At 42.6% G+C, this 108,951-nt stretch overlaps 1 protein-coding gene across 3 annotated transcripts; it reads right to left on the reverse strand.

Moving 5' to 3' along the window:
* Window positions 1–8,098: 8,098 nt before the first annotated feature.
* On the reverse strand, window positions 8,099–95,537 carry prrg3 (proline rich and Gla domain 3). Of its 3 annotated transcripts, none has more exons than XM_078210390.1 (4): window positions 93,986–95,537; window positions 29,040–29,085; window positions 18,047–18,207; window positions 8,099–11,494 (listed from the first exon to the last, which is right to left on the reverse strand). In XM_078210390.1, coding segments are annotated over exons 2-4 (717 nt in total). In that variant the 5' UTR covers window positions 29,041–29,085; window positions 93,986–95,537; the 3' UTR covers window positions 8,099–10,939. The 3 variants fall into 3 exon arrangements, with proteins under 3 accessions (XP_078066516.1, XP_078066515.1, XP_078066517.1); XM_078210389.1 differs by lacking the exon at window positions 93,986–95,537 and adding an exon at window positions 93,633–93,712; XM_078210391.1 differs by lacking the exon at window positions 93,986–95,537 and adding an exon at window positions 37,670–37,690.
* Window positions 95,538–108,951: the final 13,414 nt, after the last annotated feature.

A 108,951-nucleotide genomic window follows, 5' to 3' on the forward strand; every position in this document is an offset into this window, starting at 1 on the left:
ACTACCAACCAGTCTGCTGTCTTTCGTCCAGCAAGGAGTAGTTTAGAACCAGATCTCTGTCCAACTTTGAATGCCTGGTCCCTTCTACGCTGTTTCTACTAAAAGTTCTGAACTTCTGTACCAGCGGCTACTGGTTAATTTAACTGATTTGTCTTTACATGCTCACCTCATCATGCAAGTTATCGCTACAAGAAAAGCCAGTTTCAGCCTGCTGACCTTGGTGAAGGACTACATCATTGACTTTGGATTCTGGATTCATGGGAAACTACACTTATTTTCTCTGTGGTCTTTGCCCTATGCCTCTTTCTTTATCCCTCTTTTGTTGCATTAATGCAAAAAGGAGAGATATCGCAAACACTCTTCCTGCATTTTGAGTATGCGTAAAACAAACTGATGCTTTGATTTGACCCCATCTTGAGTTTGCTGTGGGGTTATTAATAGAAATTGGATCACACATAGGTGTTGGGGAAAATACCAATGCTTATAAAGGGAGAAATCAAAATAAAAAACATATTTTTGTTTATAATGGTGATGAAAAATCAGGGCTGTTTTAATTAAACTCCCTCCTGTCCATAATACATTAAAGGTGCTATATAAGTTTTTGAAACGAAGAAATAATTGATGACTATTTGGAAATTTAAAAAAATTACTGTTGAGATGGTGAAAACAATTGGGGTTCCAATATTAACGTAAAGAAGTACATTGTGGACAAAAGTCACTAAGAGATATCAGTACTCATTAGATTTATGATGAAAAATAATAATCCAAAATGAATCTCAATTCTCATATCACACATGCCATTTGGTGCACATTTCACAATTTCCAATATTTGAGCAAATTTATGGATCTATAAAGCCCTCACCAATGTTTCAGGAGAGTGTGAGACCAATATGCAAAGCAATGGAAGAAAAATACCTAAGAAAAGTAAATAAATTCAAATTGATCTTTTCTGCATTTTTCCAATGGAACAATTTACAAACGAATATAGTGATACAACAATCTGCCAGGCCCAAGAAGTTACATTGCAGTGAATTTTGACTATACCTTGTGACATATTAAAAACATTTTTAAATTCATTTACAGGATGTGGGCATTATTGATTAAGCCAGCATTTATTGCCCATCCCAAATTACCCTTGAGAATGTGGTGGTAAGCTGCCTTCTTCAACAACTGCAGTCCCTGTGGTGTAGGTACATTCACAGTGCTCAGACTGGACATTCATAGAATCCCAACAGTGCAGAAGAAGACCATTCACCAAGTCTGCAGCAGCCACAATCCCACCCGGGCCCTATCCCCGTGACCCCATGTGTTTAGCCTTGCTCATCCCCCTAACGCTAAGGGGTAATTTAGCATAGCCAATCTACCTAACCTGCACATCTTTGGACTGTGGGAGGAAACCGGAGCACTCGGAGGAAACCCACACGGTGAGAACATGCAAATTCCACACAGTCACCCGAGGCCGGAATTGAACCGGATCCCTAGCGCTGTGAGACACAGTGTTAACCATTGTGCCGCCCCTGATGCTAGGAAGGGAGCTCCAGGATTTTGACTCAGCGACAGTGAAGGAATGTGATATATTTGCAAGTAAGGAAGGTAAATGAGAAAAATTTCCATGGTGTTCCCACGCATCTGCTGCCTTTTGTCCTTGTAGTGGTCCTGGGGTTTGGAAGGTGCTGTCTAAGGAGCCTTGGTGAGTTCCTACAGTGCATCTGGTAAATGGTACACACTGCTGCCACTGTTTATCATTGGTGAAGGGAGTGAATGTTTGTTAGAAGGGATGCCAATCAAGTGGGCTGCTTTGTTCTGGCTGCTGTCAAGCTTCTTAGGCGTTGTTGGAAGTGTACTCATCCAGGCAAGTGAAGAGTATTCTATCACACTCCTAACATGTGCCTTGTAGATGATGGACAGACTTTGGGGAGGTTTGTTACTTGCTGCAGAATTCTTAGCCTCTGACCTGTTCTTGTAGCCACAGTATTTATATAGCTAGCCCAGTTCAGTTTCTGGTTAATGGTAACCCCCAGGATGTTGATAGGAGTATCACCCAGGGATATACTAGATGACATAAAAACATGGCAGATTAGAAAATGGTAAGCTGGGCTATTGGCCCAAAATCCTATAACCAGTTCAAACCATTTATTAGAAAGAAGGCGGCATAAGTGTGTAACAAATATGAGATGCTAGTCGCAGAGGACATTGTGTATTCTGCCATTCCTTATTTTGTATTCCATTTACACAACTGGTATGGGAAGTAAGTTATATACATTTAATCTCTGTAAATAAAAAATGAATGGAAGGAGGTTTTAGAAGCATGGTAGTTGTGTTGATTCAATCACATCAATTCTTGATTCCCACCTTCAATTGTGATCCTACTGAAATCTCACTTATTTCGTGGTGAGATATGGAACTTGTGAATATTTAGTTCCTTAACTAAATGGACGAAGAAGACAAAGCTGATTAGCATGACATTGGAACATATGTATGTTAATATGAGGAGTGTTACAAATAAACATGAGGAACTACAGGCACAAGTTGGTACGTGGGATTTTGATATGGTTGCTTAACTGAGGGCTGCACTAAAGATGAGAACTATTTATTCTGGTTACAATGTAATCATGAGTAGAAAAAAATATGTTTGGGTCATCTTTGAGAAGGTTGCAGTATTGATCGAGTTAATATTATTTATTAGTCACAAGTAGGCTTACATTAACAGTGCAACGAAGTTACTGTGAAAATCCCCTATTGCAGAGCTACGAAGAGGCAATGTACTGAAGGGTTCAAAGGCTGAGCCTATTTAAGAAACAGAAAAGGAGCATTACATTGCAGGGTGCACACTGTAGATTTCCAAATAGTAAGAAGGAGATAGAGTAGCAGATCTGTAGATAAATTTTAGAGAAATGTAAAAATAGTAAAGCAATAATAAGAGGGAACTACAATAACCCTGATACAAACTGGGCAAAATAAGAACAAAGGGCAGTGAAGAATTCCTGAACTCTGTACTTCAGAATATTTCTAGTCCAGAGGAAGGAGGCAGGGCTGTCAGATTCCATAATAAGGTAGTACTAACATGGACACGAGTTAAATTTGCTGCCTGGCCTGCTGAATTTTTCTGACATTCTTGATTTTTATTTCAGATTTCCAGCATTCACAGAATGTTGCCTTTTGTTGCTAAATTTGCCTGGCCACTGTATGAACGTAAACATTACTCTTGGGGCTTACATTCTTAAAAATAAATACAGAACTGTTGCTAATTGGGATAACATCTGAGTAATAGTAAACATCTTGTAATTAAATTTCAAGTAATTATGTAAAGGGACAAAGAAAATGCAACCGGGAAAATATCGAACTGAAAGAGAACCAGTTTCGAGAAGGCATGGAAACAACAACTGGCCAAGAAAAAAACAGCAAATAAACAATGGCAGGCCTTTAATATTGAGACAGGTCACACACAGTTCCCATAAGGAAGCAAGATGGAGCATCCAAAGCTAAAGTTCCCTGGATAACAAAGGAAAGATTAAAATAAAACAGAAAAATAGTTTTATGAAAGATTTCAGGTACAGATACTTCTGAAACCAGACAAAATGCAAGTGAAAATTGACATAGGGTCTAGAAAGGGCAAAGAGAGTATGAAGAAAGATCAGCAAGTAACCTAAAGGGAACATAATAATCTTTTCTAAACATAAAAAGATAAAGGATGGAACATTCACAACCTTTGGGGTAGATAATTCCAAAGGTTCACAACCCTTTGAGTGAAGAAATTTCTCCTCATCCCAATCCTAAAAGATCATCTCCTTATCTGTGACTATCCCATGTTCTGAATTCCCCAGCCTGAAGAAACAATCATTGTCTTCCTTATCAATCCCCTAATATGTATCAATGAGACCACATCTTATTCTTTTAAACTCAAGACAGTATCGACTTAATTTACTCAGTCTCTCATCATTGGACAACCCTCTCATCTTCACTGTAGTGAACCTTCACTATATCACCTTTATTGCAAGTATATCCTTTAAATATGGAGATCAAAACTGCATACGGTTCTCCAGGTGAAGTCTCACCAAAGCCCTTTACAATTGTAGCAAGGCTTTCTCATTCTTGTACACTAGTTCCTTGCAATAAAAGTCTATGTCATCTGCCTTCCATATTGTTTTTTATTCATATATGCTAACTTTGTGTTCCATGCATAAGTATATCTGAGCCTCTATGAACATTGACATTTATAAGTTTCATATCTTTCAAAAAATATTGCTTTTGCATTCTTCCAACCAAAGTGAATAATCTCTCACTTTCCTTCATTAAATTCCATCTGTCACCTTGTTGCCACTCAGTTAACCTATCTGTATCACCTGGCAGCCTGTGTGTGCCATCACAACTTACTTTCCCATCTAGCTTTGTATTGTCTTCAAATTTAGATGTGTTATTCTCTGTCTCTTTGTCCATGTCATTAATATGGATTGTAAATAGCTACGGCTCCAGTCCTGATCCTTGCAGCACTCCACTAGTTACAGCCTGCTAACTTTAAAATACCCCATTTATCTCTACTCTTTGCGTACATTAAATGCCTATTTGAGGTCCAAATATACTATATCAACTGGCTCCCCATTATTTACTCTACATGCTTAAAAATCTAATAAATTTGTCAAACATGACTTCCCTTTCAAAAGACCATGATGACTTTACCTGATTATTCTATGATTTTCCAAGTGCATTGTTAAAACTTCTTCAATAATGGATTCTAGCATTTCCCCCAACTACTGGGCTGAAATTCTCCCAAGAAAATTCTAAGTGTGGAATTTGCATGAAAACTGGAGTAATTCGCACTTTTTTTCAGTGGGAGTTCAGAGAAGAATCTTCCACACACTGAACTGCAGAGGCCACAAGTGTGAATATCATTACATTTCAGCGGAGAGGCTAAAATCAGTGCACTGAGCGGCCACTGTGCATGCGTCAATTTGTCAGTGCCGTGATCGGCGCATGTGCAGTAGCCCTGCAATGATGGCTTCCCGATTGCCGGTCAGCTCAATCGCTGGCCAGCCCAGCGACCCCTGCAACGCTGGCTCTCCACCCCCCAGCCCCCCCCCCCCCCCCCAACCATTCCCGGGTCAGCCTTGACCCCCCACCCCCGACCCAACACGATCTCCACCCCAACCAATTTTACCCCCCTGATAATAACCACCTCTTCCACAGTGCCAACCCTGCCACAGCAGCTGACCCCACTAGCCCACCCTGATCGCTGCCCTCCCTCCTTCCCCCACCAATCCCTATGCAGAGTGGCAACAGGACTCCCCACCAATCGCCCCCTAGGCCTCACCCCCAAATGCTTGCTCCCTTGGCATTAGCACTTTACCCCTTTGGCAGTGCCAGGGGGTGCAGGCTGGCACTGCCCAGGTGCTAATGCCCAGGGGGCACCCCACCCCCAACCACCCAAACTCCTGGGGGCCCCGATGGCCCCTCCCCCCTTCATTCCAGCAGAGTCGGGCTATTAATTCCCCGAAAGTGGCAAGCTACTGTAAACCCTGCCGGAGTAGATCACTCCCAGAGGGCAGATGCGCGTGGGCCTGGAAACCTCAGTCCCAGGCCCGCTAATAGCATTTAAATGATATTAAAATGATGATTTAAATATTTAACCCACCTCCCCGCCAATTTCTGGCGCGGAGTGGACACACTGTGAGACACTATCATGGCAGAAACGCATGTGTGAATCCTGCGTCTTGCTCACCACAGGATTCCACTAAAAAATTAGCACAGCGGGATGGGAGCATCACAACCGCGCCCCCCCACCCCCCGGCCCCGCCCCGATGTCAGGTGAACTGGCTGTAGTTCCCCATTTTCACTCCCTCCTTTCTCGATTGTGTGTGGTGTTTTGTTAACTTCCAATCCACTGGAAGTATTCTAGAATTCACAGTCTTAAATCAGGCGCTCAACGTACAGAGCTTCTTGACTGCATCACGCAAAGCTACCTGCGGTCTTCCCCTTTAAATGTCATCAGTCTTACACCAAGCATTTACAGCCACTGGGGTAGTACTTTGCAGGAACACCAGGCTAAGCAAAGACACCTGCAAAACCACTATTAAGGGAATGCACAAAGGTAAAGAGTTAGCATTGTTGAATATGTCTTTAGATAAATTTGTTACGAAATGGATTTTTTGGGGTGACTTTTAGTACTGCTGCCTCACAGCGCCAAGGACCTGGGTTTGATTCCCAGCATAGGTCAGTGTGTGTGTGGAATCTGCATATTCTCCCTGTGTCTGTGTGGGTTTCCTCGGGTGTTCCGGTTTCCTCGGGTGTACCAGTTTCCTCCCAAAGTCCGAAAGATGCGCTGGTTAGCTGTATTGGCTATGCTAAATTCTCCGAACAGGCACCGGAGTGTGGCAACTAGGAGATTTTCACAGCAACTTCATTGCAGTGTTAATGTAAGCCTACCTTTCAAAATTTTGAAAAGGGGCATTGTGATGATCTGTAGCAAAGGGATGGATTGGTAGGGAATTGTGGAGCAACTGTGGCATAGGAATGATTTCAGGGGAATCAGAGTCTGTTAACCTTTTACAGACAGCCTGTTTGGAGCAATGGGATCCTGGATATCTCCTCATTTGCTCCTCTTCCAGCTCTTGTAGTTCCCACAGAAGGCCTATACACTTATGAGCACCAAGCCCGGACCACAAGGATTTGGACGCTCCAGCGAGTTTGTACGACTTTCCTTACATACACTCACTCCATGTATGGACAGGTAGCAGAGGAACATGAGCAATGTATACAGCAGGTAAGCCTCCCCACTGTGCTCCAATATGATCGAACTGGCTGACTAGTGCAGGATGAAATTATTGATGCCAGGATAGCAGGTATTCACTGATATATTGCTCTGTTCATGATTGCATACCCCAACTGCATATTGAGTAGTTCCACTTGTGGTTCTAGGATATTTCCCTGTTGAGACATGGGGCCTGAGTGTCAGGTAAGTGCAGTCAATGGCTTCCTACACCATTGGGAATCCCTCTAGCCTGGAAAAGTTAAGTGCTTGTTCCTCCTGCTTCCCTCTGGTTAGAGGGAAGATAATGAAATTGCCTTTCCTTCCATTTTACCTCCTTGATGCAGCATGGCAAACCTTGAGATGTTGGCGATATCACTGGCCCCTACCAGGAATGATTTGCTGGTGTGTAAGTTGAAGGCCACGGTGATCTTCATGGCCATAGATAGTGCTGTCCTCGCTTCACACCACAGCTGCAAATTTAATCAGAGATGGTATGGTACAGTAAGCACCTTCTTGATGAATTGTAACTGCCTCAGACAATGTCCCTGGCTGAGCTGGAGATAGATGAAGTGTCCTGAAAACTCTAAGTGGTTATAGATTTCTATGGAGAGCCCTCCTCCCTCTGTGCATAGTCTCCATGCTGCCTATGTTCTACACCCCTGCTGCAGCCCAAAAAAGGCCGCAATAAAATCCCCCATGAGTGATAGCAGGTTCTGTGCGGACAAGCCTTCAAACGCCACTGAGTGCCTCGGATAAATACTTCCCCTAACTCAACAACAGCAAAACAGTCAAATGCTCCTCACCTAAAAGTCCCATAATGAACCCTTTAAATAGAGCTAGCAATGACGTGTCTGTGTTCAGCAGAGTTAAGTGAGGACATTGTCAAGAACTATAAAGTTCAAATGGCAGATCATGGACTAAATCAACATTAGACACTAAATGACTTCACAATCTCCACACTCTGCATGTATAAACAGTACAATGGGGCTTACATTCTTAGAAGTGCAGAACTGTTTTGAACTGGGAGATTATCGGTTTTCAGCAATTAAAAGAAACTCCAGGAATAGTGTTATCGCCCTGTGGAATAGATTTCATGATTTCACTGGTGTGTGTGTTCAATGCTTTTGTCAGAACATTAGTTGGATAAATGCAACTATTTTAAGGACAAAGTTTTGTACTGCAGTAAATGGAGCTCCGCAGTCAATTAATCGATCTGTTAAAGCACCAGCTAATCCACATGATCTCTCCTGTATTGCCGTGTTCTGCTGTTGCTGATCTTCTCACATTTTAGAATGAAATGTTCCGAAATGGTCTCAGATTACAAAGGTAGACATCATGAAAGGGCAGGATTTAAGTACAAGAGATTGCATCAGTGATGCCATAATTGATTTTATTAGCATTTCAGTGAACTTTAGCGCAGTGTTACTGAATCTCAAACAAACTTTTTTTTAAAAACAACTTTATTGATCCACACAACACAATTCTAGAAAGGAATCGCCTCAGGTGATTACTGCCATTAAAAATCCACTGGATAGTTAGTGTTTGAAGCATTGCATACTTCAATTATTTTACAATGCACAAAACACTAAAATTAGTTTGGAAAGTAAGTTAAAGTTTATATAGTTACTTCAATATTTTTTAATTAATGCAGTGGGAAAGAAAGGTAGCTCAGTCACCGTCCAATCCAAAAGCATTTGAATTCAGTGGTGGAATGGATTTTAAAAAAGCATAAGTTACATTATTTAAAGTTTACATTTTTATATTTATTAGTGCAGTCATCAATTTTCCACAATTATTAAATCTTTTTCCAATTAACAAGAATGCAGTGGTTTCGCGAAGGGTAATAAGAGGGTAATGCAAGATGCAACATAGGTCAGTCAATCAGGCAGGGTGAATGTGGAAAAATAATTTCAGAAGTGAAATAAGATCAAAACACATCAACTGCTCTTAAAGAAATACACCATAGATGTACCCTCACAAATGCAACAAGTTCATGTATCTAGCACATTTTAATGCAAAAAAAAAACCAAGATGTATCACAGAAGTGTAAACTGACAAAAAGTGAATGTCAAGCTAAAGATGATGTTTGGAAGGGGGACCAAAAACTTTGTCAAAGAGGTGGGTTTTGAGGAATGTCTTAAAGTAAGGAGGTTGAAAAGTTTAGGGTGGGAATTCCAAAGCACGGGACCAAGGTGCTTTGCCAAGAGTGGGACTAAGGCAGGATAGAATGTACAAAATTTGGGACTGTATAGGGAATGGAAAAGTCATACGATTGGCTTCCAAAATAGGGAGTGGTCAGATTAAGTGATCAGACTAAAAAGGGATTTAAACATAAAGGTATGAATTTTATTGATAAAGTCAAATTACCACCTCTTTTTGGGGTTGATATTGACCTTAGACTTTAAACTTTTAACACGTTCCTAAAATAAATCAAATCACATCACATTAGCAAGGATGCTGAAAAACATGATTTAAGACCCTCAACTGCTGAACAACTTTAAGGGTGGCAAATGGACTATGAAAGAATCCAAGATAACATGAAGCTTGGATAATTAGAACCATTTCAGCTGCCCCAATGGAATCCACATTGAATGGGAGGAGGCTCTCTCTATTAAATACTAATTATAATACAAAGTAAAGATCTTTCTAGTTATTCTGAAGCCATATTTTACATGGCTGTAATCGTTGAAGGCTTTTTCCTACCTTGATATAAATTGTCCACCTGAACATTTATCCGATAATGTAATCAAAAGTAAACTTGTGGTAAAATCTTTATCCAATCCTCAAGTAAACCATAGTGGATTAGTAAAAAAAGTACATAATCCTTCAGAAAACATAATTTACTGACTCAAAATGATCAATATTTGCCCAAACCATTTGAAATTCAACCTCTAGAGTCTAGAGGATCCATTACGATTCCAGCATAAGTCATGGAAAACTTAGGCATCATCATTGATGATGGGGAGGGCCATTTGCTTACACTCTTCAGCAACAAAAGATTGTATAGAACTTCATTATTACCTTTGTGAAACATGCAATCGTCCATTACTATTACCTTAATGCTTAATAAGCAGACATTTATACTTTCAGTTCTTTAAAAATTCAATAAAAATGCAGCATAACTAAATTTGAGATGGAGATTGTTTTCCATTTAGATAAAGAAATTAATATATTACTAATAATATGTTTCCTTTAAGCTTCTAGTTCACTTGCCATTTATTTTCCAAACAACACATCAATTATCCCAGCAAGTACTTTAAACTGTCAAGACTGGTACATTTGCAGTCAACACCAGCACAAATTAAGCTGTGAACTTTCAGTTGCAATGACTTTTCTTTAACAATTCTTATGTTCAAACCACAGCTGGTCAGAGCAAAGACAAGATCTCACCTGCAACTCCTCCCTCACCCCCACACCCCCCAGGTCTGGAATTGGGGGCTGGGCAGCTTGCAATCTGGTGACAGTGGCAAGTTTTAGAATTGCAGATTTCTTGACTAATAGCATGAGAGCTATATCCCGTTCCCTGAAGTTTACTTCAAGTATAAACTGAGGAAGCAGAAGTCTGCTTATAAGGCATACCTTCTCTTCTGTGCTTAAATTAAAAATACATCGCAGATCCCAAACAAAGGATTGATCAAGGCCACTGCATTTTAAGACTGTTACAGCATTTACTCTCCATGTTTGTGCACAAGCCTTATGAGTAATGTGAAAATATGACACAACTGGCAGTGGTGCTGTATTAACAAAAATAGAATCACATATAGCAAATATCAACCTGGCATTGGCCATCAACACAGTGATAACACTGAGTCACACTGCTGATTGATTATTTTTCCAATTTAGTTTGGCTACAGTTCGGATATTTTTCACGTTCTCAAGGGGATAAGCACCTCCTTTACCCTGCATAATGAACTGCCAGGTAAATTCATTACCCTTTCTCTGCAAAGGCATTCTTCCCAGAATGAGAAAGCACAACCCAATTTTGTTTTAAAAGTCACTGATATCCATCGACCTCCTCATCTAACTAAACGTTTGCTTTACTTGAATGCTATGGGCCACCTGGACACTTGCACGGTTTCTGGAAGTAAATTTTATCCAAGTAACCACAGGTAGAGACTGTTGTCTGAAAGCAAGTGGTCTCTCACATCAACATGCTATCATCACTGATTTAAGTTCTCTCAAATCCTCAGCTAGTTACTTGTTGGTGGTGTTCTGGCGTGATACAGCAGGATGCACTCTAACAATCTCTTCGTATTTTGGTGGTGGGTCACTGTATGGTGTACTTGTCTCCTCTCCACTGCTTTCCACATGTCCAGTAACCTCTTCATATGAAGGTGGGGGGGTGGCATTGGACAGTCTAGAAGAGACTGACGCAGATTGTTCCTGCACATAAAGAGTTCTGTTTGATGGTGGGCCACTGGGTTCACTGCGTTCTAAAGTAGGTCTGGTACCCTGCTCATGATGAGATGGGTCTGTCTGAGCATGCGACGTCTCCCGATGCACAAGGACCCGAGGCAGGCTCCGTGTCGTGCGGCTCGTCAGGTACCTGCTCTGAGAGTATGTTGGCCGACGTCGAGTCGCCTTTTGCAGCTGACACCTCCAGATCACAAAGAGTGCAATAACAATTAATAATGCTACACCCAGGAGAGGAACGACAACATAGATTGCATCAGTGCGCTCCACACGTAGGCCAGAGTTGTTGCTGGGGGTTGTGTATAAATTGCTGGCATATCCCTTCCAGAACTCCATCTTTAAAAAAAGAGAAAGAAAGATTGCAGATTTCAAACCAGCCCTCGATTTTATTAAGTTCACATGTTACAATTATTACTTGCTGCAATCTTTAGCAAACCAGAAAAGATTTCTAAGCTAATATGCTAAGTGTTTTAATTAAGCCTCCTCAAGTTAATGAATTGTCACTTACGAGAGTCCCTAATCCAATGTGTTAAGGCTGTCCTTACCTGGTCTGACCAACAAGTGACTCAAAAACCACAGCAATGTGGTTATCTCTTAACTGCCCTCTGAAATGGCCCAGTAAGCCACTCCAATGCCAAGGCAATTTACTAAACGTCTGTCATGCTTTTTTTAAGCTGTAATGAAGCACCTCAGAGTACAACATGATCAATGTAGAAAACTTGAACATTACTGCACTGTGATGCCTATTTTGAAATGTTTTTTTCAGATATTTTGCGAATAAAGTATATTTTTGCACAAGAAAACTTACTACCACCTTCTCAACAGCAATTAGAGGCAATCCAAAGGAGATTCACCAGGCTAATTCTTGAGATGAGAGGTTGTCCTATCATGAGAGACTAAGTAGCCTGGATCTGTATTCCTTGGAGTTTAGAAGAGTGAGAGGTGACCTTATTCAAACATACAAGATCCTGAGGGGCTTGACAGGGTGGATAATGAGAGGGTAGATGGATGTTTTCTCTAGTGCGAGAGTCTTGAACAAGGGGACAAATAAAGGGCTGGTCATTTAAAACTGAGGTGCATAGAAATTTCTTCATGCAGAGGATGGTGAATCTCTGGAATTCTCTGCCCCAAAGGATAAAGTCATAGAGGTTTACAGCATGGAAACAGGCCCTTTGGCCCAACTGATCTTTTTTTAACCCCTAAGCCAATCCCAATTGCCTGCATTTGGCCCTTATTCCTCTATACCCTTCTTACCCATGTAACTGTCTAAACGCTTTTTAAAAGACAAAATTGTACCCGCCTCTACTACTACCTCTGGCAGCTTGTTCCAGACACTCACTACCCTCTGTGTGAAAAAATTGCCCCTCTGGACCCTTATGTATCTCTCCCCTCTCAGCTTAAACCTATGCCCTCCAGTTTTAGACTCCCCTACCTTTCAGGAAAGATATTGACTATCTAGCTGATCTATGCCCCTCATTTTATAGACCTCTATAAGATCACCCCTAAGCCTTCTATGCTCCAGAGAAAAAAGTCCCAGTCTATCGAGCCTCTCCTTATAACTTAAACCATCAAGTCCCGGTAGCATCCTAGTAATTCTTTTCTGCACTCTTTCTAGTTTAATAATAGCCTTTCTATAATAGGGTGACCAGAATTGCACACAGTATTCCAAGTGTGGCCGTACCAATGTCTTGTACAACTTCAGCAAGATGTCCCAACTCCTGTTTTCAGTGTTCTGACCGATGAAACCAAGCATGCCGAATGCCTTCTTCACCACTCTGTCCACCTGTGACTCCACTTTCAAGGAGCTATGAACCTGTACCCCTAGATCTCTTTGTTCTATAACTCTCCCCAACGCCCTACCATTAACTGAATAAGTCCTGCCCTGGTTCAATCTACCAAAATGCATCACCTCGCATTTGTCTAAATTAAACTCCATCTGCCATTCGTCAGCCCACTGGCCCAATTGATCAAGATCCCATTGCAATTGGTGATAACCTTCTTCACTGTCCACTATGCCACCAATCTTGGTGTCATCTCACAACTTACTAACCATGCCTACTAAATTCTCATCCAAATCATTAATATAAAAAACAAATAACAGTGGACCCAGCACTGATCCCTGAGGCACATTGTTTTTCAAACAGGAGGCCTGTGACCAGCAATCTCTACAACCACTCTCTATCTTCTGTCATCAAGCCAATTCTGTACCAATTTGGCTACCTCACCCTGGATCCCATGAGATTTAACCTTATGCGACAACCTATCATGTGGTACCTTGTCAAAGGCCTTGCTAAAATCTACGTAGACAACATCAACTGCATTGCCCTCATCTACCTTCTTGGTTACCCCTTCAAAAAACTCAATTAAATTTGTGAGAAATGATTTTCCACTCACAAAGCCATGCTGACTGTCCCTAATCAGTCCTTGCATCTCTAAATGCCTGTAGATCCTGTCTCTCAAAATACCTTCCAACAATTTACCCACCATAGATGTGAGGCTCACTGAGGCTTTTCCCTGCAGCCCTTTTTAAACAAAGGTACAACATTTGCCACTCTCCAATCTTCAGGTTCCTCACCCGTGACTATCGATGATTCAAATATCTCGGCTAGGGAAGCCGCAATTTCCTCCGTAGCCTCCCACAACGTCCTGGGATATACCTCATCAGGTCCCACAGATTTATCTACCTTGATGCGCTTTAAGACTTCCAGCATCCCCTTCTCTGTAATATGCACACTCCTCAAGACATCACTATTTATTTCCCTAACATCCATGCTTTTCTCAACAGTAAATACTGATGAGAAATATTCATTTAGGATCTCACCGATCTCTTGTGGATCCGCACATAGATGGCCTTGTTGATCCTTAAGAGGCCCTACTTTCTCCCTAGTTACTCTTTTGCCCTTTATGTATTTGGAGAAGCTCTTTAGATTCTCCTTTGCCTTATCTGCCAAAACAATCTCGTGTCCCCTTCTTGCCCCCCTGATTTCTCTCTTAACTCTACTCCTACACCCTCTATACCTTTCAAGGGATCCACTTAATCCCAGCTGCCTATGCATGTCATATGCCTCCTCGTTCTTCTCGACCAGGGCCTCAATATCCCAAGTCATCCAGGGTTCCCTACTTCTACCAGCCTTGCTCTTCACTCTAAGAGGAATATGCTTACCCTGAACCCTGGTTAATACACTTTTGAAAGCATCCCACTTACCAGATGTCCCTTTGCCTTCCCACAGACTCTCCCAATTAACTGTTGAAAGTTCCTGCATGATACCATCAAAATTGGCCTTTCCCCAATTTAGAATTTTAACTTTTGGGCCAGACCTATCATTCTCCATAGCTACCTTAAAACTAAGAGAATTATGGTCACTGGTCCCAAAGTAATCCCTCACTAACACTTCTGTCACCTGCCCTTCCTTATTTCCCAAGAGGAGATCAAGTTTTGCCCCCTCTCTAGTCAGGCCATCCACATACTGAATGAGAAATTCCTCCTGAATACACTCAACAAATTTCTCTCCATCCAACCCTCTAATACAATGGCTGTCCCAGTCAATGTTGGGAAAGTTAAAATCGCCTACTATTACCACCCTATTTTTCTTGGAGCTATGTAATCTCTTTACACATTTGTTCCTCAATTTCCCGCTGACTATTTGGGGGCCTATAGTACAACGCTCGCAAATGATTTCCCCCTTCTTATTTCTCAGTTCTACCCATATAGACTCAGTGGGCAAACCCTCGGATATATCCCCCCTCAGTACTGCCGTAATGTTTTCCCTCCTCTCTTACCTCCTGTTCTATCTTTCCTATAGCATCTGTACCCTGGAATATTGAGCTGCCAGTCCTGTCCTTCCCTTAGCCATGTTTCAGTAATTGCTATAATATCCCAGTCCCATGTACCCATCCATGCCCTGAGTTCATCTGCCTTGTCCGTCAGGCCTCTTGCATTGAAATAAATGCAGTTTAATCTGGACTTTCCTTGCTCTCTGTCTTAAATCCATGTAGACAACATCAGTAGTGGAGGCTGGATCATTAGAAGTATGTAAAGTGGAGGTGGATAAATATTTGATACATCGAGGAATAGAGAGTAATTGGGAAATGGCACAGAAAAGGAGTTGAGGTTGGCATAGATCAGCCATGACCACTGAATGGCTGGGCAGGCTTGAAGGGCTTACCGGCCTACTCCTGCTTCTATTTCTTGTGTTGTTTGTTTGGAGGAAGGGAGTGGAATCAAGGAGAAGTTGTTTAACATGAGAAAAAGTTAATCCAAGCTGAGGAATTTGGTGGAAGATTGGGACTAGTTGGGCCTCTGTTCAAGGTAGTAGAAGAAAGTCCTCAGGATATCTTGCTAGATGGATAGAGGCATAGAAGTATTGGCTGACCATGGTGAAAAGGTGATGGTTATGGTTAGGAAACTGGAAATTGTTAATGCAGCAGAGGGCATTGGAAGAGTAATATATATACGTGGGAAGAAACTGTACAAGGGGAAATAAAAACTGAGTCAGGACAGGCAGAAAACAGATTTGTGGGGCAAGAACATGTTGAATCGATGGGCCTTCAGGGTAGCTTACCAAGTTCTTGAGGAGGCGGCAAAAGTAGGTTGTTCAGGGTTTGAATGACCATGAGATTGGAGGCCATAGATGGAAGATCTCTAGAGGATATGAGAGATCAATGATAGTTTTGGAAGCAACGGTTGCTTATATGAGGTTTAGCAACAAGGTTGGAGATCATGGTACTTGGTAAAATAAAGGTGTATTAACCTTGGAAGAAGTACAATACTGATTCACCAGAATATTTTCAGAATTCCAAGTGTTAAATTATGATGAGAAATTGCATAAACTAGAGTTATATTCTTTTACTACAGAAGGTCAAGAAGTAGTTTGATTACCATTGAAAGAGATCATTAGGGTAGATACTTCTTTCACTGTTGGTAATCTAGAAGTTTAAAAATTAAATCTAAAAATTAAAGCCAGTACTTTCAGGAGAGATGTTAGGAATACTTTTAATGGATGTTAGCTCAATTAATATTTTTAAAATGTGAAATTGATAGATTTTTGTTAACCAAATATACTAAAGGATAATGGAGCCATCACAAGTGGAGGGTGTTAAGGCACAGATCAACCATGATCCCACTAAATGGTGTAACAGGTTCGAGGGGCTGAATCACCTTCTCCCGTTTCTATATTTATGCTTTCCCATCAAGCAATCCCAGATAGGATAAAGCACACGTTATGTACTGGACGAAACTTCTTCAACTTTGTCCCCACAATATGTCTTTGTACAAATTGAGAAAATCTTTTGCCCCCTCAAATGTGTAACAATACCATTTTCATTTTATATACAAGGTTCTGAGTAAGATTGCAGTATGTGCCAAAATATTTGGAACTTGTTTTCTCGAATCTTTACAAGTGAGTGGAGAGTGGCTTTTATTTCATCAATCTGTGTTAGATTCATATAGAATTTGCAGACATGCTGGGACAATATGAAAAGCAGCCCTGTAGTATGCAAAGTTTAACCCAAAAATACCTTTAGAAATCTTGTTCACGCTGGACATACTGTCAGATTAACCATTCATGAATGTTGCTAAACACCATTTTACTGCAACAAATAGCAGCACCTCAAACCTTAACTCATTCAGCTCAATTGATCCCATTACAGATAACAAAAGGCATCATTAATATTACTCTTTTATGCTCAGTGGCATTTTGCAAAGAGGCAACGTAATTACAGTCTTGGTAATAACCTCATTGCAAAATTGTCCTGACGACTTTCCAAAAGCTGCAATGCCTCTTAAAAACTCGAATAACTAAACATTGCTTCTCGAGCACAAAGCTGATACAGCAAAAAATCTTTTTACTAAAATCAAATTCCTTTGAGAATGTCTATAAATAATGCTTGGGAATAGATGGAATAATAATATCAATTTAGATTAATGATGTTTGAAAATAGAAACAGTTACAGGTGTCAGGAAAAACCGGGCAACAAATGCTGATCTTAAATTTTTATTTGTTATGTCAGCTTTCTTCGCCTAAAAACTGACGCTAGCATATGCTCACAATGGTGTCAGCAACCCGGGGATACCGCTAGTCATTTTTCATACGTAAACCTTGACAATTAGCAGCAGCAGACTAGTGAACCATGAACATCAGAGGCAATTCAAACCCTGCATTCAATTGACATTCACACATCAGAATTTCCGAGCTGCATATCTTATCGTAACTGGTAGAGTGAATGCTGACTGACTTTTTCTATCCCCAATGCTGTGGGCCACACGGTTGCAAAGTGGTTAGCAATGCTGCCTCACAGCTCCCGGGACCTGGGTTCGATTCCCGCCTTGGGTCACTGTACGTATGGAGTTTGCACGTTCTCCCTATGTCTGTGTGGGTTTCCTGCAGGTGCTCCAGTTTCCTCCCACAATCCAAAGGTTAGGGGCATTGGCCATGCTAAATTGCCCCTTAGTGTCCCGGAATATGTAGATTAGAGGGATTAGCAAGGTAAATATGTGGAGTTATGGGGATAGGGCCTTGGTGGGATTGTTGTCGGTGTAGACTCAATGGGCCAAATGGCCTCTGTAGGGATTCTATAATTCTAATCAAAGGGTCTCAATGCCTAACTGGATCAATTCAGCTCACTCGGCAACAACTGGGATCAAGTTTCTGACATTACTTAATTGTATGGTTTAGTACTACTTTGGGTGGTGTATTCCCATCCAAATCAGTACATCCACAGCAGTACCAGGAACAATATCTGGTATCAGTGTGGAATCTGCCAAAAATTCAAGATTCACATTTAATTATGTGGGAAGGAGCAAGTTATGCATATTCACAATAATGACATGTAGATGAAGTATTAATTCAACGTTACATCAAGGTAGTGAAATCAGAGGAATATACTCACCGTTTTCTCATTGTCCTCAAACACTTCCTTTGCCTCTTCATACACACAGATCTCTTCCTTACACTCCCGCTCAATGCTCCCTGGTCGGATCTCTTCTAGAAAACCATTTGCCCTTGGAAACCGCTTCAAAATGGAGTTGGCATCTTTGGATGTGAGAAACACTACAGGGGCAATGGGAATATTTAAACCTTACTAGTACATTTCTGAATAAAAAACGATTTTCAATACCTGAAGACACAGACAGTGCATCTTGCAGCAATTAGCGAGATTAACTCAAACATCATAAGAACAGCATCTAGGTCATCTGATTTGGCTTCCTAAAATATCTACAGACCTCATGGAGCTTGCCATTCATAAATCAAGACAGAAGATACACCGCAAAAGTTGGTCCGCATTGAAAAACAATGCACGGTTCTAGCATGATGAAATATACTGTATTTATCTGGGGCCTACCTGGTCTGGCACTAACCACAGATTAGACAATACCTTCTTACTGGTCAATCATGTTGGCATTTTAAGTGTATTTTTAATAGACCCCAATGAGATCCTTTAACATGAATATAGGTAAAGATTTAATTTATGAAAACAAAATATAGCTAAACACACAAGATACTGAAAATGGAGAATAGATCAGCCAGTATCTGAAACAGAAAGACAGTCGTTTGGCTTCAAGCCTTCAAGAAATTAACATAGAAACGCAGAATTGACAATAGTTAAGGGAATAACAGCAGGCCATTCTCACGGACAATTGGAAACGGGCAGCAAATGCTCACATCCTATGTGATGGGGGTAGTATAGAATTTTAGTATCAGGCCTTTTATTTTAGTTTTGCTATAATAAGGAGACGAGATTAAGCTAATTGTAAAGTGCCTTATATAATCCACAATGTTCCTGGAACAATATATGCAACGGTATTATAAACTGTATAACCACAAATTAACCAAATATTAAACTGTATTTTCAATATATATGTATTGTGCGCCTTGGCCAACTTCGTTCTGAATGCAGCATGATGAGAAACAGTGGTCGACAGGCCAAATTCTTTTAATACAATGGAGCACAGAAAGGCAGTTTCCGTTATTTGTTTTTGGATATGCAAAAGACAAGTTTAATCATAGGCCTGCTATTTAAGGGAGTGAATTCGTTCCTGGGTAGCAAGACTGGAGCAGCCTCTCAAGCTGATAAAGGAGGCCCAGGTTTCAACGAAAGAGTGACTCCTTTCACCAATTAAAAATCACAGATGTTGGCTATGACCTTGGTTACTGGTAATGACGTGGGTTAGGTTTCCTAGGTAAAGGGGAAGGGACCTACATGGGCAATAGGCTAATAAACTCCTATTCCTGTTGACAGGTGGAACGTTATTGGCTGAGGTAACAATGTGTGATGTTGAGATTGGGCCCTCCAGTCTGACTGATAAGATTGGGTGGGATATTGAAATGTTAAGAATAATATAACTTTACCTTGGAATATTAGCTCAGAGAGGACAGTCAACCCTCATTGACTGTCTCTCCTGATGCATATATTAGCAAATAAATTCCCTTTTGTTCTTTAACTATATACTGTCTTTCGCAGTCTATGTATTGGTTGAGTGAGGTTCAACAAGTACAGAGCACCCCAGGGGATACCCGAGAATATTCCTCTTACACCAAGAAAGAATAAAAAACCTAGATCACTAAACACAATTCACTTGATAGAATGCGTTTGCACTATCAGAACTATGCCATCACATTACAGGAGGCTAGAGGTCTAGGAACGTCAACCTACAAATCCTCTCATATTAAAGTGAGATGCAGAATCAGAAATCGCGACCTTTGCCATTTTGATTAATAATTGAGTGAATAGCCAAAGTAATGACATGGAAGGAATTTATTAGATTCATGAGTGTATATTTATCAATGCAACTGCAGGCTGATTGGGAGACCCAAAGAACTGGCTGTTCATTACTATTGAACTTATAATAGGAAGTAAAATCATCTTTTGTAGTGCATTAATCATGTAAGAGTGGGAGTCGATGGCAGTCCCACAATATAAAATTTCAATTATTTGCTTCTGTAAATACATTGAAACTACCAAGTAAGCACAAAATTATTAAACTCTCCACTTGATTGGGTGAGTGCAGCTCCAACAACACAAGAAGCTCGAATCATCCAGGGCAAGACAGCCCCATCCACCACCTTAAACATTCACTCTCTCCACCACTGATACACAATGACAGCAGTGTTTACCATCGACAAGATGCAAAACAGCAACTCACCGGCTCCTTTGACAGCACCTTCCAAACCAACAACCACTGCCATCTGTAAGAACGCAGGAGTAGACAATTCAACCCCTTGAGCCTGCTCTGCCAAGCAATAGGTCATGGCTGATCTCATCTCGGCCTCATCTCTATCTTCCTGCCCCGCCCAATATCCTTTCATCCTGCTCCTAATTAAAAACCTATTTAATTCCTTTTAAATTTGTTTAGTGTTCTGGCAACCATTGCATTCTGGGTAGAGAATTCCACAGATTCGCAACCCTTTGAGTAAAGTAATTTCTCCTAATTTCTGTTTTAAATCTGCCACCTCTTAGCGTAAAGCAATGGTCTTTGTTTCTAGAATGTCCAACAAGGGGAAACATCTGTTCTACATCTACCCTGTCAATCCCCTTTAGCATCTTATTTACCTCAATTAGATCTCCTCTCATTCTTCTAAACCCCAGCAAGTACAGACCTAAACTGCTCGAACACCTTTTCATAAAACAAGCCCTTCATCCCTGGAATCAATCTAGTGAACCTTCTCTGAACTGCCTCAAATGCATTTGCATTCTTCCTCATGTAAGGGGACCAAAACTGTGCACAGTACTCCAGATGCGGTCTCACCAAGTCCCTATACAGTTGCAACAGCACTTCCCTATTTTTATACTCTATTCCATTAGCAATGAATGCCAAAATTCCATTTGCCTTTCTTATTATCTGCTGCACCTGCATACTAACTTTCTGCGATTCATACACAAGGACACTCAGATCTCTCTGCAGTGAAGCATTTTGAAGTTTCTCTCCATTTAGAAAATAAGGTGCCTATTTATTCCTCCAACCAAAATGGATAACTTCACACTTAGATTTGAGGCCAAACCATTGAGTGATTTCAAGAACAAATTAGATATAGCTCTTGGGGTTAAAGGGATCATGAGATATGGGGTGGAAGGTGTGATCAGGATATTGATGATCAGCCATGATCAAAATGAATGGCGGATCAGGCTCGAAGGGCCAAATGGTCTCCTTGTGCTTCTATTTTCTATGTTAAATTCCATCTGCCAGATTTTGGTCCACTCACCTATCCTAGCCATATCTATTTGTAAATTTCTTAATTCCTCATTATAATTTGCTTTCCCATCTATTTTAATGTTGTCTGCAAATGTGGCTTTAGTACATTCTATCCCTGTATTGAAGTCATTAATATAAATTGTAAATAATGGGGGCCTGAGGAACAAACCCTATGGTAGACCACTAGTTACAGCTTGCCAAACAGAAAAAGACCCAGTTATCCCCACTCTTTGCTTTCTGTTGGTTAGCCAATCCTCGGTCCAAACTAATATATTACCCCCAACCATGTTGGATCTTACTTTTTGTAATAACATTTTATGCAACAGCTTATCAAATGCTTTCTAGAAGTCCAGATACACTACATCTACAGAACTCCCATTATCCACTTTGCTTGTTACATCTTCAAAGAACTCGAGCAAATTAGACAAACGTAATTTACCCCTCATAAAACCATGTTTACTCTGATTGATTGCATTTTGACTTTCCAAATGTTCCATTACTACTTCCTGAATAATGGATTCCAAAAGTTTCCCCAATGACAGACCTTAAATTATCTGCCTTTGTTTCCTTTCATATTTTCCGACTTTCTCTCTTTTTTAAACAGGAGCATTATATTAGCCTTCTTCCAATTACTGGAACCTTTCCAGAATCCATGGAATTTTGGAATATTATAACCAATGCCTCCACTATCTCTGCTGCCATTTCTTTTGAGACCTCATGATGACCTTAGGCCAACACTGCCCAAATCCTGTGAAGGAATGGCTGAGCAGACAACTGGGAGCAGGAAATGGCAGAATGGATGGCATAAAGCAGAAGGGAACATGAAGCAGACAGCAGGGACTGGGAAAGAAAGTGGGAGGTTTGGGAAAGTAGATTGCAGGCAGGGAACACACAATGACTTCAGCATTGGGAGAGACTGCACATATAGAGTTATAGAGGTTTACAGCATGGAAACAGGCCCTTTGGCCCAACTTGTCCATGCTGCCCTTTTTTTAAAAACCTCTAAGCTAATCCCAATTGCCCGCATTTGGCCCATATCCCTCTATACCCATCGTACCAATGTAACTATCTAAATGCTTTTAAAAGATAAAATTGTACCCGCCTCAACTACTACCTCTGGCAGCTTGTTCCAGACACTCACCACCCTGTGTGTGAAAAAATTGCCCCTCTGGACACTTTTGTATCCATCCCCTCTCACCTTAAACCTATGCCCTCTAGTTTGAGACTCCCCTACCTTTGGGAAAAGATATTGACTATCCACCTTGTCTATGCCCCTCATTATTTTATAGACCTCTATAAGATCACCCCTCAGCCTCCTATGCTCCAGAGAAAAAAGTCCCAGCCTATTCAGCCTCTCCTTATAACTCAATCCATCAAGTCCCGGTAGCATCCTAGTAAATCTTTTCTGCATTCTTTCTAGTTTAATAATATCCTTTCTATGATAGGGTGACCAGAATTGCACAAGTGTGGCCTTACCAATGTCTTGTACAACTTTAACAAGACGTCCCAACTCCTGTATTCAATGTTCTGACCGATGAAACCAAGCATGCCGATAGCCTTCTTCACCACTCTGTCCACCTGTGACTCCACTTTCAAGAAGCTATGAACATTACCCCTAGACTTCTTTGTTTTGTAACTCTCCCCAACACCCGACCATTAACTGAATAAGTCCTGCCCTGGTTCTATCAAAATGCATCACCTCGCATTTGTCTAAATTAAACTCCATCTGCCATTCGTTAGCCCACTGACCCAATTGATCAAGATCCCATTGCAATTGGTGATCACTTTCTTCACTGCCCACTATGGCACCAATCTTGGTGTCATCTGCAAACTTACTAACCATGCCTCCTATATTCTCATCCAAATCATTAACATAAATGACAAATAACAGTGGGCCCAGCACTGATCCCTGAGGCACACCGCTGGTCACAGGCCTCCAGTTTGAAAAACAACTTTCTACAACCACCCTCTGGCTTCTGTCAAGAAGCCAATTTTGTATCCATTTAGATACCTCACCCTGGATCCCGTGAAATTTAACTTTATGCAACAACCTACCATGCGGTACCTTGTCAAAGGCCTTGCTAAATTCCACGTAGACAACATCAACTGCACTGCCCTCATCTACCTTCTTGGTTACCCCTTCAAAAAACTCAATTAAATTTGTGAGACATGATTTTCCACTCACAAAGCCATGCTGACTGTCCCTAATCAGTCCTTGCATCTCTAAATGCCTGTAGATCCTGTCTCTCAAAATACCTTCCAACAATTTACCCACCACAGATGTGAGGCTCACTGGCCTGTAGTTCCCAGGCTTTTCCCTGCAGCAGCCCTTTTTAAACAAAGGTACAACATTTGCCACTCTCTAATCTTCAGGCACCTCACCCGTGACTATCGATGATTCAAATATCTCGGCTAGGGGACCCGCAATTTCCTCCGTAGACTCCCACAATGTCCTGGGATATACCTCATCAGGTCCCGCAGATTTATCTACCTTGATGCGCTTTAAGACTTCCAGCATCTCCTTCTTTGTAATATGTACACTCCTCAAGACATCACTATTTATTTCCCCAAGTTCCCTAACATCCATGCTTTTCTCAACAGTAAATACTGATGAGAAATATTCATTTAGGATCTCACCCATCTCTTATGGATCCACACATAGATGGCCTTTTGATCCTTAAGAGGTTCTACTCTCTCCCTAGTTACTTTTTTGCCCTTTATGTATTTCAAGCTCTTTGGATTCTCCTTTGCCTTATCTGCCAAAACAATCTCGTGTCCCCTTTTTGCCCTCCTGATTTCTCTCTTAACTCTACTCCTACACCCCCTATACTCAAGAGATTCACTTGATCCCAGCTGCCTATGCACGTCATGTGTCTCTTTCTTCTTCTTGACCACGGCCTCAATATCCCGAGTCATCCAGGGTTCCAGACTTCTGCCAGCCTTGCCCTTCACTCTAAGAGGAATGTGTTTACCCTGAACCCTGATTAATACACTTTTGAAAGCATACCACTTACCAGACGTCCCTTTGCCTTCCCACAGACTCCCCCAATTAACTTTTGAAAGTTCCTACCTGATACTATCAAAATTGGCCTTGCCCCAATTTATAATTTTAACTTTTGGGACAGACCTATCATTCTCCATAGCTATCTTAAAACTAAGAGAATTATGGTCACTGGTCCCAAAGTAATCCCTCACTAACACTTCTGTCACCTGCCCTTCCTTATTTCCCAAGAGGAGGTCAAGTTTTGCGTCCTCTCTAGTCGGGCCATCCACATACTGAATGAGAAATTCCTCCTGAATACACTCAACAAATTTCTCTCCATCCAACCCTCTAATACTGTGGCTGTCTCAGTCAATGTTGGGAAAATTAAAATTTCCGACTATTACCACCCTATTTTTCTTGGAGCTATCTGTAATCTCCTTACATATTTGCTCCTCAATTTCCCGCTGACTATTTGGGGGCCTATAGTACAACCCTATCAAAGTGATTTCCCCCTTCTTATTTCTCAGTTCTACCCATATAGACTCAGTGGGTGAACCCTCGGATATATCCCCTCTCAGTACAGCCATGATGCTTTCCCTAATCAAAAGTGCAACTCCCCCTCCTCTATTACCTCCTGTTCTATCTTTCCTATAGCATCTGTACCCTGGCACATTAAGCTGCCAGTCCTGTCCCTCCCTTAGCCACGTTTCAGTAATTGCTACAAATATCCCAGTCCCACGTACCCATCAATGCCCCGAGTTCATCTGCCTTGCCCGTCAGGCCTCTTGCATTGAAATAAATGCCGTTTAATCTGGACTTCCCTTGCTCTCTGTCTTGCTTCTGTCTGATCTGAATGGTACTACGATTACTGACATTGCCTTTACTAATTAATGCGCTCTCTTTAACTTCCGTGCTGTCCTCAAACTTCTCTTCTGCCTCCCTACTGCTTTGGATCCCACCCCCCTGCCAAACTAGTTTAAACCCTCCTACTCATATGCCAGCAGATGAGTAGGAGCCAAGTTCCAGGTTGGCGGCAGGAGTTTAATGTTCCCAGAATCAGTAGTAAAATGCTCTAACATGGAGAGGTACAAGTGCCAGTGCAGAGATGGAGCTTCTCCATGGGCAGGGAGGAGATAACACCACTATCAAATTTGAAAATGCACCTCTGACAACTAGTACATGACAGTTTTTATTGGCTATGCCCGACTTTGAGAAGGTGGCAGCGAACTGCTTTCTTGAACTGCTGCAGTCCATATGGTATAAATACACCCTCAGTGCTGTTAAGAAGATAATTCCAAGACTTTGACCCAGTGACAGTGAAGGAACGGCGATGTGGTTCCTAGTCAGAATGGTATGTGGCTTGGAGGGGAACATGAAGGTGGCGAGTTCCCATCATCTGCTGACTTGGCCTTCTAGGCAGTCGAGGTTGCGGGTTTGGATAGTGCTGTCAAAGGAGCCTTACTGCGTTGCAGTAGTGCATTTTGTAGATGGTACAGAATGCTGCTACCATGTGTCAACGATGGAGGGAGTGAATGTTTAAGGTAGTGGATTGGATGCCAATCAAGTGGGCTGCTTTGTCTTGGATGGTGTTAAGTTTCTTGGGTTTGTTGGAGCCTCATTCATCTGGGCAAGTGGAGAGTATTCCATCACACTCCTGACATATGCCTTGTAGATAATGACAGTAAGAAGTCTCACAACACCAGGTTAAAGTACAACAGGTTTATTTGGTAGCAAATACCATAAGCTTTCGGAGCGCTGCTCCTTCAGCAGATGGAGTGGATATCTGCTCTCAAACAGTGCACAGACACAGAAATCAAGTTACAGAATACTAATTAGAATGCGAATCTCTAAAGCCCGAATACACAGGATCTGCTCGGATGAGGAGGATCGCAACAGACACCTCCAGACGCTGAAAGATGCCCTCATAAGAACAGGATATGGCTCTCGACTCATCGATCAACAGTTCCGACGCGCCACAGCGAAAAACCGCACCGACCTCCTCAGAAGACAAACACGGGACACGGTGGACAGAGTACCCTTCATCGTCCAGTACTTCCCCGGAGCGGAGAAGCTACGGCATCTCCTCCGGAGCCTTCAACATGTCATTGATGAAGACGAACATCTCGCCAAGGCCATCCCCACACCCCCACTTCTTGCCTTCAAACAACCACGCAACCTCAAACAGACCATTGTCCGCAGCAAACTACCCAGCCTTCAGGAGAACAGTGACCACGACACCACACAACCCTGCCACAGCAACCTCTGCAAGACGTGCCGGATCATCGACACGGATGCCATCATCTCACGTGAGAACACCATCTACCAGGTACACGGTACCTACTCTTGCAACTCGGCCAACGTTGTCTACCTGATACGCTGCAGGAAAGGATGTCCCGAGGCATGGTACATTGGGGAAACCATGCAGACGCTACGACAACGGATGAATGAACACCGCTCGACAATCACCAGGCAAGACTGTTCTCTTCCTGTGGGGGAGCACTTCAGCAGTCACGGGCATTCAGCCTTGGATCTTCAGGTATGCGTTCTCCAAGGCGGCCTTCACGACACACGACAGCGCAGAGTCGCTGAGCAGAAACTGATAGCCAAGTTCCGCACACGTGAGGACGGCCTAAACCGGGATGTTGGATTTATGTCACATTATCAGTAACCCCCACAGCTTGCCTCCTGGGCTTGTAGAATCTCACTAGCTGTTCTGTCTGGAGACAATACACATCTCTTTAACCTGTGTTGAATGCTCCCTCCACCCACATTGTCTGTACCTTTAAGACCTGGCTGGCTTTAGAGATTCGCATTCTAATTAGTATTCCGTAACTTGATTTCTGTGTCTGTGCACTGTTTGAGAGCAGATATCCACTCCATCTGACGAAGGAGCAGTGCTCCGAAAGCTTATGGTATTTGCTACCAAATAAACCTGTTGGACTTTAACCTGGTGTTGTGAGACTTCTTACTGTGCTTACCCCAGTCCAACGCTGGCATCTCCACATCATGACTTGTAGATAATGGGCAGGCTTTGGAGCGTCATGAGGTGAGTTACTCACTGCAAAATTCCCAGCCTCTGACTGATCTTATAAGTCATGATGTGGAGATGCCGGCGTTGGACTGGGGTAAACACAGTAAGAAGTCTCACAACACCAGGTTAAAGTCCAACAGGTTTATTTGGTAGCAAATACCATAAGCTTTCGGAGCGCTGCTCCTTCGTCAGATGGAGTGGAAATGTGCTCTCAAACAGTGCAGTGCAGAAACAGTCTGTAGACTGTTTGAGAGCACATTTCCACTCCATCTGACGAAGGAGCAGTGCTCCGAAAGCTTATGGTATTTGCTACCAAATAAACCTGTTGGACTTTAACCTGGTGTTGTGAGACTTCTTACTGATCATATAAGCACAGTATTTATATGGCTCAAGAGAACCTGAGGCAAGAGAACAGTTCATAATGACATGGATGTAGCACAATTCATCCTCCCTCCTAGAAATTAAAAAATAATTCTCAGGTAAAACACATAATTTAGATAATTTAAAACACATTGTTTAGACAATCCTAATGCGTTAAACATGTAACCAGGCAGTTTGCACATTGTAGTTTGAAATCTGCAGGAAAGCAAAAGAAAGCAAAAAATATGAACATCCCAGCCTAAGAGATAGTGAAGATAGATCAGGATGTAGTTGCTTAGTTGAAAAAAAAGCTGCAGGCAGAATCCCTATCAATGATAAAGATTGAATCAAACAGCCCCATGGTTACTGCAGAGTCAGCTTCTATTATAAACATATGAAGATGATAGTAAATAAAACAACCCATCCATTCAACTGATCAACACAGTCACAATGCACAACTCGGGCCGTGCAATCTCCTGAGAGAGAGAAAATATGATTAAGAAACCTAGAGCCAATCTAGGAGGAAAATATCAGCTAACATTCAGAACTGTTTTAGACGACTGAAACGAGCTGAGAAGATCACATTGACCAGGATTTATATTATTTATCACTCCACCTACCTTTTCTTTGCCATAGGCAGGAATTGGTTCGGCTCTCTTTTGAAAAGTGCAAATCAACACAAGCCAGCAACTTGTTCTATAGGACCACTGGGAAAAGAACAACCTCCCAACACGCAAGATAATTCTGCCCTTGAATAATTTGTAGGAAAACCTCTGCACCTGCCCCCCTCAACCTATTGATTGAAATAATCTGTGAATATGAATATAGTCTAGTTCCATAATAATCTTAAATACCTCTGTCACGTTGTCCCAGAACATTTAGATCACTCAAGTAGACCAAGCTTTATAAGCTTATCTGGGTAGCTGTGGTGTTTTAAGCTGGGTTTCATTTTTGTCACACTCCTCTGAAGCTTTTCCAAGGCTTTGTTCCCCTTACATCAACCATGATGTAAAAGGAACAAAGCTGACCCTGGTTATCTAAGTGAGACGCAACCAAAGCCTCAGACAAAGAGAAAATGTTTTATTTTGAATTTTCCTGGCAATTTCTAACATAAAAACTGCCCAGGCTTCTACTGTAAGATTTATAAACATTACATATTTTGCTGAATTCACAAAGGACACCAGACTATAAATCCCACAAAGGTAGTCAGTCCCTCACTGGGAAAAGTTGAAACAATGCTGTTGCTGCAGAAAGGGATTTAAAATGTTGCAAATTTAAGTTCTGAAATTAAGTCATTAATAAAAATGATTTTACTCACTTCTTGCTAGCCTGCAGTAGTTCTTCCCTGGGTAGAACACATATACCTGTCAACAAGACAGAAGTTGTCAGTAGCAATAGGCAAGTGGCCATGTCAAACCAGAAAGCTGTAAACATGGTAAAAAGAATTGTTGATCATGGGAAGTAGCTTAAATATGTTCACTAATTGTTAGCCAGTTATTAGGTCAAACATAACAATACCATGTTGCATCATAATTCAGAGATTGACAAACTCTGTTTATAAGCACCCAATTGAACACCAGATTGTCACGGAAAGAGATCCCTGTTCATAACAAAGTTACATTATGAGATTGTATCAAATGTGACTTCAGTTCTCAAACTGTATTTTACACGACTCATTAAGGAAACATATCTTTAGTGCGGCAGATCAATTACGAAATTACACTGCTGGCAGTCCAATGTTAAAACTTGCACAAATTAACCTAAACCAACTGCAGCAATCTTCAGACATGCAAATTGTAGTTTTGATGATATGCACTGATTTTCTTTAAATATTTCTTCTTCTCTCTCAATGTTTCCCTAATTCACTTTCCTGAGTGAAATGAAATCTGGAGGCATGTTTCAAATCTATATATAACATACATATGCAGGGGAACACATTCTTTGAAAATGACTCTTACTGGAGAACCTGTTAGTAGTAGAAAGATACTAAAATGAAGCAAACTTGGCAGGAACGAAAGGCCCAACTAAATGCAAGCCTCTAAATACTTAGGGTGAGAAATCTGACTTGTTAGTGCCATTTTTTTGAGAGATAGAGCGTGTCCTTGAAACTTCCCTCCACAACACACACACACATAACGCTGAATTCCACATTGGTGAATAGCTGCTCGAAGTATGCAGATCATGACATATTTGATGCCAGACGTGTCATTGTTGAGTGCAATGCTCTAGCCAACACCCTCTCTTAACCTTGCATACACATTCAGCAGGAAGAAAGTATCCCTCTACAAGCATTATTTAAAGGGATCATCAACTTAAAGGCGTGTTGTTGGTTGATTTCTTCTGGCTATTAGAACCATAGAAAATTACAGCTCAGAAACAGGCCTTTTGGCCCTTCTTGTCTGTGCCGAACCATTTTTTGCCTAGTCCCACTGACCTGCACTTGGACCATATCCCTCCACACCCCTCTCATCCATGAACCCGTCCAAGTTTTTCTTGAATGTTAAATCATTTACCACTTTATCCGGCAGCTCATTCCACACTCCCACCACTCTCTGCGTGAAGAAGCCCCCCCTAATATTCCCTTTAAACTTTTCTCCTTACACCCTTAACCCATGCCCTCTGGTTTTTTTCTCCCCTCGCCTCAGCGGAAAAAGCCTGCTTGCATTCACTCTATCTATACCCATCAAAATCTTATACACCTCTATCAGATCTCCCCTCAATCTTCTACGCTCCAGGGAATAAAGTCCCAACCTATTCAACCTCTCTCTGTAACTCAGCTTCTCAAGTCCCGGCAACATCCTTGTGAACCTTCTCTGCACTCTTTCAACCTTATTTACATCCTTCCTGTAACTAGGTGACCAAAACTGTACACAATACTCCAAATTCGGCCTCACCAATGCCTTATATAACCTTACCATAACACTCCAACTTTTATACTCGATACTCCGATTTATAAAGGCCAATGTACCAAAGGCACTTTTTACGACCCTATCCACCTGTGACGTCACTTTTAGGGAATTCTGTACCTGTATTCCCAGATCCCTCTGTTCAACTGCACTCTTCAGAGTCCTACCATTTACCCTGTACGTTCTACTTTGGTTTGTCCTTCCAATGTGCAATATCTCACACTTGTCTGCGTTAAATTCCATTTGCCATTTTTTAGCCCATTTTTCTAGTTGCTCTGATTCTATAAGTGTTTGGTGTTTTCTATAGTTGTTTCAAGTTAGAAAAGCTTATAGAGAGTGGTATAGGAGATAATGAAGGACTTTTGTTGCTAATTTCAAGGCTTATGAATAGTTGCCCACAAACATGGGTGCACCAGTAGGCATTCCCTCTTAGAACACAACTTGGAGAATGAACAGAGGACACAGAGAAAACGACAACCTGCTGAAAAGAATGCTGAATTGGCAACAAGAGTTATCCGCTGACCACATGGAGAATGATACAGTGTGGAACTTATGCATATGTGCCGAACATATATACAGTGATAGCTACACTACCCCATAAAATGTCATGCAACAGACCATTGGCATAGAGAAATATTTCCACTGCCTCAACTGCTTTGGAGAAGCCTCACAATACTCAGGAGAGAATGTCACAATTCATCCGACTCGAAGATTAGCAAACATAACCCCAATTCCCCATTTATCAACAGTCCCACATCACAAACTCACTCTGTCACTAAGCATCAGAGTGTCCAATTGGCCAGAAAACAACAATAAAATCTAAATACCCAAATATACATTCCAAATTAAATTTACAAATGAAAGCATGCATTTAGTATACAAATATTTACTAATCACCTTTGCACATTCCCCAAGTGCCTGTCTTCTGTGTGCCTTTTCCTTGCTTAGTGCACCTATGCAGTGCTATCCCGGTGGCTGTTCCATGATTGGTGGAAAGCTACTGAGTTTCAGTGGGGAAGACAGCAGATGGTCTTGCAGGATGACCTTGAGCTGTTCTATACAACGTGCAGCTTCAGACTTCACCATCACAGCACTAGTGCCAGCAATATCGGCTGGCTGGCTGACAGGCAACAACAAGGGCACTGGTGGAATGGCAGTGGCAGGAAGCCAAGTGCAGTTTTTTTGAAAGACAACAGCAGTTTTGAGTTCCATGCAGCCACTGTCACTCCTCTGAGCAGGCACCTCAGCAATCCTGGTACCATGTTGAAGGTCAGATGGCTGAATGGTTGTGACACGCTGCAAGCTCCTTTGCACAGTCTAGCTTGCACGAGAGCAGTCCAAATTGATATGGCAGCATGCTGAGCTTGGGTGAATTCAGTCCGGAGGTTCAGTGCAGTGCCCAGGTTTGGGTGGCTTCTGCTTGTGCTGTAATCGGCATCAATATCAGCCATAAGGCTACATTATAGTCGGTCCACAGCTGTGCTAATGGAATTGGCCACCATTTCTGCCCTGGAAAGAATGGGTTCAAAGCTCCATGCAAAGCCCAATGTCAACTTGATTCTGAACTACTCTATATTCAACATCAACTGCAGGTGGCCTGACAGGCCCACCAATGCACCAGGTATTTTGTTGCACTTACCCATCAGCATTCGTCCATAGAGCATCCCATTAAGGTCCTAGTTTGATTACAGCAGCGGACCCTCACCCTCCAGTGGGCTGGCACTTTTCGCTATTCTTGCCCTGGCTGCAGGTTACTTACGCCTGGTGTTGCACCATATGTAGATGGAAATTTCTTCTCATCTCAGTCCTAAAAGGTTTACCCCATATCCTCAGACTGTGACCCCTAGTTCCGAACATCCCCACCATCAGGAACATTCTTCTTGCATCTACCCTTCTAGTCCTGTTAGAATTTTATATGTTTTGTATGAGATTCCCCCCTCATTCTTCTGGGTGGAATTCTCCCAAAAAAATTCGAAGTGTTGAATTCATGGAAAAAACTGGAGTAATTCACACTGTTATCATATAAATCATAGAAACCCTACAGTACAGAAAGAGGCCATTCGGCCCATCGAGTATGTACCAACCACAATCCCACCCAAGCCCTACCCCCACATCACTACATATTTACCCACTAATCCTTCTAACCTACGCATCTCAGGACACTAAGGGCAATTTTTTTTTAAGCAATCAATTTGGCCAATCAACCGAACCCGCATATCTTTGGACTGTGGGAGGAAACCGGAGCACCTGGAGGAAACCCACGCAGACACGAGGAGAATGTGCAAACTCCACACAGACAGTGACTCAAGCCGGGAATCGAACCCAGGTCCCTGGAGCTGTGAAGCAGCAGTACTAACCACTGTGCTACCGTGCCGCCCCTTTTCAATGGGATTTCACACTAGAATCTCCCACACTCTGTGCAATGCAGAGGCCACCAGTATGAATATCATTAGATTTCAGGGGGCTGGGGCTTATTCCCGCATGGGAGGCTGAAACCTGCGGGCCTCTGCGCATGCGCTCCAAACCGTCAACCACCCATTTGCTGGCCAACTCGTTCACTGGCCAGCCCAGGACCCCCACAGTGCTGCCCCCCCCAACCCCCTCGTGGCCCGATCGTGGCCCCCTGACCATTCCTGGGCCAGCCTCGACCCCCCCCCCCCCCCATCCCGGACCACCCTGATCTCCAGCTCCACCCCAAAGTGCCAATACCCCCCCTACCCTACCCCAGCCCACCCCGATTGCTGGCCTCCCTCCCACCCTCATCGATCACAATGCAGAGTGACAGCAGAACCTCCCCCATCCCTAGGTCCTGCCCCCAATAGGCTCTACCCCTAATAGGCCCCACCCTAGGCCACGCCCCCCGATGGGCAGTGCCAAGATGCCCCCTGGGCATGGGCACTTTGCCCCTTGGACAGTACCGGGGACACAGGCGCCCATGCCTAGGGAGCAGCCCCCTCCCATGGCCCGACCCCCTGAGGGGCCCAACTGCCCCCCCCATTCACTCCAGCAGGGTTGGGCCGCTAGTTCCCCGAGAGTGAGAAGCTACTGTAATCTCCGCTGGTGGGGTGGCGAGGCTAGTAGTTCCAGAGAATTTAGTCCCGGGTCCGCTAATAGCACGTAAATGAAATGTAAAATGTCATTTAAATGCTAGCCCCGCCGAATTCCAGTGCGGAGCAGACCGTGCCAGAAATCTGGCACTGGAAGATGCTAGCGGGGCGCAAACGCTCGCAGGAATCCCTCGAATCGACCCCCACACGATTCTCCCGGTCCACTGTGCTGAAAAATTAGGAGAATCACCCCCACTGCCTCTAATCTACCCTCTGAGAAGTGTACAGTATCAGCCTCTGACCTAGTGGCTACAAGCATGAAAGCAAATGCTGGTGACTTCATCAACACTTGCTGCTTAATATTCTGACACTGTTCAGTTAGCTTAGACCTCTTGGGTATCTGAAATGGAAAAGGCACAAAAGTAAAGATCGGATACAAAGCGAGAGAGGAAAATCTGCAGTTTATAAATGAGAAGAATGTGTGATGTGGAGAGACTGGATGTGGGGAGAAGGATATGGTATAAGGATACTATCATCTTGGTGGTTTCAGACCTGCTGCTGGGCATGATCCGAGCAATGGATGTCCAATAATGGCCAGCACTGTCTCATGGATAGGGGTTGGGGAATGTAGTTTAAGGGTCTGGTATATATAGGGTTGCAAAAGCCACACAAGCTTTCGGAGCCCCAAGCTCCTTCTTCAGGTGAGTGGGAATTCTGTTCACAAACAGGGCATATAAAGACACAGACTCAATTTACAGAATAATGGTTGGAATGCGAATACTTACAGCTAATCAAGTCTTTAAGATACAAACAATGTGAGTGGAGAGAGCATCAAGACAGGCTAAAAAGATGTGTATTGTCTCCAGACAGGATAGCCAGTGAAACTCTGCAGGTCCAGGCAGGCTGTGGGGATTACAAATAGTGTGACATGAACCCAATATCCCGGTTGAGGCCATCCTCGTGTGTGCGGAACTTGGCTATCAGTTTCTGCTCAGCGACTCTGCACCGTCGTGTGTCGTGAAGGCCGCCTTGGAGAACACTTACCCGAATATCAGAGGCCGAATGCCCGTGTTCTTACTGTGTTTACCCCAGTCCAACGCCAGCATCTCCACATCATATATAGGGTTAACATGGGACTGAGAATGGGGTTACTCACACAGTGATGTAAGCAAACACATGACCTGCACCTAGGAGTCAAGTCTGTACTGGACAGAGCTACATTCACAAGCTAGAAGGAAACAGCACATAGCTTGAACCCTTCACTATGTATGCGTATGTACATAGTTCTTGTAGTTAATAAATACATACAGTCAACCTACATTAAGACTTACAGAATGGTATCAAACATCCTATAATATGGTGGTAACCCTTGGAAAAACTCAGGATCTCAGAGATGTTGGAGCAGATATTCAAAGCTGGAAAATTGTAGAAGCAGCATTCTGACCTGAATGAAAACATCTAATGTGAAGATGGAGATTGCCTGAGAGAAACTCCATAGCAGAATTGGAAGCAGAGGGCAGAAGAAAACAAATTCTGCTGTGCAACTGAGGACTCCAGCGATTGCATGGAAGTGCTGTTTGAACACCCATTGGTTGCAGAGTCAAAGGACCTGGCAGAGGTGAGGTAAAAAATTAAGTTCTTGGCCAGTTTAAAAATATTTCAGTCTTTTAAAAGTTTCCTGCTATATAGGAATAAATACTACTGCCAGCCGGATTCCCGAGGCAATGCTTAAACACACCATTGCTTAAACTTTCTTCAAGGCTCAGCACGAGTGCCTTTGCAGCGGCCTGCCGGGACTGCAGGCATAGGTGAACTTCTGGCATTCAAACAAACGCTACCTTATATTTCAACAACGTCCTAAAGCAAGACCTACACTTTAAAATGTGTTAACCATGGATCAGAAATCCACTCTTCAGATTAATTTGGGCTTATCCAAGGCCCAGATTAATCACATAATTGGGGACTTTGGAGAAAAACGTTTAAATATAGGATTACTTCAGGTCTAGATAAAAAGACAGAAGCTCAACAAAGTAACAACACACTGCTTTATTCGGCAGGCCTGATAGCACAACATTATTGCTAGACAAGGAATTAACAAATCATCCTCTAAACTTGAAGTACAAAAATAACTAATATCATTGACTTTATTTTAGCCTACAATGTAACAAAATCCTCCAAAGGGCTTCAGGGTCATCTAGACTCGAAACATTAGCTGTATTCTATTTACATAGATACTGTCAGACCTGCTGAGACTTTCTAGCATTTTCTGTTTTTGTTTCAGATTCTAGCATCCACAGTAATTTGCTTTTACACCACTCTATGGGCCTGGAGGAATCCAACTTCTGAACACAGGCATGATTCTGGAACCACTAAGTTATGACAGCGAACAAATCTTCGAGCTGCTGTACATCATCTGTAATCGGATTTTTCACTCTTGAGCAGAGATCCATGTGCAGCCTTTAAAGTCCTCAAAAGGACAGAAGATATCAAAACAACCACTGTCATAAATTATACAGAACTGCAACTTCCTGAGAGCTCAAGCAAGAAAGAGTATCCTAACTGGAACTTCAGCTCTGAACTGTCTTCTCTCTTTGCAGAGCAGGTTTGTTCATTTTCTTTACTGGTGCCAGAAATCTCTCATTGGTCAGACCAGCCAACCATTCAGGTGGTTACCATGAAGCCTCCAAAGGAGAATAGACAAGAGAGGAACCAAAAACCAGATCAACCTTTGACAAATGTTAGTGACGTCAACTCTGTGACCACAGAGCAAACGCTGCAACTCCCAGCCAGCATGACAGTGGCACAGATGATGCTGAACCATGCAGACATCCATTGCCGACAGTCCACCACATAGCCAAACACAAAGGTGAGCTGACTGAAAAACCACATCCCCATAACAGGAAAAACCATCTTCCATCAGACGATATCGCAACGACCCAAACCATGAAAGAAGCAAAGAAAAAAATGACATGGAGATGAGCACAACATGAGATGGAACAACTACCTATCACCACAACTGCTGAATCAACAAAGAGAGGTTCAATACAATGGAATGGAATGGAATGGAATAAGGGGATGAGAAGATATCCAGATGCCAGGACAACCTCCAAATCAACAGAGTTTACCACTCCTCCAACAGTACTGCAAATGAGATATGGAAGAACTATAAGGCCTCCAGACTGTCTGAAACTATGAACTCAGAGAATTGAAGGGGGGAACTGGGATTGTAATAACAATGATGAACTGGAATAACTTGAAATACATTGGATTAAGACTTGGAGGAGGTGTAGTATAAAGGTCTAGCATTTAGAGTTTAAATGGGAGTAAATATGGTACCACCCAAACAGTAATGGAAGAGAACACATGATCCACACCTCGGGGCCAGTCTAGTGTTGGACAGAGCCAGTGTGCACAAGCAAGCATGGAGACAGCTTGAACCTTTTATTATTATATATGTACACAGTTCTTGTAGTTAATAAATATATAGGGTGGAATTCTATGCCCCCTCCCGCCAGCGGGATTTTCTGTTCCCGCCAAAGTCGATGGAGCTTTGAACAACTCACTGCATTTAAGGCCCCATTCCTGCTACAAAGGGGTTGCAAGTCCCGCCCACCGAGTCAATCTATTTAAGACTACAAATACTTCATTAAGTCCTACTGAATGGTATCCAATACCCTACAACAGGGAATGCATGCCTGTCCCCCACTGATTAGCTCCTGTTGTCTCTGGTTGCATGCCACTTTGGTCTTACAAAAGAGGGAAGATAGGTCAGTGAATGTCATGCAATATATTTGTCGAATGACAATTAGTGAAAGCTGTATGATTTGCAGCAGTGCCAAGTATGTAAGGGTGAAGTGAAACATTTGAATGCGAGTTCAGCCCTGATTGATATAAATAGTAGTAGGTAAGTGATGAGGGTGTAGTGAATAGAACACCTAGACTGAGGCTGGTGATGTATTTGGTGGCATATGACTTATCAAGACATATTCACTGACCTTAACTACTTGTAAAGAGTTCTTTGAGCATCTGTGGCCTTACATCCAGGTTGTCAAGGCTGGACTCCTGGCACTGACCTGCACAGCACAACAAAACCTCCTTAAACCCTTGTGATACCAGGACATCTCTCTCCATTCCCATGCTCAAATTTAATGTAGTGTTTAAATATGAGAAAGTAAATCAGCTACTAAGCTTACATATCTAGGCATGGCTGACTTCATCACAAGAAGAAAGAGATTGCCCATAGTAATCTTGACAAATCTGTTAATGGGTAGAATGACAGATGATTAGTGGGAGATGTGCAAAATGAGTTAGTATGATACAGAAACTGATAGAGCAATTACCCCTTACGCCTCTATCTGCAAAAAAAGTCATGGATGTCCAAAGAGGCAAGAGACAAAATAAAACCAAAAGAAAAAGCATACAAGAAATTTTAAATGGAAAAGATGCAAGGAACAGCAAAGAGTGACAAAACATATAGTAAAGACTACAGAAAGGAAGAATGAAATGAAACTTGCAAGAGAAGGCAAAACCAACCGATGGCAAACCAATGTTTTTGATAATTATCGGAGGAAAACTAATTATATGTCGAGGAGGCGATGGCCTCGTGGTATTATCGCTCGACTATTAATCCAGCAACCCAGATAATGTTCTGATGACCTGGGTTCGAATCCTGCCAAGGCAGACTGTGGAATTTGAATTCAATAAAAAATATCTGGAATTAAGAGTCTACTGATGACCATGAAACCATTGTCGATTGCTGTAAAAACCCACCTGGTTCACTAATGTCCCTTAGGGAAGGAAATCTGCCGTCCTTACCTGGTCTGGCCTACATGTGACTCCAGAGCCACAGCAATGTGGTTGACTCTCAACTGCCCTCTGAAATGGCCTAGCGAGCCACTCAGTTGTAAAAATCACTACAAGGTCTCAACAAAGAAATGAAACCGAACGGCCACCTGGCATCGACCCAGGCACCGGAAAAGACAACGGCAAAACAAACAGCCCTGTTGACGCTGTAAAGTCCTCCTCACTAACATCTGCGGGTTAGTGCCAAAATTGGGAGAGCTGTCTCACAGACTAGTCAAGCAACAGCCTGACAGTCATTCTCACGGAATCATACCTTACAGATAACACCCCAGATACCACCATTACTATCCCTGGATATGTCCTGTCCCACCGGCAGGACAGACCCACCAGAGGTGGCGGCACAGTGGTATACAGTCGGGAGGGAGTTGCCCTGGGAGTCCTTAACTTCGACTCCGGACCCCATGAAGTCTCATGGCTTCAGGTTAAACATGGGCAAGGAAACCTCTTACTGGTTACCACGTACCGTCCTCTTTCGGCTGATGAATCAGTATTCCTCCATGTTGAGCAACACTTGGAGGAAGCACGGAGGGTGGCATGGGCACAAAATGTACTCTGGGTGGGGGATTTCAATATCCACCAGCAAGAATGGCTCGGCAGCAGTACTACTGATCGAGTTGGTCGGGTCCTAAAGGATATGACTGCTACATTGGGTCTGCAGCAGTTGGTGAAGGAACCAACAAGAGGAAAAAGCATACTTGACCTCATCCTTACCAATCTGCCAGCTGCAGATGCATCTGTCCATGGTAGTATCGGTAGGAGTGACCACTGCAAAGTCCTTGTGGAGACGAAGTCTCGCCTTCACATTGAGAACAACCTCCATCGTGTTGTGTGGCACTATTACCATGCTAAATATGACAGCATTTGAACCGATTTGGCAACTCCAGACTGGGCATCGATGAGGCGCTGTGGGCCATCAACAGCAGCAGAATTGTACTCCAGCACAATCTGCAACCTCATGGCTCAGCATATCTCCCACTCAACCATTACCATCAAGCCAGGGGATTAACCCTGGTTCAATGGAGAGTGCAGGAGGGCATGCCAGGAGCAGCACCAGGCATACCTAAAAGTGAGGTGTCAACCTGATGAAGCCTCCAAACAGGATTACTTGCATGCCAAATGGCGAAAACAGCAAGTGATAGACAAAGCTAAGCGAGCCCACAACCAATGGATCAGATCTAAGCTCTGCAGTCCTTCCACATCCAGTTGAGAATGGTGGTGGACAATTAAACAACTCACTGGAGGAGATGGCTCCACAAATATACCCATCCTCAATGATGGAGGAGCCCAGCAGTTCAGTGCAAAAGATAAGGCTGAAGTATTCATAGCAATCTTCAGCCAGAAGTGCTGAGTGGATGATCCATCTCGGCGTCCTCCAGTGGTCCCCAGCATCTCAGATACCAGTCTCCAGCCAATTCGATTCACTCCACATGATAACAAGAAATGGTTGGAGGCACTGGATACTGCAAAGGCAATGGGCCCTGATAACATTCCGGCAATAGTACTTAAGACTTGTGCTCCAGATCTTGCCGCTCCCCTAGCCAAGCTCTTCCAGTACAGTTACAACACTGGCATCTACCCAACAATGTGGAAAATTGCCCAGGTATGTCCTGTACACAAAAAGGACAAATCCAACTCGGCCAATTACCACCCAATCAGTCTACTCTCGATCATCAGTAAAGTGATGGAAGGGGTCATCAACAGTGCTATCAAGCAGCACCTGCTCAGCAATAACCTGCTCAGTGACGCCCAGTTTGGGTTTCGTCAGGGTCACTCAGTTCCTGACCTCATTACAGCCTTGGTTCAAACAGGGACAAAAGAGCTGAATTCCAGAGGCGAGGCGAGAGTGACAGCCCTTGATATCAAGGCCGCATTTGACCAAGTGTAGCATCAAGGAGCCCTAGCAAAACTGGAATCAATGGGTATCAGGGAACAAACTCTCTGCTGGTTGGAGTCATACCTGGTACATAGGAAGATGGTTGTGGTTGTGGAGGGTCAATCATCTCAGCTCCAGGACATTTCTGCAGGAGTCCCTCAGGGTAGTGTCCTAGGCCCAATGATCTTCAGCTGCTTCATCAATGACCTTCTCTCCATCATAAGGGCAGAAGTGGGGATGTTCGCTAATGATTGCACAATGTTTAGCACCATTCGCAACTCCTCAAATACTGAAGCAGATCATGTTCAAATGCAAAAAGATCTGGACAATATCCAGGCTTGGGCTGACAAGTGGCAAGTAACATTTGCGCCACCCAAATGCCAGGCAATGACCATCCCCAATAAGAGACAGTCTAACCACTGCCCCTTGACATTCAATGGTGTAACCATCACTGAATCCCCCACTGTCAACATCCTTGGGGTTACCATTGACCAGAAACTCAACTGGACTCACCACATAAACACAGGGCTACAAGAGTAGGTCAGAGGCTAGGTATACTGCGGCGAGTAACTCACCTCCTGACTCCCAAAGCCTATCCACCACCTACAAGGCACAAGTCAGGAGTGTGATAGAATACTCCCCACTTGCCTGGATGGGTGCAGCTCCAACAACACTCAAGAAGCTTGACACCATCCAGGACAAAACAGCCAACTTGATTGGCACCACATCGACAAACATTCCATCCCTCCACCATCGTCGCTCGGGAGCAGCAGTGTGTACTATCCACAAGATGCACTGCAGCAATTCACCAAAGATCCTTAGACAGCACCTTCCAAACCCATGACCACTTCCATCTAGAAGGACGAAGGCAGCAGATAAATGGGAACACCACCACCTGCAAGTTCCCCTCAAGCCACTCATCATCCTGACTTGGAAATATATTGCCGTTCCTTCGCAGTCACTGGATCAAAATCCTGGAATTCCCTCCCTAACGGCATTGAGAGTCAACCCACAGCACATGGACTTCAGCGATTCAAGAAGGCAGCTCACCACCACCTTCTCAAGGGCAACTAGGGATGGTCAATAAATGCTGACCAGCCAGCGACGCCCATGTCCCACAAATGAATAAAAAAAGAGGAGCAATTTATAATGGTCAGAGTGTCAATGAAAATAAGGTAAAGGCAAATTGCTGAAGAATTACTTTGTGTTGGTATTTAGAGTATAGTCAGCAAGCTGGAAATCCCAGGGAAACTAGTACCGAATCAGGGACAGCAACTTGTCAAAATTAATGTAAGCAAAATAACTTTGAACAATGGCAATTAAGAGTGAAAAATCACCAAAACACGCTGCTTTCCATCTTCCAACGTTCTGTTGATTCACGAAATGTTCTTTTACATTGGAAAATTGTGCATGTTACTCTGCTATTTAAGAACGATAAAAAAGGAAAACCTGGGAATTATAAACCAGGTAATCTAAAATCTAATATGGAAGTAAAATACTGCAGATGCTGGAATCTGAAACAAAAACAGAAAGTGCTGACCACATACTCAGTGGGTCAGACAGCATCTGTGGAGAGAGGAAGAGAAGTAATATTTCAAGTAATATTTCATCTAACCTCAGGCAGAGCAAAAAAGGTGACAAGTATGAGAAGGGAGGTGGTCAATGCAGGACTGAGGGTGTTGTTCCGTATTACTGCGCGCATTTAGGTACAAGGTAAATGAGCTTGTTGCGCACGTTGAAATTGGCCGGTACAATGTTGTGGGCATCACAGAGACGTGGCTGCAAAGGGATCAGGGCTGGGATCTAAATATCCAAGGATGTGTCTCCTATCGGAAGGACAGGCAGATGGGCAAAGGGGACAGGGTTGCATTGTTAGTAAGGAATGAAGTTAAATCGATAGCAAGAAGTGATATGGGATCAGACGGCATAGAATCTCTGGGAAGAGTTGAGGAATCACAAAGGTAAAAAGATACTGATGGGAGTTATGTACAGGCCCCCTAAAAGTAGTCAGGATGTGGGGCAGAAAATAAATCAGGAGATAGAAAAGGCATATAAAAAAGGCAATATTACAATAATCATGGGGGACTTCAATATGCAGGTGGACTGGGAAAATCAGGTAGGTAGTGGATCCCAAGAAAAGGAAGTTGTGGAATGTCTAAGAGATGGTTTTTTGGAGCAGCTTGTGACAGAGCTTACCAGGGAACAGGCAATTCTGCATTTGGTGATGTGTAATGAGACAGACTTGATTAGGGAACTTAAGGTGAAGGAACCCTTAGGGAGCAGTGACCACAATATGATAAAATTTACCCTGCAGTTTGAGGGGGAAAAGCTGGAATCAGAAGTAATGGTATTACAATTAAATAAAGGTAGCTACAAAGACATAAGGGAGGAGCTGGCCTGAGTTGATTGGAAAGGGAGCCTAGCAGGGAAGACAGTGGAACAGCAATGGCGAGCGATTTTGAGAGTTATTCGGGAGGCACAACAGAAATTCATCCCAAGGAAGAGAAAACATGCTAAGGGGAGGACGAGGCATCCATGGCTGATGAGGGAAGTCAAGTTCAACATAAAAGCAAAAGAAAAAGCATACAAAGTGGCAAGGATTAGTGGGAAGCCAGAGGATTGGGAAGCCTTTAAAGGCAAGCAGAGGACAACTAAAGAAAGCAATAAGGGGGGAGAAGATGAAACAGGAGTGCAAGCTAGTTGGTAATATAAAAGATAGGAAGAGTTTTTTTCAATATATAAAAGGTAAGAGAGTGGCAAAAATAGCCATTGGACCGCTGGAAAATGAGGCTGGAGAATAATAATAGAAAACAAAGCAATGGCAGAGGAACTGAATAGTTACTTTGCATCAGTCTTCACGGTGGAAGACACCAGTGGGATGCCAGAGCTCCAGGAGATTCAGGGGGCGCAGTGAGTGTAGCAGCCATCACTAAGGAGAAGGTTCTGGGGAAACTAAAAGGTCTGACGGTGGATAAATCACTTGAACCGGATGGACTACACCCCAGGGCTCTAAAAGAGATAGCTGAAGAAATTGTGGAGACATTGGTGATGATCTTTCAGGAATCACTGGAGGCAGGGAAGGTACCAGAGGAGCAGAAAGTAGCTAATGTAACACCGCTGTTTAAGAAGGGAGGGAGGCAGCAGATGGGAAATTATAGGCCGGTTAGCATGACTTCGGTCATTGGCAAGATTTGAGAGTCCATTATTAAAGATGAGATCGCAGAGTACTTGGAAGTGCATGATAAAGTAGGACTGAGTCAGCATGGCTTTCTCAAGAGGAGGTCACGTCTGACAAACCTGTTAAAGTTATTTGAGGAGGTAACGAGGAAGTTAGATAAAAAGGAGAACCAGTGGACGTAATTTATTTAGATTTCCAGAAGGCCTTTGACAAGGTGCCGGATAGGAGACTGTTAGATAAGTTAAGTGCCCATGGTGTTAAGGGTAAGATCCTGGCATGGATAGAGGATTGGCTGACTGGCAGAAGGCAGAGAGTGGGAATAAAGGGGTCTTTTTCAGGGTGGCAGCCGGTGACTAGCGGTGACTCAGGGGTCAGTGGTGGGACCATAACTTTTCACAATATACATTAACAATTTGGAGGAAGGAACTGAAGGCACTGTTGCTAAGTTTGCAAATTATACAAAGATATGTAGAGGAACAGGTAGTATTGAGGAAGCAGGGGGGCTGCAGAAGGACTTGGACAGGTTAGGAGAATGGGCAAAGAAGTGGCAGATCAAATACAATGTGGAAAAGTGTGAGGTTATGCACTTTGGAAGGAGGAATGGAGGCAAAGACTATTTTCTAAATGGGAAAATGCTTAAGAAATCAGAAACACAAAGGGACTTGGAAGTCATTGTTCAAGATTCTCTGAAGGTAAACATGCAGGTTCAGTCGGCAGTTAGGACGGCAAATGCAATGTTAGCGTTCATGTCGAGAGGGCTAGAATACAAGAGCAGGGATGTATTTCTGAGGCTATATAAGGCTCTCGTCAGACCCCATTTGGAGTACTGTGACCAGTTTTGGGCCCCATATCTAAGGAAGGATGCGCTGGCCTTGGAAAGGGTTCAGTGGAGGCTCCCTGGAATGAAGAGCTTGTCATGTGAGGAACGGTTGAGGACTCTGGGTCTGTACTCGGAGTTTAGAAGTTTGAGGGGGGATCTTATTGAAACTTACAGGATACTGAGAGGCCTGGATAGAGTGGACGTGGAGAGGATGTTTCCACTAATAGGGAAAACTAGAACCAGAGGGCACAACCTCAGGCTAAAGGGACGATCCTTTAAAACAGAGATGAGGAATTTCTTCAGCCAGAGAGTGGTGAATCTGTGGAACTCTTTGCCGCAGAAGGCTGTAGAGGCCAGGTCATTGAGAGTCTTTAAGAGAGATAGATAGGTTCTTGATTAATAAGGGTGTCAGGGGTTATGGAGAAAAGACAGGAGAATGGGGAAGAGAAAAATATCAGCCATGATTGAATGGTGGAGCAGACTTGATGGGCCGAGTGGCCTAATTCTGCTCCTATGTCTTACGGTCTTAAGTTGAAGATCTTCCTACAGAATTTGGAAAAGTTTTAAACAAGTAAAAGGGATGAGGGTGGGAAAAATAACAAAGGAGGGTATGTGATAGAGTGGAAGGCAGGAAAGAGTTGGAGGTGCAAGGTCTAACAAAATTGTAATTAGTATGGCTAGTAGTGTCCCACAAGGATCGACATTGGGGTCTCAACTATTTATCAAATTTATTAATGATTTAGATGATGACATAGAAATCCGGTGATCCAAATTTGTCGATTATAAAGATAGGTTGCATTGCAAGCAGTGTAGTTGGAAGCATAAAATTACGAACACATTGATAGCTTGAGTGAATGGGAAAAGAACTGTGGCAAATAGATTTTAATGTAGTTAAATGTGAGGTCATTCATCTTGGATCTCAACAGGTAGACAAAGTACTTTCTAAATGGTGAATGTGAAAATAGTTATGGTCCAAGAGACTTAGTGGTCCATAGTCATAGATCGATCAAATGTCATGAATGGGTACAGAAAATAATCAAAAAGGTTGAATAGAATGCTTGCATTCACATCGCAAAGACTAGAATACAAAGGGGTTGAAGTCATGCTACAGCTATACAAAGCTCTGATTAGACCATAACTGGAATACTGTGAGTAGTTCCGAGCATCACACATTAGGAAGGATTAACTGTGGATTCACTTGACCCGTTACAAAGGCAGACTAAAACTGTAGTTGTTGGACTAAGAGATGTATGCTTGTAATGTATAACCCTGAATAAGTATAAAGATTGGCCCCAGTTCCATGCTTCACCAACTGATTTTCTAGATTAGAACACTAAAGGACAAATTACGAGAAAATGTAACAACTGGGATTGTATCCCCTGGAATTCAGAAAGCTAATGGGTAATTTGATTAAAGTTCTCAAGATATTAAGAGGAATGCAGGATATTCAAAAACTATTTCTGCTGGTTGGGGTGTCAAAGACTCAAGGGCATAGTCTAAAAATTAGAACTAGCCCTTTCAGGAATTAGGAATTCGACATGCAAAGGGTGGTAGAGGTTTGTAACTCTCTCCACAAATGGTTATTGATACTAGTTCAATTGTGAATATTAAATCAAATAGTGATAAGATATATGTAAATGTATTGAAGGATATTTGGCAAAAGCAGGTGGATGTAGTTAGTTTGCAGATCAGCCGTTGATAGACTGCTCTCTCCTTAATTGTGCCAAATCTCACTCGTTCCCAGATAATATTTAATTCAACCCTGAATCTTGGACCTCCTCCAGCCAAAAAGTATCTTCCCTTCATGGGGTGCAGGAGAACTTTAGATGGTACTAGCCACTTACAATATTGGGTGGCCAATGCTTCTAGCCAATGAACAACACAGTCAGTGTTGCCTGGTTGCGGAAATCATGGAACAGAGCAGGCAGCACAAAATTGGCATGCTGCCTGCATTGCAATCTATTGTGCTTTACAATCCTGCACCTTTTAGATGCAGATTAGTGTGTCCCATGGTTTAAAGATTTTATGATTCTGTAGTCTATTCTCTAACTGTGATACTCGTAATGCAACTCATGCGCTTTTGTTGATACTCTGTAATATCCCTGTTGTCCATGGGATGAAATTCGTGTGAATTTGAGTGATAAAGATTGCTTGGAAATAAAAGTCCAATGGCCCCAAAATTTGGCTTCATAGTACTGCTGGTGGCAGCAGAAGTCTGAAACATTGAAATTGTAAGCTGGAACACTTCTGGTGCATCCATACAGTGCACCCCGATTGTAAAGTGCTCGGGCAAGCAGTGTGGTGTGTGTGTGTGTGTCACACAATTTACCATTTTGAACAGCACAGGTCAAGTTAACACCCTCTCTTTATCAATCGCAGCTGCACAAGAGATCCCCTCCACCCACTAAGCTCTATTTAAAGAGATCATCATTCAGCCTCCAGGTGAGATGCTTTTGACCTTTTGCTGTTTTAAAGTTAGTGGAAGCACTGCCTTGAGTGTTATTGGTGGAGTTGACAGAAGTTTTAAGATTAATCAAGGTCAGGTGATGCAGCAAGTGTGTCAGGAAAAGATCTGCATTCAATGAGGGGGGCTGTAGTTGTGGTACAGCATGATTTGTAGATGGAGCATAATCAGCAGAAGTGGCTAGCTCTGGACAGAAGGAAGAGAAGGCTAGTACCATCTAAAGTTCTCCTGCACCCCATGAAGGGAAGATACTTTTTGGCTGGAGGAGGTCCAAGATTCAGGATTGAATTAAATATTATCTGGGAACGAGTGAGATTTGGCACAATTAAGGAGAGAGCAGTCTATCAACGGCTGATCTGCAAACTAACTACATCCACCTGCCTTTGCCAAATATCCTTCAATACATTTACATATATCTTATCACTATTTGATTTAACATTCACAATTGAACTAGTATCAATAACCATTTGTGGAGAGAGTTACAAACCTCTTCCACCCTTTGCATGTCGAATTCCTAATTCCTGAAAGGGCTTGTTCTAATTTTTAGACTATGCCCTTGAGTCTTTGACACCCCAACCAGCAAAAATAGTTTTTGAATATCCTGCATTCCTCTTAATATCTTGAGAACTTTAATCAAATTACCCATTAGCTTTCTGAATTCCAGGGGATACAATCCCAGTTGTTACATTTTCTCGTAATTTGTCCTTTAGTGTTCTAATCTAGAAAATCAGTTGGTGAAGCATGGAACTGGGGCCAATCTTTATACTTAATGAAAGGACCTGCCCAACAACAGTCTTCGGAGAAAACTCCACCCGGTATAATAACCAAGTATTTAATTTTGTTCAGGTGGTGTGCATTAACTGGGGATTCACTTGTGCACCTGTACATACGAGCAAAGTGAAACTGTGGTTGTTGGGTTTGGAGATGCAAGTTTGTCATGTTCACCTCTGTAAATAAAAGCTCAAAGATTCGGTTCCAGTTTCATCCTTCGGCTTTCTGGAGTAGCATATACCTCAACCAGGTGCAGTGTCTGAGGCATCTACATTTCTCTAAGGAGGTGGTCACTGACCAACGTCATCACCTGCAGAAGCACAGCAGGGCAAAGATAGCATTGCTGGTAGCTCTCAAGATTTATACCAATAGAACCTTCCAGCCGTCAACATTTTCAAAATTTCAAGTTCACAGACCAATTCCTTCTCAGGTAGGTGACAGAGACCCTGTACAAATGGAGTTGGGATTTCATTGTATTTTCTTTAGCAGAGAGAAAGAGGAGTGGGCACATGGCTTTGTGAGGCTAGCAGGATTTCCAATGGTGCAGGGTTCCTTCGACTACGCTGTGGGTCCCACAAATGCAAGGGTTACCACTCTGTAAATTTGCCCAGAGGGTCTTGTTGGTGAATGCCTGCTATCCTGGCAGCAGTCATGATGCATTCATCCTGAACTAGTCAGCTACTAGCCCTGAGACAGCACAAAGAACCAGAGGCTAGCTGCTGGGTGACAAGGAACACCCATTCTACACCTGGCTCATGGCTCCTCTCCATGCCCGAGTATTAAAGTCTACAATGAAAGCTATGTGCCAACATGAACAGAAATTCATAGAAACCCTACAATGCAGAAACAGGCCCATCGAGTCTGCACCAACCACAATCCCACCCAGGCTCTACCCCCATATCCCGACACATTTACCCGCTAATCCCTCTAACCTACACATCTCAGGACACTAAGAGGCAATTTTAGCATGGCCAATCAACCTAACGTGCACATCTTTGGACTGTGGGAGGAAACCGGAGCACCCGGAGGAAACCCATGCAGACACAAGGAGAATGTGCAAACTCCACACAGACAGTGACCCTAGCCGGGAATCGAACCCAGGTCCCTGGAGCTGTGAAGCAGCAGTGCTAACCACTGTGCTACCGTGCCGCCCCAGCATGGAGCAAATTATCAATGTCCCAAAACAATGCTCCTTGGACCACTTATTGGGAGCCCTTCAATTGAATGCTAGAACATGTCTCCAAGTTCATGGTTGTCAGGTGCATCCTTCCCAGTCATGAGGAACTCATGAGGGTGCAGCCCTTGGAAGGTACCTCGCGGGGGAGTAGGAAGTAGTGAGAACGCATCTAGGACTCCGTCACTCCAGACAGGGTATCTGTAAGCGGATACTCAAATTCTGGTACCCGAAGATCTCATCCCCACAACACTATTACTCCAGAATCCCCCATCTTTCAGCTTATCTGCCATGGCTCATCACAGCATTCTATTAGGGAAAATATGGAAATAAAAGCCATCAAAAAAAAAAATACCCTTAACAACTTAATCCAACAATACTTTTAGTAATACACACAAACCTGTACCCTCCACCCTTATACAATCCCTGAGTACCTACCTTGAAAGTGTCTTTGCCTGGCTTCAACAACACCAGGTTAAAGTCCAACAGCTTTATTTGGTAGCAAATGTCATTAGCTTTCGGAGCGCTGCTCCTTCGTCAGATGGCGTGGATATCTGCTCTCAAACAGGGCATACAGAGACACAAAATCAAGTTACAGAATACGCTACGCTACGACAATGGTTGAATGAACATATGCAGACGCTACGACAACGGATGAATGAACACCGCTCGACAATCACCAGGCAAGACTGTTCTCTTCCTGTGGGGGAGCACTTCAGCGGTCACGGGCATTCAGCCTCTGATCTTCGGGTAAGCGTTCTCCATGGCAGCCTTCACGACACACGACAGCGCAGAGTTGCTGAGCAGAAACCGATTGCCAAGTTCCGCACACGAGGACGGCCTAAACCGGGATATTGGATTTATGTCACATTATCAGTAACCCCCACAGCTTGCCTCCTGGACTTGCAGAATCTCACTGGCTGTCCTGTCTGGAGACAATACACATCTCTTTAACCTGTGCTTAATGCTCCCTCCACCACATTGTCTGTATCTTTAAGAGCTGGTTGGCTGTAGAGATTCGCATTCTAATCAGTATTCTGTAACTTGATTTTGTGTCTCTGTGCCCTGTTTGAGAGCAGATTTCCACTCCATCTGACGAAGGAGCAGCGCTCCGAAAGCTAATGGCATTTGCTACCAAATAAACCTGTTGGACTTTCACCTGGTGTTGTTAAAACTGTTACTGTGTTTACCCCAATCCAACGCCGGCATCTCCACACTAGTGCTTCAATGCAGTGCTATCCCAGTGGCTGCAGTAATGCAGCCTTGCAGGACGATGCCAAGCAGCTCTGGGCCTTGGAGGTGCAGCTTCAGATTGCACCATGGGTGTCAGCAGTCTGGGCTGGCTGACAGGTAACAGCAAGGGCACTGATGGAGTGGAAGTGGTGGGCACACAAATACTGTTATCCTGAGAGAGGGTAGAACATTTGTGTTCCCTGGAGCCAGTACCAACCAACCTCTCTCAAGGTGGTGCCTCGACAATCCTAGTAATCTGCAGGACCACAGATTGCTGCACTGCTGCAAGAGGCTGCACGTTTCTTTGAGTACAAGTATGTGTAACCACAATGGTTGTAGTCTGTATGATGCCATTGGCTCACACTGGAACAAGTATCTCATGACCTCAGTTTCAAAGCATTGGTGATCTTTGTGTGTGCTGCAATGGAAGTTGAGACAACAGCCACCAGATGGTGAAGATGCAAGTCCTGACATGGATTTGGTTACCGCTTCCATGTTTGAAAGGAAGGGCTCCCAAAACCACCCAAGTAGCTCCCAAGCTCTGCAGTTCCTTTTTCCAGCTGCGATCTTTTTTTGCTGGCTGTTTGACTTCCACAGTTAGAAAGAGAGATTTTAGATATTCTTGCAAAAGATGGCTTTTTTTTCACGTAGAGCTTGGGAGCCCTTCCTTTCAAACATGGAAGTGGTGATCAAATTCAGGTCAGGACTTGTACCTTCACCATCTGGTGGCTGCTGTCTCAGCTTCCATTGTAGCACACACAAAGGTCACCAATACTTTGAAACAGAGGTCATGAGATTTATACTTGTTCCAGTGTGAGCCAATGGCACCATACAGACTACTACCATTGTGGTTACACATACTTGTACTCAAAGGAGCATGCAGCCTCTCGCAGCAGTGCAGCAATCTGTGGTGGATCAAGTGATGGCGCTTCATCAGAGTTGCTCTTGTCGTTCATAGTTCAGCTGCACTAGCTGACTTGGCAGCAAACTTTGGATATCTGAAAGCAAAAATGCAGAAGGTGAGGGTTGGGATGAGGCACAGGAGAGGGGTTAAATTCTCCAGTCATACCATCCACAGCTTCTACCATGCCAGATAGCAGGTTGAAGGTGAATGGAATTTAAGAAAGGGCAAAAGACAGGAAAATTCTATTGTCCTGAATGTTCTCAGCAACATCAGATACAACAATCTCAGTCACATCCCATCAAATGATGCAGAGCACTGTCTCCTCCCAAGGCCTCAGGTGGTACAGGCATGCCTACCCCCATCAGCTCTTTGCTGTTCCCTGTGGTTGGTTATATGTGACCTTGTCCTGCAATTAAGACATAAGAATATCAGTGACTGTGTTCAATACATTTGGGTGATATGCCCTCCATAGCTGAAGGTGTGTGGATGCTGCGAGAGGTTGGTGTGAGAATGGCAGCATTTCCAACTGTGCAAGGGTGAGATGGAGCATCTAAATGATAGATATGAGCCCTGGTTGCTGATGGTTAAGAGATGGGGCTGTGGTACACTGTCAGTTTAGAAGACTGGTGGTAGGGTAGATGGAAGATTTCATTTGAAGGTACATTCACTGACCTCCACCAGAAGTGTGATGCCACAGTATGTTTTCCAGCAATGCAGCCAGGTCTTTGTGGCAGGACCAAACTCAGAATATCAACCCTCCTTGACCACCTGCTCCCATTTCCTTTACAGGGTGCGCACAAAAGGACTCATGGCCCCTGTAGAACCATGGTCTCTCTCCTCTCTTTGACTTCCATCACTAAGGCTTCCAGTGCCACTTCGGAGATCATGGGACTCCTCCCTCTCTTTATTCCGCCACCACAGCCTAGGCAATGAACCAGTAGCTGCTGTGCCTCTGCTTTAAAGTGCAAGTGGTTATATGTGACCTTATGTTGGGGCTGCCCAACATTGAACAAGCACTCAGCCAGTCAGCAGCGTATTTTGTTCCAGGCTGTATAGTATCTTGAAGAGGAGGGAGCAAAACGTTTGAGGGCATTATTTGTTACTTTTGTTGCACACATTGTGGAAAGTTAAAAGGATAATTCATTTATTAAACTGTGAGAAACAATTGTTTAATAAAAAAGGCTTATACAGAGAAAGATGTACTCCAGTGTTATGTATCACAAATACCAATACAAATGTATGATAGGGCACAATATTTAAATATACAATATTGTGGAAAAGAATCTCAGCATATTAACTATGAATGATGTACATGAAGCATGATTAAAATAGCCATAATGCGCTTGCTGGTAGTAAAATATTTCATGTTTTAAAAAATCACTATCCAGCAGATGACAGGAATGCTTTCCATATCCAAATGTTTTCAACTGACATTGCACTCAGTTAACAAAAGGGTTGTTTTCACACTAGATGGTTTGATGGTTATTTTTAGAAATAGTGTAATACCAGCTAAGCTTATGGTGCTTTGAGCTGTCTGCACTGTGTTGCATCTGCTATAATTCTCCTGATACACTTGCCCATACTAATCAGACTTTAGTGAAGCATTGGAGGAAATTTTAAAAATATTCACCATTTGCTTATTTGTTCAGGGATTTTAAATTTACTAATTCTCTCAAATCCTGAGGAGATATAGAACACATGATGTTTACACACATGGTCTTCCCCGCTGATTATTACTTTGGCTGTATAACACAGATTGTGTTTTAACAACACAACCAAGTTTGATATTTGCTTCAAACTTCACCATACAAGGAATGGCATAATCTGAAATGCTTGATATAATGCAGTACATTTTTAACATAGACATTGTGGGCTGGATTTTGGCAGAGGAGGCGAGAGATCGGGAGTCGAATTCATTTCTAGTGTGTGAACCCACCCCTGACGTGAACTGGGAACTGAATGGCATTTTTGTCCAGGTAGAAGCCTGATTGGTGAGGGGATGGGTCCACTGGCCAATTACTGGCCGGGGCCAGGAATGCTAGTGAGACATCAGGGAAGCGGGCCACATATTGGCCCAACATGGCAGCCATCACTACCATCTGGGAATGATTTTTAAAAAACAGAAAGAATCTGCATCTTCAAATTGGCCAGAGATGCAACCCAAGATAGGGGACCGAAACATCAGTGTTTAGAAATGTTACTGCTATGCAATAGATTTTTGCGAAAACTTCACAAAACAGCATGCTAGCACAGTGGTTAGCACTGCTGCTTCACAGCTCCAAGGACCTGGGTTCGATTCCCGGCTTGGGTCACTGTCTGTGTGGAGTTTGCACATTCTCCTAGTGTCTGCGTGGGTTTCCTCCGGGTGCTCTGGTTTCCTCCCACAGTCCAAAGATGTGCGGGTCAGGTTGATTGGCCATGCTAAAAAAATTGCCCTTAGTGTCCTGAGATGTGTAGGTTAGAGGGATTAGTGGGTAAAATATGTAAGGATATGGGGGTAGGGCCTGGGTGGGATTGTGGTCGGTGCAGACTCGATGGGCCGAAGGGCCTCCTTCTGTACTGTAGGTTTTCTATGATTAAAATCACATGAAGCCTTTTCAATGCTGCTCACAGGCTAGAAGTCTTGAGTTTTACACAATTCCCAACAAGTGGCCGCCCCGGGGAAAATCATAGGGTATTAGAAGACGAGAGCTCAATGAGTGCCTCAACTACATAAAAACACTCAATGATGTGGGCTACTTCACTTCCTGCCCTCACGCAAGTCAGCAGTGTCGGGACAGAGGCAGCGAACCAACACGGAGGCAGCGAACCAACACGGAGGCAGCGAACCAACACGGAGGCAGCGAACCAACACGGAGGCCATTGGCAACATCTTATTTTCATTATCCATCTCCATGCCAGCCCAACATACACAAAAATCCCGCCTGATATAGGTGGATGTTCTTCATCTGGAATATTCAGTGGCGTAACCCTTAACATCACTATTAAAATCATACCACAACATTGAAACAGCACAAATCGGTGTCATATATGACATCCTATGTAATTCTGACTGAGGTAAACTATCCTTTTCATCTTTCTCAAATTGTATGCATCTTTTGACCAAATGACCACAACATCTCCTTGAATACCCCTCCTCTGTTGTCCAGCTGAGTGGGGTCTGGTCTGGCTCTTATCTATCCAGTCATAATTTCCTACAATGTCTTTTCTTCCCACACCCATAGCATTAAATTTAGAACAGCAGTTCCCAAACTATGGGTAGTGACCGTAAATCTGGTCAAAGAGACGGTGGATGGGGTCATGAGCTTCCCCATCTTCCAAGACTGCACTCTGCACCGAGACCTAGGTGGAGCCCGATCATTCCCTTGCCCTGCTCATTCTTTTTAAAGTTTATTTATTATTGTCACAAGCAGTCTTACATTAACGCTGTAATGAAGTTACTATGAAAATCCCCTAGTCGCCACACTCGGCACCTGTTCGGATACACCGAGGGAAGACTTAGCATGGCCAATGCATCTAACCAGAATTTCGGACTACGGGAGGAAACCGGAGCACCCGGAGGAAACAAACACAGACACGGGGAGAACGTGCAGACTCCGCACAGACAGTGACCCAAGCTGGGAAGCGAACCTGGGTCTCTAGCGCTGAGAGGCAGCAGTGCTAATCACTGTGCCACCGTGCTGCCCAAAAAAACATTTGGGAGTGTTTCTGTCCAGTTACGAACTGTGGATCTTTCACATGTGAAGCAAACGTGATAATGACTACACTACAGAAACACAGCTCAGTCCCTCTCTCCAAGTCAGAGTCATACCTGGTGCCAACACCATGGATAAGTTTGAACTGTGAGTGATTATTTTCTCCTCCTCCACTTTATCCTTCTCCTATCCGCTGTATCAAATCTCAGCACTGGTGGCTTGGTCTCCATGATTTTTTTTTCTTCAAGAGCCAAGAGCTTTAAAAAAAAATTACTTGCAAGGGACTCAGTAATTCAGGAATTCCTGTTCCTTGGCCTCTAATGGAACCTGGTGTGCACTAATAGATAGGAAGGTGAAAAACTAAGTGATCTGAAAAAAATAATTTGAGCCCGAGGAAATGCGGCACGGTGGCACAGTGGTTGGCGCTGTTGCCTCACAGCGCCAGAGACCTGCGTTCAATCCCCGGCTTGGGTCACTGTCTGTGCGGAGTTTGCACGTTTCCCCCATGTCTGCGTGGGTTTCCTCCCACAGAGGTGCTGAAAGACGTGGTTAGGTACATTGACCCGAATAGGCGCCGGAGTGTGGCGACTAGGGGAATTTCACAGTAACTTAATTGCAGTGTTAATGTAAGCCTTACTTGTGACTTATAAATAAACTTTTTTTTTACACGTGGATCATGGTGGAGGGTAGGTATGTGGGTTGTAACATTCCTAATTATGAGGACAGCATAGGGTCATTTTTCCTTCTAGAACCTGTTTATTCCAGTGGAATGAACTTTTTGCTGAAAAGAAATACATTTTGTGAAAGCTTTTCATCTTGCACTCATCAGGTCAGCTCTCAAGAAATACCAACAGGAAGGGGAACAACAATTTATGCTGCATGAGAAGAAAGTGTTTTTGGTTGGCAAGTGGACCCTGGTAGAGGCGTTGCCATTTGGTAGAGGAGTTGCCATGGAGAAATAATAAAAATATGAGCAAAAGTGTAACAATTAACTGTTCCCTGCTGCATTCTCCAAGGCAATGAAAAGCTTTTATGACACTTCTTTTTTAGCAATATTAAAGTTCTGTATGACTAACCACTAAGAAAAACAGCAAATGTTAATTCAAAATATGTTAGGAAAATATGAAATTCTTAATAGTCAATAGCTGGTAGGTAAAGAAAAATTGGTGAATCTGCGACAAACTGTTGTCTCCCCCCTCAGGCTAACCTGTGTGGGGGATGGAGGGGGAAGAGGGGTTGCTTACAGTGTGTGTGTGTGTGTGGGGACGGGGAGAATAGGGTAATGCTCTTGGGGACATGGGATCGAATCCCACCACGCCAGATGGTGAAATTTAATTCATTTTTGTTTTAAATCTGGAATTAAAAAGGTCTAATGATGACCATAAAACCATTGTTGGTTGTCATAAAAATCCATCTGATTCACTAATGTCACTTTGGGAGGGAAATCTGGCATCCTTACTTGGTCTGGTCTACATACGACTCCAGATCCACAGCAATGTGATTGACTTGTAAATGCCCTTTGAAATGGCCTCAGAACCACTCAGTTCAAAGGCAATTAGGGATGGCAATAAATGCTGGCCTAGCCAGCGACACCCACATCCCCTGAACAAAGAAAACCCTAATTTAAAAGTACATCATCAGCTTCCATAAATATGCTGATGATCCCCTTGAGGGAAAGAAATCTGCTATCCTTACACAGTCTGGTCTGTATGTGATTCCAGACCACAGAAATGTCATTGGCTCTTAACTGCCCTCTGAAATTGCCAATTACTCAAATGTCAAGAACAGAGCTCACCACCACATTCTTAAAGGCAATTAGGACAGGTAATAAATGTTGGCCTTGCCAGCATAAGCCATAATCCATCAATTAATTAAGGAAAAGAAAATCATGCTCGCACTATATTAAATCCCCTCCTCTATTGTAATACTGAAGTTGTGACATTAATTAGAGTCATTTCAGTGTTGTAGCATGATTTGAAACATGATTTCACGAATTATTTCACTAAATATTTCAGATGAAGAGCATCCACCATATACAATGTCAGTGTTGAAAGCATACTGGATTATATCAAGCAGTTCAGATGATGCCATAATTACAAGGTGAAATTGGAAGGGTTTATCAAAATCATCTCAATCAAAATGGACTGTGGCATTAAAACTCATTCTGTGTTATACAGCACAAAGTGCTTAAACTTCATGTATTCTCTTATTAATTTAGAGAAGTCCATGGACAAATAAGCAAATTATGATTTTTATTTTATTTCCTTCAATGCTTCATTCAAGTCTGATCAGTATGGGCGATCACATCAGGAGAATTACAGCAGATGCAGCACAGTGTGGACAGCTCAAAGCACCAGAAGCTTAGCTGATGTTACATGGTTTCTAAAAATACCCGCTAAACAATCAAGTGTGAAAGCAACCCTTTTGTTAACTCAGTGCTATGTCAGTTAAAAACATAGGATATGGAAAATATTCCTGTCATCTGTGAGATAGTAATTTATTTCATGTTATTTTCCTTTTAAAATGCACCAACAACCACATTACGACTATTTTAATCACTCTTCACATACATCATTTGTGGTTGATACGAGGCTATATAATCTCTGTTATAAACCGTTTTTTACTAAACCATTATTGTTTATGACAGTCAAGGAATTATTCTTTAATATTCTTTTGGAAAGAAAAACCACTACTCCATTCTGTAGCAAAAATAACAATTACTGACTTATTTCTTGGTAATCATTGTCACTCAATAAATTCACACTGATTATATCCCATGGACAACATGGATATTAAAGCATCAACAAAAAGTTCAAGGGCTGTATTACAATTGTCAGAGTCACAGAATCAACTGTCAAAACAAAAAGATCTTTAAACACAAGGCATACTAATCTACATCTAAAAGGGAAAGATTTGATGCAGGCTCGCATCCAAACCATATTCTATCTTTACCATTCAGAGGCTGATCAACTTATTGTGCGTATCCAATATTTTAGGAGCCAAATTGGATAGCATTCAAAAATGAGCAAAGGGAATGTGATGTGCAACTAACTGATGTCTATTGGTTGCAATGCAGGCAGCTCACCAACTTCATGCTGCTTGCTCATTTTTATGAATTCTGCATTCAGGCATCACTAACCATTCTATCCACTGGCTGGACACATTGCATGTCATCATTTCTTCTTTTGGCAATCGCTGTAAACGGGTGTCCTCTGGCTCCCAATCCTTCCACTGATGAGAGCAGTTTCTCCCCATCTACTCTGTCTAGATTTCTTTGAAGTCTAGACTCATGACTTTGAAGACATCTATCACTGCTGCCTCACAACACCAGGGACCAGGGTTCGATTCCCGGCTTAGGTCACTGTCTGTGTGGAGTTTGCACGTTCTCCCAGTGTCTGCATAGGTTTCCTCCAGGTACTCCGGTTTCCTCCCATATTCTGAAAGACGTGCTGGTTAGGTGCATTGACTCGAACAGGCGCCAGACTGTGGCAACTAGGGGAATTTCACAATAACTTCATTGCAGTGTTAATGTAAGCCCTTACTTGTGACTAATAAATAAACTTTAAACAAACAAATCTCCTCTTCCCCAAGATGAACAGCCCTAGCTTCTCCAATTTATCCAAGTAACTGCAGTTTTCTCAACCCAAAATAAAATTCTTGTGGATCTTTACTGCACCCTATCTAACACGCCTTCACATCCTTCCTAAAGTCTGGTGTCCAGAATTAAACACAATACTCCATTGAGACTAAATCAAGTTTTCATAATGCCCTTGCTTTTGTACTCTCTGTGCCCCTATTTATAAAGCCTATGATCTCATATGCTCTATTAATTGCTTTCTCAATCTGTCCTGCCACCTTTGATAATCTGTGCACATATACCCTCAGGTTTATCTGTTCCTGCAGACCTTTAGAACTGTATCCTTTACTTTATATTCCCTCTCCTTGTTCTTCCTACAGTAATGAATAACTTCACACTTCTCTACAGTAAATTATCACTTGCACATGTCTTACCATTGCACAAGCCTATCTATATTCTTTTGAAGTTTATCACTCTCCTCCTCACAATTCACAATGTTTCCAGGTTTTGTGTCATTCTCAAATTTTGAAATTGTGTCCTGCACACCCATGTCCAAGTCATTGATACATATGATACATATCAAGAAAAGCAGGTTCCGAATAATGACCCCTGGGGAACCCCACTATATACCTTCTTCCATTCTCCAGGACTCTGTCAATTTTGTTTCCAACTGCTGCAGTCCCTATTATTTCATGGTCTAATTTTGCTGACAAGCCTGTTATATAGCACTGTGTCAAATGCCTTCTGCAAGTCCCTCTGCACCACATCAACCCTGTTAGCTCATCAAAAAAACTAAAAACAAGTTAGTTAAGCAAGATTTGCCTTCAACCAATTCATGCTGTCTTTCCTTAAAGAATCCACATCTGTCCAAGTGACTTCAAAACATCTTTCCACAACCAAGATTGAACTAACTGGTCTGTAGTTGCCAGGATACCCTTACACCCATGTGCAATTCTCCAGCTCCACTTGACACCACCCTATTTCTAATCAGGATTGAAAGATTCTGATTAGTGCCTCCACAATTTCCACTCTCACCAAGTCTCCTTGGATACAGCTCATCCTGTCCTGGTGACTGATGGCATTTAATTTAAGACAACCTATCTAGTACTCCTCTATTGCAATATTAACTCATCCAATGTCTCAAAAACTTCCTCTTTCACGAAGACTTGATTGGCATCTTCTTCCTTGGTAAAGACAGACACGAAACACTTAGTTAGTATCTCAGCCATGCCCCCTTATTTATTAGTCACAAGTAAATTTCTTAATCAGCCTCACTCTTTCTTTTACCATCCTTATTCTATCAATCTGCTTATACAAGACTTTTGGATTCTACTTTATATCTGCCAGTGTCTTCTCATACTCTCACTTGGCTTCTCTTGTTTTTTCATTTTCCTTCTGAACCCTTTATATTCAACCTGGTTCACTATTGTGATAGCCAATAGTCCAGAGGGAGAGGGTTGGCCCACTCCAGGACAGGGGAGAGAATCTATGTGTGGAGCAGAGCAACGGGCAAGGTATTAAATGAGTACTTTGCGCCAGTATTTACCAAAGAGAAGGATTTTGTGGATAATAAGTCTGGAGAAGAGTGTGTAAATAGTTTGGGTCATGTGAAGATCAAAAAGGAGGTGGTATTGGGGTTCTTGAGAAACATTAAGGTAGACAAGTCCCCAGGACCTGATGGGATATAGCCCAGTATACAGAGAGAAGCAAGGGAGGAAACTGCTGGGGCCTTGAGAGAAATCTTTGTATTCTCAATGGCTACAGGTGAGGTCCCAGAGGATTGGCGAATAGCCAATGTTGTTCCTTTGTTTAAGAAGGGGAGTAAGGATAATCCAGGTAATTACAGGCCGGTGAGCCTTACGTCAGTGGTAGGGAAATTATTGGAGAGGATTCTTTGAGACAGGATTTACTCCTACTTAAAAATAAATGGACGTATTAGCAAGAGTCAACATGGTTTTGTGAAGGGAGGTCATGTCTTACTAACTTGATCGAGTTTTTCGAGGAAGTGACGAAGATGATTGATGAGGGTGGGGCAGTGGATGTTGTCTACATGGACTTCAGTAAGACCTTTGACAAGGTCTTCATGGCAGACTGGTACAGGAGGTAAAGTCGCATGGGATCAGAGGTGAGCTGGCAAGATGGATACCGAACTGGCTAGGTCATAGAAGACAGAGGGTAGCAGTGGAAGGGTACATTTCTGAATGGAGGGCTGTGACAAGTGGCGTTCCTCAGGGATCAGTGCTGAGATCTTTGCTGTCTGTAGTAAATATAAATGATTTGGAGGAAAACATAACTGGTGTGATTAGTAAGTTTGCAGACAACACAAAGGTTGGTGGCATTGCAGATAGCAATGAGGATCGTCAGAGGAAACAGCAGGATATAGATCAGTTGAAGACTTGGGCAGAGAGATGGCAGATGGAGTTTGATCCGGACAAATGTGAGGTAATGCTGTAATTTTCTTTGTTCTTTGAATGTCAAGATGCATGGAGGCGTCCAGGATCAACTTGGTACAGAGCTCTGAGTGTAGACTGGAGATCACCATTTCTAGCACAGGAAGTGGTGGCCAACTCCATAAGCACACTTGTGGACCCAAGCATGACGTAGTCTGATGGACAATATCACTGCTGCCATTGGGTGGCTGAGGCTTACGCTGCAGTGGCTAACTGCTGCAGTGGAGGCTCAGACTTCTGCAAGGCAAAGTCAGCTTACTGTCATGCAAGGTCAAACTGCTGCCATCATTGATTATAATTTACAAAGGGGCTTGCAGTGATCTGCGTAATCTGTCCACCAACACATTACCAGCACTCCTTGGGGAGTGGCAGTGGCTCCATGGAGCACAAAACTGTTATCATCTCTGATTATATCAAAATGCTGTTGAACACAGCATTTTCCTCGTACCCCTGCAACTTTGCCAGTGCTCGTTTATCAGCCAGCCCAAATTGTTGCCATCTATGCCCGGATGGCGCAGTCTGCAGCCAGGCTTCTAGGCTGAGAGCTGTTCAAATCTGCCCTCCAAAACCAGCCATGGTCACCTGCATTGAAAGTCAGCAGTCTTCTGTCATTCATGCTGTAGCCACTGGTGTAACATTGAACTGGAACACTAGGATGACAAAGGCACACTGGAGAAATATCCTAAGGGACAGTGAAAGGGTGATCAATTGAATTTTGTATGTAACATTGAATTACTGCATACATAAATTTGCTGGAATATTTATATTGTGGTGGTGTAATATTACAATGGTCAATATCAGGGGGAAAGTAAGAAGTGGAACTAATAATGAATGGAGAAATTAGGAGTCCGATCACTGGGAGCACACTCCAATGAGCTCTTCATAGATATTCCAGGCAGAAAGCACCTGTTTAGGTTGCCTCCTATCTTCTTCTTCCTGAGTTGCTTGTCTTATAGTCAGTGGCAAGGACTGCCTTTTCATGATGGTGATGTTTTCCAGTCTCCCGCAGACCATCACGAACCTTGACACCCACAATGCAGAATAATGCAGCACTCCTCCAGAATGGTCTTGGCAGTGGAAGTGTTGTTTCAGTGTGGTAATGATCTGCTCTATAACATTGTGTGTGAATCATAGCATTCATTAGTGTGTAGGGATTGCAAACTGGAGTCATCAGACATGTTGTCATTGAACAGCCCTTGTCACTCATTATTCTGTCTTTGGTTTTCTGTAGTGGCTCAAACACAGCTGGCACAGCAGTCTGCCACAGAACGAGGACATGGTGACTGGTCCAAGGATACCAGCCATTATCCTGGATGATTTGTTCCTGTGGTCACGCATCAGTGAGTAAAATTTCTTTTGATTCAATAAGGGTACAGAGTAGAGGTGACATTCAGCACCGCAGATCAATTAGCATGTGCAGTTAGTAGTACTCTGCAGTCCTAGTAAAGCTGCATTCTGACTCCTCATTCTTGTCTTTTGCAAGAGAGAATGAAAGGTGTTCAGCTCTGTTTGAACCTCAGTGACCACCGTTATGCAACAAATTGTAAGATGTTACAAATATCTCCAGATTTGGCCTAGAAGGAGTTAGAGACATAAATATTTATTGCCAATCTCATTTTTATAGCCACTAGCATTGGAGTCCTTGCCCTGCTCTGGGATTACAGTTATGGCTGAAATACAAGCATTTTACACATTGGTATTCACTGAGGTTCAGGGAAAATTGTTCCTTGAGCACTCTGAATAGATAAGGCCTCTTGTTGAGAGCCTTGCTTCCTCTTCAACTTCCTCCAGCAGCTTGTCCTGCTCTACATGGCCTTCATTCTCCAAGTAATGCACATTCCAAAGGGAATGCCTTTGAAGCAATTGCTTTGTAAAGAAGCCTTGAAGCCAGCGAAAAGACCTTCAGCATTGCTGCATCACTCACTGCAGACTTTGATTTGAAACAACTGTAGAAAGCACAAAACACTTGTAAAGGCATAGCAACATCCAGAAGAAATAAATCATCACCTAAATTGCAAATACTATAGTAGATAATACCTTTGAGTAGCATTGTGGAGAGGCCCTTCCTGCTGCTGAATTCATGTTCAGTTGTGCAAGGTTAAGAGAGGGCCTTGGTTGGAGAATAGAGCTCCAAAATGTCATCGTTGGCATTCAGTCAGTATTGAATGGTGATTGACATCATGATCTGCCTGTCTGCATACTTCTGGCAAACATTCATTGCACATGTACCAACACCTGCATCAATATAGTATCCAGCACCATTCACCCACAAAAATGTGTGCATGCACTGCGGACAACATTTTAGAGCTGAAAGGGCACTCTTAGCACCCAAAAAACAGATGCTGACAAGCCCAAGTTCTTGCCCTACATGTATCTTTTACAGATCTGTAGTTTGTGTTGGTGGCACAGTGATTAGTATTGCTACCTCACAGCACCAGGGACCCAGGTTCGATTCCTAGCTTGGATCACTGTCTGTGCGGAGTCTGCACGTTCTCCCCGTGTCTGCATGGGTTTTCTCCGGGTTCTCCAGCTTTCTCCCACAGTCCAAAAGACATAATGGTTATGTCTTAATGCACTTACCATAATGGTAGGTGCATTGGCCATGCTAAATCCTCCCTCAGTGTATCCGAACAGACGCCGGAGTGAGGCGACTAGGGGATTTTCACAGTAACTTCAGTGCAGTGTTAATGTAAACTTATTTGAGACACTAATAATAAATAAATACTTTTATCTCTACCACAGAATAACTACAAGTTTGATGTTATCATGCATTGGTTTTGTGTAGTCCTAGACAGTGTTTGGTCCACAGTTCCTTTCAGCAGATACCTCTGCCATACCCTCTTCATCCTGACATCCCCACCCAAAATCTCCCACCTTGTTACCTCATCTTTCAGGAGTTTTCTTCCTTTCTCTTTCTGAGCTTAATTTCCCTGAGACCTATCTCTGGTTCTCGCAAATCAATTTAAATCTTGCATGTTGCTGCACACCCTTTCCCAAACACCTCTCATTCCCTTTAAAACCATGGTCACACTATTCACTTTAAAGAAGAACATCCTTCAGCGATCAATCTTATCCAATCCCATCCCATCTTCAACTTTACTTTTCTCTATACAACCAACTTCCAAATCGTGATCATTTCTATTCGAACTAACTAAGGTGATATAGCCTCACAAGCCTAAGCTGCTGTGCAATTAATTCTTTAAGAAGTTTAACAACTTAACAACACCAGGTTAAAGTCGAACAGGTTTATTTGGTAGCAAAAGCCACAAGCTTTCAGAGCCTGAAGCCCCTTCTTCGGGTGCAACTCACTCACCTGAAGAAGGGGCTTAAGGCTCCGAAAGCTTGTGTGGCTTTTGCTACCAAATAAACCTGTTGGACTTTAACCTGGTGTTGTTAAATTTCTTACTGTGTTTACCCCAGTCCAACGCCGGCATCTCCACATCAATTAATTCTTGACAGATCTTAACTCCATCCACCTACCTTGGCTTCATACTCTAATACCCTAGACCAACACAAATATAACACTCAGTTTAAAATTTTTCAATTGACCTAACCTAAACAACATTTTGGGAGAGAGTTTCAGATTTCTACCACTTGTGTAAAGGCATCCTTTAGTTGCTCATTATTGTTCCTCTGAGAATCTGCCACACAAAGAGGTGTCATCTTGCAGATGAGACATTGAACTGAAGCCCTGTCTCACATAAAAGATTGACATAAAAAATCCCATGGTACTATTGTGAAGACAAACAAGGAAGTTTTCCCTGGTGTCCTGGCCAATATTTAACCTTCAATCAACATCACCAAAAACACATTATTTGGTATTTATCATGTTACTGTTTGTGGAAGCTTGCAGTGTGCAAATTGGCTGCCACCTTTCCTACATTACAACAGCGAGTACTTGTCACAAGTATTTCATTAGCTATAAAGCTCTTTGGGTGTTCCAAGGTTGTGTGAAATGCTATTTAAATGGAAATCTTCCTTGCTTTTCCCAGAGATGCTGGATTGACTGGAACCCGTGGTAAACCACTGTTATCTGTGGTGGTTACCCACCGTTAGTTAGTATTTATTATTACCTGTATATGTGACACATCCCTGTCGGTTCCGCCCAAGACTCCTCCCCCTGGTCCGGGTATAAAGGCGGTGGCTCCTCCCCCTAGCCTTCAGTACAGACCAGATCTCCGACAGGGATGGCTCCAAGTTCTTGCTAATAAAGCATATTTGTCTTGCTTACAACTAGTCTTGGCTCGATTGATAGTGCATCAGAACCTTTTGAGGTTCAATTCGGCGCATATTCATAAAATACAGAGCACCTTTAAAAATCTAAAGGATTTTTAAGTTGCAATCAAATCCCAAGATCATAGCAATGCAATCAAATAAATTCAATAGATGATTTTTTTGCCCCAAATCCTCCAATAGTGAACAGAATTACAGCATGCACAGACTCGATATGAAAAATAGCAAAATGCCAGCACTTTTTGAAACTCAGCACTGAAAAACCAATACATTGTGGTATCAACTCAGCTTCTTAGAACAACATGTTCTGGAATCGGTTAACAATACAGCTATTGAGCTCTAATCTGGTGCAATCAAGCATTGTTAATTATTATTTTCTTAGTAAAAGATCCTCTGGGAAAAACATGATAAAATTCAATTCCATATCGAGTCTGAGAGCCACATACTCTAGTCCAAAACAAAAAGAATTTTAAAGTAATTAATATCAGAAAATATATTAGAGAAACTCAAGTGACAAAAAAAAACGATAAATCCCCAGGACCAAATCCCTACATCCTTGGATTCTAAAAGAGGTACCTACAGAGATAGTGTTACAACTTTTCAAAATTCCCTAGATTCTAGAATAGCTCCAGCAGATTGAAAGTTATCAGATATAACACCGCTTATCAAGAAAGGAGGGAGAGAGAAAAAAAGAGCACTATAGGCCTGACATCAGTCATCAAAAGAAATGTTAGAATCCACTATTAACAAAGTCGTCATGATGCACTTACAAAACCGTAGAACGATCAGACAGTACTTGACTTTTCATAAAGTCAAAATGGCTTTATGAAATGGAAGTCATATTAGACAAATTTATTAGAACTTTTTTGAAGATGTAACTAATAGGGTAGAAAAAGGGGGCTAGTAGATGTAATCTACTCAGATTTCCAAAAGACATGCGTTGCGGCTTCAGACAAAAGGGACACGGGAAGGGTTCTAGATTTAGGGATAATATATTAACCTGTATAGAAGATTGATTAATGGACAGGAATAAACTAGGCATTTTGTGTTGGCAGGCTGTAACTAGTGGATTGCCACAACTGTGCTAGATCCTCAGCTACTTACAATCTATTTTAATGCCTTAGATGATGATCCTGAACCAGACGCCTAAATTTTTGATAAGATCTGGTGAGGGACCAAGAACAAAGAACAAAGAACAGTACAGCACAGGAAACAGGCCCTTCGGCTCTCCAAGCCTGTGCCGCTCCTTGGTCCAACTAGACCATTCGTTTGTATCCCTCCATTCCCAGGCTGCTCATGTGACTGTCCAGGTAAGTCTTAAACGATGTCAGCGTGCCTGCCTCCACCACCCTACTTGGCAGCGCATTCCAGGCCCCCACCACCCACTGTGTAAAAAACGTCCCTCTGATATCTGAGTTATACTTTGCCCCTCTCAGCCTGAGCCCGTGACCCTCGTGATCGTCACCTCCGACCTGGGAAAAAGCTTCCCACTGTTCACCCTATCTATACCCTTCATAATCTTGTACACCTCTATTAGATCTCCCCTCATTCTCCGTCTTTCCAAGGAGAACAACCCCAGTCTACCCAATCTCTCCTCATAGCTAAGACCCTCCATACCAGGCAACATCCTGGTAAACCTTCTCTGCACTCTCTCTAACGCCTCCACGTCCTTCTGGTAGTGCGGCGACCAGAACTGGACGCAGTACTCCAAATGTGGCCTAACCAGTGTTCTATACAGCTGCATCATCAGACTCCAGCTTTTATACTCTATACCCCGTCCTATAAAGGCAAGCATACCATATGCTTTCTTCACCACCTTCTCCACCTGTGTTGCCACCTTCAAGGATTTGTGGACTTGCACACCTAGGTCCCTCTGTGTTTCTATACTCCTGATGACTCTGCCATTTATTGTATAACTCCTCCCTACATTATTTCTTCCAAAATGCATCACTTCGCATTTATCCGGATTAAACTCCATCTGCCACCTCTCCGCCCAATTTTCCAGCCTATCTATATCCTGCTGTATTGCCCGACAATGCTCTTCGCTATCCGCAAGTCCAGTCATCTTCGTGTCATCCGCAAACTTGCTGATTACACCAGTTACACCTTCTTCCAAATCATTTATATATATCACAAATAGCAGAGGTCCCAGTACAGAGCCCTGCGGAACACCACTGGTCACAGACCTCCAGCCGGAAAAAGACCCTTCGACCACTACCCTCTGTCTCCTATGGCCAAGCCAGTTCTCCACCCATCTAGCCACTTCTCCTTGTATCCCATGAGCCTTAACCTTCTTAACCAACCTGCCATGTGGAACTTTGTCAAATGCCTTACTGAAATCCATATAGACGACATCCACGGCCCTTCCTTCATCAACCGTTTTTGTCACTTCCTCAAAAATCTCCACCAAATTTGTAAGGCACGACCTCCCTCTTACAAAACCATGCTGTCTGTCACTAATGAGATTGTTCCGTTCTAAATGCACATACATCCTGTCTCTAAGAATCCTCTCCAACAACTTCCCTACCACGGACGTCAAGCTCACCGGCCTATAATTTCCTGGGTTATCCCTGCTACCCTTCTTAAACAACGGGACCACATTCGCTATCCTCCAGTCCTCAGGGACCTCACCCGTGTCCAAAGAAGCGACAAAGATTTCCGTCAGAGGCCCAGCAATTTCATCTCTCGTCTCCCTGAGCAGTCGAGGATAGATGCCATCAGGCCCTGGGGCTTTGTCAGTTTTAAAGTTCCCTAAAAAACCTAACACTTCCTCTCTTGTAATGGAGATTTTCTCTAACGGGTCAACACCTCCCTCCGAGACACTCCCGGTTAACACGCCCCTCTCCTTCGTGAATACCGATGCAAAGTATTCATTTAGGATCTCCCCTATTCCCTTGGGTTCTAAGCATAATTCCCCTCCTTTGTCCCTGAGAGGTCCGATTTTCTCCCTGACAACTCTTTTGTTCCTAACGTATGAATAGAATGCCTTAGGATTCTCCTTTTATTTAAGGCAATGTTTGAGATTCAAAACGCTTACCAAGAAATTAAAGCCATAAAATGATAGAGGTTTTCAACAAACAAAAATAAATTTCACTATAAAAGGTCAGAAAGATTAAACAATTTACAATATATATCTTTTACTCTGACATTCTATGTTAATATAAGGTACACATGAATTAACAGGCAAACTATGGTCGAACACACCACAATATATAGCAAGTGCAACTAAGACACACATTACTAATTTCTCAACAACCCACCCAGAAGTCAATAACAAATGAGTCAACTAATCCCGTTGAAGCAGTCACTCTCACAAGGGTTTTCAGTCTTCCCCTTCAAAGATCTCACCTTCTAATTCTCTCCAAAGGTCACTCCAACTTGGACAGTCTCAACAACAGCCCACCTTGTAGGGTTTCAATCTCATCTCCTGAGACTTTTTTTCCCTGGATTCATGAGTCTGCACTCGAGCACCAACCCACCAGCATGATTTCAGCTATGCCGAGCAGAATATTACTGCTCAAAAGGAGTGTAACTTCATGCCAGTAGCCTACAGCCCAGATTTACCCATCTTCTGCTGCCTTCTTAGATCTTCAGGGTTTTCCCTGAGCACTCATCACAAATTCTGCTATCCACAGCCTTTTTTCTGAGCGAGGCCTCTTCCTTTCCTCTTTCTTCTCAACTTAACTGAGACCTTTCCCTGTCCTCTGCTGGGGACTCTTCTGCAATATGGTGCAGTGTTCCTGGGTCACATGACCTGGCTTCTCACACTGTTTTCTTTTTGCGCATGTATACTGGGTCCATGCTCGGCTCAAAGAACTTATAATACTGAACTGCATAAGTGCAATCCACTCCCTGTCAGTGCATGTGTGGACACTTCCGAGGCCGAGGATTATCAGGACTTGGGAGTTCTGGAGTGAGTGGACAACAAGGTGGCAGCTGGTGTACAATGTGAACAAGTCTGAGGTTATTCATTTTTGTTGTAATAGTAAAGTAAAATACCCTTTAAAAGGCACAAAAGGTATGTGTTCAGAGGGACATTGGTGTAATGCAGGAAACCACTTGGAAGGCATATATCATTTTATCTTTAATTGCAAAGGGATAGCAATACACCTTCCTTTGAAATAGCAATACAAGAATAAGGACATCTTGTGACTATATTTAGAGTACTGTGTGCAGCTCCATATCTAAGGAAGGATACACCTTCCTTCGAGGTGGTACAATGAAGCTTTGCTGGATTGGTTCCTAGGACAAGTGGCTTGTCCTATGATGAAAGGCTGAGAATACTGGTCTATACTCTTGAGTTTATAGAAGAATGAGAAGTGACATACAAGATTCTGGAGGGGCTTTGACAGCGTAGTCACTGAGGGGTCGTTTTTCTCAAGTGGGACACCGAGAACATAAGGGCTGAGCCTCAGGATAAGGGGCCGGTTATTTAGGACTGAGATGAGGAGAGGCTTCTTCACTCAGAGGGTTGTAAATCTTTGAAATTCTCTACTCCAGAGGGTTTTAAATTCTCCGTCATTGAATATGTTCAAGGTCAGGATACATAGATTTTTGATCTCTCAAGGAATTACTGGATATGAGGAACGGGAACAAATGTGGAGTTCAGGCAGAAGATGAACCATAATCAAACTGAATGACGGAACAGGCTCGATGGCACCACATTGTCTACTCCTATTTCTTACATTCTTCACCATTATAAACCAATAATGCACAAGCTTGTCATTTCTGAAAGTTCATTGTATTTTTAAAATCATATGCATCTGCATAGTTACAGCTTCTAAAATCTACCCTGACCCAAAATTATTTTCTGTAAATTAAAACATCTTGGTTGCATCATTCCTCATAATGAATTTTCATTGATATCTCCAACTATTCCACACACTTGCCAGCATGTGATCTGGAAAGAAAGAAAGGACTTTCCTTTCTATCACATTTTTTATAACCTCAGAATACCCCAACACAGCCAACAAAATTCTCTTTTTAAAGGTGGTCACTTTGGTAATGCAGAAAAACAGAGAAGCTAACAAGCAGCAATGTAGAAATGACTAAATAATCTGCTTATTTTGTTGCTGTTGGTTGAGGGATAATTATTAGCCCCAGGCTTCAGGGAAAACTCCCATGCTCTTCCTGTATTGAATTGGCTGCTTGATACACCTTTGATATAACATCTCGGTCATATACACACTGCCGATTTCTGCCTCAAGCAAACCTACAAAACAAATTGCTATATTAAAAAAAAAATCGATGAGCACAGACACTATCCTAGGTGTCATGGTGGCACAGTGGTTAGCACTGCTGCCTCTCAGTGCCAGGGATCTGGGTTCAATTTCGGCCTCGGGTAACTGTCTGTGTGGAGTTTGCATGTTCTCCCCATGTCTGTGTGGGTACTCTGGTTTACTCCCACAGTTCAAAGATATGCAGGCTAGGTTGATTGGCCATGTGAAATTGCTCCTTAGTATCAGGGAAATTAGCAGGGTAAATACGTGGAGTTATGGGAATAGGGCCTAGGTGGGATTGTTGTCGGTACACACTCAATGGGCCAAATGGCCTCTTTATGCACAGTAGGGATTCTATGATAGGATACATGGTGAAATTTGTAGCTCAAACATCTAACATTCATGTTTTGGTATTCCTAGATATATCCTCGGCTTATAATTCCTAATTCTGTATCAACAGTATGATGGCAATTTCTTTGCTCATTTATAAATGAATTAAAGATAAGATGATGAGGTAGCACCAAGTCACAGGGTGCAAATTACTAACTACTTTCAGCAGCAAGTGACAGCTACACTCCACTGACCTACACACAATTCTTTAGTCTGCAAATTTAGTCAGAGTTCACAACTCTGAGTAGCAAAAGTAATTGCCAAGCAAACAAGTTGTGAAGCACAAATGGAAGTTAGTTTAGCAGTGGCAAATAATCAAACATACTGTTTTGTGATCAAGACATAGTTGAACAACAAAACTTAAACTGCTGGTCTTTTAACCCTGAACACATGGTACAGATAACATTACACCAACAAGGATTAAAGAAAATCAGCAACATTCCCAGCTTAAATCAATTTATCCTATAGCTCCAAATACTACTATGTTGCTTGTTTAGAAAAAAAATATGAACTTTGACATCATCAGTAAAATGGATAGATCTGTCAAGTCTGACCTGTTAGCAATTTGTATAAAATCAAACAGTACTCAGTAACTCCCAACACCCTAATGTTATCAGACTTTTCTAGCGCCTGAGAGCAGCGGTTCACAAACTGGATCACACCAAATGGGGATTGCAGAAACTCTTGTATTGTTGTGTGTGATCGCATGAAGAGGTGTAGAGGCCTGTATGGTTGAAAATAACTTTATTAATAACACATAACTGTATACACATACATAGGATACAGACCTGACTAGGTGCTTCATGCCGACTTCTACCAGACTCATCACTACACTCTACCACTCCCATGTGGCTCTCTACATCATAATGTACTGTTTCCCCAGTCTCATATTAACCCTTATAGTCCCAAACACCCTCATACTAAAGGGTGGCATAGCGGCTAGTACTGCTGCCTCACAGCAGCAGGGACCCGGGTTCGATTCCAGCCTTGGGTAACTATCTATGTGGAGTTTGCACATTCTCCCCATGTCTGCATGGATTTCCTCTGGAAATGTGCAGGTTAGGTGGATTGGCCATGATAAATGCACAGGGTCGTGGGCATGGGTAAGATGCTCTTTTGAAGAGTCGGTGCAGACTTGATGGGCCGAATAGCCTCCTTCTGTACTGTCGGGATTCTATTCTATGGTTTTCTGGAAACCGCATTTGGAATTGCAAGCTCCCTTCTTCTAAGATTGAGACCAGCACCATAGATCCATAGAAAAATTACATCTCAGAAACAGGCCTTTTGGCCCTTCTTGTCTGTGCCGAACTATTTTATGCCTAGTCCCACTGACCTGCACTTGGACCATATCCCTCCACACCCCTCTCATCCATGAACCCGTCCAAGTTTTTCTTGAATGTTAAAAGTGACCCCACTTTATCCGGCATTTACCACTTTATCCGGCAGCTCATTCCACACTCCCACCACTCTCTGCGTGAAGAAGCCCCCCCTAATATTCCCTTTAAACTTTTCTCCTTTCACCCTTAACCCATGCCCTCTGGTTTTTTTCTCCCCTAGCCTCAGCGGAAAAAGCCTGCTTGCATTCACTCTATCTATACCCATCAAAATCTTATACACCTCTATCAAATCTCCCCTCAATCTTCTACGCTCCAGGGAATAAAGTCCCAACCTATTCAATCTCTCTCTCTAACTCAGCTTCTCAAGTCCCGGCAACACCCTTGTGAACCTTCTCTGCACTCTTTCAATCTTATTTACATCCTTCCTGTAACTAGGTGACCAAAACTGTACACAATACTCCAAATTCGGCCTCACCAATGCCTTATATAACCTTACCATAACACTCCAACTTTTATACTCGATACTCCGATTTATAAAGGCCAATGTACCAAAGGCACTCTTTACGACCCTATCCACCTGTGACGTCACTTTTAGGGAATTCTGTACCTGTATTCCCAGATCCCTCTGTTCAACTGCACTCTTCAGAGTCCTACCATTTACCCTGTACGTTCTTCTTTGGTTTGTCCTTCCAAAGTGCGATATCTCACACTTGTCTGCGTTAAATTCCATTTGCCATTTTTCAGCCCATTTTTCTAGCTGGTCCAAATCCCTCTGCAAGCTTTGAAAACCTTCCTCACTGTCCACTACACCTCTAATCTTTGTATCATCAGCAAACTTGCTGATCCAATTTACCACATTATCATCCAGATCATTGATATAGATGACAAACAACAATGGACCCAACACCGATCCCTGCGGCACACCACTAGTCACAGGCCTCCACTCAGAGAAGCAATCCTCCACAACCACTCTCTGGCTTCTTCCATTGAGCCAGTGTCTTATCCAATTTACTACCTCCCCATGTATACCTAGCGACTGAACCTTCCTAACTAACCTCCTATGAGGGACCTTGTCAAAGGCCTTGCTGAAATCCAGGTAGACAACATCCACCGCCTTCCCTTCATCCACTTTCCTGGTAACCTCCTCGAAAAACTCTAGTAGATTGGTCAAACATGACCTACCACGCACAAAGCCATGTTGACTCTCCCTAATAAGTCCCTGTCTATCCAAATATTTGTTGATCCTATCCCTTATCACACCTTCCAATAACTTGCCCACCACCGACGTCAAACTTACTGGCCCATAATTTCCCGGATTTCTTTTGGAACCTCCAATCATCCGGCACCTCCCCCATGAATACTGACATTTTAAATATGTCTGCAAGTTCAACACTAGCTTCCCTCAAGGTCCGTGGGAATACCCTGTCCGGTCCTGGGGATTTATCCACTCTGATTTGCCTCAAGACAGCGAGCACCTCCTCCCCTTTAATCTGTAAAGGTTCCATGGCCTCCCTACCTGTTTGCCCTATTTCCGTAGACTCCATGCCCGTTTCCTCAGTAAATACGGATGCAAAAAAACCATTTAGTATCTCCCCCATCTCTTTTGGTTCCATACACAGTCTACCACTCTGGTCTTCAAGAGGACCAATTTTATCCCTCACTATCCTTTTGCTCCTAACATACCTATATGCTCTTTGGATTTTCCTTCACTCGGTCTGCCAAAGCAACCTCATGTCTTCTTTTAGCCCTCCTGATTTCCCTCTTAAGTAGCTTCTTGCACTTTTTATACTCCTCGAGCATCTGATGTGTTCCTTGCTGCCTGTACATTTCATACAACTCTCTCTTCCTCTTAATCAGTGTTACAATCTCCCTTGAGAACCAAGGTTCCTTATTCCTATTTACTTTGCCTTTAATCCTGACAGGAACATACAAACTCTGCACTCAAAATTTCTCCTTTGAAGGCCTCCCACTTTCCATTTACATCCTTACCAGAGAACAGCCTGTGCCAATCCACACTTCCCAGATCCCTTCTCATTTCATCAAATTTGGCCTTTTTCCAGTTCAGAACTTCAACCCGAGGACCAGATCTATCCTTATCCACGATCAGGTTGAAACTAATGGCATTATGATCACTGGATCCAAAGTGTTCCCTCACACTCACATCCATCACCTGCCCTAACTCATTTCCCAATAGGAGATCCAATATCGCATCCTCTCTAGTTGGCACCTCTATATACTGATGTAGAAAATTCTCCTGAACACATTTTACAAACTCTACCCCGTCTAAACCTTTAACAGTATGCGAGTCCCAATCTATATGTGGAAAATTAAAATCCCCTACTATCACAACTTTGTGTTTCTTGCAGTTGTCAGCTAGCTCTCCGCTGATTTGCTCCTCCAATTCTCGCTGACTATTGGGTGGTCTATAATACAAGCCCATTAATGTGGTCATACCTTTCCTGTTTCTCAGCTCCACCCATAGGGCCTCTGTAGACAAGCTCCCTAATCTATCCTGCCTGAGTACCGCTGTAACATTTTCCCTGACCAACAATGCCACCCCCCCACCTTTTATCCCTCTGCCTCTATCCCGCCTGAAACATTGGAACCCTGGAACATTGAGCTGCCAGTCCTGCCCCTCCTGTAGCCCTCACCAATGCCTTATTTGGTAGGAACCTCTAAATGGTAGCACCATTTTAGAGGTTCATGTGGCATCCAAACCTGGCCTTGCTCTGCTTGTCACTGTATCTCTCTGGGCCATGGGATTCTATCCTTGGCTGCTTCACTGAGTCTTGACGCCTGGCCCTGACCATGAACTCAGTTGCAATGCCTCCATGGTGCCTGAGCCCAAACCGGTCATCCTGACAGTCAGAATGACCTGGGTTCCAACATCAACCACCCTCAGCCTGCACTTCTGCTGCCTTCAGGCAAATGTCCATGAGCTGGAGTGGGTCAGATGAAATAATGGACTGATGAAAACATAATGATGAACAACATGATGAGAACACAGGCAGCATGGTAGCACAGTGTTTATCACTGCTGCCTCACAGCGCCAGGGATCCGGGTTCAATTCCCAGCTTGGGTCACTGTCCATGTGGAGTTTGCACATTCTACCCATGTCTGCGTGGAATTCCTCCGGGTGCTCCGGTCTCCTCCCACAGTCACGCCAAATTGCCCCTTAGTGTCAGGTAGGGTAAATGCATAGGGTTATGGGGATAGGGCCTGGGTGGGATTGTGGTTGGTGCCAACTCAATGGGCCGGATGGCCTCCTTCTTCACTGTAGGGTTTCTATGATTCTATAAAGTAATAAGGTATTTTAGAAACCACAGATTTTCTTATTTATGTGATGTACTATAACTTTAATAATTATATACTGAATGCTGTATTGCAGTTTTGTTTTGATTGGTGTCTGGGATTACATTTAATTTTCAAATGTTAAAATGGAGTCATATTGGAACACAGCTTGGGAAGCGTTGCCTTACAGAGCTCCACATCACTTTACTCAATCTGACTTCAAGTCCATCAAATGCAGATGCTGTATCAGAGAACTAATGTGGCTGTTAAAATATGTGCTTGATGCAGCATCTAAAAATCCTGCTAACACTGTTAGTTCCATCAAGAAATCAATTTTAAATGTAAATAAAAATGTACTGTGTGTGACACGCACAGAACACAAAATGACAATGATATAAACAGAACATATGTGAAAGATCTTAGTGGATACAAAGACTGATATTCTGAAAATTGTTGAAGTTGTGTACATCGCCACTGCCCAGAAATATTTCTGTGCCTGACCAAATTGAATTATTTCAGCTGGGACTTCTGAATCCGATGGATTAGTGCAGCCAACTCTATGGAAAACTGGCAAGGGTAGAAGATGGACGAAGAGAGAACATGTCCTTTTATTTTTAAAGTGACCTTAACTACCATATTCGGGTAAGTTTTTAAAAATCGCAAGTCTTTTAGTGAGTAAGTGAGCTGGTGTGTCAGCAAGAGGTTGAATGTACACGCTGGTGGTAGAGAGTCAGGTCGGTTCAAGGTGGCGGGGGGGGGGGGACAATTGGGCTGAGTCAGAGATTACTTAGATCAGGGGGTGGGCTGGTTTCGGGCAGTTATCGATTCGGATTGGGAGCTTTGATAATCAGGTTGGCCTGTGGTGGTGGAAGGGCAAGTTCGGTTGGGTCAATGGATAGTTGGGTCTGGGTGCATTGTGGAGAGCGCGCGGGAGCGAGTGCGCAAGATAGAGCATGTGTTGGAGGGGAGTACGAGGGTGCTGAGTTCAGTTATGCTGGCTAATCACCGAGTTAGACAAGGTAGTGACCAGAAAAACATTTCCAAGATAAGTATCTAGGTAACTCCCATGTACCTAGCTCATGTCTCCAATTCTGAGCTCGGTGTCAAAGACATTTGCAGAGGCTCCCGGAATGCACAAATCAGCCCATTGGAAATTTAAACTTCCTGGGCAATTACAGTGCATGATCCAACAGGGTCCGAAACACAGGATCCCAGCATGCAAAACAGACTGAAGTCCAGATTTCACTGCTCTGGAAATCAGACGATTCAGGCCAAAATCATGTTGTACATGCATCTTTCTGGCATCTGTCGTCCATTTCTAGCACATGCTGCATTATTTACCCCTAGAACGAATTAGTAACATGGCTTTAAGCAGCACAGCTTTTACTTAATATATAGACATGCAAGATTACACTTATGATTATAAATGTAACTACTGTTCCTAAAGTAATCCTGTCTTAACCACTAGAAACACACAAGCACAATGGGATATTGCAATACTGTGGCACAGAACCATGCAACCAAGAAAATCCTCTGTTTGCTCCTTGGCTGAGTTATGTTTCTGGTGGGGCTGTTGCAACTGACCTCAATGCCCCTGAGCTCGATCCAATTGGCAAAGGACTATTGGTTGCTGTAGAAATGCACATCAACATGTCAGATCTGTGGCAGAGGAGGACATAAAAATGACATGTTTTTCCACCATCAATTTTAGAATGAGAGATTATACATGTTTGCTATTTATATACGTTTCTAATTGGTCACTGAAACTTATAACAATTAGTATTCCAACAAGTTTGCAAACAGCGGCATGTTCAGGTGAGACTTGTGGTTTCTAACATTTGGACCTTGAGACACTAACTAGCAAATTACTGCTGTGAAAGACTGACTTAGTGATCTTTGGAATGCTCACCCTGTATGGTACTAGAAATGGCAGAGCAAGCATTTACTAAAACGTAGTCACTACATCTCAATGTTCTCAAGGATGCTTTGGCATTTCCTGGGTGAATCCTTATGTGAGAAGAGGAAAAACCAGGAGAGACAAACTGAAAATATTAATGGGTATGTAACCCAACACACTGGAGCAACAATCTGTTGCATCACTACAGGCAGTGGAACACAAGATTTGATTTTCCTAGCCCCATGCCTCTCGGCTCGACTTTCAACCATGGAAAGATATGACTTTGAAACCAAGCATGTACAAGGAAAACAGAAATAACTGGGTGGAGACACTTCTAAGCAAAAAATTCAGAAAAATATTAAATGGCTTGAGAACCAATCATATGTCCACTTTCTCAGCTGCAGTTGAAATAAGGCCCAGTAAGAGGTGGTGAAAGGGAGAGGAAATAGGATTATATATCCTCAAATAAAAACAAAATATATTGCAAGTAGAATCACCCTTACCACTTTCTCACATCTCCAAGCTACAAAGTCGAGAGAAACACTGATTAGTGCACTAGAGGCATAAGCGCAAGAGGAAATTATAAATATTGAAGACTGGAGCATACTATTTGACAGCCTTAAAATGCATCCCTGACTGTTGAGTTTCAGACATTTTGGAATGAAAGTTATCAATTGGTATAATCTGAAAACATCCCTTTAAGTGTTATACATTCCTAGCAGTGATTTTCCTTTGTGATTCAATACAGTTGCTGCTAAATTAAATCCACCCAACCCACAGAATCTTCAGCACAGCTTGCATTTTTTAAAATGGTAACAATGCAAAGAGGGAGAGAGATTACTGAATAAAACTTCCAGACTCATTTGTTGTTTAAAATTCAGAAATAGATATATCTTAAGATAGAACCTCACTGAATTAAGATTTGAAAGTTTTTTTAAACCAGTGAAGTCTAGAGTGTGTTGGGACTAAGTAAACATCACAGTACAAATAAATTGTTATGGCAGGAGTATTTCTTCAAAGAACCACCAGAGCTAAACATCGGATTCCTGCAATTTACAAATAGAATTACATTTTTTGACTGTGATTTTATCACTTTATTTTTTGGATGCTCTTCCACAACATCAAACCAGACTACAGCCTTTTTCTTCTCAAGTTCTCTGTCTGAAGGCAGGCCCTTGGTGATTATTTGGCAAACCACAGCAAAGTGCTGTGATTTTGTTTTACGAAGGGTAGAATGGGAAGGCAGGCCTTGTGTCTACCTCAGCCTGAACAAGGATCAAGTTGCTGTTGATGTAAATCTGACCCACACGCTAGCCATCAAATTAACAGAGCTAACCAGACTCATGTTGCCTTACTGCATTACTTTTCGAACTGGGGTGTGCAGGAGCTCAGGACTATTTGATAAATTATTTTTAGCACATCACTTAAGATACTACAGTACTTGCTTCAGCTTATAAATTGCAGTATCAGATTCTGTATTTTCTGTAAATTTTGACTCACTGGAATTATTCACATCGCCATTCAAGCAGCTCACTTGATTGGCACTCTATTCACAAACATTCACTCTCTCCACCACCAATGCAGTGGCAGTAGTGTGTACCATCTACAAGATGTACTGCAGGAACTCATCAAGGCTTCTTAGATAGTACCTTCTAAACCCATGACTACGACCGTTTAGAAGGACAAGGGCAGCAAACACGTGAGAACACCACCGCCTGGACATTCCCATTCAAGCCACTGTGGGCAGCATGGTGGTACAGTGGTTAGCACTGCTGCCTCACAGCCACCAAGGACCTGGGTTCAATTCCAGCCACGGGTGACTATCCACGCTGAGTCCGCACGTTCTCCCTGTGTCGGCATGGGTTTCCTCCAGGTGCTCCAGTTTTCTCCCACACTCCACAGATGTGCAAGTTAGGTGGATTGGCCATGCCTAATTGCCCCTTAGTGTCAGAGGGATTAGCAAGGTAAATGCATGGGGTTATGAGGATAGGGCCTGGGTGGGATTGTATTGGTGCAGGCCCAATGAGCCAAATGGCTTCCTTCTGCACTGTAATGATTCGAAACCACTGACCATACAGACTTGGGAATATATTGCGATTCCTTCACTATCACTGGTTCAAAATCCTGGAGCTCCCTCCCTAACAGCACTGTGGGTGTACCTATACCACATGGACTGCAGCAGTTAAAGAAGGCAGCTCACCCACCATCTTCCCAAGGACAATTAAGGATGGGCAATAAATGCTGGCCTAGTCAGCAAAACCCTTGAATAACAAACAAATAAGTTCTCTATGTAATTGCAATATTTACTTTTGAGTAGGAAGTTATGTGGAGGGCCCTAGAAAATGTATAAATACCTGTAGGAATCACTATGACTGTATGAATGCTCGCAGAATTTCCACACACAAATAACTTAATGACTTTGAAAACATATGCATGGAAATATGGGATATATGGCTGAGCCTGACAAAACAAGGTGTACATCTCAGGTGTGACCGGACTTAACTTACAACTACCAGTGCAACAAAGATCATAAAGAACGGAGGAGTAGGCTAACCATTCCACTTTTAAAACCTATTCCCACATTCGATATGATCATGGTTAACCTTTTATCTCAACTCCACTTCCCCAAACTAACCCCATATCTCTCGATACCACTAGTATACAAAAATCTATCCATCTCAGTACTCAACATACTCAATGACTGAGCATCCTCAGCTCTCTGGCATAGAAAATTCCAAAGATTCACAATCCCTCGAACAAAGAAATTTCTCCTAATTTCAGTCCTAAATGTCCGACCTCTTACTCTAACACTATGACCTACTAGTTCTAGACTTCTCAACCATGGGAAACATCCATCTTAGCAAGTCCCTTAAGAATTTTAATGTTATGATAAAATCCCTATAGTACAGAAGGAAGCCTTGGGCCCATCAAGTCTGTACCAACCACAATCCACCCAGGCCCTACTCCTGCAACCCTCATTTACACTGCTAATCCCCTTGACACCAGAGTCAATTTAGCACGGCCAATCAACCTAACCGGCACATCTTTGGATTGTGGGAAGAAACCAGAGCACCCGGAGCAAACCCACGCAGATACGGGAAGAAAGTGCAATCTCTACACAGACAGTGACCAGAGGTTGGAATTGAACCTGGGTCCCTGGTGCTGTGAGGCAGCAGTGCTAACCACTGTGCCACCCAAATGTTTCAACGAGATCACTTCTCATTCTTCTAAACTCTAGTAAATACAAGTCCAGTTTATTCAATCTCTCATCCTAGGACAATCTAATCATCCCAGGATATTTTCTAATGAAACAAGACCAAAAGTATACACAATATTCCATTTTTGTTGTCAACAAGGCCTTATATAATATTGTTCTAATATTTCTTTACTCTCATATTCCAAACCCTTTGTCGTAAAAATGCTAACATACCAGCTGTGTTTCAAATTGTTTGCTGTACTTGTACGTTAATTTCTGTGCTTCGTGTACAAGATCACCAGGTCCCTCTGAATATCAACATTGTCCCAGTCTCTCACCATTTAAAAGATATTCTCCTTTTCTACTTTTCCGTATGAAGTGGATAACTTCATACTTCTCCACATTGTATCGACTTGCCTTATGACTTAACCTGTTGATGTCCCTTTGTAATCTCAGTGTCCTCACAGCTTACTTTCTCACGTAATTTTGTTATCAGCAGCAAACCCGAACACATTATACTGATCCTTGCAGTACCCAAAACTTACAGCCTGCCAACCTGAAAATGACACATTTATTCCATGGTCTTTTCTGTCTGCTAATCAATCCTTATTCCATAATACCCCCAATACCAGAAGCTTTAGTTTGGGATAACATATTATGTGGCGCTTTATTAGAAAGTTTTGAAAATCCAAATGCGCTACATCTACTGTTTCCCCTTAACTACTGTGCTAGTTACAAACCCAAACAACCCCAATAGATTTGTCAAACATGATTTCCCTTTCATAAATCTGTGTTAACTCTGCCAAATCATACTAAGACTTTCTCACTGCCCTGTTACATATCTCTAGTAATGGTTTCTCACTTTTCACCTTCATTACTTCTGATGTCAGACTATGGTTCCCTGGTTTCAATCTCCCTCCTTTCTTGAACAGTGAAATTTTTTTTGCTAGTTTCCAATCCATTAGAAGTGTTCTAGAATCTAGGGAATTCTGGAAAGTCAAAACTAATAGATTCACAATCCCTGTCTTTTAAAACCCTAGGACATAGGCCATCGGATCCAGGGGAACGTTGACCTTTAGTCCCATTAATCTCTTCAGTATGTTTTTATTTTATAAATACTGATTTCTTTGAGTCATTTAAATTAAGCTCTTGCTTCCCTGTTATTTAATTTTTGTATCTTCTACCACACCAATATTTGTTAAATTCCTTTGCCATTTCCTTATTCCCTATTATAATTTCTCATGTTTCTATTACTAAAAGACCCACACTTCCTTTCACTAATCTCTTCCTTTTTACATAAAATAGATTATAAAAACTTCTATTGTTATGGATCTTGAAAGTTTATTTTCATTCTCTCTTTAGAATCAAATTCTTTGCTGAATTCTAAGTTCTCCCAACCCTCAGATTTACTACTCTTTTTAGCATCAGTAGAAAGGACTTCATTTGGTCCACTTTTCTTATGGCATTTTTATTCCTTAAGGGAATACACATTAGTTGCAAATTATGAATTATTTAAATGTTTACTATTGCATATCCACTGTCACATCTTTTAATCTAGTTTCTCAATCTATCAGCCAAATCAGCCCTCGACCTATACAGTTTGCTTTGTTTGCATTTAAGACTCTTTTTTGAACGAAATCATTTCCAAACTGGAATATAAAACTCTATCCCATCGAAAATAGCCTGTTCCCGAGTTGGTTCCTTAACATACAGGTGAAGAAAGTGGTCTTGCATACATTCACTAATACCTCCTCCATGCTACTACTGAAAATTTGGATTGTCCAGCACAGTTGAAGATTAAAATAACTCAATTATTGTATTACCCTTGTTACATGCACCTCTAATTCTTTATTGATATTATGCCCAACACCACAATTAATCTTTAAGGGTTGATAAACTGCTCCCACCAGCATTTCCTGATCCTGGTTGTTTCTTAGCTCCACTACAATGATTTTGTTGATTTTCTGAGTAAAGATCCTTTCTCTCCAATGCCTTTATCCAATCAGTGCTACCGACACACAAGCCTTCGTTTTCCATTTTGCCCATTTCTAAACATCACGAACCCTGAAATTCCCAATATTGGTCATTCTGCAATCCTGTCTCTGTAAAAGCTGATGAATCAAACGGCACCACCTCCATGATTATCCTCAACACCGGTGCCCTGAAAGACAATGTCCTCAGCCCCTTACTATACTCCTTATACACTTATCACTGTGGCCAATTCTGCTCCAATCCCATTTTTGAGTTTCTAATGACACCACTGTAGTGGGTTGGATCTCAAACAACGAGACAGGGTACAGGAAAGAGATAGAGAATCTGGTGAAATGGTGCGATAACAATAATCTCTCCCTCAATGCCAGTAAAATGAAGGAGATAGTCATCAACTTCAGGAAGCATAGTGGAGGACATGCCCGTCTACATCAACGGTGATTAAGTGGAAATGGTCGAGAGCTTCAAGTTTCTAGGTATCCGTATCACCAACAACCTATCTTGGCCCCTCCACGCTGACTATATAGTTAAGAAAGCCCACCAACGCCTCTACTTTCTCAGGAGGCTAAGGAAATTTGGCATGTCCACAACGACCCTCACCAATCTTTACAGATACACCATAGAAAGCATTCTTTCTGGATGTATCACAGCTTGGTATGGCTCCTGCTCTGACCAAGACTGCAAGAAACTACAAAGGGTTGTGAACATAGCCCAGTCCCTCACGCAAACCAGCCTCCTGTCTATTGGCTCCATCTACACTTCCCGCTGCCTCAGAAAAGCAGCCAGCATAATTAAGGACTTCATGCATCCTGACTCAAAAACAGCTTCTTCCCTGCTGCCATCAAACTTTTGAATGGACCGACCGTATATTAAGCTGATCTTTCTCTACATTCTGTGACTGCAACACTATATTCTGCACCCTCTCCTTTCCTTCTCTCCTATGTACTCTATGAGGAAATGGGGAGGCAAGCTGTCTCACAGCGCCAGGGTTCGATTCCCAGCTTGAGTCACTGTCTGTGCGGAGTTTGCACGTTCTCCCTGTGTCTGTGTGGGTTTATAATGTTAAGGACAGAAGCAGGCTTGCTGTAAGGCCCTCCAACAAACACATTGTTAAGAAAAAGAACAAATAGCTTGTGAACACTACCTGATCACACTACCTGAATGGCCTCATCAGTAAAGTGTATGAAAGCTGCCAGTAATTATTGATCTCTATCCCAATTTTAATAGCATGTTCAGGAGAGAATACAAGATTGAAAAACAATACAAATCAAAACAATTAATTTCTGCAGCACATTTGTTACAAACCAAGCTCATGACCTCAGCTGTGTAGATGAGGAGAGCAGTGGTCAAATACTTCCCAAAGGCAGTCATAAAGGAGCAAGAGAATCAGTACCTCATCCTTATTTCATTAATACCATTTGCACACAGTTGGGAGCAGATTAGCTTCCAGCTGTCTTATTGGACAGTGAAACCTAAGTTAATCAAATCGAACTGGTAAAAAATAGATACCATTTTAAAACTTCTTACATTTTTTTAAATACAGACACTTGTTAGAATGAAGAATCTTAAACAAATGAGGTATTATACTCTCCTTCACAACGGTTGTGCACTATCCATTCTCAATTCATTAACTTTTCTCATTCTGATGTTCTATACCTCTATATCGAGTATGACCCAAGGAAGAACTGACTAGTTATTGGCAAAGATGCAGATTTAGATCCTGGGAGTATTTATAGGATCCACTAATATTCGGAAAATTAATTTTTACTTTTATAATGTTGTGGTTTGTTTTGTTTAAAATATTGTTGATTATTTTAGAATGTTGTGGCTTGACTCAGCTGCTGTGGTGAAAGTCGCAGCTGTCAAAATGTGAGTAGAGTTGTCAGAGCAGGTTGTTGGATGTGAATTGAGAGAAGCCTGCTTAGTGAGATGGAAGCTCTTAACAGAAAGATGCTTTTTTTTCAGCTTTGTAGTTACAGAGCATCAACTAGGCAGGAAAAAACCTCAAGGAAGCGCTGTGTAAATGTAATGATGTTGAGTTAATAAAGCATGACCAAGCTATACACTCCAAGTGTCCTCCTCACTTGTGTGCTTATGTTCTTAAAGTGATGGGCAAGGTAACAATCATGCAGGCTGCTTTGTCCTGGATGGTGATGGTGAGCTTTGCTGGAGCAGCATTAATCAAAGCAATTAGAGAGTATTACAGCAGACCTCTTATTTGTGCGTATAGACAATAGAATAGCTCTGGGTAGTGAGGAGATGAGTCTTACATCACTTAATATCCAATCTATGGCCTGTTCTTAAAGCCACAGTATTTATATGGCAGGTTCAGTTAAATTGCAAGTCAATAATGACCCCCAACTCCCACCCTCCCCCCAGAATGCGGAGAGTGTGGTGGATTCAGCAATTGTAATATCATTGAATATCAAGGAGAGGTGGTTTGCGTAGATCATTTACTACTTTTGCTCAAGACTTGCTGAATGCGGGTACAGACTGAGGAGTTGTGAACCAAGCTGAACACTGTGCAATCATCAGTGAAATTCCAACTTCCGACATTATGATAGAGGGAAGGCCATAGATGAAGCAGCTGTCGAAAGTTGGGCTGAGAACAGTACCTTGAGGAATTACAGCAATGATGTCCTGGAGTTGAGATAGTCGGCTACCAACAATTTCAACCATTGTCCTTTGTGCTATGCATGACTCCAGCAGTGGGAGCTTTTCTCCTGATTCCCATTGACTTTAATTTACCACGGCTCCTTGATGTCACACTGAGTTTGGCCCATGTTTCGAACAAATCTGTTATGCAGTTTGCAGGCAGTCATGGCAGAACTCAAACTGAGCATCGGTGAGCAGGTTATTGCTGAGTAAGTGCTGGTTGATAGTACTCTCGATGTCACCTTCCATCATTTTGTTGATAGGCAATATTTGGCTGGCTTGGATTTGTTCTGCTTTTTGTGGACAGGATATACCTGGACAATTTGTCACTTTAAATGAAAAGATGCAAGTGTTGTAGCTTAGTTTGAGGCACAGCTAGTGTCGTCAACACTACTTATTGCTGGATGTTTTCAGGGGCCACAGCAATTGCTGTATCCAGAGCATTCAGTCATTTCTTGATAATGATGTAGCGTGAATTGAATTTGCTGAAGACTGCCTTCAGCTTTAGTGGGGAGCTCACAAGGAGGCCGGGATATATCATCTATTCGACACTTCTGACTGAGGAGGATTGCAAATGCCTCAGCCTTTTGCACCCATCAGCTGGGTTCTGCCATTGCTGAAGACTTGTCTTGTTAATAAAATACCCACCCTTGACATAATTTACACAATACAGAATCAGAGCTATACAATAAAAGAGGAGAAATTCAATCTTGCCAAGTATTGCTGCATCAGTCTACTTGCCACAGCCAAGTGATGGAAGATGTCATTGATAGTAAAATCAAGCAATAATAACCTGTTCACTGATGCTGAGTTTGAGCTCTGCTAGGACGACTTGGCTCCAGACCTCATTACAATCAAAACAACGGACAAAAGAGCCGAATTCTAGAGCTGAAGCAAGCATGATTTCCCTTGACATCAAGGCAGCATTTGACCAAGTGTGGCATTAAGGAGCCCAAGCAAAACTGAAGTCAATAGGAATCGGCGGAAGGGGCGGCACGGTAGCACAGTGGTTAGCACTGCTGCTTCACAGCTCCAGGGTCCCGGGTTCGATTCCCAGCTCGGGTCACTGTCTGTGTGGAGTTTGCACATTCTCCTCGTGTCTGCGTGGGTTTACTCCGGGTGCTCCGGTTTCCTCCCACAGTCCAAAGATGTGCGGGTTAGGTTGATTGGCCAGGTTAAAAATTGCCCCTTAGAGTCCTGGGATGCGTAGGTTGGAGGGATTAGCGGGTAAATATGTGGGGGTAGGGCCTGGGTGGGATTGTGGTCGGTGCAGACTCAATGGGCTGAATGGCCTCCTTCTGCACTGTAGGGTTTCTATGATTTCTAGGATTGAGAAACCTCACTAATGAAAAAAAAAATGAAAAGTCTCTACTGGCTGGAGTCAATACAAAATACACAAAAGACAATGATTGTAATTGCTGGAAGCTGATCATTGCAGCTCCAGGACATCCCTGCAAGAGTTCCTCAGGATGTGGAGATGCCGGCGTTGGACTGGGGTGAACAGAGTAAGAAGTTTAACACCACCAGGTTAAAGTCCAACAGGTTTGTCTGGTAGCAAAAGCCACACAAGCTTTCGGAGCTCCCCGAAAGGGGAGAGCTCCGAAAGCTTGTGTGGCTTTTGCTACCAAATAAACCTGTTGGACTTTAACCTGGTGTTGTTAAACTTCTTACAGAGTTCCTCAGAGCAGGGTCCTCGGCCCAACTATCTTCAACTGCTTCATCAATAATCTTCCCTCTATCATAAAGTGGGGATGTTTGCTGCTAATTGAAATGTTCAGTTCCATTCGCAATTCCTCAGATATTGAAGCAGTTTGTGTCCTTATATAGCAAGACCCGAACAAATTCAGGCTGGGGCTGAATTGGCAAGTAACGTCTGCTCCACACTAGTGCCAGACAATGACCTTTTCACCACCTCGCCTGGACATTCTACCACGTTGGTTCTTTGAAGAGTTGTCAAATTAATCACACTGCACTGATATTTCCCCATAATCCTTCAATTATCTCCTTTCCAGATATCCAAATCACTTTTGAAAATTACTATTGAATCTGGTCCCACTACCCTCTCAGGTAGTGCATTGCAGCTCACCTTAATTTACTATATTAAAGAAATTTCCTCTTCTCCCCACCCTACCCGACTTTTACGACCAATCATCTTAAATATATGTCCTCTGGTTGCCAACCTCACTTTAAAAAGCTTTTTTTCTCCCGATGACTAAATAGGGGATAAATCACAGTGGGGCTTCTTTCTTCTATGAGCAAGTCCTGTTTATTTAAAAATTTGGAAACTAAACCCAGACTGTCTATTCCTCCAAATAGCTGACCTATAGACTTATGATTGGGGTAGAATTCTAATCATAACAACACATGCCACCAAGCAAAGACATTCACTTTTCTAATTTGTCATTAGACTGTAGGTCAGTAATATATAATAAACAGTGCAGTCTGAAGGACAAATGGAGCTACACTGCACTCTGGGAAACAAATGCAATAAGGAGCAAACCAATATATGTTTATCAAACATACAACTATGACCTAACGGACAAATACTGCATTTCAAAATCAAAACCAAAAGCCAGTGAGCCCCTGATTTCTAAAATTGCACTATTTATCATGCATTGCCACTCCTCAGTCTTCCTTGCAGAATGCAGCACTTCACACTTCTCCATTGAATTTCACCTGCATTGTATCTACCATTCCACCAGTCGTCAATGCACTCTTTAGGTTTAGTATTTTCCTCACTGTTTACTGTCCTAAATTTTGAGCCATCTGCAAATTTCCAAATTGTGCCTTGTACCTTCCCATCATCCAAGAGAAGATTTGCTAAAGATGTTAAAAATCATGAAGGGTTAAAATAGAATGAAGAAAGAGAAACTATTTCCAATGACTTAAGGGTCAATAACCAGTTTAAGTGATTGGCAAAAGAACTAGAAGCAACATGAGGTAAAACGTTTTTAATAAATTGCATAATTAAGATTTGAAATACATTGCTTGTTAGTGAGGTGGATACAAATATAAAGGTAGTCTTCAAAGGAAGTTGGATAAATAGTTGAGGGAAAAAAGATTGCTGGGATAAGAGGAAAGAACGGGAGTGTGGGACTAATTGGAATGCTCTTGAGCCAAAATAATCAGTCGAATTACCTTTGTCTGTGCTGTATATTCTATGATTTCATATAAGCTGACCTCGAGTATAAAAAGTGCAAGAAGCCACTTAAGGAGGGAAATCAGGAGGGCTAAAAGAAGACATGAGGTTGCTTTGGCAGACAGAGTGAAGGAAAATCCAAAGAGCTTCTATAGGTATGTTAGGAGCAAAAGGATAGTGAGGGATAAAATTGGTCCTCTTGAAGACCAGAGTGGTAGACTGTGTATGGAACCAAAAGAGATGGAGGAGATACTAAATGGTTTTTTTGCATCCGTATTTACTGAGGAAACGGGCATGGAGTCTACGGAAATAGGGCAAACAGGTAGAGAGGTCATGGAACCTTTACAGATTAAAGGGGAGGAGGTGCTCGCTGTCTTGAGGCAAATCAGAGTGGATAAATCCCCAGAACCGGACAGGGTATTCCCACGCACCTTGAGGGAAGCTAGTGTTGAACTTGCAGGGGCTGTGGCAGACATATTTAAAATGTCAGTATTCACGGGGGAGGTGCCGGATGATTGGAGGGTGGCTCATGTTGTTCCGTTGTTTAAAAAAGGTTCCAAAAGAAATCCGGGAAATTATGGGCCAGTAAGTTTGAAGTCGGTGGTGGGCAAGTTATTGGAAGGTGTGAAAAGGGATAGGATCTACAAATATTTGGATAGACAGGGACTTATTAGGGAGAGTCAACATGGCTTTGTGCGTGGCAGGTCATGTTTGACCAATCTACTAGAGTTTTTCGAGGAGGTTACCAGGAAAGTGGATGAAGGGAAGGCGGTGGATGTTGTCTACCTGGATTTCAGCAAGGCCTTTGACAAGGTCCCTCATGGGAGGTTAGTTAGGAAGGTTCAGTCGCTAGATATACATGGGGAGGTAGTAAATTGGATTAGACAGTGGCTCAACGGAAGAAGCCAGAGTGTGATTGTGGAGGATTGCTTCTCTGAGTGGAGGCTGTGACTAGTGGTGTGCCGCAGGGATCGGTGTTGGGTCCATTGTTGTTCGTCATCTATATCAATGATCTGGATGATAATGTGGTAAATTGGATCAGCAAATTTGCTGATGATACAAAGATTGGAGGTGTAGTGGACAGTGAGGAAGGTTTTCAAAGCTTGCAGAGGGATTTGGACCAACTAGAAAAATGGGCTGAAAAATGGCAAATGGAATTTAACACAGACAAGTGTGAGATATCGCACTTTGGAAGGACAAACCAAAGAAAAACGTACAGGGTAAATGGTAGGACTCTGAAGAGTGCAGTTGAACAGAGGGATCTGGGAATACAGGTACAGAATTCCCTAAAAGTGACGTCACAAGTGGATAGGGTTGTAAAGAGTGCCTTTGGTACATTGGCCTTTATAAATTGGAGTATCAAGTATAAAAGTTGGAGTGTTATGGTAAGGTTGTATAAGGCATTGGTGAGGCCGAATTTAGAGTATTGTGTACAGTTTTGGTCACCTAGTTTATTCCCTGGAGCGTAGAAGAATGAGGGGAGATTTGATAGAGGTGTATAAGATTTTGATGGGTATAGATAGAGTGAATGCAAGCAGGCTTTTTCCACTGAGGCTAGGGGAGAAAAAAAACCAGAGGGCATGGGTTAAGGGTGAAAGGAGGAAAGTTTAAAGGGAATATTAGGGGGGCTTCTTCACGCAGAGACTGGTGGGAGTGTGGAATGAGCTACCGGATAAAGTGGTAAATGCGGGGTCACTTTTAACATTTAAGAAAAACTTGGACAGGTTCATGGATGAGAGGGGTGTGGAGGGGTATGGTCTAAGTGCAGGTCAGTGGGACTAGGCAAAAAATGGTTCAGCACAGACAAGAAGGGCCAAAAGGCCTGTTTCTGAGCTGCAATTTTCTATGGTTCTAAGGAACCTAACTAAATTTTCCTTGTCTTCAGAAAATAAAAAACTTGCACACTGATTCATATTGAATCCTCACAATTCCTTGTGCTTCATGCGAGGCATGTATTTAATGAGTAATGGCAGATAATTTGACTTTGAAAGGAGGAAAATGGCATCATGACCAAGTCAAATCATATCCTCACCACAATGTACACTTTCCAGCAGAACTCAATGAATACTTATCAGGAGAGAGAAAGCCATACAAGTTGCAACTAATTGTGCAAAGCCAAGGTCAGCAGCATGTGTATGCTACTCAAAGCACAGGATGTGAGGGGGAGCGGTGGGGGGGGTTACTTCTTAATCTTCTATGCTCCATTAAACTCCTCCAACGCAATCCCTTAAAACTAAATAACATTCCTCGACTTCATACTTGCAGCACCATACACCTTTTCCTTTCCGAAGAAATTGATCCTCCCCATCGCTGACCACCCTTCTAAACTGCTCTAATGTCCTGCTCTTGCTCTGATGGGAAAGATTCATCAGCTTTGCTTCAATTTCCACCATTTTCTCAGTTTCACATGGACCATTGCTCACTCTTTCCTTCCCTTCCTTGACCTCTGTCTCCAATTTTGGCGATAGAATATCATCTAATATTCAGTATTAGCCCACTGACTTCCACAGTTACCTCATCTACAATTTCTTATACGATACACCCTGTAAAGATTCCATTCTCCCAGCTCCTTGGTCTCTGTCACATTGTTTTGATGATGCAATCTTCTACAACAGCATGTCTGAGATAGCTTTTCTTTCCCCCGCAACCCAGGGTATTCCCACACTGTGGTTTGCAAAGCCCTCGATCATGTCTACCACATTTCCTGCACTTCTGCTCTCATGCATTTCCTTCCCTCCCAGAGCCATGATAAGGTGTCCCTTGTCCTTAATCTCCACCCCACTAACCTCTGCATTCAAAGGATCATTTTCTGCCATGTCCGCCACCTCCAGTATGATACCACCACCAAACACACCTTTCCTTCCCCCTCCCTTTCCAGCATTTTGAAGGACCATTCCCTCCGTGAAACCCTGGTCCACTCCTCAGTCACCCTCGACATCCTGTCTCCATCCCTTGGAAACTTTCCATGCAAACACAGATGTAACACCTCCCCTTACCATGCAAGGCCCTAAATACTCCTTCTAAGTGAAGCAGTGATTTATGCGTACTTCTTTCAACCTGGTATACTGTATTCACTGCTCCAAATATGGTGTTTTTTTATACTGGGGAGACCAAGCGCAGAAACAGTGATCACTTTGCAGAATGCCTCCCTTCAGTCGGCAAGCATGGCCCCGAGTTTCCAGTGGCCTGTCATTTTAATTCTTCATCTTGCTGGCATTTCTGTCCTCAACCCACTGCACTTTTCTAGTTAAGCTCAACACAAGCTTGAGGATCAGCACCTCATCTTCTACAGCCTTCAAAACTCAATATTAAACTCAACAATTTTAGTCCATAATCTGTGCTCCATTTTGTTTCCTTTCCTTTAGTCAGGAGCACAACTACTTTAGGCACATATTTTGTTCTTTTTCTTTTGGTCCTGGAAAACTAACTTTTCAGTCATTCAATCTCTCCTGAATTTTGGCCTATTCTACTCAAACTCTTCCTTTTGTCCTTGTCCCACTCTTCCTTTGCTCAATCACATCTCTAACTTTTCCCTGTTCTGGTGAAAGGTCACAAACCTGAAATGTTAACTCTGTTGCTCTCCACATTTGTTGCCATTACCTGCTGAGTGTTTCCAGCATTTTCTGATTTTTATTTACTCATTGTATGGCTTCATGAGACCAGAAAGTTATCAATAGCATCCTATGTAAACACAAAATGCTTTTTCTGTGTCCTTTCCTTGCCTTTCTATGTGGTTGATTATTTTATCAGTAGCATCTCCATCTCCTGCTTTCATTCTTACCTGTATCGGTGTGCTCAACATTGCATCTTATTAACTTCTTCCTTTATGCCTGAACAGTTACTTCCAGCATCAGTTTTATCCTAGACCCCCTCCTGTTCCTTAACTACATTCTCCACTTGACAAAATAATTACAAACATAGTCAACTTTCATGTGTGTCAATGGCATTCAGTTGTACATTGGCAATCCTATCCTGACTTCCAAAACTATTTCCTTGCTGTCCAATGGTTTCTTCCACATTCTGAATGGGCCATGATTTTCTTCAGCCCAAAACTGCATCATCCTGCTTGGTTACTGCAAGAAATTTTATCCCTCAAGCACTGATTTCATCTGTCCACAGCTGCTGGTTCTGATTAAATACAAATGTTTACAAGGTTCTCTAGGTCCTGATCAACCCCAAGCTGAACTTTGCTTCAGAACTCATATGTGGACTTCACCAAGATAGACTTTCACCTCATGAAGGTTATGCTTCTACACCCCTCCCCAAACTTAGTCATTATGCAATTAACATCTCAACTGTTTGATTCCCTTAGTACTCACCCTCCCTTCAAACCCAAATCTACACAAACCATGAGTAACATTAAAGAATTTCCTGTGCACTCATTCTGAAAAGTTTCTACTCCCTTACTGTTCTCTAAAGTATGACAAAACCCTTGTGCTCATCTTCAAATCCATCCACCCTTCCTGCCTACTTAAGCCACAGACCCTACAGTTCATGGTCTACATCCACAATTTTGGTCTACCATTGATTCCCCCCCAAAATCACTATCAGTAATGGAGTCACTGAATTTTTGAACTTCAATTCTCTTCTTAAATGTTACATCCTTTCCCATATTCAAAGGTTTTCTCAATACTTCTGTCTCAGACTATTCCTTTGGTTATCTCCCTTACTTCCTGCTTGGTCTTCAGAATTCTCCCTAACAGGTGATGCGTAATTGTACATTTTAACTTTTAAGTGCGAAATATTTGTTTATGATTGCTTTAAATTGGGCCTGCTCTCTGGAGTGGCTACTCCATCTTCTAGGCATTTGGAGATCCTCCTACTCAGTCCCCTGCCTATCTCTTCACTGAAAGCGTCAATCTTCACGTCTGCAGTTACATGTAAATACAAACCACCTTCAGAAAAGGTTCACATTAAAGAAAGGAATGAGACAATAATCTCAAAGCAATCAAGTTTCATTTCTTGTTCAAATACAAAACTCGAATTAGGCACACTCGTATTTAGTACACAATTTGGAAAAAAGTCCATTAAACCCTACAATGCTTTATGTAACTTAATACTATAGCTCATTCTGTTGGAGCAATGGTTTCAGTGTCACAACACTCGCGAACAGCTAGCTACTCTACAAAAAAAATAGAAAAACCACGCAACTCATTATTTTAAAAGACGGTACTGACAAACCTTGTCTGTAACACCACACGAGTCAGTCCATTAAATGCAAATGACAATCCCAGAAAATGGAAAGAGAATCTAAAATAGCGGAAGGGATGGTGTTTTACTTAAGAGTTGCTTATTAACAAGGTTTGTATATATTTTTTTAAGTTTGTTTTTAGACAATACTGACTTAGTCAAATGAGATTACTGAAGGCATCTGATCATTTCACCCTTAAATATCCCAGGGGGGTTTCCATGGAAACCAGAATGTGAGGGTGGAAAGGAAAAAGGTACCAAGTGAGTGATGTTGCAGCAAAAAAAAACCCCATCAGGACAAGAACAGGGACACCTTGGAAAGCCACTCAGCTGCGACATTAAAAGGTTTCACAGATAAATAAAATCGCCTTTAGACTTTCATTAATGAAGACAAAAGAGGGAGACATAGACAGGACGTACCTCACACGTCACGCTCCAAGCAAACCACAGCCACTGCCCCGTTCAACCCAACCTGCTGCTGCTGCTGCTGGACACGCCCCGCCCACCCTGACTGACAGCGGCCTCAGCCATTCACACGCCCAGTGCCAGTCCCGTCCTCCAATCCTTGAAGAGCCACAGGGCAGCCTTCGATCAAGTTCGGTTTCCTCACGCCACGCCACGCCCCGCCCCGCCCCCAGGCGCCTCCCCGCCCCCAGGCGCCTCCCCGCCCCCAGGCGCCTCCCCGCCCCCAGGCGCCTCCCCGCCCCCAGGCGCCTCCCCGCCCCCAGGCGCCTCCCCGCCCCCAGGCGCCTCCCCCTCCACCATCTCCTCACCTTCCTGCCCCTATTGTGGAGTAGAAGTGTTCTCCCCCTTCCGCCCCGGTGATAATCCCCACGCTGTCTGCTTCTGTTTATTTATAGTCAGGAAGCAGGCTCCAAGCTCTCTGTGGCAGGCTCGGAGGGTTGGAGCTGGCGTGTGCGGGTTATCCGGTGGCGGCCACGCCTTAAAGCGGGGACTACAGCTTCCAGAATGCCGAGACGCGGCGCCTGTGGGCCGGGTCGGCCTCTCCTCCACCCATCCGCAGCCCCGCTCCTGTCACTGGAACCGCACCAGTTTGCGCTGCACGAAATGGGAATGCAACGCCCACGTAGTCCTTAGTATCCCAGGAAACAGCTGCTCACACATCACGACTTTATAAAACTTGGACCAAATGTTATGCTTTCTGACATGGTCCACTTAATTTTAAAGCAAAATCCTGTAGACGGTATAAAATTGTCATTGAAAAGGCAGCATTTCTGACAGCTATTTAAAAATGTTCAAATCAATCAATTTCGTGAGCATAGTCAATAGTATACCGTGTGGTGTGAGGTCGAATTCGTTTAGAAAAAACAATAACCAGCCTTTATGTCAGGAAAAATTTAGTCTACAAGGAACATTTTTCACACCTTTGTTGCTAGTCGGATTGGCGATTGTAGACGCGCATACCTTGACTAAAGATTGGAGGGACAAAAAGAGAACATAAAAAAAAACATTGTTGCTTTGTAGAGGGAAAGGGAACTTTGCACTTTCATCAACCCTTCTAAACTTGTTGGAAATTCATCTCAGTCAAATATGACAACAAGGTTGTGAACAGTCTGTTTATTCTCAGAGAGTTGCCCAGAAGTGGAATGGAGTTGGTAGCTAGAAACAATTTGGACTGAAGACCATGGCTGGAATTTTCCAGCCGTTCACACCGGCAAGATCTTCTGGTCCTGCCAACGGCGCACCCCAACTGCAGGTTTCCCAGTGGTGAGGGGTGCATTGAACATAAAATCCCATTGAACATCAGCAGAATCAAAAGATCCACTACCAGCCAATGACCGGCTGCCTCAAAACACGTGCTGGGTAGTGCGGAAAATCCCAGCCCATGTCTCCAGTCTTCCCAATATTTAATTGGAGAACATTTCTGCCTGTCCAGTACTGGATGTCAGATAAGCAGTCAGTTAATTTAGCAACGTGGAGAAGTTGAGAATGCCAGGCAGAGGAAAACCTGGTGATAACAAATTCACTGTTTGAAGTGAAGAGATTTGTAGAGATTTAAAAACCAAAAAGTCACCATGGGAAGTCAGGTTGATGATTCTCAAGAGACTGAGTGAAGGAACTTTCAAGGACCACTGGAAGACCCGCCCAACATGAACATATTGAATAGCCAAAAGGAGTTTGGGATTATACTTCCAAGGCTACATATCTGCTCAGATTGTGGCATAATGTATAAACATGCTGTGGGGTTTTGATTGTGTTAATTTCTTAATGGGGAAATTAATTTTTCTGTAATTTAGAAAATGGGTTGCCTACCAAGTAACATAAGTCTGTGTTGATTTTAGTTTGTTGCAGTAAAAGTCTTAAAATATGAAATCCTGTCATAATTCTTTTCATCGGTCGCTAGAAAATGCATATCTCTTCAAAAATTGTTGATCTTTACAGTCAATTATATAATTATTTCCAGAAGCAGTTAACAATTTCACATTACTTAACTGTTCTAAAAATGCACATTATAAAAGTATGTTATAAAACAATTCTGTGAACCTGAGCAGGACTACTTAAGTCCTGTAGCAAAGATAATATAATGATTATGTTCAAATTGACTTAAAAACAATGTCCCGGAGGCATTCAGCAGGGATACACTGACTGTCAATAACACTCCGGTTATTATAATTTAATTTTCGTATTGACTGGACATTTCAAATTGGCAAAGGCCGTCTCTTTAGATACATTTGTAGAAATTTTTGTCAGCAGTTTCCTGGAACAATACATTGTGGAACCGACTAAGGATAAGTCTATTTTAGATCTTGAATTGTGCAACAAGGCAGTTTAATTAGTAATCTCATAGTAAAAGATTTTCTGGAGAAAAAGTGAATATAATACCAGATTAAGTTTGAAAGCAACATACTCCAGTCCCGAAAAAGAATCTTAAACTTAAAGTCAATTCCGTAGTTACGTTGGGAGCGCTGGTTAAAGTTGATTGGACAAAATAGATTAAAAGGTATGGTAAATTAGCAGTGGGAAACATTTAAAAAATGATTCACAATGTTCAATAAAAATACAATGAGGACCTCTGTGCTTGGAAAAGCCTGAATTTTATCTTGTGTGATGTCTCTTTAAGAACAGGCTGGGGAGTATTTTTATAGGGGGTTAATTGGGTTTCTGATTTTGGCAGTTCTGAAGACTGAGAATTTGTGCAAAGAATAAACAAGCTAGGTTCTCTCTGATTGGAACAGTTCGGCAGTCTTTGAACTGATCCTGGTGTTGAATCAGGTCTCTGAAAATAGAGAAAAGACTGAACTTTCTGTGTTATGCGGTTGGAAAGCGCAAAACTCTGAAGACAGAAAGAGTGAGGGATTGTGGATTGGTGCATTACCGTTGTTGCTGTTGAAGTGATTCCAGAGCCTAAAAGAATGTTTAAATGAGTTAGAGAAAGAGTTCTAGAGTTCTAAAAGAAGTATTTGCAGAGATCGTGGATACAGTGGCTAAGATTATACACTAGTTCCTAGACTTTGGAACAGTGCCAGTGGTCTTGAAGTTGGCAAATGTGACACTGCTATTCGTGAAAGGAGGCAGAGAGAAAACAAGGAACGATAAAAGTACAAAGTAAAGTTTATTTATTTGTCACAAGTAAGGCTTATATTAACACTGCAATGAAGTTACTGTGAAATTCTCCTCGTCGCCACAGTCCAGTGCCTGTTCAGGTCAATTCTCCTAACCAGCACGTTTTTCAGACTGTGGGAGGAAACCAGAGCACCCAGAGGAAACCCATGCAGATACAGGGAGAACGTGCAAACTCCACACAGATAGTGATCCAAGCCAGGAATTGAACCCGGGTCCCTGACGCTGTGAGGCAGCAGTGCTAACCACTGTGCCACCCAGACCAGTTAGTCTGACATCAGAGCAACATCAGATGCAGAGACAAGCCAACAGCACAGGTTCAATTCCCGTACCAGCTAAGGTTATTCATGAAGGCCCACCTTCTCAACCTTGCCTCTCCCCTGAATGCAGTAACCTCAGTTAAATCACCATCAGTCACAGCCTATGGTCATCTGGGACTAGGGTGACTTTCCCTTTTATTCTGACATCAGTCACCAGAAAAATGCTGGAATCTATTATTGAGATAATGTTAACAATGTACTTTAAAAAACTTAATATTGTATGATTAAAGTCAACAAGATTTTAGGAAGAGCAATTATGTTTAACAAATTTATTAGAAATTTTTGAGGATCCAATTAATATGGTAGATAAAGGGGAATTAGTAGACTTTAGTAAACTTTCATTAGTAAACTTTCATTTCTAAAAGCCATTTAATAAGGTGCCACAAAAAAGCTAATATAGAAGATCAAGACTCATGAAGTTGGCGGTAACAGATTAACATGGATAATTGACTGGATAATGGACAGGAAGCTGAGAATAATGATAACTGGGCATTTTCAAGTTGGCAGGCTGTAACCAGTGGAGGACCACAAGGATCAATGTTGGGTCTGCATTATTGTTACAAAAGCATAAATTTATTATTGTTATGTTTTAAGATTGCAACTTATGGTTTATAATATATTATCACAGGAGACTGGTTTTAAATGTGGGATGGATGAAATAAGGCTTGGTCTGGATAGCTTATTAGACAGGCCTGGAGTAAGGACAAATCAAAGGGAAGCCGATGATATGTTAGTGAAGGCAACTTGAAGGGTGTTAAACAATGGGAGCCTTGTTAACTATCTCTTGAGGAAACAGTCTATCTTTGAGGGTTTAAATTATCCATGTACTTGAAGGTACCTGGTAAACAAAGTAATGTTTTAAAGTATCCATATACTTTTCAGATCATAGGACAGGTTTAAAAGTCAATTTGTTGAGGCTAGGAACGTTCTTTTGTACTAATATATAACTTCTGTTTTGACTGTGAGGCAGTCAGCCTGGAAGCAGTCAACTTGGAAAACAGTCTGTGTCTAGTGGAGCTTGGAGAAGGCAGAGAGAGAGAATCTGCCAGCAGCAAGAACAAGTGGCAGACAATGGGAACACCAGGAACCAGGGTTGGTTATGATTTGGAATCAGTATACAAGGATGCAAGTGAGGCCCATGCTCAGATTGGGGAAATCCAAATTAATGGTGTTGAATGGGGGGCCGATCTTACCAAAAATATTCTAAGTGCCAAATGAGATTGGAAATGGGAGAGAATTGCGCACATTGTTTCAGCGAGCTTTCAGACACATGCCACTTACTGCAAAAAAAGGGGCAAAGTGTAATTCATGTCAGAAGGGGGAGTGGGTGGAATCTATGCTCACTGGAAAGCCGGCTGTTCACAGATAGAGGATGCTATTGTGCATGCACAGATCTCAGTGTTCTGTGTAAAGTGTACATAGAACACTGAAGTTCAGCCATTCACCCACCCTCCCCTAGAGATTGCTATGCCGCATTCTCCCGATCACTGGCCCCATTGACTGATCACCCTCCCCCACCACCATCCCCCCTCCGGATATCACCTGATACATTCCCATCCCCGGCTGATTGCTGCCCTGATACCCCCTCCCCCCTGCTGATCAACCCCCCCCCCCCCCCCCCCCCCCATACACCTGGCCGATCGCTGCCCCGGGCAATCCCTGATTGCAGAGTGTGCAGTTCCCCCAGCCCGCTCCTCCCCTTAGGCTCTGCTCTTTGGCACTGCCTGGTGGGCAGTGCCAGGTGCCTGGTGGTCACTGCCAGGTTGGCATTGCTGGGGACCATACGTGATCCTCACTGGTGAGGACTTCTACCGGCGAAGTCGCTAAGGCAAATGAGTCTGAACAATTGCATCCCGGGCTGACTAATAATATTGAAATGAATATTTAAATCACACTGGCAATCCAGGGCCGGTTAGATCACGAGAGGTGAGAAACCGGGCGCAAACCCAGTTTTTCACCTCTCTCGCGATATTACCGGCTCGCTATGCCAGTCAACTGGTGTGACAAGCTGGTAGGTTCGCCCTCATGAAGTTTCTAAGTAGGGCTGGAGGATTTGCCTGGCCAGATGCTAATGGGAGAATCTACAAGAAACCTGTCACCTTGGAAGAGCTTTGTTCTTATTCTTTCACTTGATGTGAGTGTCATTGGCTAGGCCAGAATTTGTTGCCTATACCTAACAGCCCTTGAGGAGGTGGTGGTGGTGAGCTGCATTCTTAAATCGTTGCATTTAATGTTGTTAGTACACCAACAATGCTGTTACGAAGGGAGTTCCAGGACTTTGGCCCAGCAATAGTGATGGAATGGTAATATAGATCCAAGTCAAGATGATGTGTGTCTTGGAGAGGAACATGCAATTGGTGATGTTCTCATGCACCTACTGCTCTTGGCTGCCTAGGTGGTAGTTGTCGGTTTGGAAAGTGCTGTTAAAGGAACTTTGATGAGTTGCTGCATTGCATCTTGCACATGTTTGCCACTGTGCTTTGGCAGTGGAAAGAGTGAATGTTTAAAGTGGTGGATGGGATGCCAATCAAACAGGCTGGTTTGCTCTGAATGGGAATTCTTGAGTGTTTTTGGAGCTCAATGGCTCCTGGCAAATGGTGAGTATTCCATCACACTCTTGACTTGTGTCTTGTACATGGTGGACAGGCTTTGGGTGTCTGGAGATGAGTTACCACAGAATTCCCAGCCTCTGATCTGCTCTTGTAGCCACAAGAGTTAGATAGTTCAGTTCAGTTACTGGTCATTGGCAAGCCCCAGGATGTTGATAGTGAGGGATTCAGGGATATTCAGTGAATATCAAAGGGAGATGATTAGATTCTCACTTGTTGAAATTGGTCATTGGCTGGCATTTGTGTGGCATGAATATCACTTGTAATTATCATCCCAAGCCTAAATGTTGTCCTGGCCTTGCTGCATATGGACACAGATTACTTCAGTATCTGAGAAGTCACAAATGATATTGATCATTGTGTAATCATCAGCAAACATCTCCACTTGCTGAAGATACAAAGCTAGGTGGGAATGTAAACTGAGGACACAAAGAGGTTGCAAAGGGTGAAGATATTCACTTTGATAGTTAGAACAGGAGGTGTGCAACACCTAAATACTCATGTTTAGAGAGATTTGGATGTACTTGTACATTCAGCATACAGATACAGCAAACAATTAGGAAGGCCAATGACCAGTTGTCTATATTGCAAGGGATTGAAGTATGAGAATAAGGAAGCCTTATACAGACTTTTGGTGAGACCACACCTGGAGAACTGTGTGCAGTTTTGGTCTCCATATTTAAGGAAAGATATACTTGCATTAGAAGTGGTACAGTGAAAGTTCACGAGATTGGTTCCTAGGATGAGAGGATCCTATGTTAAGAGACTGGGTAAATTGGGCCGATTCACTCCGAAGTTTAGGAAAATGAGAGGTGATCATTGAAACATACAAGATTCTGAAGGGGGCGTGACAGTGAGACACTGAAACGTTGTTTCCCCCAACTGGAAAATCTAGACGACGAAGACGGAAGTTTGCACATCTTCCCCTTGTATGCGTGGGTTTTTTCTGGATGCTCTGGTTTCCTCCCACAGTCCAAAGATTGCAGGTTAGGTGGATTGGCCATGCTAAATTGCTCCTTAGTGTCCCAGGATGTGTGGGTTATGAGGATCAGCGGGGTAAATATGTGGGGTTATGGGGATAGGGCCTGGGTAGAATGCTTTATCAGAGGGTCGGTGCAGACTCAATGGGCTGAATGGCCTCCTTCTGCACTGTAGGGATTCTATGATTCACAGTTTGTCATGTTGTATTCCATCTGCTATGTTCTTGCCCACTCACCCAACCTGTCTATATTGCTCTGCGCATTCTCTTCACTGCTTACTTTTCCACCTAACTTTGTATGACCAACAAACTTGGATATGTTACACTCAGTCCCCTCCTCTAAGTTATCAATATAAATTGCAAACAGCTGAAGCACAAGTATTTATCTTTCCAGTACCTCACTAGTTACAACCATGGTCCCTTGTATCATGTTGTGAATTACTTTTTGTCCTAATTTCTGATTTTAAGTAATTAAGCCTCAGACAATTAAGCGGTCACGGACATTCGGCCTCTGACCTTCGGGTAAGCGTTCTCCAAGGCGGCCTTCACGACACACGACAACGCAGAGTCGCTGAGCAGAGACTGATAGCCAAGTTCTACACACATGAGGACGGCCTCAACTGGGATCTTGGGTTCATGTCACACTATCTGTAACCCCCACGACTTGCCTGGGCTTGCAAAATCTCACTAACTGTCCTGTCTGGAGACAATACACATCTCTTTAACCTGTGCTTAATGCTCTCTCCACTCACATTGTCTGTACCTTTAAGACTTGATTAGCTGTAAAGACTCGCATTCCAATCATTATTTTGTAAATTAAGTTTGTGTCTTTATATGCCCTGTTTGTGAACAGATCTCCCACTCACCTGACGAAGGAGCAGCGCTCCGAAAGCTAGTGGTGTTTGCTACCAAATAAACCTGTTGGACTTTAACCTGGTGTTGTGAGACTTCTTACTGTGTTCATCCCAGTCCAATGCCGGCATCTCCACATGCTGAATCATACCCAGAAGTGCATCTATTTACTGATCTTCTTACTCACTGTTAAAAATTGCATTTCTAATTGTGGCCGTTCCCACAGGGAAAATTCAAGAACCCTTGTGGTAAATTGAGACCAGCCAATACTATACTATCAACAAGCTGAAAATCAAGTTTAATTGTTTTAGATTCTGGCATTTTATGTTAACGTCAGGCACTATTAATAACAAGAGTTGCTGACACAAGCCTGCTAAATCATAAATAAGCACAATTTATAAAGCTAATGAAATTGATTTTTGAATTACTTGTAACAATTTGATAAAAGCATTTCTGAATATGAAATATCCTCTCAAAACATTTTAATGAATCATCTGTTAAGCTGTCTAGTGGGTAAACTCCTGCAACAGAAAAGGCTATTTGCATAAGCAAAACCAGAACTTGTTGAGAATTTATTCCCCAATAAAATGGTCCAAAAGGTGAATCTTCCTTTTTTAAAAAATTATGTTTCATGCCTCAACACCAGACACAGTCCAAAATGACTTACCCAATAGGATTTTCCACATGCTGTATATTTAAACAAGATAGATTTGTTACTGAAAGATAGCACAGAAAAAGCACTTAATGGGTAAATGTGGGATTATGCTGTGCTTGGCAACAAGGTAAAGAACTGAAATGGGAATTTTTAAAAAATCACAAAGCTGAATAACATCAATTCTTTATCTTTTGGCTATTTCTATCCCAGCTTCCTCTCATTCTGAAATAGTATTAATATCAATTTCAGAGCTCAGAGAGAGTCAATTCTGTAACTATTTTAGTGGAACAGATAATACACTGCAAACGGTTCCCTTTTAGTGCATCTGCTACGCAGTACTTGATAGGCCAGAAATTACTGGAAATGTAACGAGAAGTTTAATGCACACACCATTATTAGTGTGTAAACAACCCAGCAATTTCTGGTGAGGCAGAAATACCGTGTGTGTTGCAAATCAAGTGTCTTGTCACAAATTGCTGGATGATTTGCACCGCTACACCATTTACCTCATAAAAATGACAGTGTACCATCAAACTCCAAGCGATTTAAGAAAATACTGCCCACATTCACCACAAGAAGTTAATTGCGATACTTCACATTAGTTTAGAAAAGTATCCTCTGAAGCGGAGGTGTTAAAGCTGCAAAGGGATTTGTATGTATATTAAAGTTATGCACCGGTTCAAGAAGGCAGCTCACCTTCTTAAGGGTATTTAGGGACAGGCAATAAATGCTAGCCTAGTAAGCAATGCCCACATCCTTTCAATTTGTTTTTCAAATGTTGGCTAAGCTTGAAGGACATCATGAGTTAAGAGGTCAGGCTCAAGGAACCAAGAGAAGACCTCAGTCCTGGGATCCATGGGAATACAGTAAGAGTTTTAACAACACCAGGTTAAAGTCCAACAGGTTTATTTGGAAGCAAATGCCATTAGCTTTCGGAGCGCTGCTCCTTCGTCAGATGGAGTGGATATCTGCTCTCAAACAGGGCATACAGAGACACAAAATCAAGTTACAGAATACTGATTAGAATGCGAATCTCTACAGCCAACCAGGTCTTAAATATACAGACAATGTGAGCGGAGGGAGCATTAAACACAGGTTAAAGAGATGTGTATTGTCTCCAGATAGGACAGCCAGTGAGATTCTGCAAGTCCAGGAGGCAAGCTGTGGTTACTGATAGTGTGACATGAACCCAAGATTCTGGTTTAGGCCGTCCTCATGTGTGCGGAACTTGGCTATCAGTTTCTGCTCAGCGACTCTGCGCTGTCGTGTGTCGTGAAGGCCGCCTTGGAGAACGCTTACCCGAAGATCAGAGGCTGAATGCCCGTGACCACTGAAGTGCTCCCCCACAGGAAGAGGACAGTCTTGCCTGTCGAGCGGTGTTCATTCATCCGTTGTCGTAGCATCTGCATGGTTTCCCCAATGTACCATGCCTCAGGACATCCTTTCCTGCAGCGTATCAGGTAGACAACGTTGGCTGACTCTCTGCATCTCCACATCCATGGGAATGACAGGGAAAGACACACTGAATTTGTGTATTGTGTCATGCCTCGACTAATGAAGTGTTAAGCATCAGTCTTTATTCTCCAATAAATCTTGTTAGTTTGCCTTCTAAATTAATGCTTGTCCTTTTTGCCAGAATGGTTATTCCTTGATGAGAAGTTTCTTATTCTGGGGTTTAATATACTCCTTGTGTATCCCTAAACAAAATATTCATTTAATACCTTAGCCCTGCCTCTATGCGCAAATCCACTTTTTGGACCCTAATCGGCCCCTCTCTAATTTTTACCACTCTTTTACTAAATGAAAAGATTTATGCTTGTGCAATGCCACTGAATCTCTCCAGCCAGAAAGACAACAATCTTTCTCTTTCTGTATCTGATTTGTCTCTAATATAACTCGTTTCCTTCTCCATCACTATTCTTTCTCTACTCTCAAATCTCGTTGGTTAAGGAGGCAGTCTATTAATTCTACCATTCACCAAGGTGCCAGATGCCCCATCAACTTCATTACACCATTTTCTGCTTACACCTCCAGAAATTTACAGCGCAAACATTTTCAGGCTAAAGGGAGAGAAGTAAAAATCAAATGAGACACCTTGTGAAATTATTGGAAGAGATTCTTAGGGACAGGATTTACTCACATTTGGAAACAAATGAATTTATTAGTGATTGACAGCATGGTTTTGTGAAGGGGAGATCGTGCCTCACTAACCTGATCATGTTTTTCGAGGAAGTGACGAAGATGATAGATGACGGTGATGCTGCATACATGGACTTCAGTGAAGCCCTGGTACCTCATGTTAGACTGGTACGAAAGATGAAGTCACACGGGATCAGAGGAGAGCTGGCAAAATGGATACAGAACTGGCCTGGCCATAGATGACAGAGGGGTGCTTTTCTGAATGGAAGGCTGTGACCAGCGGTGTTCCACAGGGATCAGTTCTGGGGCCTTTGTTGTTCGTAGTATATAAGATTTGGAGGAAAATGTAGCTGGTCTGATTAGTAAGTTCACAGATGACACAAAGATTGGCGGAGTTGTGGATAATGAAGAGGATTGTCAGAGGATACAGCAAGATATAGACCGGTTGGAGACTTGGGCAGAGAAATGGCAGATGGAGTTTAATCCGGACAAGTGTGAGGTAATGCATTTTGGAAGGTCCAATGCATGTGGGAATTATACAGTAAATGTAGAACCCTTAGGAGTATTGACAGGCAGAAAGATCTGGGCATACGTGTCCACCGATTACAAAGTGACAATGCAGGTGGACAAGGTAATGAAGGCGGCTTACAGCATGCTTCCTTCATCGGTCAGGGCATTGAGTATAAAAATTGGCAGGTCATACTGCAGCTGTACAGAACCTTAGTTAGGCCTCATTTGGAATATTGTGTACAAATCTGGTCGCCACACTACCGGAAGAATGTGGATGCTTTGGAGAGTATACAGAAGAGGTTTACCAGGATGTTGCCTGGTCTGGAGGATATTAACTATGAGGAAAGGTTGGATAAACTCGGTTTGTTCGCACTGGAACGACACAGGTTGAGGGGTGACTTGATAGAGGTTTACAAGATTATGAGTGGCATGGACAGAGTGGATAGTCAGGTGCTCTTTCCTACGGTAGAAAAGTCAAGTACTAGGGGGACATAGGTTTAGGGTGCATGAGGAAAAGTTCGGAGGAGATGTGCGAGGCAAGTTTTTTTTCACACTGAGGGCAGTGAATGTCTGGAGCGTACTGCCCGGGGAGGTGGTGGGAGCGGGTACGATAGCCGCATTTAAAGGGGCATCTAGATGAACACATGAATAGGATGGGAATGGAAGGATACGGACTCTAAGTGCATACGGTTTTAGTTTAGGCAGGCATCATGATCGGCACAGGCTTGGAGGGCTGAAGGGCCTGTTCCTGTGCTGTACCGTTCTTTGTTCAGCAAACGTTCAATTAGTGTTTGCACATTTGGTAAACCCAAATTGTGTAAAGAAAATGCACTCTAATATTGAGGCATATACAGCAGAACAATCTATACTGAGTAACCTAAACTCAGTTGGGGCAATGTAGGAGGTTCCATAACTGGCTCAGAGTCCCTCAAAAAGCAATGAGGATAAAAATCAGTCAGGCTTCTTCATAGGACATTGTGAGAAAATAGTCTATGCAATTGATTCTAAGAAGTTGCTTCAAATATTACCTGATAATAAAAAAGATTGCTTAAAAAACACTTGGTATTAAACAAAGGTGTCTTTTTGAACAATTTATTTATAAATGTTAATATCTGATACACAAAATAGAAATGCTACCATTTTAGAATTATATTTAAAGAACAATAAACACAAGTCTATTAATAAATTAAGTACATTCCTCATGACTTTCAGCATCTTCCCAAAAAACAATTTTATTTTCTACCCTCCACCCACCAATTGCCCCACCTTTCTGAGACATGTCGCAGGTTAGATGGTGGGTAAAATTAACTCTACATAAAACAAATGATGGGCTTTGATCACAAACTCAGACTGCACTGGTGTTAAATTCCCATTTATTACACCAAATATCTTTGTTGCCCGAATGGAATCACCAGTTTAGCACAAGTGGTTGTCAATTTATGGACAGTTTTGAGCTTTAAACCTAGGGCCACTGGAAATTGGGTTAAGACTGCCTGAGTTTCTGTCACAAAGGATACTTAGGGTGTGATCTTACCTGCTGTTCCCACAACGCTCCTGCTGCAGTGATGCCAGAGAATTTGGCGGCCAGCCAAATCTCTGTTCACAGCAGCAGGATGGAAAAACCCTGCCAGTGTGAATGCTGATAAGACTCTGGGCAGTTAGTTGATTCTTACACTAGATTTAAACCCAAGTGCAAAAAGGAAAAGAATAGGGAGTAAACTAATATCAACACCCAATCCCAGAATTTTGGGTGCCTACTAACCCTTTCCAGCCATCTCTGCTCCAAGACAGGACTGGGGCATGGGGACGGAGGGCAGACTTCAGTAAAGAAATATTTCATGCTGCACTGGAAAGTGGCAGGTTGAAATATCTATAAAAGTAACACGGCACATGTTCAAGACTAGTTAATTTCCTCTCAAGAATGTCAACTATAGCTCTCGGCTAACTTTAAGCAGCAAAGGGGAGAGAACATGCTCCTGGTGAGAAAGAAAGCCATTTGTTTGTGCAAGAGAGATTGGAGAGGGTGGTGCAATTTTTTAAATGCTGTAGTGTTCAATGGGATCTGTTAGCTCGGTCGACTAGATGGCTATTACGTGGTTCAGAATTAACACCAACAGTTTGGGTTTGATTCCCATTCCAGCTCAGATAGACTTGGGACCTGCCTCCTTACCCTGTCCCAAGAGTGCAAGAAAATGACAAACCATCACTGACAAAATGAGATTGTTCAGTCAGGAATGATTAAGCGACTGATCCCTTTACTCTCTCGAGTTCAGAAGATGAGAAGTGGTCTCATTCAAACGTACAAATTTTTTACAGGGCTCAACAGGGCAAATACAGGTTGTTTCACCTGGCTGGGATGTATATAACCAGGGCACATGGTCTCAGAATAAGGGGACGGTCATTTAGGACTGAGATAAGGAGGAATTTCTTCAGTCCAAGGGTAGTGAATCTTTGGAATTCTCTGCCCTAGAGAGGTGCGTGGAGGTTCAGTCATTCAGTATGTTCCAGAGTGTGATTGATAGATTCCTACATATTAAAAACATCAAGTGATACAGGAATAGTGCCTGAAAATGGTGCTGAAGTAGAAGATCAGCCATGATCTCATTAAAAGGTGGAGTGGGCTCAAAGGGCTGAATAGCTCACTCCTGCACCTGTTTCTTATGTTCTTAAAAACTGCCAAACAGCTCCGGGTAAAGCATCAGCAGATAATGAGCCAAGGACCTGCTTTTGGGCAGAGTCAACATGGCACAAGAGCTCAATATTAAAAAGAAATAGTGCGTCAACTTGAATTAACTTTTAACAGGCCAAAAATGGAAAAGATTACATTCTCCTGGTGTCCTGGTCAAAATTTATCCCCCATCTATTAAATGCTGATTTATCTGATTACTGTTTGTGGGATATGACTGCATGCAGAAGTTGCTCCCATGTTTGCCGACATACAAAGTGACTGCACTTCCAAAATAATTACTTGGTTGTGAAATATTTTGGGATATCCCAAGAATGTGTAAGGTTCGATATAAATCAAAGTTTAATACAAATCCTTCATTAAAGAAATGGAAATTTGGACTTTCTCAATCTAGCAAAATTGCAATTGCTATCTAGGGGCAAGAAACATGGGGACGGTTAGCAAGATAGTTCTAAAGCTGCACTCAATATGCAAACATACTAAATTCAGATAAAGTTTCCTTTAAGATGCACTTTTATGAATTCTGATTTCCAGCAGTATGCTCATCAGCATTCATTTGAGAATCTGGGCTGCTCAGCAATATCTATTCTTCCTACTGTCTCACTTCATGTCACATCTGGTTGGAATACTAGTTTTCAAATGCTTGGGATACCAAGCCAACACAGAAAATGCTGAGAATATCCAGCAGGTCAGTCAACATATGTGGAGAGACAAAGATGGAGTTAACTTTGCAGGCTATAGGCCCACATTAACTCTCTTTTGTTTACTATCTTCACAGCTGCTGCCTGACTGGCTGAAAAAATATTTTCTGTTTCATTCCAGATTTCCGGTAGCAGCAGTACCAAGCCATGTTTGTTTGTTAGCCTGGTAACATAGCTCTACTCACAATGATAAAATAAATGTTTGTAATATTTATTAATGATCTGGATGAGGGTATAGTTGGGTGGATTAGCAAATTTGCTGATGACACCAAAGTCGGTGGTGTGGTAGACAGTGAGGAAGGGTGTCGTAGTTTGCAGGAAGACTTAGACAGGTTGCAAAGTTGGGCCGAGAGGTGGCGGATGGAGTTTAATGCGGAGAAGTGTGAGGTAATTCACTTTGGTAGGAATAACAGATGTGTTGAGTATAAGGCTAACGGGAGAACTTTGAATAGTGTGGAGGAGCAGAGGGATCTAGGTGTATGTGTGCATAGATCCCTGAAAGTTGGGAATCAAGTAGATAAGGTTGTTAAGAAGGCATATGGTGTCTTGGCGTTTATTGGTAGGGGGATTGAATTTAGGAGTCGTAGCGTTATGTTGCAACTGTACACAACTCTGGTGCGGCCGCACTTGGAGTACTGTGTGCAGTTCTGGTCCCCACATTACAGGAAGGATGTGGAGGCTTTGGAGAGGGTGCAGAGGAGGTTTA

Source organism: Mustelus asterias, chromosome 4, assembly GCF_964213995.1.
Source record: "Mustelus asterias chromosome 4, sMusAst1.hap1.1, whole genome shotgun sequence".
NCBI lineage: Eukaryota > Metazoa > Chordata > Chondrichthyes > Carcharhiniformes > Triakidae > Mustelus > Mustelus asterias.

Coding starts and splice junctions, on each gene's coding strand:
- prrg3 (XM_078210390.1), bottom strand. Junction 11,495..18,046: donor TTGAGGACAATGAGAAAACG/GTGAGTATATTC, acceptor CTTTTTTTAAAG/ATGGAGTTCTGGAAGGGATA.